The sequence below is a fragment of the Aricia agestis genome, chromosome 9, assembly GCF_905147365.1.
Source record: "Aricia agestis chromosome 9, ilAriAges1.1, whole genome shotgun sequence".
Classification (NCBI taxonomy): domain Eukaryota; kingdom Metazoa; phylum Arthropoda; class Insecta; order Lepidoptera; family Lycaenidae; genus Aricia; species Aricia agestis.
This window is the reverse complement of record NC_056414.1, coordinates 16,064,852-16,194,758: the sequence shown is the minus strand read 5'-3', so window position 1 is coordinate 16,194,758 and position 129,907 is coordinate 16,064,852. Positions and strand designations below refer to the sequence as shown.

Genomic DNA, 129,907 nt, shown 5'->3' with positions numbered 1-129,907 from the left:
ATTTACTTATTTAACGTAGTGACTTAGAGCAAAATGATATCTATTTTCGTGTTAATAAAGTTTCATTTTACTTGAATTTTTGTCGGCGTGGGGCGGCTTGTGATATCACGCGCCGTGAGAAGGGGTGGCTCGTGCTCGCCTGTTTGCTCAAGCCGCGCCTTTGAAGTTACCGACTTTAATCGGATCGGGACGCGCCTGCACGAGCCGCGCTGCGCCACCCCTTCACACGGCGCGTGGCTCGAGCGGGCGCGGCGCGGCTCGTGGTAGCACGCGCCGTGAGAACGCAACCACGCCACCACTTTCTACGGGCGCGTGGCTCGAGCTGGCGCGTGATATTAAACGCGCCTGCTCGAGCCAGCCCGAGCCACCCCTTCACACGGCGCGTGGCTCTAGCGGGCGCGGCGCGGCTTGCGATAATACGCGCCGTGAGAAGGCACCATTACATTGAAATGACATATTTCGGCCAAATGACGTAGGTCCGTCAACTGCATAGGAATCAATTTTCTCGATGGTAGTACTTAGAAGCGGTCCCATATTAAACACTTGCTAAATAGAATTTTTATGACAATATTTAAGTGTTAACTGTCTGGAACCATACTGACCGAAATCCGAATTGTTAAACTTAATTCAAAATTTATCTTCGACCTACTTGAATACATAAAAAATATCAAAATCGAGACAGCCGTTTAGGGAAAGTTAGAAATATAAAATAGTTACTACGTAAACTGACACGTTTTAGAACTTTTTGTATTTGGAATCCCAAAAGTCGTGTTACTGCTGCATCTTATATTCTATATTCTATACATATTATGAAACAAAGTCGCTTTTTTTCCCTCATGTCTCTTTGTTCACTTTAATCTTTAAAACTACGCAACGGATTTTGATGATTCTTTCAGTGTTAGATAGCCCATTTATCGAGGAAGGCTATAGGCTATATTTTATCACGCTAAGACTAATAGGAGAATGTGGAAAAAACGGGGGAAATTATTTGAAAGGGCTTATCTCGCGAACTACTGGAGCAATTTTTATGTTATATGTAGGGTATGTTATTCGAATATTCGAATACTCGTTTTATTCGAATATTCGACGATTTTATTATTCGAATATTCGCCAAATTATTTGTCGAGTAATTCGAATAGTAAAAATATTTATTATTTTTGTTTAAAATGCTATCAAACATAAAATTAACATGGAATAAGAACATAATTAAGTTTATTTCAGTAAAATAATATTATTTATGAATATTCTACATCTTTAATGATAATATTATAATATATAAATCATTCATCGTCGCCGTTGACCATATTTTAGAAATGTCTAATCCCACCAAAACATTAAATGTAGCATAAAACGTAAACATAAAAAGCGATACCGCGATATAAAGGGAGTGCTACACCATCTATCGAGCGGGTAATAGAGTGTACATCGTAATTCGCAGTTCTGATTTCATTTATATTTTAATCGAATTTAATTATCATACTTTCATTGTTAACTTTGTTAACACTATTTTTCCTTTTGTACGTAAAATAATTATTATGAAGTCGAAATTCATTTTTAATGTTCAAAGCCACAAACATGAAAATCTTTTCTTTTATTTAATAATTATAATTATACTTTTCAGTTTTTAGGTTTTCGCGTTTTAATCCTTGCCCGAAGGATGAAAACGGGGGCCTATTCCTAATGAGTCTAGACTTCGCTGTCGTCTGTCGTCCATCCGTGTGTCACGAGGCTAGATCTCGAGAACCGCAATAGCTAAATATTTTAATTTTTTACAAATCATGTACTTTTGTTGTCAACTATAATAAAATAAATGATTAATCGGGGGTCTCATACAACAAACACGTTTTTTTGCCATTTTTTGCACTATATCCATAATGGTAAAAGTAAGGTTTTTGAAAATTTCAGAAAATACTTAATTGTATTTCAACTTTAATAATAAGTAATAAAAAGTACATAAACTTGTGATTTAAGGGGGCTCCCATACAAATTTACGGTACGGAACCCTATGTACGCCAGTCCGACTCGCACTTGGCCAGTTTCATAATTTTTCCTTTCATTGTGTGATTGTTAGATGAATGATTAGGCGTGTTGAATGAAACTCCAGGCTGCTAGACTTCTTTTATTAACTAGGTATTGATAATTGATTAAAGGCGGCATTCCAGTCCTTGCGTGCAGAGAGGAGTGCCAGAGACAAACTAGAGTAAGGCGCATAGACGAGTGTTGCTACATCTGACAAGGATAACGACCTACCTTGTTGCCAAATTTCAAGGTTCTAAGTCTGCTAGAAGTACCTTAGAATTTTGATGATCTGTCAGTCAGTGAGTGACAAAATTTAGTAACTTTGATCATCCGTAACTATTAAACTATTTATCGAAATGTTATGTAATTTGGGGGTTAAGCTAGTTTTAATACTTGCTCCTAGTCACCGAAATTCTAAATCCCTAGCTTTGTTAACATCGAAGATAAAGGGGGTGTGAAAAAGCCGCGAACCGTTTCGAGAAAAGTATGCTACGACCGTACCTTTGCTAAAAAGCTTGGCTGGAGCACTGCCGTGCTCCCAGATAAATTCATTTGCAAAATCGTTATTTTGCCTAAAAGCCAAAATAACGATTTTGCCTAAAGACATGAAAATGAAGATATTATAAACTCCTTTCAGTCATGGATTTCAGTATCGTCAGTAATGGTCGCTCACGATCTGTATCCATTGACTTCTTTCAAGCATAATGACATGAGAAAAGTAAAATGTACTACGATCGAAAACGGTTTACACTTTACAGCCTTTCTTTTATTGCCCAGCTGTAACCTTAATTATACATTATAAATCTATATATTAAAAATTAAACATACATTTTTAAAGTGTTTAACGATAAAAATTAACTATGTCATTTACAAAGATTTATGTTGATAAAAGTAAAAATTAGAATTGCTTACTTCGTAGTATTAACAAAATAGGTTGTACATGGTTGTACGAAGTTTTTTGTTACTTTTGTTCAGAGTTTTCAGCATTTTTCAAAAATTTTGAATTATTCGAATAATATTCGAATTATTCGAAAACTTTTGTAAAATATTCGAATTATTCGAATAGTAAATTTGTCGAATAATAACATTCCCTAGTTATATGGTACAGATTAAAGAGAATTAGACCACGTGAGGGATCATAGGCTATAGGATTTTAATCATTTTTTCAGTGGCTATATATTTTATACCCGTGCAGTGCGCAGTGCCGTAAATAGCCTTTTTTGCGCCCTGTGCAGGCGAGCCGTCTGATATCACGTAGGCCTTTCGCCTGTTATTTATTTATTTAAATCAGGCTAAGTAGGCCCATACAATATACATATACCTTAATGACTAACATACATAAAAATTATATAAACTTAAGAACTACACATTATCACGAATTAACGGCGACGTGACGCGCGCTTCATTCCGGAGTCTCCCCCGGAACCTTCGGTAAACCACATCAGTCGGCCAGAATTCCTCCGCTTCAAAGGTCGGGAGAAGATGCGTCGGTACGTCCACGACGTCTTCGACCTCCATGGACCAGTGCAGGCGGGATATGTACAGGGGCGTCGCGGGGACCTCGCTCCGCAGACGCAGCTCAGGTACATATTGCGCGGTGCCGCGATGGTTGCGGGCGGCGGGCTTCTTCTTCTTTCTCTCCACCAGTATGAAGCCCTCCTCATCGCACCTCCTGCTCTCGTCCTTGCCAGGTCGAGGTAAGACTTAGCCTTGCGGCTCTTCGTAGCCTTGCGGCTCTCCGTAGTCTTGCGACTCTCCGAAGCCTTACGGCTCTCATTTTCCCCATTTTTATGCGCCCGCGGGGGAGGCGCGGGGCGACCAGCAACAGTCGCGTAGTTTTGCTGAGTCGCCTGTGGACTCGGCGTCGGCGCAACCGGGAGGGGAGCGCGGGCGGGGGCGGCAGCGGCGGCGTTCGTTGACCCGTCCGATAATGCTGACGCTTAACGTGATCGCTTGTGCTCCTCGGCGATGAGTGACGAATGCGGCGTCAGCTGGTGACCTACATAATGAATTATTACTTTTCAGTTGTGATAATTCATTACGTAGATCACTAATGATAGCTTCTGACGCCTGCAATCTACCCCGAACTCCGGTCAGCTCCTCCTTCAGGAACCTGATGTCCTTCAGTGGGCTGACGACGTCGACGTGGTCCAACGTGACGGGCGGCAGCTTGTGCAGCTCTTTAGCCACAAAAAAAAAATAATATAATATCTATTATACTATAATAATAATAATATAATATCTATGGACGCTTCACACCACGTCAGTCTGGCCCCGTGCTAAGTACCTTGGACTTGTGTTACAGGTACCAGACAACGGAAATATATTTAATACTTTTATACTATACATATATTTAAGATTTTTATTATATCATACACATATTTAATACACATCCAGACCCGGGAACATTGAAAACTTTTTGTTCCGTCGGCGGGATTCGAACCCGCGACCCCCGGCTTGAGCTACCAACGCGCTCACCACTGAGCCACAGAGGTCGACAAAAGCCGGTACCTCATCTGGATCTGTCTGCTTCAGCAGGGAGATGATGTCCTGCACGCTCCTTTCGGTTCCGTCTCTTCGTCGCAACGCACATTACACATTGATTGTGTGATGTTATGATTATACCACCCACACGATGCAGCCCTAGGGGCGCAGTGGGAAATTATCCTGTATAAAATAATATACCTGCCTGGTCTGGCCATTTTTGCGCCCTCCCAGAGTCTACGCCCTGTGCCTGGGCACCGGTGGCACCGCCTTATTTACGGCACTAGCAGTGCGACGCCGGGGCGGTTCGCTAGTGTATAATAATTAAAAGATATACTTATCAGATGACGCCCACCAACATTCGTTTATCGCGCAAGAACCGTACATTTTTGCGGGATAAAAAATATCCTATGTCCTTTCTCGGGACTCAAAGCTGGTTTGGGCGTGAAGAGCTGTAACAGACAGACACTTTCGCATAATATTAAATTTAAATATGGAAGTATAGATTATTTTCGTGGATTTTCAATAACATCTCCACGAATCCACTTAGTATTATGAGGGAATAAGTCAAGTGAAATCGTCAAGAAACGTCTCATTATACAAATGCGAATGCAACGAGCTCAAATCGTCGACACTTACACAAATTGTGTTCTCGAAATACGCGACAATATAAATATCGGATTTCCTGGTACGTAGCGTAAGCGTAACCTGTTGGTTTTGGTACTAAATCAAGAGTTGAAACTAAAGTGTCTCTTTTTACTTGGCGCAGGAACGTTTTAGAATGTCGGGGGTTAACTAAGACGAACTTTATGGGTATGTTCGTATTTATTTATTTCAAAGGCTATCTTTTTTTTTACATGGGAAAATGCTTTACGCATCCCCGGCAAATTGGGGATATCGGCCGGGGTATGTGGGACTCCTGTAGTCTACCCACTAAAACCCCATGGTGCTCCACTCATCGCTTAAGGCAGAGTTGCGGGTCATAGATCATAGAACCTACCGCAACAAGGCACATCTACATCATAAACACAATCAGTACAATCAGTTACATTACTGAGATTATGTTTTATGCGATTATGTCAATTACAGATATGCCCAACATTATTTTCGTATTCTGTTATGTAGTATCGTATTATGCTCTGTTCGTCCGTCTAAACTCTAAGGGCCTGTTTCACCACTTTCTGATAAAGTGGCGAATAGGCTATTCAAAACTTTTTTGACAGATTCTCCATACTTCATCTGTCAAGTTAGCTTGAGCTTTTTATAAATACAAATGGACAGTTGTCTTGACCCATTTTTAAATGTTAAGTAACAATTTTCGATAAAGAATAAAAAAAGAAAAACTTACATGAAGCATGTTTTCGCGCGCTTTTTATTGTGTGGATATTTTTATTCACGTACCGCTATCTACAGAACCCTTTAGCTCACACGTACTTATAGTATAGTTTATACTTTGTAGTAAGCTTTATAGTAATCTATTTAAATGACGCCCACCACTCCGTTGCAACAAAATTCGTTTATCGCGCATGGACCGTACATTTTTCCGGGCTAAAAAATATCCTATATTCTTTCCCAGTACTCAAAGTATCTCCATACCAAATTTCAGCAAAATAGACTCAGCGGTTTGGGCGTGAAGAGGTGACAGACAGACAGATATAATACAGATACACTTTCTCATTTATAATATTGTTACGTGCTAGGGTTCGAAGGATTTGGAGAGAAAGACCTGCTGACTCTTATGAAGACTTTAACCACTAGCACTAGGTCTAACACAAAGCACTAACTCCAAACACTAAGCACTCATAATGTCCTAGGTCGTAGCCAAGTCGTAGGTTTCACTGGTATCACTCTTGATGACTTGTTTCCACTCCGAAGTCGCCTCGAAGATTGCTCAAACTGAACTGATTAAGTGGCTCGCCTCCGGCTCTCTCTGCGGCTATTTATATGGGCCGAGGCGAGTCCCAGACTGTTCCAGAATGTACCTAACTCGCGTAAACAAGGTCGAAGGTTTATAGAAATTTATATTAGTAAGTATGGATGGATGTAGATGACAGCGCCACTACGCCGCTATTTAAATAAATCATTACATACTATTGCTTGTGATGTAAAAGCCTCTTTTGAATCTTCCATTGATTACCTCCACCCCTAGCGACATAGGGTCACTAAACGCGATTTATTCGCCTGTTCGGTAGTAAGTTGTGTTTCACGTTTTTCGTTTATATGTGATGTAGCGGCCAAACCGCTCGGACGCATGTATACATCGAGCCTAAACTTTACATCGACGGTGAGAATTGTACAAACAAATTGTATCAACAATACGGGCTCTGTAGTCTGTAATAAGTTATCAAACGATGTTATCTCCCTAATTGGCAGGGCCTTCGTTCCGCGTTTGTCTTCCATTGTCGAGGGTAAGAGTCAATCACACCGAGACGTGAAACGCGACGTGGCGATGTATCTTTAAATAAGACAGATTTAAGTATTTCTTCCATATTTTTGAATATATTTTCGTTATGGTACATGTAACACAAGTACACTTCAGGAGACTTGAGACAAGAGGACTTGTGAAGTGTCTATAGATATTATTATATTTTTTTTATCTTCATCTTTCTGCCTATTGCCTGGTAAAATTTGTGCGTAAGCTTGTAGTAGTGGAATTCATTTTTTACTTCCTGTGTAGCTGTTTTTATATACGAAAATATATTTTTCATTCTTCGCCATGACGTCGCACATTTCGTATCACTTGTAAAAAGCGCAATGTTGCATCTCTATGTGACCCGACCTTTACAGACTGATCCAAATCTGAGTACAGGCTTTAATAAACTTGTTACGAGTGACAAACATACAGCTAGTCAATTAAACTGATACGTGACAAAGACCAAAGTTAATAACAGCTGAATGTGATCGCATTATGCAAACTAGATTTTGCTAGTGATACTGTTTTCAAATTAAATATGGTACTGAGTACTGACTACTGCCTAAGCGAGCCCCTAGGGCCTAGACGATCAATTTTATTGTGCAATATTATTGACGGTCTAACGTTGATATTGAACGCGCCTGCCTTCAATCCTATTCTCAAATAAATTGTTCGATAATATTGTTTAATGAAATTGCTCACTTACACAATTAAAGTATATTGTAGAATCTATTTTGCGCGGTTCCAAAGATTTTCTGATAGGAGATATAATCAAAATATCAAAGTATGGTAAGGGAATAGTGAAAGAGAGACGTGGGCCATGCTTCGTCACAAATGGGCCGGCTGGACCGGAAAAATACCACGTTCTCAGAGAAAACCGGCGTGAAACTGCGCTTGCGCTGTGTTTCGCCGAGTGAGTTTACCGGAGGCCCAATCCCCTACCCTTTTTCCATTCCCTACCTTCCCCTATTCCCTTCCCTTCCCGTCCTTACCCTCCCCTATTACCCTATTCCCTCTTAAAGGCCGGCAACGCACCTGAAGCTCTTCTGATGCCGCGAGTGTCCATGGGCGACGGAAGTTGCTTTCCATCAGGTGACCAAAAGGAGCAAAAATGCTCGTTTGCCCCTTATTTCATAAAAAAAAAATACAAATAGAAGATAATATATATATTTGTCTTGTACTTAATGTTAAAATTTCAGAACTAATGTTGATGAATATGTACTTTTGTAATTGTGTGAAAGGACAGTTTTATCGCAGTAAAAGGTACCGTTCTTATACATTATACGATATTTCTATGAAGTTGTAGATAACATAATATAATTTATACACCAGGCAAGTGCCCTACGTCTTAGGAGCATTAAATTTTCTAAACATCACAATTCACATAATATTCTCTATCTATTATATTAATATTCTAAATGCAAGTTTCTAGGTATTTTTCAGGCGTATTCATTCTAACTGCAAGTTCGTTGCAGTAACGTATTGAATCCCAATTCTTCTTCACATATTATATTTCGTATCTTCACACAAAACAGTATTTCAAAGAGCTCGCGGCTGAGGTCACGCGTACGAGCTAGTATAACAACAAACAGGGCCCGTGAATGGATTCAAAATCAATGTTTTACGGAGGGTTTATTCGAGCCCCGAGCTGCGTGGTTTGGGGAATTTCTTGAGTTAAATACGCTGATTTTTGTGACAATAATATTGTTCTTTTTAATCAGACTCGTAAAAGTTATAAATAAACGAAAACATGACAATAGCATTGATTATTTTGGAATGGGAACAGATGAAAAGTCTAAATTACTAGATCATGGAAAAAATAAAGATTTGATGATATTTCCAACCGAATATTATGCGACTAAACATGAAGCAAGTGAATTAAAGGAAGGTATACTATCAGATAAGTTGATTCCTAGGTAGATGGGGGACCTACGTAGTTTGGTCGCATTACGTCAAATCCAGCCGACAGATCACCATTGAATTGACATGATCCGACCAAATGACGTTGGTCTGTCAACTGCCTAGGAATCAATTTCCTCAATGATACCAATACATGAGTCAGGTACGTGAAAAACGTAGTAAAGCTAGTAAGATAATATTATGCTTATATTTAAAGCGCATATACGGCTCAACAAGTAACTGAATCGAAAGAGGTACACAATACCTGTAAAGTGTACCTTTCCTCAGTTACCCTTGTACTCCATAGGGTACGCGTAACGTGAAGTAAAGCTCCTTAACACGAAGCATCAGTTGAGCCATCGGCTCGGGCGCCCGCGCGCATGAATGAGCGTACATCGGAGGTGTCTCGGCCAGGGCTGGCGCGACCTTGGGCTCGTACCCTACTTCACATCACGCCTTCGGTCCACACGCTGGCCTAAGGATCTTTCGAGGGGCAGGGCCCAGGTCGCTGCGCACCTGCGCAGGGCGCGGGGGTGTGCGGGGATGACAGGGGCGCGCGGGGCGGGGGCGGCGCGGGCTCGCCCAGTCCCGCGCCGAGCGCCGCTCGTGCCGGCCGTGTGTGAGCAGACCGCATGAGCGCGCCGGCGTGCTAGCCCAGCGGGCGCGGGTGTGGTATGCCCGCGCGTCGCCGCTATGCCACCCGTGTTGGCGGCCTTGGTGCTGCTCGCCCTGATCCCCGGTGAGTGCAACAGGCGTGTGTGTGTTCGGCCACAGATTACAGGCACTATGGCCCGTGTCTCGTTTTTCTGCTCCAGTAAGTGCGGGTAGATTGGATTTCGTCGCGTCTGAATTGCCGCGTGCCCGGGCCCGAAGCTCGATTGGACGCGGGATTGGTAAAGAACATGAGAAAGACGTGAGATTGGTATTTTTTCAGGCGAATTAGCGTAACAAACGTTGTAGTGACGTCGATTTTGGGATGCGTGTGTTATTGCTACGCAAATGACCGCCCTAATGCATAATATAGGAGTTTAATGTGAATCAATCAACTTATCGCCAAATGTTTTTCCCATTTTTCGAGATAAATCCACAATAACCCGATTCTCCTGCGACTGTAAAAGAAGCCACATAACGAATGGTTGGATTAACATAGCTAGCAGTGTCTGCAACAGTGCAATCTTAGGAGCATGAATATTTAATAATAGCTTAATTAGCAAAGCAGTTATGTCATCCGAAATAATTAGCATCATTAAACAGCAACAATGTTCCGCAGCTGAAATGAAAGCTGATGCGTATAATTGTCGTTTTCAGTAATTTCGTTTCAGTAACTTTAAATAGTTATTTGCATACGCATTTTCATTTTCTTACCCATTCAAATTCCTTTACGGGGGTAAGCCCCCGTGACTCTTTTACATAAATATGAGGATTTAGACAAACTTGATCTAGATATATCTCTTCAAGTTCTTAATATACATACATCAAGATATGGAACAATATTATATTTATTTAGTAGTAAGGGGTTAACATACATATCAACCCCCTTTAGACATATGTTATAATGTTATAGTTGTACAATGTTTTGTCCATGTTTGATTTACAAAAGTAGCATGACAGATGAATCGAGGATACAATTTTGTATAAATCAACATAGTGTTGATTTTAATTGAAGGTAGAGCATCTACTACTTATCTCAATCTCTTTACGTATATATATATATATATATATATATATATATATATATATATATATATAACAACGTTAACTGTACTTAATTATACCGTTTAAAATGTCCTCCACGTCGCTCGTACCTAACAAATTAATGACTTTACCTGAACAGGGCCGACCCGAAAGTTGCAGAGAAGTTTGAGTGTACGTCAAAAACATGGCGCCAGGACGTTCGCTCGTAAAAATTGTTGGGAACTTCGGAAAATATCGAAAAATGAAATTTGAAAATGGCTTTATGTTTACGTTTATTTTGCAATCAGTCATCAATACAAATGTGATAGCCTAGTTAGGCTAAGAAGTGTAGGTCTATACCTACACTTCTTAGCTTAACTAAGGTTTCGGTGACGGTGGCCGGGTTGAAACCAGGCCAGTTACGCAGGAGTAACTTTATAGTGCCCAAGTGTGTGCGCAGCACAGCACATAAGAGCACTCTCTATTCCTTTCACTCTCATAACCCAGATGGGATGGAATACCGACACGACTGGCGAGAGGTCAGGCGCAGGACCGACTTTTTTACATGCCCATCCGACGCATGGATCATCTTAGTTGTCAGACAATCAGGTGATCAGCCTGCATTGTCTGACAACTATTTTATACGTGGGAGACATTTATACGTGGGAGAGCCATGCTTCGGCACGAATGGGCCGGCTCGACCGGAGAAATACCACGTTCTCACAGAAAACCGGCGTGAAACAGCGCTTGCGTTGTGTTTCGCCGAGTGAGTGAGTTTACCGGAGGCCCAATCCCCTAACCCCTACCCTATTCCCTTCCCTCAACTTTTCCCTTCCCTTCCCTTCCCTACCCTCCCCTATTACCCTATTCCCTCTTAAAAGGCCGGCAACGCACTTGCACACTCTTCTGATGCTGCGAGTGTCCATGGGCGACGGAAGTTGCTTTCCATCAGGTGACCCGTTTGCTCGTTTGCCCCGTTATTTCATAAAAAAAAAATTGTACTAACCAAACTTGGAAATAACATATTGTTACCAACGCGGGATTCGAAACGCGGGAAGTCAAGAGCCATGCTCTCAACCACTGGACTACGAAGGCGTTTAACATTATTTTAGACATTTTATATATAACTAGCAGACAGACATAACAGACATGAACACCCTTTTTTTATAGCTACAGGCTTGGAGCCCGCTTTTTTCAAATTATGTGTTTTGTTGTTTGTGCTTAGAACAGTGTTATAACCAAAGAATTCTATTTAAGTTTAAATAGAAGTTTTTGGTTATAACACATCCAAGGGGGATGAATATATTAACAGCGAATAACTATAAATGTCTTTTGTTTTTCATGTGCCAAATTCAAAATCACAATATGGCAGACAAAGAACGCGGACCCTAAATACTTACACGCTGAAATATCTTTACGACTACGTATACGTGTCTTTCTATTAGTAAGGTATTTCCTTTGATTAGTGCAACGCAGGTGATTAGTGATTAGGAAAATTTAAAGGACTTGCACTAATCAGACGCTGTCCACACTTACTTTTTCCTGATTACTAATAACCTGCACATAACAAAGTGAATACAGGCCATAAGTAAGTAAATGTATAATATATTTGCCGTATAAGCACGAGGTATATTCTGTCTCCAGCCCCTATTGATCGTCTTGTCATTGTTCAGTAAACAATTAGGTGCGTGCTATCAGCGCCTTCTACTCTGCTGCTCAGCATTATATCGATACTAATATTATCATACTTATTATAAAGGCGAAAGATTGTGATGTATGTTTGTTACCAGCTCTTCACGCCCAAACCTCTGTACCGATTTTGCTGAAATTTGGCATGGAGTTTCTTTGAGTCCCGTGAAAGGTCATAGGATACTTAATTCCGGAAAAATGTACGGTTCCCGCGTGATAACCTAATTTGAGCGAAACGGAGTTGCCCGCCTCATCTAGTTGTACTATCATAGAACTTTATTTAGTCAATTTATGTCAAATCCAGATAACAGATCACGACTAATATTGAAAACAATAACCCAACCAAATAATAATAATAATAGCTCCCACACCGGTTTCGGTGACGGTGGCCGGTTTCATTGAAACCAGGCCAGCTACGCAGGAGTTATTTTATAGTGCCCAAGTATGTGCGCAGTACACAAGAGCACTCTCTATTCCTTTACTCTCATAACCCAGTGGGACGGACGACCGACACGACTGGCGAGAGATCAGGCGCAGGACCGACTTTTTACATGCCCATCCGACGCATGGATCATCTTACTTGTCAGACAATCAGGTGATCAGCCTGCATTGTCCTAACCAAACTTGGAAATAACATGTTTCCAACGCGGGAATCGAACCCACGACCTCCGAGTCAAGAGCCGCGCTCTATACCACTAGACCACGGAGGCGTTAACCAAACCAAATAACGTAGGTCTGTCAACTGTCTATGAATTAATTTCTTCGATGGTACAAGATGACGCCCGGTAATCCGTTACGCCAAAATTAGTTTTCCGCGCGGGAACCGCGATTGTTCCGCGATAAAAAGTATCCTAAGGGTGTTTGTGCACTACACGGAATTTTACTGTCCGGCGTTCATAACTTTCACGTTTGCCATATTAAAACGTAAGAAATCGGGACGCCGCTCCGCGCCGGATGGTAAAATTCCGTGTAGTGCACAAACGCCCTATGTAATTTCCCAGGATTCATATTAACCATGATTTACCTCATTGTCATTGATTTATAGGCATAAGGACCTACGTATTTTGGTCGCGTTATATCAACTCCATCATACATCTCACAGCTAACATTGAATTGACATAATCCCAACAAAACGTTAAGGTTATCATATGCCTATGATATGGTACCACTTCATAGTAGTCATACTAAGTTTATCTGGATGTACCGAAGGACACAAAACAGTTATATCTGATTTCAAATGTTTGTCGGTTGTAGAATTCGCTCGTAAATTGTAAAGGGTCTAACAATATGGCGCACGAACTTTACCACTTTATTATGAAACTTGTGGATAAGTAGAATCAAATATCTCATTTTTTTTGGTCCTCTACTTCATAGTAAAATTACGTAAAAAATACTCACACAGTACTCTTTTATACTTTAAGCAAAATGATCTTTACCTGTCTATTCATGTATTACATTGGTATAGTGTCCACAACTACGAATAAACATACTTATTTTTAGGTATAAAAATTTATGTTATCCTTGAGGATCTGGGTTTTTTACTGTTTTTTTTTCGAGCTCCGAGCAAAGCTTGGACTTTCAAATATTCAGTTAAGTCAGTCCGTCAAATCTTTTAAGCGGGAAGACACTCTAAGTCATGTTTTCGTAGGAAACAGCGCGGAAAACATGAGCACAAACATGAGAATGTCGGAGCTAAGAAGTTCTTTGTCGAGCACATAAAGTTAATATGTAACCTAGCGGAATAGAGAAACAAAGGCCTGAGCAAGCCAGATGTTATTATCAGTAACACTGCGTGGTAAAAAGAGACGTGTGATACATGACAGCAGAACTCTTTTTTTTTGACGTCCATTCGGCACAGCACGTTGACAATTTAATCTTATAAAATAAATGTTCAATCATGCTTATGTAAGTGTATACGTACACATATTTTTACACACAGATGAAACCAATTTCGGTTTCGTTTGACAGCTCGAGATTGTTGCTCTATTCCGCTAGGTATATTAACTTTATGGTCGAGCATTGACACTTCCCACCTCATTACTCCACAACACACATATAAAAATTATTGATTCTTAACGCGAACAGACTTAAAAATAGTTTCTTTTAAAATTCTTTTTTATTTACTGCCTTCCTATCGTGTGTAGACTCTTTCGTAATGAAACTAGGCATAAAAGTGAATAACATGAAAAACGAATATACTCGAAAAGCATTAATATTATTATTATTATTAAGTATAGAAATAGATATATAATTATAATTTTTATTCACATCTAGCTTCTTTAAATTACTATTCATAAGTGGAAACTAATTGTTATTGGCATTTAAAATTATTGTTTAAGTCATTAATGTAAAAAGCTATATTATTATTATATTGTTTGTATTAAAATAATAGTTCGCTTAAAATTTTCAAGTAACGCATTCGTAGACAGTCGTAGCAGAGTGCTACGCGTGGTGCTACGCGTGGTGCTACGGCGTAGCACGTTATTTTCATAGTACGTAAAATGCAAGTTTTATCTTTGACATGTCTTTGTAAGTTTAAAAAATTATTTAGTTAACAATAAATAAAATTGTTACTTAAATTATTGGTTAAAATAAAAATAAAACTGTTTATTGATTTAAAAGAAAAAACATAAATAAAAGGCAAAACTTGTGCCATGAATCTCATACTTATTTCATATTTTTTTCACATATCTAAATTGAGTTGAAATTGGTAATTGCTAATACTCAATAGTAAAAACATCGACAACGATTTATTATCAAAAAAAGACATGGAACATTTCCTTATTCAAATACCCTGGAAATATTCTCAAGATCTGTCGACTCGCCGCTCGGCCGGTGATATCAATTCCGTCCGGATGAGTGCTCCTCACTCGTCCGCTTACAGCGGCTTACAGCGACTTCCAGCTTACAAATCAGCGCTCGCAGCGTACAATTACAGTATTCGCAGAGACTTACAGCTTGTGTGCAGGATCTTACGCTTGCTTAGAGCTTTTAGCGACTGTATATAATACAGTTCTTAGAGTCTTATAAAAGTTTTAATAATGTCACCTTAAGTAAAATGTAAACGCTTGTTGCTTGTTGTAATTTTAAGTTGACACACCAAAATGGAAGTTTAACTGACCCTAGGGTAAACGATAACTTAGAAAATAAAAGTACTAAAACCTTATGAATACAGGCATACTATTGCAATACAAAATATTTTATGTTTTAGCAACATAATGACGTGATTTGTATAGCTGTAGTCTTAAGACTGTCGTGTCCATAGTGTGCGCTAGCCCTTAGCTAATTTCGAAAGTCGGCGAACAGATTGCAAGTATTGTAACTTGTTTCTGTTTATTCTACGAATCTCGATCTCAGCTTTAAATTATAACTTTGAAACGTTTACGACAGACTCCATTTTGTTTATAGAACTGTTTTAATTAAGAGTTTGAGGTTATGAAGTCTGAACTGTGCGGGTATTCTGTAATTTTCTCATTCAATCAACTTAAATCTTCGAAATTTTGTTAATAAGGCATTCGTTGTATACATTTTACTAATTAATTTATTATGTCTTCAATCGTTAGCTGCTTACACTAATATTAAGTTTTGCTTCATTCAAAAAGATCTTCTAGACTGATTTTTATGAAATTCAAATTTACACGCGGCGGTGTTTGAAAAACAGTCAAATAACATTGGAAACAAAAATTGGAGAAAATATTGCGCATAATACTTATTATATTATGTACTCAGTATGAATTTAGTTCTATATGAAAATACCTGGATCTTGCCAACAACTCCGTTAGCGTAAAACAGGATAATCCTACCGCGTTAATTAATGTCAAAATTATTCAATACCATAGGGCATAGTTTATTTTAAAGAAACTTGAGACCAATAACATGAAAATACAAGTATCTTCATACCTCCTCAATGCAAACCTTTTCTCTTTAATATTATTGAAAACAAACACTAAAGTTACACTATAAAATAGTGGTTATTTCCAAAGAAACCTAACTTTTTATCATAAGACAGGGTTCTTTATGCAATAAGGTAAAATAAGAGGTGTATATTTACTTGTTAAGACAAAGAAGGAGTTTATCTTTGGGTTATTTAACAGTTTTTCTTCGGTCCGTTTTCCAGCCGGCCGGCTCGGAAACTCCTCTGTAAACTATAAGCTTGTATTTTCCAACATTTTTATAACTTTCAAAGGTTGGATAGTGAAACTTAAATTGTGAAGGTATCATGGTTGAGATGTTTTATAATGTCTATGGCCTTTTTTCTTTTCTACGAATTTATCTTTTCTATACTGAAAATATTATAAGGAGAGAATGTTATGATGAAATGGTTAAGTAAAAAGCTTCTAATTCTTCATGCAAGGTGCAATATAATGTGATTAGTGGAAATTTTTAGGACTTACTTAATATCTGTTATGGTGGTGTACATAAAAATGAATTTTAAATTTTGTTAATCTCGCTAAAACTTGTGAACGGCTGAACCGAATTGGCTAATTTTATTCTTGAAAATTGACGACCTCTGTGGCTCAGTGGTTGAGGGCGTTGTCAGTGTCGGGGGTCGCGGGTTCGAATCCCGCCGATGGAACAAAAAGTTTCGCATGTTCCTGGGTCATGGATGTGTATTAAATATGTGTATCATATAATAAAAATTTTAAATATATGTATAGTATAAATATATAAGTATTAAATATATTTCTGTTGTCTGGTACCCGTAACCTTCAGGTCCTTCAGGTATAAGTACCTGAAGGACTTGTGTTACGGGTGGGCGCTTCACACCACGTCAGTCTGGCCCCGTGGTAAGTCACGGGGCCAGAGTGACGTGGTGTGAAGCGTCCATAGATATTATTATTATTATTATATTACTAGTACACATTAATAGTTTTATGACTACGCGTTGTTTAGCTCTTTAGTTAACAATAAATATGAATTTTGGCCTCGTTTTGGATGTCTCAATAGAAGCCCAGCTTTACCCCGGTAAACGTTTTGTATTCATTAACGTTCCGTTAACGTTGCCAAGCTGATTGCTGTTTGCGCCGAAAATTGCTGATTTTCGTACACATTTTTGTGCTGACCATTTTGTCCGGTAATAATGGAAATTTCGGATTTATTTCGCCGAAATGAGCAGTAATTTTTGGTTTAACATAATATTTACATATCCGTCGTTTGCTCACTTTCTTCTGTGCCTTCTAACCCCCTAACTTAAAATACTTACCTACCGAATAATTATCAAAGGTATGCTTGTTTGTGCCTTGCACATTGGAAAAATCTCATTACATACCTTCAATAGGACTGTTGATATGCTACGTAAATTCATAATTATGTTTATAAGTAAGGGGGAAATTTAATATTTTTGATATAAAAGTCGGCGTGTAAAATCTATTAATATAATATAATATATTTTGGTAAATTATTAACTACAATTTCAAATATTACAGCCAAAGATTTTAAAAGGATTTTAACTTATTGTCAAACTGTAAGTGTTCAACCACCTGTTATGATTTCTAGAGATTCAGGATTGTCGTGAAATAATATTACTGAATATTGCAAATAGCTTCTTTTAAGAAATTTCGCGACTATCCTATCTCTTTTTCTAAGACTCAATGTATCCCCGGTTCTTGCATTTATTATTATGAATCATCATCATAATATTAATAAGCGAACGAAAAACTTTGTAACCCTTTTTACGAAAAATGGGAAAACGTAGGTGCATGAAATTTTGCACAGTTATAGTTTATATGATGAAGGAGTGCATCGAACTAATATTATTTTGAAATTATACTTTTATCATACATTTGTTTAACAAATAAAACATTACACACACTACAACACACACACACATGAGAAATGACAGATTTTTGAGTGACAAGCGAATTATACTATTTTATGCATAATATATTATGTCTATGATTTTATGGTTGAAGGCTGTTGACAACAAGTTGACAAATTGAAAATGGATTATAGTTTTTTTATTGAATCTAAGATACTATTAGACAATGCTTACACGGCCAGTCTGAGATCAGCTAATTTCCAGAGACAAGAATTGAAAAAAAATGATAAAGTCAATATTTTTTACAAAATATAGGTAGTAGTCCTAATGTCGTTGAAACTAAGGTCGAATTTCGACCATTGGGCGATCTCTAGTATGATTAAATTCTCCTTACATAATATATAATAGTTGACGTGTGAGAGCCATGCTTTGCCACGAATGGGCCGGCTCGACCAGAGAAATCCCACGTGTTTCGCCGAGTGAGTGAGTGTACCGGAGGCTCAATCCCCTACCCTTTTCCCTACCCTCTCCTATTTCCTTCCCTACCCTCCTTTATTCCCTTCCCTACCCTCCCCTATTACCCTATTCCCTCTTTAAAGGCCGGCAACGCCCCTGCAGCTCCTCTGATGCTGCGAGTGTCCATGGGCGACGGAAGTTGCTTTCCATCAGGTGACCCGTTTGCTCGTTTGCCCCATAAAAAAAAATCTAGACCGTTGTGAAACATTTGACGTAGGATTAAAGCTTGTGGTATCAATATTTAACAGCTAACACGATTAACGCTTCACACTGTATGACGTGCTCAAAGGCGCAAATGACTTGCAGTCTGTTGAATGTTGGAGCAAGTTCAGACCACTTTGCATGCGACATTTCCTTAACACTTCAATGTAACTTTGCTAAGATTAAACAGATGATACGTGTAGTAAAGTCTAAACGGCGAATAGAGAAACTAAACGTCATATAAAATGCCATTGACATTCTTTGCCTCGTTATTTCGGTTAAAGTGTATGTAGCTAACGGCAATTTTGTTATAATTTCGCCCAAAAGAGTGAACTTTTAATATGTATTTGATCCTCAATTTAACCCTTAGCCCGGGCGCGCACTAGCGGCCATCGAGATAGATACCTTAGTATGAAACCGCCATAGACAACACGCACCTGGCCGCAACGCGACCAGCGGCCACACCACAGACTACTTAGGGATACTACGGCCACACCATACTTTCGATGGCTGCCGCGGCCTGGCCGCTAGTGCGCGCCCGGGCTTATGGGAGGTCGAATATTGAAAAATCATTCGACAAGTTTTTGAGGGTTATTGACACGATATTATTTATTCACTATAGTGCTTTTGATTAACTAATTTAACGTTAACAAAAAAAAAAACTTGTCAAAAATCCTCAGAAAGCAATTTGCCTGCCGTTAATCTATTAGTCAGAAGCTTTAATTTCTCTTATAATAGTACTAATAAAATAATAATATTATTATGGTAAATGTTTTAGCACATTTGGATGCGCTAATGCATTCCAGATTATGAAATCTTACAGAGAATATCGGATGTTGTGACTTGTGCTCCATTCTCCAATGCTGTCGTTACGTAGATGCTTCTAGTAGATAGCTTGTAACGAGCATTTAATTCTACTAACACATACTTGAGATGTATGATAAAACTAATAGTATGCTGACTACTAGTAAAATATTAATATGGATATCAGACAAGGCATCAGTCAAGTGACTGATGCCTCCATCCATATTAATATTTTAAGTGCGAAAGTGTATCTGTGTGTCTGTTGCCTCTTCACGCCCAAACCGCTGTAATTTGATATGGAGACACTTTGAGTCCCGGGAAAGGATATAGGACACTTTTTCTCCCGGAAAAATGTACGGTTCCCGCGGGCTAAACGAGCTTTGGCGCAACTGAGTTGTGGGCGTTATCTAATTAGTGATATTTTAAACAGTACTGATCAAATTCAAACGAGACGTTTCTTAGTGATGCACAAAAAAAAAACTGAATTGAAATGTCAAAAAACGTGACGCCGCGCCGTAGACATTTCAATAGGATTTATTACTGCAACGCTTTCACGCTAGAGGGTAGCACCAGCAAAGTTAGTAAACAAAAAGTTTTGTTCTACGTTTGACAACGTTTCTGTCAATATTCTGATATGACGTGTACAACATGTTAGATTTTGGTCGGATTATTTACTGTATGTGCTAGTAGTGCCCTCTACTCCCTTTTCCTATTTTGTATAGCTACAAAGGCGGCCATACATTGGTCTAAGTTATTGTTTTGATCTGTTGCACATGAACTTGTTTCTTATGGGGCTTTTTATTAGCTTTATAAGAAACCAGTTGTCTTGCCGCGTTGCACTTTGTTTAATATTGTTTCAGTTTGACTCATGTTTGCATAGAAAATTTAACATTAAAAATAGGCTCACTAGGCAATAGGTTAGGAAGTTACTCATGTGAAATATGGGTATGTAACAATTTGCCCCGGTTCCCCACACATTCGGGTAATATAGGTCACTTATTAATATAATCGATCGACATCTAAAAATAAAAGGAGGCTGTGTCGAGGACGCGTTATGCCGCTGCGTTTTCACCTGCGGGGAATATAATAAGGGCAAAAAATATTTTCGCCCCTTATTTTATTGATTACTAGCTGTCCCGGCAAACGTCGCTTTCGTCCATATTATTTTATTGAAGTGACAGGCACGAACAATGATCGCCGTCAGTCTCGAGTTGTAATAATTTACTATTATTTATTCAACAAATGCACTAATCAATATAAAAAGTACCCAGTAGCCGATTCTCAGGCCCACTGAATATGCATATATATAAAATTTGGTTAAAATCAGTAAAGCCGTTTCGGAGGAGTACGCGGCCTAACATTTTGACACGAGAATTTTATATATAAGAAGATGATGTATTAACACGATACCAAACACATCATTGGTCTAACCCGCGCGAAAAGCGAACTTTGGCGCAACGGAGTTGGAGCGTCATCTAGTCAATACTAATATATTAAATATTATAAAAAGTGAAAGTGTGTCTGTCTGTCTGTTACTTCTTCACGCCCAAAACGCTGAACCGATTTTGTTGAAATTTGCTTTGAAGATACTTTGAGTCCCAGGTAAAGACATAGGTTACTTTTTATCGATAAACGAATTTGGGCGCAAGAGAGTTAGGGGCATCGTCTAGTTATAAATAAACGGAGTAAAAGTAATGACCTTATTTAAAGCATAGCCAAATTGATCACGTACAAACACTGGACAAAGGACGACTCTATAAGTTATTTGTATTACATTTCTGTGTGTACGGTTTACTAAGTGGAAATTAACCCAGTTTAAGACATATACGCTAATAATTCTCTCAAAAGTAAACACGAACACAGTATTATACCTAGTCATGCTACGTTTCCACTTCGTTAGAGCCTAAACCGTTTGCGTTTCGTGGACAGGTGGACGCTTACCTTCATCCAGCTCTTTTGCTAATGATTCAGCTTTAACATGTAACATAAAGCCCGTCACTGAATGCTACGGCTGTTTGTGAAAATTCAAGTGAGCGAAACAAATTTTTTGTGTACACACAAGCTACGTTTTTCATTTCAATTCCTGAGGCGTTTTTCACCGGTGGAAAATGTTCGAGGAATACGACGCGGATAAGAATGTTTTGTATTATTTTGGGGCTTTCAGATTCGATTGAACGTGAACTATCATCAGTATGTCTTTTTACGTGGTTTCCGAGCTTTGTTACCCCGGACAAAAAGAAAGGTGTTATTAATTTGATATGTCCTTCTGTCTGTCTGTGTCTATCCGTATTGTAGCATCCAAATGGGTGAACCGATTTTGATCTAGTTTTTTTAAAGCTGACATATAAGTAAAGCAAAGCTCTCGTCGGAGTGTTCTTAGCTATCAGCATCAGCTCAGTGCTGAATAGTTTCATCTATTTAGTTTTTTTTTCCTCGGCGGTTGTTTTTAAACTTAGAGGAGTCCACACCGCCGTTTTTCCATACAAACGTTGTCCCCTGTTTTCTCCCTGGATAATGCCGGTAGAGTTAAGATTTTTTTCCTGAATATCTATGGCCACTATTAGCCCAATGTTTTCTTTTTTTTCATAATTTTATTATTAAAAAAGATAAGAACGTCCAAAAACCCAAAAAATGGCCAGATTTTCCTCTGTGTTCAAACACCCAGAAAACAAAACTGGCTAAAATATACAAAAAATAAAACATAGGAACATAGCTCCAGCCTTGCTTTAATTCTTAATGAAAAAAGTACTTAAATCAGTTAAATTTTGGAGAAGGAATCAGCGGACAACGAATCGTAGATTTTCTGTTCTTTTATTAGAACTTTTGTCGTGTTGTCTCTATCGCGCTCTACGGTGGGAGACTTGAGATTGGTGAGATAGCAATACATTTTCAAATACCTATTTTCAATTTCTCTCGCCCCTGGTGTATCCTCATTCGTTTTTGACAGGGTTTTTCAATAACATTGTCCACAGGTAGGACGTAATAGCCAATCATAAGCTCTAGATGATAGATTAACTCCTTTCAAAATTTTTAGCAACCAGACATAATAAATAAAAAGCCTGTATTCCTTACAAATTTACAATTTTTTTAGGTTAACTTTGCACATAATAATGAGACTACGACTATTTATTATTATCTAATGTAGAAGAATAAACTAAACAAAATAACAATTCTGACATACACTACATTGTTTAAAGTATTATTTATTATAAAGTAAATTTTGAGTTTAGCATCTAGTTCTCTCTTGTTTGGTTTGCAAGGACCCCTCCGCAGGTGAAGGCCTCCTCCAAGGAATGCCACTTATCTCTATCTTTAGCTGTTTTCATCCAGTTTGGTCCAGACGTTTTTACCAACTCGTCCGCCCATCTTGTTAGTGGTCTCCCCCTGTGTCGTTTACCACTTGGACCGTTCTACTTTGTCACTCTTACTGTCCAGCGGTCGTCTTTTAATCTTTAGTTTTTGAGCAAGTAATAGAGCATCAGGAGCTTTAGTTATGCTTCTAATTTTCTTATGACGAACTCTTTTAGTTTTTCTTATATTGAGCATACTGCAAGCTAGTCCTCGTTGACAAGTAATAATTTTTCTTTTTACTCTACTTGTGTACTTCCATGTCTGGCAGGCGTAGGTAAGACATGGTAGGAGACAACTTGACATGACTTTACTTTTTAAATTTGTTGGCATATTACTTTTAAAGATTTCTTTTAAGCTCCAGTATATATTCCAAGTATTTTGAATTCTCCTCTCTACTTCACAGTAATTACTGTCTTTATCGAAGCTAATTTCTTTGCCTAAATATATGTGCAACCAGACATTAAACGTGTATAATTATTAGTATAGGCAATAGTGTTTATATAATGACTAAGAAGTCGTCACGAATGAAAAATCGAGACAGATTTTTAACACCTTTGCCAGAACATAACATACATAATATATTTGTTACCCTACCATGCTATATTATAAAAATCTACAGAGCACCAAAATATCTTTCAATAAATTTTAACATTCAAACTTAAATTAAATTCACGTTTTTGGATAATAGGAGCTAAAAGTTTTACCCGGGAATTGAACAATGAAACGTAGATTGTTATTGCTGCAAAATAAATGCCGACCTAAAAGTTACTTTGGGTCGAATCTGATTTAGAAAAGTTAAAGAAAGTGAATTTTATCAAGCACTCTGTTTGGGGCTGAAAGTTCCTCTGGAGAAAGACCCGTAATTATGCCTACAAAGCGATGAGGATTAATTGCAGGGCATCTCGTTTTTCTCATAATTATACCCTATCCGAAAGAAATTCTACACCTGACACTAGTTAGAAACCTTTAAAGGGAGCCACTGGGGATTTTTTAAATTTTACTGAGGAATAAGTAGCTACGACCGATTTCAAACTTCACTAAACAACCACTATCGGTCTTATTACTTGACGAAGAAGACGGAAAGTCATTCAAATTGCTTGTTTTATACGTTGGATATGGATTAAATGAGTCTTGTCTTATTTTCGTCTTTTAATAAAGCCGTAAAGTGTATGGTACATACTCTTCTGCTAGGTTATGCTGGCAACTAAATGGCATATATAACAAAATCTCCAAAATAAAAACCACAGTTATTCCGGAATCCACAGCGTTCACGCTAATTTCATGTGTTCTCAAATTTGTAAAGGGCCGCAGGATAAGGGCCTTCCTTCAGCTCATTACGCGGATCTTTGTTTCATCCTGCCTTGTTTCTATTGTGTTTTATCCGACTGCGAGATCGCCCAAATAGGGCCTTGTTATTTTCTACACGTTTGCATCCTTTTGGATCTTTTATTTTTTCCTTCGAAGTTATGAGCGTCTTGTGTAACTTTTGTTATGAAGAGTATTTTTGAACTGTCTTCTGTTATTTAGTAGTATTTACAGCCTACTTTATTGAAATAAAAAGGGTTCATAACAGCAGTCGATTTTGAATTTTGATATTATAGAAAGTATAATAGCTTAATTTGTCTCTTTATTATGTTTTATACTCTAACTAGCGACCCGCCTTAAAATCGACGTGGTCTACTTCTTATCTGTGTCAAATAACATAAAAATTGCTCCAGTAGTTCGCGAGATAAGCCCTTTCAAATAATTTCCCCCGTTTTTTCCACATTCTCCTATTAGTCTTAGCGTGATAAAATATAGCCTATAGCCTTCCTCGATAAATGGGCTATCTAACACTGAAATATTTTTTTAAATCGGACCAGTAGTTCCTGAGATTAGCGCGTTCAAGTTAGCTCTTTTCAATGAATTTTCCCGTTTATTTCCACATTTTCCTCTATTTCTTCGCTCCTATTAGTCTTAGGGTCCCCACAGACTTACAATTTAAAGTTGGCCGACTATCGTACAAACCACAGAAATAGATCAAGATAGAAGCGCCATTTCACTTTTTTCATACCTACTGTGACGTCACAAGAGCGTATTTAGAAATCGATTCCGAGCGTACGGGCATTCCCATCACTAAAGCGCTCTTATGACGTCACATCTATAGGTATGAAAAAAGTGACACGCTCGTGTTCATACAAATTGGAGCGACATGGCGCTTCTATCTTGATCTATTTTTGTGGTTTGTACGATAGTCGGCCAACTTGAAATTGTATATCTGCGGGGACCCTTAGCGTGATAAAATATAATCTATAGCCTTCCTTGATAAAGCTATCTAACATTGAAATAAACATCAAAATCCGTTGCGTAGTTTTAAAGATTAAAGGGAAAAAAGCGACTTTGTTTTATATAATATGTATAGATTGCTACAAAGTAATCATTATTACGCATAAAATAGTTGTTGAATAGTTTAGGCGTTAAGTAATAAGTTTCTTTTGTTTCTATAATTTTCTTTTTGGTCTCATTACCGTTTCATGATGACGTAGACGTATTTAGAATATATTGATTAAGAAGTTTTTTTCGTAATAGTGTAACATAAAACTTACATTCAAATTTTAAATATTATATACGAATCGATAGATTTATACAATAAGCACAGACAAGAATTTATACAACAAGCACGCCAGGTATTCAATTAAGTACGTACATAAAAGTCATATTATGTCTGTATTGTTGAGCCGGTAATAAATATCCCAACATCCAGCCCGTGTCGAACTGGGTCTAGAACTCGTAACTCTCAATACACCTACAATCCGACAACGGATTTCGGGATATAATTATTTTGGGGTTATAACAGGTGTATATTTATCTTTTTTATTACCTTTGTGTTACTATTTACCTATCAGATAGGCTTGTGTGTAAATGTGTTGAAAGAATCGTGGCTTTTAAAATAGGTACATATACATAATATTATAAAAGTTAATGTCAGTGTGTATGTTATTATAATGACGAAATGTTTGTTTGCGAATAGGATCCCTAACTTTGCCACCCATAGATTAAACCACGAGGAAAAAACATGTGTTTGTTATTTTTCCAAATGAACGTAATAATTTTAACAACGTATACCTACTCGTATAGTAGTTTAGGCTCTACATTACTGCATCTATATATATCAAAATTCATTTTCAATTGCGATGGTAACGCTAAAACTCGAAAACGGCTGAACGGATTGGGCTAATTTTAGTCTTAAAATATTTTTAGAAGTCCAGGCAAGGTTTTAAAGTGACACAAAGTTCACCGCGACAGCTAGTAGTTAATATTTATCTCGAAAAATGAGTGCTCCTAACGGGAACTTATTTTACTATAACTGTACTCGAATTTAAACTGTACTCTAAAAGTAACATGAACTGTAACTTACTTACTATATTGTGATAAATATCTAACTTAGGGAAAATCATAAAATAAATTTTCATTCAACTTAGATAAGGAATTCTTTACCGTTTTTGTATTTAAGTAAAGTCATTTTATGTTTGTGCGTTCATAAAAACGGTGCGTGCTTGGTAAAAAATTCTTGTTTTGACCCGTTTTCTGAGCACTCGTCAATAATACAACAGCACGGGCGAGGAACATCTGCTCTTAAGGTCGTTACCAAATGAAACGATTCCTAAGCGATTCTTAAGAGCGTTTATACTACTACTGTGGAGCCAAAAGGAATTATTGTTGGTAGCTTTGCTAGGAACACTTTAGCACCTAAACAACTTGATTGTTTTTCAAAGATAAGATTTATAATAATAGCCATGCTAGTTTATAATTCAACTGTAATGAATTCCTTTAAATTTGAAGATGAGTAAAAAAAAACCACCAGTTTCAAGTTGGTTCATTGAAACTAGGCGAGCTATGTAGGAGTTATCTTACAGAACCCAAGTGTGTGCGCGTACACAAGAACCCTTTCTATCATTACCCTCATAACCCAGTGAGACGGAACACCAGTGACATGATCAACGCGTTAGCGCTAGCGTTGATCGTGTGAGTTTATTTTTCTTAAAAAAAAATATGTTTAGTCTAAACAGACGAGACATAGAATGGACGCTAACAGCACATTGAGTCAACAGCCTTCATTATCATAACCAAATTGAAACAATTCATATATTTTGGTTGTTCCGACGCAGGAATTAAATCCACAACCTTCGACACGATAGCTAATCTCTCAACCGCTAAAACATGGCGTCATACGCATACGACAGTGACAAAGAATCCACTCAAACTTTGCCTTTCTGGCTTTGCTTAAGCGATTTGACAAACTTGCGCATTTGTTCGGCAGATGTGTCGCTACCCTTAAGGTCAGATCACACTAGGCGTTACACTGCTGTAGAGCGACGTGGCATCACGTTTCATAGGACTGTATTGCCGTTTCGTGCAGTTCCGCTGTCGCTGCAATTATATGCAGCTTTCAAGAAAACAGCGTTTTTCTCAACACACCTGCAACTATTATTGTAACTTAACTGTAACAGTTGCGAGTTTGATGACCCGTCTGCGGGTTTGTGACCTAATTTTATAAAAAAATTTTAAATTTAATTGACCATGTCATGTGACTCCGCAGTGTTCTGTGTACTCTTAATGCGGCCTGACCTTTAGGGTAGCGCCACATCGAAGAAACGCACCAGTTGGTCAAATAGCTCATGTGAAGCTAGCCAGTGCGGTTTCTTTAGGGGGCTTATCACACTGGCGGTTTGAGGGCGCAACGGTTAGGTGGCGGTCACTAGATCAAAGATGGCAGTATCGCAGTGTTTTATATAAGGCAGGTACAGTCCTATTGTATTTAGAATTGGAATAAAGTCATCAAGAGAGCAAAAACTCTGCGAATACTTTCACGCAGCGAATTCACAATGCTGATGTATGACCGCGCTCCGCTTGAAAACCGTTAGTATGATAAGGCCCTAAGGCCGTATGAGGCCGTTATGACAGCATTAGTATGAGAGTCACACGCGCTCGTTACGAATTATTTATACAACCTGCGGACGCTGATCGATAGGAGGGAAGCCGCTGCGAATTTAACATATTATGTAGGGTACCTTTTTTACATCGTATAATTTTGACTCATAAATATTTTATTATCTATCTCTTGTTTCATTTTTGTGTTTGAAATTATATTTTTTTTATTTTTGTATTCAATGCAATTTATTTCAGTGATATTATTTGATAATAGATTCTAATGTCACTTAAAGGTGCCGGTTGGCAGCGAGCGACATGAAGCAACTGCAGACGACGTGTCGCAGTGACACTACTGATTTGTATGTATTTCTATGAAATACCCTCCGCAGCTAGCGACACGAAGTCTAGTGACACATTCATAGAAATACATAGAAACCAGTAGTGTCACGACGACACGTCGTCTGCTGCAACTTCATGAAGTCGGATTCCAACTTGTACCTTAACTTTTGTATACATTTTTGACATTTGCGACTGCGGATTCATATACGGATGCGGATCAAAGATAAAAAAATATTTTGAACCGTCTTGTTTTCAATAGTCGTTAACGATATAAAGACCAATTCCTATATCTGGGTAATCTAGGTTCGATTTTCAGGCTGGGGCCCTTACGTCCCAACTCCCAGCAGTAGGCGGTTTGTAATGCGAGTATATCACTTGAAATTTATATGAATTCGTATTAGTTTCCGCGCGGAACCCGGGCCGGGTGTAATAACTCTCGCAGACGTAATTCCTCCCATTCCGGGAATTATATTAAATTTGTATGTTCCCTTGTACGAGCTCTTGAAATTTTTGACGGTCCCTTTCGGCGTGGGACGCCTTTTAATTCTGTATGAGATAAGTTAAAATTCACTCGTTACATTGTTTAAGTATAACGTAACCTCTGCGAACGTGAGGGGCCCAATTCTCATATCTCAAATCTCAGGAATGTCTTCGAATATCGTTCGCGTCCACGTGACTTTCGAATTTCGCAAAACCCATCGTACGCCTCAAAATATGACGAAACATTAGAAAAACTCTAGTGTACTCTCTCTCTTTTTGTAATGGTTTCTCTATGTTTAATTTAAATCTACAAAAGGTTATAAAATTGATCAACTGGCGTCGCCTGATGCTAACAATATTCTTTCCAAACAGCCAAATTAGGATTGAAACGAAATTGAATTTATAAATACATGGCTACAACTCCACATAATATAATATTGTGATTAAATTCGGCAAGTGAGCTTTGTGCGAATTAATTTCGTCAGAAATAGCTGCGTGCTCTAAATTAAAGTCGTTTTTGCGCCACGTTTAGAATATTAAGCCTCTTGAGTATTACATTGATATGTTTCTTGCAACAAATTATGCTACGAATTTGTGGATTTAAAGGTTATTTGTGAAAAAATCTGCCATTTTGTACACATTTATTTAACAATATTATTATTTAATTTTAAAGTAAAGAAAAAAAGATAAAATTAAATAATAATATTGTTAAATAAATGTGTAAAAAAGGGCAGATTTTTTATCTTTTTTTCTTTACTTATTCGTGAAAAATCTTCATCCATTTATTTCCATCTGGTACGATATAAGTTATATATGAAACATCTTCTTTTTCTGTCGACGAAAATAGTGACAAGAATTAGGGGTCTATTCTAAACTGGAATAGGGTACGTACAAACGTATTCGGAGTCGCTGACAATGAGTGACAGTGAATAGCGCACATTATGTGTGGGTCTTCCGCAGTTGAGTGCTTCCTGAGGATGCTCCGAGCTCGCTACATCTCGCTACGTTTCGACTTTCGCTACTTTTCGCTACATTTCGCTACGTTTCGCCACGTCTTTCATATTCGCGAGGTTAGCTCTTCATCGTTCTTGTTCTATGTTATGTTGAAGTCTACATGAATTGAAGGAATGATACTAATTACTAAGGGTTTTTTTTTTATATGACTAAAATTAGAAGTTGTGCGGAATGCCACCATCTTGTAAACGCTTTCTTGCCAAACCGTCGTACCACCACGAGATCATGGCACTGCACGGCCTAGCGATCACCCACTCGAGGGCGTGCTGGGCCGTTTCCTCTACAGCGCCACATTCATGGCAGGCTAACGTAGATCTTACACTGGTTCGCACCTGTGTCAGGCGAAAGGTCAGGCTTAGGGCTTTCTTCTTGTGACAATGTCATTCAAGCATGTGCGTATATAAGGGGGATGTCCTGGGGGTCCGGACCCCCCCCCCATTACTATCCATCTTACTTGTCCAATTTCGACAATAATACATAAAATAATATGTACCTCGCCGATTAAAATCGGAGCGGTACATGTATTTAAAAATATTTTTGATTTCCTAAGCGCGTTGCCTATTTGCTGCTGCGGAACCCTTTATGGGCGATTCCAACTCGCTCTTGGCCACCTTTTTACGTTAGGGACCCCCCCTTATCAAAGCTATATAAACGCCCGTGCATTCAAGCACCAATCCTTGTAAGTCTGTATGTTTCTTTACGATGGGAGTGTAATATCGACATTTTCTAGTGTGTAAAACAAAGAGACAAGGTGCGATGAAAGAGGTTAATGACCCAATTTTTACCGCAGAACAGTGTTTCCCAAACTTGTCGTGACCGCGACCCATTTCTACAAGAAAGTTTTAAGTTCACGGCCCTTCTTGTGTCATGAAGACAAAAAAGCAGCGGTATGTTGCTGCCGCAGCATTAACCCGTTAATACTTATCGTAGTTCACCGCCATATCATCATCGTCAGCCTTACTTACTTCAGTAAGTACTACGTTTGCCTTCGAATGCCCCACCCCGTCCCGCACGCACGCACGACGACGAACGAATGAGTAAAATGACAATCGAACGAATACGACAATCCCCACCTAAAATTTACACACGACCCACCAGTGTGTCGCGACCCACACTTTGGGAAATACTGCCGTAGAAAATTTATACACGATCCAGTTTAGGCATATAAACAATGAACTTTCTTTAGCTATTTAAAGAATTTTTGTGATTTCATTGATAACACAAAATTGCTTTTACTGATAAAAACAACACGTTAAAAAAGCAAATTTGGAGTAGCAAAGTTTATTTTGGAAGAGTCATTTATTTTTTGTCTGTTGTTTTGGTAGGTAGGTAGGTAGGGCAGGGTAGGGATGGGAAGGGAAGGGAATAGGGAGGGTAGGGAAGGGAATAGGGTAGGGGATTGGGCCTCCGGTAAACTCACTCACTCGGCGAAACACAGCACAAGCGGTTTTCAGTGAGAACGTGGTATTTCCCCGGTCACGCCGGCCCATTCGTGCCGAAGCAAGGCTCTCCCACGTATCTGAGCTCTTTATCTCTTAGCCATAAATATATCTTAACCTTTTCTCAAGTTCTAGGCTGGTATAAATAGTCAGTACTTAAGATGCGATCCGTTCTCAAGACGCGGCTCTGTGATTGGTCCATATTTTGACAGCCAACCAGTCACAGAGCCTGAACCGTGTCTTGAGACCGGATGCATCTTGAGTACTGACTATTTATACCAGCCCTAGCGTTTCCGAGGAAAACATCGTGTCGGTAATGAAAGTGCTGGCTCGTTTAGTGCTAATTTGTTAAACATTTGATTTAATTCCGTCTCGGACGGATCCCCGTCTGTAATTGCTTTTAAACGAGCCCTGCTTTGTTTCAATTCATTTCCATTTTATGCTTTCTACACGATAAACTTTTCGACTGCTTTCTGTAATCGGATTTTAGAGTTTTCATTGTAGTTTCATAAATTTCGAGCCAGGAAATTAAAAGCCAATTTTAATTTTGCTTCCTTTCCCGTTGTTGATCTCGATTCTGGGATTTTATAGTTTCTGACTCGACAAGTTCGTTTTTGGGACTTTCTTGCGTTATTTTCTATGTCATTTATATGCTAAGTACTCACATACGGTTTTGCTCGATAGTTTTACTCCAAATCGAGCAATAACCACCGTGTGGACCTCAAAACTGACAGCTCGAAGGCTCGCTTCGAGCCGGCTCGATGGAATTAGATATATCAAATATGTCATTTCCTTCGATTCGGAGTAAAACTATCGAGCAAAACTGTATGTGAGTACTTAGCAATATAATAATTTAGAATTGCAATATTATAAAATATGTCTTACAATGTAAGATAGAAAAAGTATGACGCGGTGTTGTTTCATGACTTCAGCCTAGAAATGTTAGTTTATAAAAAGAACTCTTCTATTCACTGACCTCCATTATACAAGTACGCTGGACTTACCCTTTGAAATGACTGCTGGTTTTTGTGCCTATTTGAAGCGGAATCACCGCCCCCAATGCGGGGGAAGAGAACAAAATTTGACGTAAAAATGACGTTTGAAAGTCGCCATATTGGCGCTGATTGCAGTAGTGGGAGTACTTGGAACTAATACTAGTTTCTACAACCAATAACGATTAAGCGGCCATTTGCAAGTTTCGTCAGATTTAGTTCCCTTCCCCCGCGTTGGGGGCGCTGATTCCGCTTCAAATAGGCACAAAAAGCAGGTGGGTACCATAAGTTCAGCGTACTTGTATAATAGAGGTCAGTGCTTCTATGGCTTTCTGTGACGCATATTATGTTGTTCAATCTAGGCTACAGTTTTTGACACTTAATGTTAATTTATGATCAGAACTCTTCCCTGGCTTCCTGTGATGCATATCCGTTCTATTTCACAAAACTCGGCTTTAATTTTTGACACTTTAAAATCATGGTCGATGACTTAAATTGTTCGTTCTGAAGCGAGCAAGGTCCTCGCAGGGTTGCGGGGGTGATCGATCGTCGAAGGTGCAAACGAAAATACGTACACGATGGTAGATTTCAATTCATTTAATATATTGATAATCTCTCAAAAGTAAACAAACCAAAAAATCATAAACTAAAGACTACAAAATAATATGAAAAATGTTTTATAAAAGAAGTTTAGCTATTTACACTAGTCACTACAGTTCTAATTACCAAAGTCACAAGTACATATTAGAGTAGATGGCGTAGTGATGTTTACGAGCAAAAGAGCAAACACTTAATCTTGCTCAAGATTAATTTAAAATTCACAAAGTTGCGGGGCCGACGAAATGAATGGTCGCCTGGGGACTGCGAACTTTGATATTGCGTTCATAATGTCCATAACTAAAGAAACTATGTCCATTGAAGGCCTTTGAGCAGATATAGTTCTATATTAAAGCGAACTTGGCGTACAAACTAGCAATTCTTTTAACACTTTCGGAGTTCGATTTTGTTGTTTAATGCCCAATTATTAATAAAACTACATCTACATAACCTTTATATATAAACATTACGTGTCATGTTGTTAGTTCGCGATGGAATCTTAAAATACTGAAACGATTTAAATTTTGATTTGTACGCAGTGTGTAAATAGATTCAACTTGAATAATAGGATAGCTTACATCTCAATTTGTAGTCAAAGTATTATTTTATTGCAAATTATGGGGACAAAGGTGGTAGAAAATCAGTCATGGAGGTCGCCATGTTTTTTTACAAATAACATAGCTATGTAAAAAAGCATGGTGGTCTTCATGACTGATCTCCTCCTATTGTTCCCCTTGAATAGTTTACTACAATGTTAACAAGAACCTTAGCCACAGCAACGGACGGGTCTGCTAGTGTTTAGTAAAAAATCGCAATCAAATATACCATTTATCATTGCAGCGATCTGCTTTCCCTACCCCCACATAAAAATGTCTCAACAAAGCGCCGACGAATAAAAAAGAAACAAAACGTTCCAAAAATCCTTACAGAATTCTAAATGATTCTAAATCTATTCTTAAGCGTTTTCCTTTCCGATTTCACAATCCGCGTCGTTCGAATCAGAAGCGGCGTTTCTTTCCTTTATTGCTTTCATTAATCTGATATGATTTAGCTCAGCCACACGCTCAAACAGCTCTACAAAGAATTTATGGCTGAATAGATTTTTAAAGCTCGCTTCGGATATACGATTATGAACGTCATTCACATCCACTTTTTGTGTTATCTCGCTTATGACACTTTTTGCATTTCCCTTTTAATTCCAACACATGAAAGGAAAACCGAACAGTCATTAGTTTTGTACTAATGCCTTTTTTGCGTTCCCTTTGTTTCTCGCAATCGACCGCGATCAGATATTTATTATCGTCTGTACGATTGATTACATTACTTTTTGTTATGTGTTTCTTATTTATTGTATGTGATTTTTGTATTATAGTATGTTCATGGCTTAAATAAAAGCGTAACATACTTTAGTTGTTAATAAAATAAAGTACTTAAAGTTATCAAAACAATACACTGTGATTATGGAGAAATGTGCCCCTTTTAATGTAAAATTTATTCGCAATATTGACAGTTTTATAACATCTTGCGAGGAATATTTCAAGGACTGTACAGTGTACGCTCATTTTTATTCATCGTCACTTAAAAATGGCGTGTATTTTGGAAGACACTTTTTAACGTGTTCGAAACACTTTCAGTCGAGGACTGTGCTCTCTCTCGTAAAATTTTAGTGCAGCATAAATTTTCTATTCGGGAAAGAAAACAGAAATATTTAAATTTTCTTCAGTATCGTCTGCGCTTCGTCCAAGGGTTCAACAACTCCAGACATAATCAGCCGAAGTGGTATATTTATTTGCCATATTATGCTGCTTTTTTACAGACTTATAAATTATTAATGCATTTCTAGATGAGTCAGTCTGTATAATATTATTTGCATAGTATTAATAATTATCATTGTCAGTTTTCAACCGTAACTTATCAATGTAGACGTAAATGTACGTATAACAACCAAGAAACTATTACCATTTGTAACTTGATATTATGTTGTTGTTCTGCTGTTTTACAGACGTATGAATTTATTAATACATTTCAAGAGAAATCAGATAGTTCAATATTATTCTGTGTAATGCATTATTTTCTTCAGCATTAATATCATCGACAGGTTTCCACATATCTATTACAACCAAGAAACCATCACCATTCGTACCTTAATGGTGACTTTCCATTAGGCAACCTGGAATGTCTAACATTGCAAATCAGATGTAGCCCGTACACTACCTACGAATGTATACCTTGTGTATATAGGATTAGAGCTGTATTCTCTTTACGCGACGTGTAATCCCCAATTCTCGTAAGGCGCTTTAGTTAATAGCAGGAGTGAATTTTGTATAAGCCGGTTCTGGACACCGCAGAGCCTTTTCCTTTGGACCGTGGCTGTTTGCTGTAATAGCATTGCTCATATTACGACTATGTTAAGGGTTCTTTTAAACGTTTAAAGTAAACGTATCTTTTTAGAGGATATTAAATTTTGATATCACAGTACATACTGTAAAATATGCGGAATTATGGCTGCCTTTTTGCTTGAACCGCTAAATAATTAAATTCTTGCATCTACATAATATTAGTTTGAGTACCAGACATAGACTATGTAGGTTAAATTATGTAAACCGAATTTCTGCGTTAACGAAGTTCTGAGTAACATCTTCTTTCTATTCCTTACCAATAAAAATATTATCACTGCGACACCAGCCCTAGTAGACAAGTGGCAAGCGATTATCGTAAACGCCAACAAAATGTATGCGATTTGTCACAAGTCATCGCTTCGCGAATACTAATGTCAAATCCCATACATTTTGTGACGTTGGCATTGGCGTTTACGATAATCGCTTGCCGCTTGTATAGGCCCTTCGACCATTTAGCCGAAAAATTTTCGTTTTCGCTTCGTTATAGAATCGCCGATCAAAATGTATGGTATTAACATAAGACGAGTCGAACGTCAACGTCATATTAACGAACGCTTATGTCAATTCCATACATTTTCATCGGCGATTCTATAACGAAGCGAAAACAAAAAGATTTTGGCTCACCCTCCAGGTATGCTTGTCCTTAACTGGAACTTTTAAAATGACAGAAAATACAACAAACCTTGAAATGAATTGCATAAATATATTTATTTGTAGGATGATATTTAAATTATTGTCATTCAGAAACTTTTTAAAGCTTCTACGTTGATTTTGTAACAAATGAAAGTTTTGTAAGAGGCATTTAGAGCGATATGTCCCTATAAGTTGGCCCTTACGGGTGGCTTTGTGGCCTTAACGACACTATACAGGCGGGGACATTAAGCCACCTGATGTTCGACATTAGTGCTTTATTGCCTTGTTCACTGCTGCGGGTATAGAAATATTGTACCGTTGAGAATTCGAAAATGTCTCATATTTTGTGCTTAAATAGATAATGTTGTTTTAGGTTTACTGTAAACTATTTGCTCTATGACACACACAAGATGTGTACTGTTTTTATTATACAATGTTTTGCCCTTGTCTGATACGTTAAAAACAGTTTGATAGACAAAAACAATGTATAAACAATTTAAACATGATGTAAATATAAAGTATTGTATCTTTTAATTATGAAAAGGGACAGGGTATATATTTTTATATTTCGTTAATCTACAGATAAAATAAAACCATCAAGTAGCTCTAAAAAAATTCTAAGAGGCGATAATCATTGACGGTTTAAGACTACTTGATGCCCTAAGCCTATGGGCCCCCGATCCGTCGTCAACTAGAATCGGTCTTTGAATCTTTAAACACATCCTGCCGCCTGTCAGTTAACCATAAATGATCACAGACTTCAGTTTTCCTCACGATTTTGTATCGATGGCCAATGGCCGGCCAGAGCCTGCAGGCGGACTGTTAATGTGTGGGACCCTTAACTCTTATGGTGCCCTCTCAGACGTGATGCCCTAGACAACTGCTTAATTTGATTAAGGGTTAATCCGTCACTGGCGATATTAATATATCTTTTCATTTCACATCAAAGTTAAGATTTAGTATTGCCAACTATATATTATGTATTCTTCAAAATCAACAATAATACTTTTCAAGCCGTGTACGACGCGCATAAAAATATCGAATACAAGGAGTTTTTCTGGGAAAGCTATAATCGTAAGCGTCCACTCACACGAGTGGTCCACTAACAAGAGCTGTGCCGACTCGAGCGCTCTCCTGGCTCGATAGTGCAGTTGTTCCCCGTTTACGATTTTATTCGAGACGTAAATGTACGGACATAGTTTAAGCTCTACATAGATAAAAAGTGAAGTACACGTGCATTGTAAATTGTTATCAATTATGTTGACAGTAGGGATCGCGCAGGAAGAGGTGGCAGCACATGTCAAGAAAATAATACAGCTCAATTTTTAAAGACGCTAATAAGCACCAATTTCTGTACATTAACTGTAGGTGGCATCGCAATGTCAGTTTGCAACACCTGTAAAGGTGCGTCCTCATTTGTATCATTTGCGCGATCAGATCTCCGTCGCGTATCATCGAAGCGTGTCAAAATGATACGCGTATCGCGATACGCCCCGATCGCTATTAACCGCGTATCTGATACGTGTCGTATCAAATACGCGCATGATCGGCAGAATGATCTAATAGGTGTCCACACTATGATACGCATACTTGATACGGCGCGATGATCGCGACGGAGATCAGGGGGTGAGCCAAAATCTTTTCGTTTTCGCTTAGTTATAGAATCGCCGATGAAAATGTATGGAATTGACATAAGCGTTCGTTAATATGACGTTGACGTTCGACTCGTCTTATGTCAATTCCATACATTTTGATCGGCGATTCTATAACGAAGCGAAAACGAAAAAGTTTCGGCTAAATGGCCTGATCGGAGATCTGATCGCGCAAATGATACAAATGTGGACGCACCTTTATATAATTTATGAAAGATTTACATATTACTAGCTAAAAGCCGTCGAGCTTTGTGAGGGCTCGCGTCGTCACACCTTGACTGACTGAGGATAGCACATTTACAAAATATAAATAAAATTTACGATATTAAAGCACATATCAATTATAGGCGTGATAGTTTTTTCGTAAAGTGTACCACAAAAAGTGCTCAGGTTGTGGGATATATAAGGGCTCGCTTCTTTCGCCCGCATTACATAACGCAAAGCTATTTTACTCAGGATATAATTTATGAATGTTTTAAAACCTAATTTATTATAATTAAATGAGTTTTGGCATGAAGGTCGAAAACATAAACTAGATCATAAGCTTCTAATTCATCACCATAGTTATAAGTATAAAAGTATATTTCGATTGTAAACCAGCAAAACCATATTTCATATCAACGTCTTTGCCGAGTCAGAACGAAATGCAATCTACCTTATTTTCGATCACATTTAGCGGGAGCCAGGAGGATGCCGACGCGATCTTGATACCGCGAGCCAACAGACATCTGTTGAACTAAAAAATACAACTCCGTGTTGAATATTAACGCTTGAAATTAGCTTTGGAATATTTTGTCTAGCAACTGTATTTTTGGAACGAAGTTCCTTATCGCGCGTTGCGAAAGGGGGCTAGACGAAAAAAAAATCATACGAAAAGTCGTAACGACACTTTTTGCCATAGACATAGAAGATGCGGTATCTATCTTGATCTATGCCTGTGCTTTTTGCTATAGTTTTAAGACGTGCGGTAGCGCGTGTTTCTCTCTTTCTCATTCTTTTTTTTGTTTTTTCATGTAGTTTATTTTTATTAAATAATTTGTTTCGAGATTGCTAGTAATACTAGCAATATCAAAACAAATTATTTAAGGCAATTATAATATAAATAAAAACTAACATTTTAAAACATGAAAGCAATTCATTTTCCCTTATAATTTGAACAAACCTTACAAACTTTTTAACTTACGTACCTCATCATCTATTTAGCTTCGAAAAAAAACGTCAATTTTCCTGGAAAATGGGAATTATAAACGTGTTACCTACTCTGCGCAAAACGAAGTGTTGGAAACAAAATATTATCTTTTCAGTCAGGTTTATAAAAGCCAATTCTCATGACTTTTTGTTTCAATATACCAGATCAACCATCTTCTCGAAACCGGTATGCTGCCCCCCCCCCCTAGCTGAAATCCTGGGTACAAGTGTGTACAAGTGTATTCAGAAACAACGTGCTCAAGCTAAATTCCAAGCAGATTGTATACAGAAGGTAAACCTAACGACCGCATAATTCGCCTCCGCGATCACGTTATATGTATTGTGCTAATAACGAGCGTGTCCAGACACAATACCAGATTAAATGTACCTCATAACATCCTTATTTCCCTGGCGTATTCCGTTTTCCTTATCTTCACAATCCTATTTTAGTTGTATTGATTCGTGGTATTTTTGCTTTATCTAATATCACAAATACTCGTGTTATTTTGTTTCATACCAATCTTCTCTGAAAGGATTGAAACGATTTTGATGAAATTTTATGTGATTATCGCCTGATAAACACACAACTTTTCATCAAAATATAGACGTAGGTAGGTCCGAGAAACGGCCTATGTCTATTACATACTGAAAATAACGTATAATATTGCAAAACACTGTGGGTTCATGTAGTGTAAGCGTATAATATCACGATTTTCCGCAAAGGGGAGGAAATCTCATAAAAAGTGGAACAATAAAAATGAAGTGGAAATTGTTACACTTCAGAATAATTGCATAAAGGAACCAAAGAGTACCACGCGCTACACGCTCGTAGCACGGCTACGGGAAACGCGTAGCACTGCTACGACACTGCTACGACACTGCTACGCAGCTGCTACGAAATCTTTGTTTTCTAGCCGTTCTCATTTTACCGTTTAAATAAAGAAATTGTTTACTTTTTAACATTGTAAAACTTGTTAACAGTATTGCATATGATATAAAATATTCTACTCATAGACCCATCGGTGCTAATAAAATAATGGGTTCAAACTTACAAACGTGAAAAAAAATTCTCATAAAAAGCGTTTTCAATTTCAAAGAACACCGGGAAAATATTTAACGTAGTTAATTGTAAATCTGTTTGCGCGTCCGTAATTATATAAAAGCGGTCTGTGACGTAGCGGAGAGAGGAGAGAGGGAGACAGGGAGAGAGGAGAGTATCTCCGTGTTTGAGGACGCCGAGAGCTCTCAGGTCCGGCGTTGTTTACGCCCTCAATAACACTCGTAAATATCATTTAACCGCTTCTATTACTCACTTCAAAGAATTCAAAGAATATTCTAGATGAAAAGTTTGTTTGTATACCGCATTCAGAAAGCGAGGTTTCACGCAAAGTCTACGTGCAAAGACGTTTGAAAATATGGCACTCCAGGAGCTTTGCGTTTCATTTTTTCGTTCGTACGTAGCTCGTACTATATAGCTTATATATATTTTGATTCCTATTTTGATACGTACGCGCCAACTTAGGGTCAATTCAGACCGCAACCCGACGTGTAGATGCATTTCGAAATTTGTACTACTACCGTCAACTACCGTCGCCCATGGACACTCGTAGCATCAGAAGAGCTGCAGGTGCGTTGCCGGCCTTTTAAGAGAATAGGATAATAGGGGAGGGTAGGGATGGGAAGGGAAGTGAAAAGGGGAGGGTAAGGAAGGGAATAGGGTAGGGGATTGGGCCTCCGGTAAAAATATAAGTGTAGTTTTAAAATTTGGATTTAATTTACACAGTTATTTTTATATCATAGTAAGATGAGAAGATGATATCAAGGGAAATTGAATATTTAAAATGAAATAAATACCGCAAATAGTGCGATAGGCGGCGACACGATTGAGGATTTTTATGCTTTAATAACTAGGTTTTCTATTACAATCTAGGATTTTTTTTCGAAAAGTTTTAAAGCTGTTTTCATTGGATTGAGTGGCTAAATATGAAACTTTACTGTCTTTGTAACAGTGTCTATGTAACTTTGCGCTTTCACTGATTATATGGAAATTTTGTGTGGACTAATGAGATACATTTGATCTTCAGATACGTTGGAAAGGACAGAGTACTAATCTATAATTTTCGTTAACCACAGTACGGTTTCTGCACGATAAACTTTCTGTTTTCAAATACTTAAGTCACTCAATGTAAATGTAAGTTTACGTAGTCAATTCCGATTCTATTAAAAACCCGATCGATTGAAGTTTTAATTGCGTTTCGTTGCGTTTCGTTTCGTTAAAGCTTTTGTATTAAAAAAAAAACAAAACACTACAATTATTGAGTTATAATTTTGAAAAAAAAACTGTTGGAATGTAAAATACATAATATAAACATTTTCCAGCGAAGATAACTTCATCGTCCATGGCTCAACTTTGTATTTATGTAAACGGAAAATAGAATATAGTCCATATAAACGGCAACTGAATAATGCTAATTAGCTGAATATACAATTACTTTATAAATAAAACATTTTCCAGGGCGCAAGTTCTGAGCGAAGTAGGTTACATCCTCGTAGTCGGTTAAAGCTGTAACATTGTTACAACTTTGTTATAGCGCATCTATGCGTTAGAGGTGATAAAGATTTAGATGGTGAATAAACTGAAACCTTACTAACTATACCAAAAGATACATTTTCAATGCTGCGTTGTTTTCTCGCAAAATTGTTTATATTATATTACGAAAAGTATATTTTTCTACAAAAATTCTTGTGCTAAGTACTCACATGCGGTTTTGCTCAAATGTTTTACTCCAAATTGAGTAATTACTGTGTGGACTGCAAAACTGACAGCTCGAAGGCTCGCATCGAGCCAGCTTGATGGAATTAAATATATCGATTTAGAATAAAAATATCGAGCAATGCTGAATGTGTGGACGAAATGCCGGGTTTTGTTCCACATTGTTGCTCGATCGAGCAAAACCGTATGTGAGTACTCAGCATTACTCTCACTAGTCAAAATGGTCATTTAACATTTTACTCAACATTTCTGTCTAGAAATACACTTGACAGACAAAAAACCGGCCAAGTGCGAGTCGGACTCGCGCACCGAGGGTTCCGTACAAAGATCTAAGTATTTGATATGAATTTCAACTTGATAGCTCTACGCGTTCATGAGGAAAAAAGTAATAAGTTTATATTTATTAAAAAATATATATTTTGTAATGTAACTAAAAATTTAAGGTTTTCGGAATTTTTCCTTTATGTGTGCTATAAAACGTTGCTTCATGCCAAATTTCAAGATTCTAGGTCGACTGGAAGTACCCTTTAGGTTTTGATTCCCTTGCGAGTACTTGCGAGTTTCAAAATATGCAGCTTAAATTGCTGTTTCTTTTGATTGCGTTGACATAGAAGTTTGATTTTGTTACAGCTTAAAGGTATTATAGACCTGAGTATTTGGTATGAATTTCAATTTAATACCTCTACGCGTTTATGAGGAAATGGGTAGTAAGTTTAAAATTAATAAAAAAAATATATTATGTGATGTAACTAAAAATTTATGGTTTTCGTAATTTTTCCTTTATCTATGCTATAAGACGTTGCTTCGTACCAAATTTCAAGATTCTGAGTTCACGGGAAGCACCCTGTAGGTTTTGATTCCCTTGCAAGTGTCGAAAATTTGCGGCATAAACGGCTGTATCTTTTGATTGCGTTGGCTTAGAAGTTTGATTTTTTCACAGCTTCAAGGGACAGTAGACCTGAGTAATTGATATAAATTTCAGCTTCATACCTCCACGCGTTCCTGAGAAAAAGGGTCTTGACAGACGGACAACAAAGTGATCCTATAAGGGTTCCGTTTTTTCCTTTTGAGGTACGGAACCCTAAAAAAGCCACCATACATACTATTATTAATCTGTGTAAATAGTGTTTTAATATTTGTGTGAACGTGAGAGGGAAAATGCTACCTAAAGATAAAATACGTTAAAAGCAAAGAATACCACCATAATCACATTCATATTTCATAATGTAAACTGCATTTCTTTTGCTTATTGTTGGAGGAATAATGGTGTTTACACGTATAACTCGTAGGTTCTGAGTGAATAAGCAGTAACAACAGTAACAGGTCCTATTGAAGGCTCCACTTTTGTCCCGAAGTTCCCGAGCCCCGGGCATTGCGAGCGCTCATGTTCGAACTAAGTGTCTTTATACGTTCACTATTTCTTCGCTCGATTTTTCTAAATTAGTAAGTTTGCTGTTTTTTGCTTGCTTATTAGTTTACAGACTCCACTAAAACTACATTTTGCGATATAATAAAGTAAATAACCTGTCCACTGTCCAGTTTTGGAAGTTACTGAGTTTGCCCCGTCCGAAACATTGTGTTTTGCTTTCAAATTAAATGTTCCTCATTCCTCAAATTCATTGTTCAAAAGACAAACATTTTTGGTAACTTCTTTTCGGCCCACGCAGTGCGCTAATGGAACTTTTTGCCTTATTATAAGTCAGTCAGAAAACCTAAACGCATTTAAAAAAACAACCTTAAAATTATTTTCCGACTAAATCATTGGACATTAATTACATGGATGGAACATAAGTAGTAGGTAATGAATAGTTTTTCATCGTGTACTTTCGCTGTAATTGTTTTGTGTGTGTGTTAATTAGTTTGAGTTTGTTATGCACATTATGCATCCACTCGTTTTGAGTTATCTTAATATCAATGTATTAGTCGTAACTCGTAAGATGGTTGCCTGGAAGATATCGCTATTTAGCGATAAGGCCGCCAGAATTGTGTTGTCTTTTTCAGCTTTTACTATTTTCTTGTATAATTTTGTGGAATGTAATAAAGTATATATTATTATTGTGTATTTGTTACTTTATATGCGTAAAGGAACTCTCTACTGTAAGTGTTGATTATGCTCCAAAATTATAATAAATTAGCATAGGATCTTTCTAGCGGTCTACTTATTATTTGTACTAAATTCAAACGAATCTACAGCTTTCGAATCCTCTGGAAAAAAACAATTAAATGTTTAATATTATCTCTATATTTTACACTCTATTGTCGCACTAAGAGTCGTTTTCAATTAATGAATATTTTAACATATTCTCCACACGTTTTCTGACATACTCTTAATTTATAAAATATCTTTGTATGCGGTAGTTGAATCGCTAAATTTCTCAGTTTAATTAAAATATGATCACGAATTTGGTAAGCCTCAATTGAATATAATAACGTTAGAGTGAAGCAAGTCATAACCTATTGTTTTAGTGATAAACGTCAGCCGCTAGACACGGGCGCAAAAATGGAGTGGGTACACATGGGCACACAAAGGGTGGAGTGGGTATATTAAATCATTACATGTCGGCCTGATATTGTTCCGAAACAAATGTTCGATACTGACTTGAATATTATATTAAGTTTGAGGCGGCTTTTATTAATATTGAGATGAGAAAAGTAAATCTTTTAGTTCATTGAATATTGTAGTTTGGCGTGAGCTTCTACGTTATTGAATAGTGTTTAGAACCTTTTTACTAGTTCATGTCGGACTGGTTCTAAATATTAAAATAAAAAAGAATGACGTTTTTGCCCAGTTGATTTGTATTGTCACTCACACTTTAGAAATTATTATAATAGGCCATGTGTATGTCACCTTATTAATATACAACCACAGACGTAAAAGTGTATACAACTATATTTACCTATTTTTAATATTAAACATCTTATTAATATGGTCTAGTTATTTGGTTCCTAATATAACAAGAGGACTCCACTATAAATAGTTTACAGATACTTCAAAAAACAATTTAGACACAACCTGTTTGACTATGGAAAATGGAAACTTGTATATTATATTATTTGACTTTTATTTTCGTTCTTTACTGACTACAAATAATAAAAACTTTATTATTCGTAGCTTACAGAACATGCTTTAATGTTTTTTTAATCGTTAAAAATAAATACTGAAGCTGAACATTTCGTCAAAAACAACTGAAGCTGGAAATATGTTCCAAACTAGTTGAAGAATAAACAGTATAAATAAAATATTCGCGAGTTGTCTGTCGCCATATTGTTGTGGATCGTAAAATGGCGCCGGACCCGAACGTGCAGACGATCTCGGAACGTCTCTGAGATTTAAACTTTCACGAATTCACCGTGAAACTTTTATTTATCACTGAGAAATAAAAAACTATGTATGTTAGTTTGGAATAGAATCACTTAAGAGGGCGACTAACCCAAAAAAACAAACATCGTCCTTCTCTCTTCACACTCACGCCTTTCATGTGCCAGGTCAAAAAGGACGGCGCGGATTCATCGCCATATTAGTTTTTTCTCAATCTTATATATAAAAATGGATTTTTAAATGTGTTAGTCGCGCTAAAACTCGAAAACGGCTGAACGGATTGGGCTGATTTTAGTCTTAAAATATTCGTAGAAGTCCAGGGAAGGTTTTAAAGTGACACGAAGTTCACCGGGACAGCTAGTAACTCGATAAATATACAACATTTTAAAAATCCGCTTGGTCGGTTTCTCAATGATAGAATTTTATTATACAACTAGCGACCCGCCCCGGCTTCGCACGGATATAAAATATATAGCCTATGTCACTCACTGAATAAATGATTAAAATCGATTCAGTAGTTTTTAATCTATACTAATAAATAATAATATAAAGAGTAAATATAAAGAGTTTTTTTTCATTTTTACCACACCCACCGCCCACGGCCTGCCAGCACGCAGATTATCAGAGAGTGTTGTTCAGGGAAGTAGCTAACGAAGTTTTAATTAAGCTGAACCTACATTTTTTTTAATTTTTTTCCCCACCGCACTACTCCCACATCCACTGCCCACGGCCTGCAAGCACGCTGATTATTATCAGAAACGGTTGTTCAGGGAAGTAGCTAACGGAGTTTTGATTCATCTGAACCTACTTTTTTTCCCCACAACACTACTCCTACACCCACCGCCCACGGCCGGCCAGCACGCAGATTATCAGCAAGGGTTGTTTAGGGAAGTAGCTAACGGAGTTTTAACACAGCTGAAGCTACATGACTGATTTGGTCGTCAGCTCTCCGTCGATACTACTGATAGATACATTACTACTCAATAGTCAATACTCATAGATCTAAACTCCCGCGACCGCACCGCCTTGGTAGCGCCCACTTCGAAACGGGCGTAAATCGCAATACTTTAATTTCGCCATAACTTCTAAACCAAACGTCCAATTTTAATCATTCAAAGACCAAATATTGTCTGCATAAACTGTACTTAGAGATGAAATAATTTATTTTGATAAGGATTATTAGTATGAGTAAAATTAAATGCGTTTAAATGTAGTCCAAAAAAATCTAGATTTTTAAATAAAAAAATGGTTGTTGTGCCTCACTCGACATAGATAGGTATAGTGTGTCGCGTACATTTTTGTAGATATTTATAAGATCTACATTTACCTAGAACATTGTATGGTTCTAACTTTTATAGATTAGGCAGCGTACGCAAAATAAGTAAATTTTCTGGTTGTTTCCAAAAAACTGAAATATCTTACGGAACCCTATATTTTCCAAAATGAAAAGTAGCCTATGTTACTCGTAAATAATGTAGCTTTCGAATGGTGAAATAATTTTTAAAATCGGTCCAGTAGTTTTTGAGCCTATTCATTACAATTAAACAAACAAACAAAGTTTACCTCTTTATAATATTAGTATAAAAGTATAGATATGTTAAAATATTAACTTAGTACAATGCACGTTTATGGCAATAAATGAAAAATTCGTGAAAATTAGATGCATCTTTGTGATTTTTTTCAATCGAAAAATTATGAGATATCGTGTTTTTGCTCAGATCGGATTCTTGGAAATATAATATAGTATCTAATTTTAGAAAATGAAACGATTCAAGGCTTATTTTCAAGTATAAAAATGAATTATAAAATCGAAAATTTTGGGTTAGTCGCCCCCTTAAACTTGAATAAGGTACATTTTTAAACGTGTTTGTCAAATGAAAATTAGTTGCTTAGTGAACGAAGTAGCTTAGAATAACAGAACTTTCTTAAACAAAAATGGACATTATTTTAGCACAGTGATATAAAACATAAATTTCCGTCAAAGAAACGTACAGTATAAAAACAATTTTCACAATAAAACAATGCATTTAAAATAGCAATTTTTTGATGCGTCCAGGATATTTTATTGCGAGTTAAAATTATGAGTATTTTACTCGCGTCTGCCAATAAAAAGTGCTAGAGGAATAATTAATACATTAAACATCAAAGTTGCAGATCTCTCAGAGTCGCTAAATAATAAAGTGATGCTACCAAAGATCTTTAAAGACAAAGATGTTCCATGACGCTTCAAGAGTGTCGAAATTACAGTTTTGCTAAAGTGAGTTGCGATTATAGTGCCAACAAGGTTCATAGTAAGTTCCTGCACTTATTGTACACAAAAATGGCATTAACTAGTTTTAATAATAATAATATTTTTTTATTTGTTATTTATAACAAATCAGTTTATTCCAGCGACGATTCATTGTTATTCGTGATGGATCGATGGAATTCTAAATTACAATTAAAATGATGATAATACGAGCTTTTGCCCGCGGCTTCGCTCGCGTTAAGAAGTATTATTATATACAAATTTTCATCCCCTATTTGAACCCCTTGAGGTTGGAATTTATCAAAATCCTTTCTTAGCAGATGCCTACGTCATAACATCTACCTGCATGCCAAATTTCATCCCGATCCGTCCAGTGGTTTGGGCTGTGCGTTGATAGATCACTATGTCAATCAGTCAGTCACCTTTGAGTTATATATATTATATAGACTATACCTTTGTCAAGTATCCTTGTATTTAAATCTTTGGCTGAAAGTTGAAACACAAGTCACTTGAATATTCGTACGAGAACTCTAAATATTAGATGTAGAGCGCTACGTGCTACGCGTGCTACGTCGTAGCCACGCTACGGCGTAGCAGTGCTACGCTGTAGCTTTGTTATTTTCTACGTGCAAGCAGAGATTGAATATAAATAGGTTGTATCTTTTTTATAGAATAACGGACCGTCTCTGACATGACATTTTTATTTTAGTAATTTCTCCACTTTCTAGAAAGAAACAAACGATTTTTCTCAACCTTTGTGGCTTTTATCGTCGGAGTACCGAACAAAGCTACAGTAATGGTTCGCTCATTACAGTACAATTAGAGTGGCTAACATTTGCTGGTAATATTGGCTTCATTTATGTAACACCTAAAGGCTCAGTGTAGACGAAATTACCTTAGGAATTAACTGCACTACATTGAATTGAATGTTCTCAAAAGTTATTAACATAAAAACTAAAGGTGCTCACTCACCAGGAGCATTCGCTTGTAATGTAACGTTACAGAGTCGAGCATTACATCAGTGAACGAGGAGAGCCGAGCATTACAATGCGCACATTGTAATGATACAGTGTATTGTATCTTGATTCAACTTGTAACATCAATCTGACACTATGGTATCAACTAGCTATGGAATGCTCAAAGTCGAATGTTACATTACACAACAAATATTTATTGTTGTTACTTATTAGGTATTACAAATATAAGTATTGTATATTATATTCTATTATATTATTAAATTAAAAAAATTGTCCATGGCGTGATGGACTACATTATTACAATTAATAATATTATTATTTTAATTATCCTTGGTGCGAAAAACAATACAAATATAACAAAAAAAGGATATGGGCGCAGAGCCCATAGACGGCCCCAAATTAAATAAAAAAAAATAATGTTACATTACACGTGCTCGTCGGTCAGGGAGATATTTTTGTAATGTAATGCTCAAAAACGAATCTATAATGTTACATTACACGTGAATGCCCAGTGAGGGGGCACCTACATAACATTTCACCTGTAAACAATGCTATGTCTTATAACGCAATAAAAAGGTAACGGCAAAACAGAAAATCAAATCTCACAAGTCAATTAAACGATACTATCAGTTTTATTTGACGACTTAATTGGTCGAGGCGAAAGACGACGGAGGAGGGAGGGGGGACGGAGGAGGGGGAGCCGAGTCCGAGATTAACAAAGCAATTAACCAAATTAAGGCGAGTTGGAGTCGGAGTCGGATTACGGAACACAATCGTCCGCGGCCAGATAGCGGTGTTTGTTGGTTAGTCGCGAGGTTGGACCACCGCCAAACACGGTATTAACATTTTAATCAACAATTTAAATGTCCCCGATAAGTGATATTTGCTGGCTCCTGCATTGAACCAATTTGCAGTGCATTTAAATAAATAAATAATAATTTGGATGTTTTCGTTTAAAGTGAAGGATAGAATAATTATTTATGGAGTCTTAGGGCCCGTTTCACCACTTTCTGATCAAGTGCTGGATAGGCTATTCACAACTTTTTTGACAGATTCTCCATAATTGATCTGTCAAGGTAATTGGTGGATAGCCTATTCGTCACTTATCAGGAAGTGGTGAAACTGGCCCTAAATTGCTAACTTAATTGAATAATATTAATTTAATTAAGTAACGGGAGTGCTCAAGAAAGAATGCTGTTAAAAGTGAAGAACTACTTTGTATACAGGATGTAACAAAACTAAGTGATAATACTTCAGAGGGTGTATGAGTCCCGTGAATAGAGTTCACTGTAAAAGTAGCAGCGCAAAAATAGCATTTTTTAAAACTTTTGTATGGAAATATGAGGCAGGGGCGCTTATCCATACTAATAAAAATGCTCTTTTAGCTCTGCTCATTTCACGGTGATTTCTCTACAAGAAACACATACACAGCCTCAAGTATTATCAATTAGTTTGTTACACTTTGTATAATATACACCTTTAACATGATTTGATGCATCACATATTAATATTATCATTTACCTGGTGAAATACTTTTCAAATTTAATTCCATTTATTGATTAAACCCCCGAGAATGAGGATAAAGTCTCCCTCACTTTTTACAATATATGTCATTAGGTGTTATTAGAATATCCCGGTGCAGGTGAGATACGACCTTATTCCGAAAGCTCAAGATTTAAATTTAAATGAAAATCTGCTGGAAAAATTTCACTAGGGCCTATTTAATCTCGACCAATGATGAGCAGGACGGCGAAATTACGCTGGAGAAAATAAGAGGTTGCTCTGTAGTACCTTTATTCATGATTTTCATTAGAATACATTACGAGTTGAGCACACGAAATGTATAATGGGAAACCTGATGAAACATTAATGTAGAAAACAAGATCAAATTTTTGAATATATATACCGTAATATAAAGATATCATGGCTAAAAGCGATGGCCAAATGAGGATGAATACAAGCCATGTAGATAGGAAGAAATAGATCTCTGGGAGGCCTTGCGTAGCAGTGGAAAATAGGGTCATAAAACAATTACCTTTGTGGCTCAGTGGGTGGGCTGTCGGTAGCTCAAGCCGGGGGTCGCGGGTTCGAATCCCGCCGACGGAACAAAAAGTTTTCAAAGTTCCTGGGTCATGGATGTGTATCATATAATAAAAATCTTAAATATATGTATATTATAAAAAAAAAAGTATTAATTATATTACCGTTGTCTGGTACCCGTAACACATGTCCTTCAGGTACTTAGCACGGGGACAGACTGACGTGGTGTGAAGCGTCCATAGATATAAAAATATATTTTATGAACAGTTTCAGAAATTTTTAAAATTTACTTAAATGTAGAGTTTAAAACACGCTTTCACATAAAACCTCTTTCAAATTGGTCACAAAAAGCTATTTTGCCGATAAAATTTGGTAAAGCATCGCGTTCATAAAGTCACAGTATGGCTCGCACAAATTTGTGAGAGCTTATTAAACGAAAAGTAAAGTGATATTGAAAGTTTCGTATTGACGCTATAACAAACTTTAACGCGGCGGGATAAGGTTGTTTTTGCGATGGCCTTCCGAATGGCCACGTAAGTGCACGCGTAATTGGCGCGAGTTCGGCCGGTCGTAGGGATGCACATCCCAGTTTTTAATTGACACGCCAAATTAATTAAAAAATAATAACGTCACAAGTAACGAATGAGTATTTTAATTGCGTTCAGCATCGACAAACATGTATTTGCGAATAAGAGCAGAAAACAAATTGACCAGTGACAATTGAATCACGTGCTCTTGCACTGTAATCTTTTACTAATAGATTAAGGACCTGTTTTACCACTTTCTGATAAAGTGCCTAATGGGCTATTCACAACTTTTGTTCTCTCAACTTCTCCATACTTGATCTGTCAAGTTAATTGGTAGATAGCCTTATCAGGAAGTGTTGAAACAAGCCCTTAATATAATATCTACTAGATAGCTCCCACAACTCCGTTGTACCAAAGTTTGTATGTCGCGCGGGAACCATACATTTTTCCGGGACTCAAAGTATCGCCATATCATATTTCAGCAAAATCGGTTCAGCGGTTTGAGCGTGAAAAGGTAACAAACAAATGGGCTTTCGCATTTATAATTAGTAGGATTGGTAAATTTGCCATCATAGCCATTCAATGAGTAAGACGCCTTACCTTCCATTTCACAGTGAATATGCAATAAAAACATTTGATTTCAACAGAAAAGAACCTAAAAATCACAAAATTTACTACATTTTCTGCAAATCGAAAGTTTTCTAATGTTTTATTATATCCAGTAGCCCTATGAAGCACGTTAGTATGAGTTATAGGCACTAAACTGCGGCAGCCCTGGGGCGCACGCTTTTAACGCGGTGTTGTCGCGAGCTGGATTTATTTTCACCCGCCCGTATATACGTTATTATCGGATTTTTCGGATGTGTTTTACGATATGAAGATTCGACAGCCTGTATTACCTTGAGCAGACTACAGAGACACCGATAGCTTGTACGACTAATGCTGGCTTTTCATCCGACCACGACGATGATGGATGAACGTTTTGACACAAATGTGGTGTCAATAGATAAGTAATGTAATAGTGATGTAGGTTTGAGGCAAATATCCTAAAGAATATTCACCCCACCTAACTGTCGATCTGTCTGTCTGTACTTAAGTTCGGAACTAAATTTGTCGGTCTGTATGTCTGATAATATTTATCCCCTACGGCTTACATATAACTATAAAATATACTCCGCTATCGGGATTCGAACCCGATATGTAAGCAATAGTAAGGAGGATAGGTATATAATGCGTGAAGCGCTTAACACTAAATGAATATGGAAGATGAAAGGAAACAAGATAAAATACTTACAGAATGAAATTTATTATGAAGATGATTACACAGAAATGATGAAGCACAGTGAAATGACAAGAGTGACAAATAGCACAGAAAATAGTATAGAAAAGCACAAACGAAAATATGAAGTGAAATTATGAGAAACGATATCACGATCGAACTACGTAAGCACAGATAGTCTAAATAGCAGGGACACAGGTGGTGCGTATGAGAGCCTACAGCGGAGTGGCGTGTGCGCTCGTCGTTTCTGGAAGCCGGCGCGCTCGGCGACCGTTTGTAAGGGAGACGGACACGCCGCGCGGAAGCGATAAGCGTAGCGATTTTGTACACATAACAAATATCGCTATAGTGATATAGGCTATATGTTTTTAACGTTTTGTATTTCCTACGTCTAATTATTTCATTCAGTTTTTTGTGCCATCCAATAGGTATTATATTGGATGGCACAAAAAACTGAAAATTAAATTTAAATTAACAAAAATATTCAAGGATTTAAAATCAATAATAATACTTAATAAAATCTTAATTAATCTTAATATGAAAGTGAATTTGAAAATAGTCAATTGGTCGCACAAATTATAATAAACTGATGTTTCTTAGGATACTCTTTTAGTGACACAGAATAAAATACGATGAACTACGTTGCTTTAATCGGAACAATTTTGGACCAGACTAGACTTTGAGCGATATGTTGTAAAGATATATCGAAAAAGAACCACTCCTATTACAAAACCAAAGGGTTTAACTTGATATCTTTTACGGATCGTTGAAATTTGGATAGCTATTTTATCGCTAAGTTTCGCGAGTGAACGCACAAAAACGAAACTATCAGAGAGATCGGAGCCAACGGATCGGAACATTTTCACGTTCGTCTCTATACCCACGTTTTGTACACAGCTCCTATTTGTTGAACTCACGAGTTTTTCGATATGTTGCTTGCAAATCTGTGTTGAAAATCATTTATCGGTAACCGTATTTTGATGAAAAGTATCCTATCTAACGAAACCCAAATTATCGTCAAACGGATTCCGCGGTTTGAGCATGAACGTGTTTAAAGACAAAGATGTTTAATGTTGATGCGGATATAAAGTTTAGGAAATCGTTTTGGTTTTGGATTAATTCATTTTGTGTCTATCCAATTTGGAGTCAGTACGCAATAGTTTTAATAGTGTAAGCCCATGTATAAAATAACATATTTTAGTTACTAAAAAATTTAAACTCATTGAATTTTTTTAAGAGCCTATGCTGTCCCACTGCTTGGCAAAGGTCTCCCCCAAAGTTCTCCAGTTCTCTCGATCCAACGCAGCCGTAGGCCAACCGTTCGTATTTGTCTAGCTCATCGCGCCATGTTACGCGCGTTACAAAACTCATTGAATGAAATGAAAAATTTAGGATATATAAAATAACAATAAAATTGAGTACCAAATAACATTTGATCTATCATAAAATATTTATGTTCGTCAAATGCAAAGCTCCAAAATAAAGGTTCAATTTTTCAAATGGAGTATTTGTCGAGGACTCATCTATGATCGGGACAATTTGGAGCTTTTCAGAATCGATATTCGAAAAGGTTGAATGTGAGGTTTTCAAATATTGGTTTACACTCATCACGTGCAGTACTTTTTACGCTTCATGAACATTTTGCTTTTAAAATTATGAAATTTCATTTACTTTTAGTGAGTTTTACGGTGCAGAACAAATGTTTGGTTTTGACCAATATTATACTATAATATGTGATACTTTCTGCCGCCCACTGACTCTGGAACGAATTGTGACCAGCAGTATTTCCGGACCTATACGACCTGCAAACCTTCAAGAAAAGAGCGTATTCCCTCTTAAAAGGCCGGCAACGCACCTGCAGCTCTTCTGATGTTGCGAGTGTCAATAGGCGACGGTAGTTGCTTTCTATCAGGTGACCCCTTTTTTATATTTCATTTCATAAAAAAATAAAGACATGTCTGTTTGTTTGTCTTGACGCTTAAGCCGCTGATCCGATTTTGATGAAAGTTAGTAAGGAGATACTTTGGGTCCCGAGAAAGGATATGTGATAGTTTTTATCCCTAAAAAGTGTACGGTATGTTTTGAGTAACATCGACTTTATATTTTGTCCAGCGTTTTAATGTAACATTATCGTCATAAGCTAGAATAACTTTTTTCCTGCTTTTTAAGAAAAAAAATATCTTTTTAAAACATGAAGAAATCTCTGGGGTACAGGTATCATATTCGCCTGCCGCCGCCGTAAATTCCCAAAGACATAAATATTGTAACATTAACGGTTTCAAGTTGCCAGTTTACGACCACTCTGATACTTTTTCTACAAAATATATCTTGAAATCTTTAGTTTCATGCATTATCGCTGCTACTTGTTGCGTTTAACTAAATATTATGTGCTGAAGATTTAAAAAAATCAGGATATAGCACCATTAACGCAAATGGCAAAATGGGCCCAAATATTAGGTATACAAGGTGTTACAAAACTAAGTGATGATACTTTAGGGTGTGTATATACTACTTTAACAGTCAACACAACAGCAGGGGTCTCATACACACCCTAAAATACTAACATTTAGTTTTGTTATACAAGGTGTATTCAGAGCATTCTTGCCATCAGGCAACGGCATTATTACCGAATTATGAATATGATCGAACCACATAAATTTTATAATTCTTATGTATAATTTCTTCTTAATTTATTAGCCTAAATACCTTGTCTTTGTCAAAAGAAAAATCGTCATATTAAGCGTCACTTAACATTAAAATAATAAAAAGTTGTCAGTTCCGGCCAATAGAAATGATCAGTAATATAATTAGCTTCATTAAACGAGGGGACATTTTACGTCGCTTCGACACTCTCTTTAATATTTCTTAAATATTGTATTTGAACTACGGTTTCTTGAGATTTCGTATTTGATGATAATAAATTTTTGTGTGTCTGATAACAATTTACAGATACCTTGATGGCTTGTTTTGATGATGTGTAGAGTTGTACATGCATCTTTAATAATTTATGCTTTGTCAACTGCATCATATGCCCTTAACTCTGCTCTTTCCGGGATATTCGTACTGTTAGAACAAAGTTTTAGACCCACTTGCATAATTGATTTGATGGACTGCTATCAGTTCACATTAGTAATCTTTATCATAGTTCCTAAGTCATATAAAATGTGAACGAGTTCACAGTTTCCAAGTAATAGTTTTGTAGTCTTACGGAAAAAATCCTGGCAATATTTAGCCGTCAGCGAACATCTAATCTATCCCACGTCGTAGTTCCAAGGCCTGACACCATCTGACAGGTCCTGTCAGCGCGTGAATATTTTATTTGGGGCCGAAGCTCGAAGGCCGACGGCGTGGAAAATGAACGGAATATTACCCGCGACGCCGAGATTGAAAAACTATAAACACTAAACAAACATATTGGGTCGGTTCCTATTGAACCAACATGAAAAGGTTAATGAAATGTTGCGTCAAATACAAAATTGGAGGTAATAAAGCGATAAGAAGTAACTTACACGTTTTAATTCAACAAGCCCCACACGGTCACCGGTGACCGAGACACAATAGAAATTATATTGCGTCTCTTTTTTACACGATCGACGGATTAATCCATAGTACCTGGATGACCGAGCTTTGCTCGGTATAGCAAACACTCATTGACTTCGTGTTACCTAACAACGCCATCATCTGCTGGAATAGCTTTAGCTGTTGTTGTGTCGTTAAAGCAATTAGTTGCTCACAAAATAATATTGTTATTCGCCAATAGATGCCAGGAAGAAAAATATTTTTCAGTTTATCAATTATCGATAAAACACGAATAAAAAGACATTTTCTAAAAATGATTTCTAGCTAGATCGATTTATCGCCCCCGAAACCCCCTATATACTAAAGGTCATGAAAATCGTTGGAGCCGATTCCAAGATTCCAATTATAAATATATATATATACTAGCTGACCCAGCAAACGTTGTTTTGCCACATAAACCGGGGATGAACAATGATTAAATTACTAAAATGGCTATAAAAAAATAGGGGTTGATAATAAAAAGTAAAAATTTAGGGTTGTATGTATTTTTTAATGCCACATTATAAAAAAATAAAAACAAAAAATTTCGTCCAAAAATAAAAAATATAATTTTAAGGGTGAACAACTCTTATTACTTAGGGGTATGAAAAATAAATGTTGGCCGATTCTCAGACCTACTTAACATGCTCACAAAATTTCATGAGAATCGGTCAAGCCGTTTCGGAGGAGTATGGCAACGAAAACTGTGACACGAGAAATAATAAAAAATATATATATAAAAAAAATATTATATTTTTTATATATATATATATATATATATATATATATATATATATATATATATATATATATATATATATATATATATATATATATATATATATATATATATGCATATATATATCATGCAGATACTTTGAGTGCCAAGAAAGGACATAGGAAAATTTTCGATATGAAAAACCACTTTTGACTGCATCACTTTTAACCAGCTTCATTGGGCAAAAGTTCTTTTAACTGTTATTTTAGTCAAAAGTGTTATTGACTAAAGAATACAGTCAAAAGTAGTTTTGACTGATTTTGCTAGTCAATAGTACTTTTGACTGGTTAGGAGTTTAGACTGCAACATATACAAGGTGTAACAAAACTGAGTGATAATAATTTAGAGTGTGTACGTATTCCTTGTAGGGAATTCACTGTGAAAGTAGCTTAGGCGTAGGTTTTTTTTCGCTTTTATATGGGGAAACTTGTTACGCTCCGGCGTTTGCCCATACAAAAGTGAAAAATTTGTATGTCTTTCAGCGCTGCTTCTTTCACAGTGAACTCTCTACAAGGAATACGTACACACCCTTAATTATTATCATTTAGTTTAGTTATACAGGGTAATATTATAAATGTGAGGCGATAAAAGAATTTTAGAATTTTTGAAAGTTATTTATTACTTTAGTCAGTCATGAGGTACGGCATAATTTTTTTGGGAAATGCCGTAGATAAGGAATTTATATTTAAGATGCAAAAACGTTTAGTTCAGTTGAATTGTATTTTTGCTAGGAAAGTTTTGGGGTAGTTCTGATTTTTTCATTCCATTTGTGTTTTAGGGTGCTTAATCCGATTTTGAGGTTTGCGGACAAAATTTCGATACGCAACATTAAAAAAACCAGAAAAAAAACGGTCTTTTTTGCTTTTTTCCGGTTTTTTGCTTAAAACTCGAAAACTATTAACTTTTGGTAAATGGTCTGTTTACAAAAATTAAAGTACTTGAAATTCTCTACAAATAGGAGTATTAAGTTTGTTTTTCAGACGAATCGTTCGGTTTCTAGTGCGAGTTGAATATTGTAAATTTTTAGCAGTTTATGCAAAACCCACTTTTTACATTTCAATATTTGATTTTTATGGATGCTGTCATTTGATAAATGTCACCTGGTTTTCCACACAAGTAATTAAAATGAAAAAAGGAAAAAATTATGCTAATTCAGTAGGTATCAAAAAAAGGTAGAACTCGTAACAAAATAAAACTTTAATCTCGTTACTTATGATCATATATTATTATGATTATAAATAATAATATGCAAAATTTATATGAGCCGTTGTCTTTGGGAAGGCCATGGCTGAGTTTCTTCGATAACGATGAGTCCTGGATCTGCTTGTTCTGGAAAATAAAAGTTTAAAGTTAAGTCATTTATCAAGAAGAGATGAAGATTGCAAAACAAATTGTGAGATTAAACATACCTTCCGTATCGTACTGAGGTTCTTCGATGGCATCGGGTCCTGGCTCAGGGTCTGATTGCTCCATTGTCAGCGTTGGGAGTCGTCCTCCTGGAAAATAAAAATAGGTGAGACACATATCATATATCAAGGAGAGATGAATGACTACAAAATAACTTGTGAGATCCAAGATACCTCTCTCTCTTTCTTCAGTTTCTTCTTCGTCTATGTCAGAGCCGTCTTCTGGGGGCTCAACATGACACAGTCCTTCGCATGATGTGCATATTGGGGAAAAATGGAGTTTGACTATAGATTTGTGATATTATTAATTTATTGACTTACTTTTAAATTTTTATTGTTTTAATAGTATTTTTTATTTAATGAATTTGACTGATAGAGCTGTGACATTAATTATTTACTTATTTTAAAATGTTATTCTTTTGATAAATTTTGTAACTAATTAGCACTTAAGATACAAAAATTTGCATGCTTTTAGCAGAATATGTGTTCTCTAATATTTAATGTTAAGATCAATTTGTTACCATATTCTAGCAAATAAAATTATGATTATGATTTACTCTGATATTCTTCGTATGGTAAGTACAGATACATAGCTTATGTTAAGAGATTTGTAAGTACATCCCAAGCCATTTATTTAGCTCAAGAGTCTATAACATGCAGAGAACGAGTAAAAATACATGTACGAGAATTTACCGCTAGTTTACTGGCTTAATAAAAATAAAGTGAACATCTTCTACAAAAGATTACACTAGAGTAAGCAACAATAATTACTGATTTGAATTTATATGTTAGATAGTTTTTTTTCTAAGCATTCTTTCATAGTGTAAAAATTTACATTAGGTTATCGTCGAAATTAATTCATTATAAAAATTAAATAAAGCCGACATGACAACATATTTTGTTACACATAGATGATATTATTATCATAATATGGGCTACCGCAGTAGCCCATTAGTGGAACTATTTTTGAAAAACTTACGATTTTTCGATGGGCTTTATTTTCTTTCTGCACAAACTACATAACACCTAAATTTTATGTTAGTAAACAAAATCTTTTTTGCAATTCTCTGTCGCATGTTACCGCTTTGTTTTGATAAAATATTTCACAAGTTTTGTTTCATTTCGAGCTGGGCGTAAAGGAAAATGGTTTGGGTTTTTTCACAAAACCAAATCTCAATCAACGTCATGCGGCGCGGTTGTACCTACAGCCAGGTACAGTCGCCAGCATAGCAATAGAGATGGCTAATTCTATGGTGTATATTGTTTACTTTTACTGAAAAATTTAAAATGTCACTCAAATGCAGTAAAGGACGGAAATAAAAATATTCATGCTAATATTATAAATGCGAAAGTATGTCTATCTGTCCGTCTGTCTGTCTGATTGTCTGTTATCTCTTCACGCCTAAACTTTAGATATAGAGATACTTTGAGTCCCGGGAAAGGACATAGAATACTTTTTATCCCGGAAAAATGTACGTTTCGCGTGCAATAAACGAGTTTTGGCGATACGGAGTTGCGGGCGTCATCTATTTTTATTACACAGTATTGGACCTTTTAAACGCAGTGTACTTTTTTGAGCTATGAATCCAATGAAAATGTATGGAATTGACATAAGCGTTCGTTAACATGACGTTGACGTTCGACTCGTCTTATGTCAATTCCATACATTTTCATCGGTGATTCTATAACGAAGCGAAAACGAAAAGATTTTAGCTCACCCCCCTGGTCTGGAGTCAGTAAATATCTCGCAAGCTAGAAACAGGAGAAGTGCAAGAGAGAACGTGATTTCTGTGAACTTACCACATACTTTGACACTTGGTCTGTGTAGCTAGACTGGTTTCATTGAAGTCTACCACAGTCACCAAAACCAGTGGCGAGGTGATACCTGAACCTGTAGCCAAGACGTTGTATTTATCGCTTCTTTATAGAATCGCCAATAAAAATGTATGGAATCGACACTTGACAAGTCGAACGTCAACGTCTTATTGACGACAGCCTCTGAGAATTCCATATATTTTGATCGGCGATTCTATAACGAAGCGATAAAGGAAACGTCATGGCTAAAGGGTCTGAAGTCTTTATAACATAGTTATAATTGTGGTCTTTATGTGTATTGTGTAATACATCAAAAAATCACACAATTGAAACTAATAAGTCAATATTAAATTATTTTAATAGCTTCGTAATATGAGCTGTTATCTTATCGAATTATATAATTTCCCTCATTGTAGTAGTTTAGTTAAAGTTCAATTTTTAGTATGAAACACATGTCGTGAACTGTACATTGTCGGTCTGTACGGCACGGTGCCAACTGCTATCTAAAAGCACATGTTGCGTGTATGTGGTGTGCTCATACGGACACCACCGCCAGTTTTCTCTGAGTAAAACACGTAGTAGATGGATTTTAGGATCGTATTTGATGATATAAGGTCTACTGGCACGAATGCGCTGTATTTATCAAAAGCAACAACTAGCTGTCCCGGCAAACGTTGTTTGCCATAAAATGTTTTTCCATGTTTTCCTGCTTTTCTCTTGAAGTTTTTTCTGATTTTTTTTCTATAGACCTCACGGAGCCTGAGACCTTTCTAACGAATGCAAAACAAACAAAAAAATCGGTTCGTGCGTTCTGGAGTTATAGCGTCAGGAAGGAAAACCCGACTTATTTTTATATATTAGATAACTAACATTAATTAATTAAACGAACGAGCCTGTCCAGTTTGGCTGAGGTGAATTCTTACATAATTGAATAGGTGAATACTTACGTTCATAAAAAATGTTAAATACGGATTGTTATTCATTTATTTATTTCGATTCACCAACAGAATATCATCTCACTCATTCAATAAAGTACAAACAATAGTAACTTATAGATTAAATGACTTCCAATGACAGGTGAAATACAGCAATATGCTGTATGCTCTTGTCTGTATTATTACTAGATGACGCCTGCAACTTTGTTCAAATTCGTGTATCGTATGAAACCGTACATTTTTGCAGGATAAAAAGTATCCTATTTCCTTTCCCAGAACTCGAAGGACCTTCATTCCAAATTTCAGCAAAATCGGTTCAGCAGTTTAGGCGTGAAGAAGTAACAGGCATACAGACACACTTTCGCATTTATAATTTTATATACTATGGATTACTGATCACGATAGCTTTTTGATAATATTTTGGTATTATTTATTTTGGCTAAACCGTTATAGTTAAACTTACAAAAAATTAGCTTAATAGTAATAAAAAAAATGTTCTAGGGCTCCTAATAGACTGGAACATCAAAAGATTTCCCCAAAACCATAATACCTGATCAGAACATATTTTGTAAAATTGTGGTATATAATATTATTATTTATTATATTGTCCTTAATTCTGATAGTGGACCGAGCAAATTGTCTCTTGTATTGATAAAATATCATCGCAGACCACCGGTTTCATTTGTTTGATCCCTTCCAATCACATTTACTGCGCCGAGAGCTCGAAGGACCGAATCTATTGGTAGTATCTTTTTATTTTAGTGAAGGAACGTGCGCAGTAGCCATATTTTTTTATGTATCGTTTATGTTATCCAGTCTTTAAATATATTTTACTTTTCTTGCAATGTTTATGTACAATACTGTATACAAAATAAACAGAGAGAGACTCTTACGCAATCACAATATTAGTATGAATATTTGACAAATTCAAGAGTAAATCACATTAACTCGTGAATCGTACTTCTCTTAGAAGAAGACTCTTAATGGCCTGACGTCTTGAATGAAGTCGCTCGTATAGTTGCTGCCCTAAATAAACAGCCTTAATCTCTTACTCCATGCTCGCCATGAGGGACATTTATATAATGTCCCCAACCGTACTCGGTTAGTATTCCCTGCGTGTGCTACGGTAAAGCAAAGCCACGTTGCTCCCTGTGTTGCGTTGCGCCACCGCAACGTTTTCCACATAATATATTTTATGATAATATGCTACGTGGTCAGATGCAATCTTTTGACAGAACGACGAACAAGAGATGAACTGGGCGGGGGAAATGCCGCGTTGCACTGTTGTCTACTGTTGGTTGGTTGCTGACTGTTGTCACTGTCTTGTGTTATGTTGCTATGTATCATGTTTTATGCTACTCATGAATTGAACGATGTAATTGGGGTGCTACGGATTTTATTTAAAGTAGAGCTCGCACAAGGTATCGTTTTTACTTTTTTGTAGAACAGGACAATCAAGAACCTCTTCCTCGCAAAATCTGCAAGTCGTTATATCCCTAGCACCTATGTTAAGGTGCCTGGAAAATACACTGCGTTGGTCCAACGACGCAATGCACCGAAGCAGCGTGGCCACAATCTAACCGTGCACTCGGTTTTTGCGTGATGAATCACATTGAATTAAGCACGGCGTGGCCGGCGGTTTGGTTTAATTTAAATGTGGACTCTGATTTACATACTACATTTCGAATTGCAAACATACTGAGGAGTCTATTACAAAATGAGTCTTTGAGCTTCGCGTACATTGAGACTACAGAGGCAATTGCGATTATAATATTGATTGTGGTATTACTATATTGTCATAATATTAACATATTTTGTAAATATTGCAATAGTTCACAGCATCATAATTATATCTCCTATTACTCGACTGCGGCAAATTTTAAAGAAAGGGACTTTGATAGTCTTTGTAGGTTGTATATAATATATAAAGTATATGCCCTCATAGCGGATAAACTATTGGTTCGGTTTTCTATTACTTTTATATATATTAATCTATATCTACGAGTATTCTTCTATACTAGAAGTAATATTATAAAGCGGAAGAGTTTTTTGTTCGTTTGTTTGAACGCGCTAATCTCAGGAACTACTAGTCCGATTTAAAAAATTCTTTCAGTGTTAGATAGCCCATTTATCGAGGAAGGCTATAGGCTATATTTGATCACGCTAAGACAAATAGGAGCGAAGAAATAGAGGAAATGCGGAAAATTATTTGAAATTGCTAATTATCTAAGAACTACTGGAGCAATTTTTATGTTATTTGGCACACATGAAGAATAGACCACGTAAAGAGAAAAAGGCTATTTTTGCGGTAAAATGTACGGTTTCCGTGAAATTTATTAAATTAAAAAGAAAATTAAAAATAAAATTTTTGGTCACTTTTATATTAAATGAAATTATCCTTTGTTAATGAACTGCAAAATTTTTTATTTTTTTATTAATTTTATCTCTAAACGTAATTATACATTGTCACAATTTTAATTTTTTGCATGTTCTAAATTATATCAATTCAATTAAATAATGAATTATTTAATATTATGTTATTTTAGATTTTATTAATTTTTATTTTTATCATTAATATTTTTTTACAATTTATGTGATTCATTTTATCCTTCTGACTTCTGTTTATTGTGTTTTTCTTTTATTGACTTATTATTATTATTTTTATTCGTTTGTAATTAAGTTTAATATGAATTTTACTGTTAGTTTATAATTAATTTAATTATTGTAGCGTTATAATATTGTGTTTGAACTTGCTATTGTAAATGCTGTGTCACCTACTAAGGTACATGCATCAGCTCCTGTTGACTATTTATGATCATTTCCATAATTTTTTAATGTATGTACTGTTTGGTGTCCTTATAAATAAATAAATAAATTCCTAAATTACGCAGGCGAAGCCGCGCTGAACATCTAGTAATATTATAAAGCTAAAAAATTTGTTTGTTTGAACGCAATAATCTCAGGAACTACAGAACTGATTTAAAAAATTCTTTCACCAATATATAGCTAAGATATCCCTGAGTGCTAAAGGCTATGTGTGTACCACGGGCGGAGCCGGGGCAGAACACTGGTAATAAATAAGGTGACATATTTGTAATGATGCAGCATGTTAGAAGGACATTTTATTAAACATCTTGATTATTTATATTACAGTTTTTTAAACTCATCATTTGTTCACAATAGTCTGCATAAAACTATTCTTGAAATTGTGTAGTAAAAGGGGGTGCCAATTGTAGGCGGGTAGCGTTGTTCTTCAGTAAATGTTAATAATTTTAAGTACGGTCAAAAGTTAATGGATTAAATTATTGTGGGCGGGTCCGACGAAAGGTTTTGACCTTTTAAGTGTAATTGAAAAGTGTAAAATATGTGAACAGCGACGTACCGACCTATGATTTATGCTTGTTGAAAAAAGTGTAACACTCATAATATTAATATGTCTTTTCGACAATAAGATTGATATTATTTTTAGCAATATTCCGCGAAATGCGCGTTAAATTTTAAGCTATGAATTTCCGCAAAGTAACGCCTGATTCTATTAACTATTTTCGACAATACACGTAAAATACAGTTATGGTTTTATAGTAATTTTTACCAACTTATGTGAAGTCAAAAGAAAAAGAATTGACAGACCGACAGACTTACAAACTAACACACTTTTGCATTTACAATATTAGTATGGATGTGTATTTGCACCGGTTATTGAATGAGGTGGAAAAAATGTGGCTCGTAGCCTGCAGTGTCACTACACTACAGGCTATGGGCCACATTTTTGCCATTTTTTGTGAGTTCCCATATGTGCGTACGAGTCTTATCAGGTCGGCCTCCTTGTATGTATGGGGGCCTTAAAAGGTCCTACACACAATCAAAGTTGGGAGCGACGACTAGCATCGCCGCGCTGAGCGATGTCATGGCAAAGTCATGTCAATGAAGCAATTCCATTGGTTCTCAAAAACACATTCCTCGCAACACAGCTCCGCTCAGCTCTGGTGGAAAGGCAGCCTAATTGTAGAGCAACGAAAGATACGCCAAGGATGTAATCTGACAAGCTGTCGACTTAACTCCCGTGCTTTTGTCACTTAACTTTAGCTTACTCTCATACTTAGATGTTGTGCTGATTAATGCCTAAGTTACGTTTACTAATATTATGCTTGATTTTTTTAGAAATTTATCTTTTAATGCTGGGTTTGCGATAGATAATGGTTCCTTATTTACTAAAATGTTCCACCCAGCGTATATGAACACTTTTCTTGGCGTATTTGAACACAAAATCTAGTAGTAGGGCTTAAAGTAGTATGATTAATATAAAAAGGAGTCTAGTTAAAAACGTTATTTTATGTAATTATTAATTAAGTAAGAATTGTATCTAAATAACTCCAAGCTTACATAGCTGAAACGCTTAGCAAATTTCGTCGAGGTTTAAAACCTTTCGAACCATTTACAGTAAAAGTTTTAGAGATAGAAAAGACTTCTTGTCGCAAATTGATTTTCTTTGAAATCGAGCGTTAAGCAGTGGCTATTTTCTCTCTCACTACTTAATATATTTCTCTCTTTCCCTCCCTTATCATGGCTGCCGAACTAGTTACGGCGGATGAAAGTTTCGATTACTTATGGGAGTTTGTCGTTTAATGTCGCTCTGTTATGAGTTATGACTTATGTACGGCGATAAAAAGTTTGTTTATAATTTGGTTAGTGTTTCAAACATGTACAAACTTTTATAAAATACTAACTTAAATAGAAAAACGTTGTTTTTTTCATATAATGTTATTCGGGCATTAAAAGAAATGTCTTAAATAATAAATAAAGACTACTTTAAAAGTAATATAGCATTGTGTAGATGTAACACCATAATGTTCATCTGCAATAAAGACTATTTATTCTAACATTAATATAGCATCTTACGTACATTTGCAATAAAGACTACTTTAAGGGCCAGGCCACAACACTGCGTTGCGACGTTGCATCGCAAAAAATTACATTGCTTTTTTATAAGTTGTTTTTGTGATACGACGCCGCAACGCAGTGTTGTGGTCTGGTCCTTATTGTAGTCTTTATTGCAGTAATATAGCATAGTATGTATCTGTTATACCTTATGTACTATCAGAGAAGTTGATTCCTAGGTAGATGGTGGACCTAAGTAATTTGGTCGCGTTAACTTTTTTTATTTTTTATTTATGAAATAAGGGGGCAAACGAGCAAACGGGTCACCTGATGGAAAGCAACTTCCGTCGCCCATGGACACTCGCAGCATCAGAAAAGCTGCAAGTGCGTTGCCGGCCTTTTAAGAGGGAATAGGGTAATATGGGAGGGTAGGGAAGGGAAGGGAATAGTTGAGGGTAGGGAAGGGAATAGGGTAGGGGTTAGGGGTTGGGCCTCCGGTAAACTCACTCACTCGGCGAAACACAGCGCAAGCGCTGCTTCACGCCGGTTTTCTGTGAGAACGTGGTATTCATCCGGTCGAGCCGGCCCATTCGTGCCGAAGCATGGCTCTCCCACGTATACTCAAACTCAAACCCATCCGACCGATCACAGCTAACATTGAATTGATATAAGCCGACCACATGTTGTTGGTCCGTCAACTGCCTAGGAATCAATTTCCTAGATGGTACATTTGCAAGAAAGACTATTATAATATTGATATAATATAGCTCAGTGTAGCTGTAACACCTTATGTACATTTGCAATAAAGACTATTCTACTCTAGCCGACGGGTAGTCGGAAAATTTAAAGTGCTGAGTAACAACGCGACACGGGTTTTCAATTACCGCCGTACAAAATGCCAGTAAATATTATTTAATAACGCGGACCTGCGGGGGATATCAAATACTCGAACATGCTCAAAGTGGATATTTCATTATAGTGTACTATAGAGATGGAAGGGATTTTTAGGTCTATGAGTAGGAGCAATAATCTAAACCGGTGAACCGATTTTGTTGAAATTTGGTATGGAGATACTTTGAGTCCATAGAGAGACATAGGATACTTTTTGTTCTGGATCTGATTTGGAATTGCATGGATCTGGATCCATGCAATAACAAGTCGGTTAATTTATTCAGTCCCTACCTAGGAGACCTTCTGTCTCAAGTTATTACGTAAGTTATTATCATATCAATATCAATTTTCTTTTACATTTTAAATAAAAAGATCAACTTGGACTTTCCTGTCAAATGTCGTGTCAAACAGACATATCGTGACATGCTACACTATAGCTACAGCTATATCGTGACATGTAGAAGCTATTTCGTGACATATGATAGCTATTTGACACGATAATGGACACGATTTGGACACGATAGACCCTACGGCTACATAGCGCCATTTGCTACGTCGCACGCGCGCCACAAATAATTTCCGTTGAAAAGTAACAGCGTGATATTTCACGATTCACAGCAAAATATTAAATGCACACGTCTTGATAGTTGATAGATACCGACAATTTATCTTATTCGACCCTCCTCGTATACACCCGAATCAAGCACAACTGTCGTTCTCGACAGCTGCGATGAGGCGGAAGAATTCCGAACGTGAGTCGAATGAAAAGGGCTGTCGTGAACTACTTTTAACGACGTAAACTTTATGTATAGATGACGTACTCTATTTTTAGGGTTCCGTACCCAAAGGGTAAAAACGGGACCGTATTATTGAGACTTCGATGTTTGTCCGTCTGTATGTCTGTCTCCAGGTGGTTTTTGAACAAAAATCACAATATTTTGCCAACTTTAGCTCGATAACGGTACGGAACCCTTCGTGCGCGAGTCCGACTCGCACTTGGCCGATTTTTATTTTTACGTGTCGAAGGGAGTGGATAATTTTGGTTGTTTATTGTTTTGAGTTCGTAGCGTCTAAATTATTGCCTATTGTCTAAGTTATAATGTTTAAAGTTGTTAGTTACCAGTTATCAGTAATACATGTATGACGTTAATATACAATAAAAATTAACAGTTACTATAATTATTATTCTTGCCCATGTAATGTTATATCTTATTATCAATCTTAATTCTTCAAGCCCCATAAGAGCACCGGTGATCGCGACAACAATAGAATAAAAAAGCATTTCCTGGAATCTGCGATCAAAGTATTAATTAATTTTGTACTTTAAACCGACCAAAACTAAAAATATCAGAGAGACAAAAGACTGAAAGGAAGTAATTATTGTTGTGTATAATTATTCCTGAAAGTAGTGTGAAACAGTGGGCGCACAAAAGGCACTATTTGGCTTTTGTGCGCCCACTATTCCACACTACAGCTGATGTCACATTAACCACTGAATCAATTTATTTCACTATCAGTATCCGTGCGAGGTCATTTTCCGACTCCGACTGTCAACATTTGAAGCGTTTTAATTACTCCTTTGTCACTGGTCCAGCGCTGTCACATGACCTCTATCTGTTTACACTGGCACCAGTCGGAGTCACTGAAGTTGTTTACTGGCAAAGATTTGCCTCGGAAAGTTGGTTAGTGAAATTTGTCGTGCTCAAAGGGTTTGAGTTTTTGATGTGAAATGTAATGCGATTTTCTGTTGCGATATGAGTTTATGTCTTTGTGTTGAAATTGAGATTTCATTCGTGATAAAGTAAAAGTAAAAGCATCAAATTCATCTCAGAATGTCAATCAATTTTGCAAAAAAGTGAACAGTTCCACATCTTCCCATTTTTTCAAATTCCATTTCTGCAAAAGTACGTAGAGCATGTTTCGTTGTCGAGAAAACATCGCGTGCAGAGCAGCATTATTTTATTGGTGTAATATGAAACTGAAATGTGGTTTATCAGTTTAGCCCACTGCCAACCGCGGCCGAGTAACCGCTCGGCTTAGCACTCGAAGCGCTGCAGCGCTGGATAAGTAAGCGCCATTGCCCTGAGCAATAAAGCGGCTGAGCTCTCTCGGACAATGCGGGAGAATTCTTATTGTTTGTTTGATAAACAGCTTTCCACTGATATCGTACATTGTACCAGACGCGAACCGGGAAATACCGCAGACATTTTATAGTGGGAGTGAAATATTAATGTGTGTGAGAAACTGTTTATAATATATAACAATTCTCTGACGTTTGAGAAGTTCAAATACACTCTGAAAGCATTCACCAATGAAAATTTAAAAGTAATTCGGCCAATTCTTTTCTATAAGGTAACAAAACGGATATAAAACTCGGGTGCCCGAAGGTATTTCTGAAAAATAAATCACCTGCGAGTAATTTGACATCCTTCTTCCACTTTAATTGAAATATATAGGGCGGTCGTCCGTCCCTCTCGCACGGTCATACGTCACGTCCGCAACAGCTTATCTGCCCACTAAAATGAGTGTTTATTGGTGGAGTCGAGTGAGCGGGAGTGGGGGAATTACTCTCTTTGTCTTCGACAGTAAATCCCCGGCTGGGTCCAGGTGCCCCGTGTAGCCGTAACTCAGCTTCGAGCGTGGATTTGAGACTCCCAAAACTCATTTATAATTCTTAACCTTTGTCTTGAAACGCTCACGTATTTTGGTAAGGATTAAACTATGTATATATTTATATATATACGTAGCTTAGAGATTACATGTAGTATATTAGAAATTGATGTACAGGCGGATGGCGGACCTACGTCACTTGATCTGGGTACGTCACGCCCAGCTAACATAACGATTTACTTACTGACACTTAAATTTAAAGTACAATTAATATTCTTAAATATAATTAATATTGCTCTAAGCTGAGATGATGAACTGCAAAATACTCATATCTATGTAAGATGTGACCATCTCAGAAATAGAGATAATAAAAGACATGCACGTTTATTCTGAGTGCAAGTCGTACATAAGGTCCATTTTCATAGTTTTCATGTTGTAAAGCCCTGTCCAAATGAAATTGAAGTAAGGATTTATCATTTAGACATGCGACGTCTGTGAAATGTTTCTAGAACGTACGATCTAGGAATTTAAATATTTCAAATAGTTACAGCCATTCTTCAACTTGACCAAACCACAAAACTATTTAAATTCAATTTTATTACCTTGGTGATTTTATAAGTTCGTTGTTCTTGTGATAATATTAACATGATATTAAATCCATATAACCTTAACTTAGAGAGCTTTTAAAGTCGGCCTAAGTTATTAAGAAATAGCAAATTCATACTTGCTCATTGCAATCATAAATGAATAACTAATTTTTAATATAATTCAGTATTAAGTGTTTTTACAACAAATTAATAAATTAACTTGTTAATTTTGCTATGATTTTAAAACATTTTAATTATAATATAAACTTCTATTGTATAAATGAAACAAAGCGAAATTCTGAATATTCGCTTCTCATAAAATATTTAAATCTACAGTACCAGGTGCAAAGAAGTACGGGTCTAAACGAGAAAAAGTTGTAATGATTTTTTAAATTAAAATACAGATGTCTTAAATGACATAATTTCTAAAATGTTCATAAAAACTTATTGCGATTGCTTTGTAAGTTATAACCGATGTTTTTTTTGTAACTTTAAGTAAGAATAAGCCGTTTTCATTTCACGAATAATAATAATAGGCACAATACCTAGTTGAAATTAAAGATTACATTTTTTCCTTCCGATTTCATTTGTCATTTCAGCCCTGACATCACTGCGACCCTTGAGGATCTATGACGACTTACCTAGATAGACATTACATTTTCGTTATTTTACCACACAGGCACCAGTTACCACAGGCAGGGTATGTCAATGAACCATTATACAAGGCCAAACGTGGGAGAGCCATGCTTTGGCACAAATGGGCCAGCTCGACCGGAGAAATACCACGTTCTCACAGAAAACCGGCGTGAAACAGCGCTTGCGCTGTGTTTCGCCGAGTGAGTGAGTTTACCGGAGGTTCATTCCCTACCCTATTCTCTCTTAAAAAGGCCGGCAACGCACCTGCTTTCAGCATCTTGCTTAAAAGCAGATGCGTTGCCGGCCTTTTTAAGAGAGAATAGGGTAATAGGGGAGGGTAGGTATGGGAAGGGAAGGGAATAGGGGAGGATAGGGAAGGGAAACGCACCTGCAGCTCTCCTGATGCTGCGAGTGTCCATGAGCGACGGAAGTTGCTTTCCATCAGGTGACCCGTTTGCTCGTTTGCCTCCTTATTTCATAAAAAAACATATTTCATCAAAAAAAAACGTTTCCCTGCTGGTAGCTGGATGTAGGTAACAAAAGGTACCTAACATCATACTCAGTTCGACTTCGAGTTAATACTCGTAAACTTTATAATGTTAGGATGAACTCATGTTATTAAGTTTAAGTAGCACAATTTATGTTCCTTACTTTTGGACATCCGAACAATTTCATTAAAGAAAATGTACAATGGCCGTCCCCATCAGACGAGATTTTCCGTTTTCTGAATAAATAATTGTTACGATTTAACCGAAATTCCTGAGAAAAGAAACTTTATTTTGTAAGTCGCTCTATAAAGAAACTCCGAGAGTATAATTAACAAAGTTTTTTATGTTTCGTGTTGTTTGGTTTATTAAACGTATAAATATGAATTTGCGGAGTTTTTAAAATATTCATTCGAAATTTACAAGATGTATGTACCGTCAGATTTATATTTTACTAGCTGTTACCCGCGACTTCGTCCGCGTCAACAAAATGTGAAATACATAGGTAAAAAGTAAAAAAATATCCTCCTCCTTTTTGGAAGTCGGTTAAAAAGTAGCCTAAGTTACTCCTTATTACATCAGCTATCTGCCAATAAAAGTCCCGTCAAAATCGGTCCATTTCGGAGATTAGCCGGAACAAACAGACAGACATACAGACAGACAAAAATTCTAAAAATTGTTATTTTGGTGTAAGTACCGTCTAAATATTTATATGCATGTAGTAAAAAACGGTTATTTTAATATCACAAACAGACACTCCAATTTTATTTATATGTATAGATAGGACTTTCCACATTAAGAAACTTTGGCCCTTGGCCATGAGCTTTTTAAATTAAGAGTAATGGTCAACTCAGACCGCAACACGACACGTAGATGCATTTCTGAACGTCTATGGATTTGACAGATTTGCAAGAAGTCTCATGCAATTGAAATCTGTCAATTCAGTACAGAAATGCATCTACGCGTCGCGTTGCGGTCTGAATTGACCCTTAGACCTCCATGAGAATAAGACAAGCTATATCTAAACGAACTCTAGAGGCAACAATGAATGGAAATTCTGACAATAACATACACCTGCGGTATTATTAATGGATTTGAAACTTCACACTCAGGCACAGGAGCGAAATTGACTTGTCTATGTTAGCTGAGATATATGAGAACATTTCAGGTTAGTTTGTTCGTTGCCTCGTCTTCAATACTGATTAAGGTTTAATGCTAAAATTTTAAAAGTTTTTAAATATTGATTACCAAATTATCAAATAAGAAAGAAGACACATGCGTCTTAAGGCGTCATCCATAAAGTATGTAAGAATAAGAATAATTATTATTATATCTTATTCTTATTCATCCATAAAGTATGTCATTCCTAAGGGGGAGGAAGGGGGTCAACGAAGTATGACACGGTGTGACAAGGAGGGGTAGGGGTCTAAAATTCATCAAAATCGTGTGACGTACTTTATGGATGGTCCCTAAGGGCTTACAAGTCGTAATTCGCGTTAGTCATCCACCCCACTGAGTGATGAGTGTAAATAAAGAGCGCTCTTATGAACTGCGCTTAAACTAGGGACTATAAAACTAAATATTACTCTCGCGTAGTTGGCCTGGTTTCAATGAAACCGCCAAGTCACCGAAACCAAAAATGGTACCATCGAGGAAATGGATTCCTAGGCAGTTGACAGACCCACGTCATTTGGGTCGGCTTATTAAATTTTTTTATTTCAGACTTTCGTCCATATTTTACATAGCGTTAACTAAACATTAAACAAAGGGTCCTTATTCTAGTGTTAGTGAAATTATTATGATTAAAAAATTAAATTAAATGTATGTAGTGTAGGGAACCTAGCTTCCGGAGCATGGAGTTGTATCCAATGCACCAACAATTACTGCCTACTGGGAGTCCCATCTTATTCTCCACACACTCAGGAGTCTGTTTGGACTGTCCCGTACACGCTACCAAAGCGAGGCACATCGCTTACGAATAATTGAATAATTTAATTATGTCAATTCGATGTTAGCTGTTAATTGTGATCGGTCGGATGGGTTTCATGTAACGCGACCGAACTACTCAGGTTCGCATATGCCTAGGAATCAACTTCTCTGATAGTACATAGCAGCAATGTACATGTTGTGTATGGAGCTAAAGAGAGTTCTTCTGTAGTGTGATACACAGATATTCTCCGTGATATAATATCCGAGCTGAGATATTTACATATTTTCTATTTTTACACGGCGCGAGTTCTCATGTTTATTTAGGCCGTCGGCTTTATGTTCCCCGCTAAGTAACACTTTACAACATGCACGAGTACTTTCGACAAATTGCTCAGATGTTTATCGCCGAAGTTTCTTCAGCTGTATCATTATGCGAACAACACGTCACGTTCTTGCACAGAAAAAGTTTATAAACGCTTCACACGAGTTGTTTCGACGATACAGCCTTTGACCATGACATGTTGAAGTAAAGCTTCTTCAGCGTTGTGCTCATTCTTAGAATAGATAAAATGTCAATCTCGCAACAGAATAATTGACTTATTTTATGGGCAAATAGCCCACCACACATTCCCACCACTGCAACTCCTGTGTCGCTAGGATCACGTTGGTAACCAACCACGAAAATCCTTTGATACCCCTCAGGGGTGCCCGAGGGACAAGCTAAATCTGTCTTGGGACCCGCAACGAAATTAATCAGAAGAAAGGTAGGAAGAGTAGGAGATATCGAAATTCTGAAAGGACAATTGCCTGGAAAATTTGTTATTCGGAGCTTGTGCTTAGGAGGGGAAGACTCCCCTCTCTTTCTACCACGCTGTGAAATGTTTGCATGCTTATCTGTTTTCACTTACGTCTGCATTCTTTGAGTAAAACCCGTTTTTTGTCACGGAAATTAGGCGCCAATCCTATACATTGTTATTTAAGACGAAGTTAGTAATTATCTTCACAAATTAATTCAGATTTAGTATTCATAAAACGATTTCAACGAATTAAACTACGGAAAACTTTTTGAACGGTTAGAGAATTTAAACTTGGATATTATTTCTGCAGGTGTTACTTAAGCTTGTGCTATTTAAATGTAGAATATTGGAATATAATTTTTAAATTAAAGTTGGTTTTAACAAAAATAAGTTAATACAAGTAGAATATTTCAATTCCATATTATTTTAATAGGAAAATGTTTTTAGTTGGTATAGCATCGATCCTTAACACGTATGGTAAGGTTTTAAGTAGTGTTGTTCCTATTATTGCTTACTTATGTTTTTGTAAAACCCTAGGACGTATCATTTGCAATAGAAAAGTGGTGTCATTTTATGGAACATTCCTGGAAACCATATTATATCATAGATCTTATTCATCCTCTACCATATTATGTGACTTAATATGTTAATTATAAAATTTCTTTAAAAGACCAAAAGAAGTTTATTCATTCATTTTTTAAACAATATGACGTAACTTATAAACTTATTTAGTCATCGAATGACCTCACGTGACCTTTATATTAATAATAATATCTATGGACACTTCACACCTCAAATGACTTTAAATTACCACAAAGGATCTGAAAAGATATCAAATGACTTAAAATTACCTCAAAATACCTTAAATGACCTCAAATAACCTAAAAAGACCTGAAATGACTTCAAATGACCTCAAAACACCTTGAAGACCTTGAATTACCTTTATCTTTTGTTTTTCAGTCACGGAGCAAGGTCCGCACGAGAAGCGGCTGCTGAACGCGCTGCTGGCGTCCTACAACACGCTGGAGCGGCCCGTCGCCAACGAGAGCGAGCCGCTGGAGGTCAAGTTCGGCCTCACGCTCCAGCAGATCATTGACGTGGTAAGGTCATCTCTATTGTCGAGTAATAAGGTTGATTTCTGAGTGACGGTTTTGGAGTTTTGAAATAAATGATAAAGAGATTTAGGCTGCAAAAAATATAACGCGAAAAAAATTTTGAAAGATTTAATTGCTTTACTCATGAGGTCTGTGACCTTATAAATTTCAAAATAATTTCAATAAATTGAAATCAGCTGCGTGACAGTGTACGTTTTCAGTAGATTTTTGTGCCTAAACTTCTTTACATAAACAGTTAATAATTTCGCGAAAGTTACGTGATTGTTTTTGTTATATTTTAACCTGGGTGCATAATGCACATTCACGTTACGTTAGAAAGCACTTCAGCACGTCAGCGTGTAAGTCAGATATATTCTGTGTCATGGTATTCTGATTGACACGATTAAGTAGACAGTGTCTGATGACATTGTGTAACTGATAGTACTGGTCATATATTTTAGAAAACTATACTCAACTTATATTCAGCGATATAGTTTAAGATCGTTTTAGTGATAAGTTTATTAGTTTTATTAGTGATAATAAATAAATGCATTGCCCGTAAAAGGATCTATGTGCAAAAATGTATTACTGAGATATAGCTGTTTTTTTGTTTATAAAGACTTTGGTCACTTAATTTGTTTTTATTGTTATGTAACTAAGTAAATGAAACCACCTTAATAGCAAAGAATATGATATATTTTTTTTATATCTTTGAGTAATTAGTCCACAAAAAATGCATTTTGAGCATAATGTAATAAAATAGACCTTTTTACGGGCAACGCATTCGATTATTGCTTCTACTACCTAAAGATACACTATGTACTAAAATTCTGTGTCTTAAGTACCGTCAAGTATTTAATGCGTTTAGTTATAATTAATTTTATTAGAAGAAAAGTTTCTGAATTATATATTTAAGCTGTATTGTTAGGAAATACAATTTAACATAAAAGTTATAAAATTTTGGCAGTGCAAAAGTACGAACAACAATATCCTTGCATCCAATTTAACGCGATACAAATATTGACATTACCAAATTTCCTTTCATAGCAACACATAAAAAGAAATACGTGTTATAAGTTACATTCATAGGCGCAATTTTCTCATTCTATTTCGCTTTTTCTGAAGATATGAACAGAGACGCACAACATTCGCGTCCTTAGGACTGGCAATAATCTTTGTTTCCTGACTCTTGTCAGATATATTATGAAAAGATACAAAGTTTTATTTTGTTTTGAGGTTCTGTAAGAAGCGCGTATGTCTGTTGTCGAAGCGTTCGTTCGAAACAAAGACGCCGCATTTTTTTAAAATTAAATTTAAAAAAAAATATTAAAATCAAAATTAAACTTTATTTCGAATTGTATAAGATTATTCTGTATAACATTATTGCGAACCGGTTGACGAGTTGTTTATTGTGTATGTACTGTGTAGTCAGTACTCAGTAGTGATAGTAGAGGAGGGGAGGGTGCTATTTTTGTAGTCACTCGAGCGTTATGGAGACCTAGTAGGTTTTGTACATTAGGTAAAGCTGATAAAAAATAATAAGAGCGTTTTTTCATTTTTGCGGTGGGTTCAGAAACTGCAGCCATTTTAAAGTTTTGAAAAAGAAAATATATTCAGGCACTTGCTTATTTAGGTAAATTATAAATATATTTTAGTCAACTAGGACTAAATCATTTAGTTTAGAGGAAAATAAAATATCTGCGAAGCTTAGTTAAGAAAATATGAAGCTTTATTTTTTTATATTTTAAAATGTCCCTACAGGCTTACCTAACCTTTGAATCGTCAGTGCTTATATGGAAGCTTCTTTGGGGTATACTAAACATTCCCTATCTTAATCTGACAGATCCGACGACATTTCAATATTCAAAAATAAAATTGTAGAGAAAGAAGAGAGAAATCTGATTTCTATACCATGATAACTAGACACATGTCGGAAGCCTATGCAAGCTTAATCTGACACACTCGAGCTACTCCTGGAATCCCCTCTTCCCCTCCCCAACTATGAGCGATGCACCGCGGCCGTGCGCGGCGGTGTGTCGCCTTGCACTTCACCCGTTCTATGTACTTCGCTTATTATTGGACTTTGAGCTGTCCTGGGCTATGTAGCATGGTGCCTCACAGCGAAAAGTGTATGTTACTGTCCAGTGAATAAAGTTTAATTTTGAATTAATGGCCGTAGTAAGAATACTGCTCCTCGTCGCGTTTCTATAATATGTCCTAAACCTTAATTTAACTAATACACTCAATGCATTAAATCGATTGTGTAATAGCTTCCGCGCAATTAAACTGATTAGTGATAACTAATAATTTAATGACGGCTATTAATTTAATCAATTTACCATTTAATTGTTGCACTCAAATGTTATAAATTATTTTTATTCCATAATTAAATAATGTTACAATCATAATTTGTACGCAGTTCAAAATTAACTTTTTTTTTCTTTTTTCAAATTTTGACTTTTAATGGAATTTTACTTCCATGTACTTTTTTAAGTCACAGTTATAATGAGTGTTCCTAACCAGACCCATCACCATTATGTTCATTACACCAGAGCAACCCCCATTCTCCTTAATATCGAACACGCCAAACCTCTTAAAATATCAAAGAAATATAAAACCGTCTAAAAAGCTAAAACACTTTGAAACTTGTTTATTCAAAGTAAAAAGTCGTTTAAGTCGGTATCGAAGTTAATATTTATTAATGAAGCTGCAGGTTCGGCGGTGACTTGCGTATAAGTTAGACTTGAAAATAACAGCCATTAAATTAATTTTTCTTTGAGTATAAGACTTGGAGTTTAAATTATAAAAATGCTTAAGAAAATTGTAAAAAAACTCAACACGGGTTATATAAATTTTAATTTCATAACACATTTTGTTAGTAATGGAGTACGAATAATATTATGCAGGTTACTATTGCGTTGGCGTAGAGCAAGCTACGCATTTCGTAGCACATGCTAAGTCATGCTACGCTTTGGCGTAGAGCAAGCTACGCATTTCGTAGCACATGCTACGTCATGCTACGCGTGGGCGTAGAGCATGCTACGCATTTCGTAGCCCATGCTACGTCATGCTACGCGTGGGCGTAGGGCAAGCTACGCATTTCGTTGCATATGCTACATCGCGCTACGCGTTTCGTAGCAATCGCTACGTACTCGTAGTGCTTTTTTTTTTTATGAAATAAGGGGGCAAACGAGCAAACGGGTCACCTGATCGTAAGCAACTTCCGGCGCCCATGGACACTCGCAGCATCAGAAGAGCTGCAAGTGCGTTGCCGGCCTTTTAAGAGGGAATAGGGTAATAGGGGTGGGTAGGGAAGGGAAGGGAATAGGGGAGGGTAGGGAAAGGAATAAGGTAGGGGATTGGGCCTCCGGTAAACTCACTCACTCGGCGAAACACAGCGCAAGCGCTGTTTCACGCCGGTTTTCTGTGAGCCCGTGGTATTTCACCGGTCGAGCCGGCCCATTCGTGCCGAAGCATGGCTCTACCACGTAACCACCACGTACCACTTCATATTGGCGTAGAGAATTCTTATTTAAATGGTAGATAATAGTCAATAGATATATACGTTTCGACTGTGTAGGTGCCAGGCATTTTGATTTCAATCATGATTCACAATCAAACACGTTTTCAGTATTAATTATTATAATCCAAGCATCATAATATGTAAGTAGCAGTTATTGTAAATATTTATACAAGTTCTTTTTATAAACACGGTAAACATAACTATGACAGCTTAAACCTTTAAACCAAAACGGTAGCCCGCGATCACTGAGATGAACCTGTCTCTGTGAAATACGACTTTCCATTTTGGGACAGATTTCTGTCAAAACTATGAAGAGGTTTAACCGGAGTAAGGCGCAGACGCGCTAGTATGGGTTATTATAGATGTATGTAATAGTTTTATAAAATCACAATATACTATTTACACTTAGCCTTAAGAAATAACATGATATTTCATTATTTTAATTTAAAATAAGGCTAATGAATGTGAACCAATTTGGTTTAACTATAAAAGAATTATGAAAGTATCTATTACATTGATCCTACTGCATGGCTGCATTGGTTTATGTGTAATGAACCACCGTCATCGGAATAATTTTGGGAGGTTACTACCAATAATCAATATATCAAGAAGCGAATTCTCCGTACGTGACGTTGTACTCGTACTGTCAGCAAGGAAAATAAAGCTGATCGCACATTTTAAACTTCAGTTCACTGTCATACGCGTCGAACGCACCGCATAGTACACGAAATGCGGCGCGTACGGTGCGGACGAATGCGCGAGGTTTCACATCATTTCATACAACGAATTCTAAAATGCGGCGCGTACGGCGGTGCATGCTACTATGCGGCGCGTACGAAATGCATGCGGACGAATGTGCGAGGTTCCACATCATTTCATACAACGAATTCTAAAATGCGGCGCGTACTGCGGTGCATGCTACTATGCGGCGCGTACGAAATGCATGCGGACGAATGTGCGAGGTTCCACATCATTTCATACAACGAATTCTAAAATGCGGCGCGTACGGCGGTGCATGCTACTATGCGGCGCGTACGGCGCCATAAGAATACGTTAGGCGCATTATGAGTTAAAGTTCTAGAACCATTCGCGAAAGAGCATAAGCGCCATTTTATATTATAAGTGTAAATATGCTGGCGTTTATACAAAACGAGACCGCAATTCTGTAGTACACACATTCTTTTATTGAGTGTGAATCGTATATTATTACTGGATAATGATTATACTAATCAAATTATTAAATTTGGTAAACCGACATTTGGACAGACATATTGATATTTATTTACCTTTGAAATAGTTAATATTTCCTTAATATTGTTGCTGCCTGTACCAAACCTAGGTAACATAGTCAGGTCTGTTAAAGCGAGATTAATAGTTCAAAACCGTTTCCCACGAAGCCTCTACCTGACATTTACGACGTGAAAAACCTTAACATTAACGTAATAATTATTTAATTAAATGATATACAAGGCCTCGCAAAATCTCAGCGTGGTTAAATCTTGATTTATCGCTTTGGTCGTTAACTGGAATACTCGTTATTTTCTGTGAAATAATTTATTGGTATTATAACCTATTTTATTCTTACGATCAATAAAACGTCTTTTAAATTAAGAACATATTTTACCGGGACATTATGGCGACGACGCAACCAGTGACTGCTACCAATGAATTGTTTAGAGATATAGAGGTTAACCAAACGAACATTTGGCCTTTCTTCGGACTATGCCAACACAACCAGTTGCCACGTCCAGTATTGTGCCGTACATGCTGTAGTGTCCCTGTGTTATAAAAGCCATTAGAATAAATATATTCTCAAGCACACTGAATTTTTCAGACATTCGGAATGTAGAATCCTAGGCACACTGGCTCACTAACCCACCCAGTACCATTGTGGAGTGCACGTTTATCCTCCGTCACTATCACTATACAACTGAGAGATATTGACTACTTTACAGATGATTTATATAGACTGCATCCCTACTACTGGTTTTTATGAGACAATGTTAAGTATCTACTATGTACACTGCAAATACATTACACGGAACTTCCCCTATATGTCCGATAATTAATTTGACAGTTTTACCAATAACAAATTTAAATTGAGAACAACTATAAACCATAAACAATTCCATAAAGTGATCGAGCATTGACGTTTGTCGGGAGAAAATTGAGGCCAGTCGCCTTTTGTTATAAAGTACAATAAGCATTATTTTCGCTAGAACTGTCGTTGGTTTACTACCGAACTTGATCATATATTTCTGTGACGTCGCTCATGGAAAGTTTTTATTTGTTTGCGTGAACGGCGCATGACTTCGTTCATAAAATTTAATAACATATTTCGTCGTATAGTCCATATCTCGGTGTGTTTAATATGCGGCGGAAGAAATAAACATCTTAGTTAGCTTTTAGTTTCATTAGGTTTATGAGATTAAATGAACAATAACTTGAAATTTAAAACTTTCTTCCAAATTGAAATTAAATAGAAAGCACAATTACACAAATGAATCGCTTGTATTGTAACTAAACGCAATTCTAATCGAAGAAAAATCAATAAAATTGCAGCAATGTAATTATGGCAAAATCTGGATATCAGTTTCGGTTCTTACCATCGTTTCCGCTATACTGAATAGAAATAATATCCAGCTTACCAATTACCTTCAATTGTTTACATTGAAACAATGCTGATGAAGCTGGTGATATAGTTTTAACGCAAATCAGCACATAGGATTTAGTATATTTCAGTGTCAATGAATGTGTCTGTCATTAGGGTGGCCATATTTAATTCAAAATGGCCGACGCTCGGTCCCTTGTGACCGCAGCCCGCATCGCGCCGCCACATATAACTTTGTCACACATGGGTTTAGTTTGTTTACATCCGAATATAGTGTGTAAAGACCATTTTGTTTTAAAAATTAAAATGGTGTAAAACTGAATTGGTTTATTTTTAGGTTATAGAATTGAGAAAAAATATTAAAAAAACATTTTTAGGCCAACCGCTTAAAATCACACGAAAATGTAAGCGAGAATGAATGAAACCTTAAAAAATGTATTTGCCTATGCCCTATAATGAGGTTAAGAGACGTGTTGTGTATATTATTTATCAAGTGGCTTTCTTGAATAATTAATGTATGTTTCATATCTACCATACATTTGAATCAATATATCTAATAAAATTAAAATTTCGTTTAGATATAGTTTGTTAAGTACTTTGAAAGATCCAAGGAAACAAACAGTAATAACTCTACTACACTCTATGTACACTGTAGATTTACTGAACAAATTGTTGTACATAAATCGTCCATATTTACCTAAACGACGTCGCAGATGCTACAAAGGTATTCAGAGGTGTATTAATCATTCCCCACATACTCCGCACGTATAAGGAATATTAATTAGGCTAATATCAATAGCAATTATGTCCCGAGCGAAGTTGGCCGCGGGCGAGCTCGTAATCCAGATTTATGAGCTGCAACTTCACTCGTTTGTTGCGGTTTGGTTATTTGAATTTCGAATTGGTCTTTAAGGTAAGTGTGAGTCGAATTCCTACTTTTCCTAACAGGAACAACGAAACAGAACAAGCGCTAGAAATAGAAAAAAATTAAAGAAACAGGACAGGCGCTAGAAATAGAAAAAAAAAATTAAATTCCCTCCGCGTCGCAACGATTAAAGGAGAAAAGTAAAAGTGTTTTTTCCTGCCCCCCGCCCGCGGCCCGCAGTCGCCCTGCCCGCGGCGCAACTTTGTATGTGACCTTTTGTTCCAACTACTAGGTAAATTGGAGTAAGTGCCCGCGTCCTTATTGTTTTTCTGCGAAAAATATGTTTTGTTTAAATTTTCTTGAGAAATCTCTAGTTTAATTAGATTTCCACTATATAACGTTATAATACCAACAGGTAATTTGTCAACAGATATTGCTATGACGTAATATAAATTGATAGATGAGGAGTCCGTAATAATTTGTTGATATGACTCATGTCAAACTTAAAACAGATTAACTACATACCTACAAGTACTTTCATAAAATAAAATCCTGAGCGTAGATTTACTAACTTATAAAGTGCCGCTAAAACAGCTGACAGGCACCTCTCATGTAAATGTAATTCAAGAATGATTTAGCACGTGGCTGATTATGCATCGCTGACTGCCATTTGAATAGGCTTTGTACCACGCCATGACTATATCATCCAAGTACATAATATAGATCTATATAGCAAGTAGCTCAATCGTGCTATTTTAATAAAAAATGATATTCAAACTATCATAACGTAATACAATAACAATTTCGAATACAATAGACGGTATTCCATTATTAATATTATTTCGTTTCGCTTTATTGCGTACATTTTCACGCATTTCATAAACAAACATGAGTACTAAAAAGTGCGCTGAAATTACAAATGTAACGGTGGCATAACAACAGAATATAATCAACATAAAAGCAGCTACATAAACGGAGTGAAATACATCAATTGACCAACTATATTATGAGGTGTGGGGACGCCATAAAGTTTACTACCTATATTTCTTACGGTATGGACATTATTCAGGTAAGCGCCATGGAAATTGCCAAGTTTATTACTTATGGACTCTTGCTTAACTACGTAGCCTCCAACTATCGGTTTTACGACGAAATGTTTTAAGACTCAAACTCAAATTGGGATTCAGTTCTTGTAACTTCAGAATTAATATCAAAATACATTAAGATTGAAAACAGATTTGGAGTAAAATTTAATTTCGGTGTTGTGTCTTTTTAAAGACTTACCTAGTCCTCACTAAAAGTCTTGAAATTTCTATATCAAATTTCAAAATTTGCTAGGGCAACGCTTTTAACGATTAAGAAGCGCTTATTTTCTTCTCCTATGTAATACCAACATCAAAATCGGTTCAGATGCATAGCTTATTTTTTAACTCTTTCGCATTTTAGTGTATTTTTTATTATGAAATAAGGGGGCAAACGAGCAAACGGGTCACCTGATGGAAAGCAACTTCCGTCGCCCATGGACGCAGCATCAGAAGAGCTGCAGGTGCGTTGCCGGCCTTCCAAGAGGGAATAGGGTAATAGGGGAGGGTAGGGAAGGGAAGGGAATAGGGGAGGGTAGGGAAGGGAATAGGGTAGGGGATTAGGCCTCCAGTAAACTCATTCACTCGGCGAATTGAAAAAACAGCGCAACGCCACCGCCGCCGGTTTTCTGTGAGAACGTGGTATTTCTCCGGTCGAGTCGGCCAATTCGTGCCGAAGCATGGCTCTCCCACGTAAATTGTTGCAGTAAATATTTCCGAGCTTTCAGTCGTTTGAAAGCCAATTCATAGGTACTTATAATATCAAGATGTCATGAATTATTTTAAAATTTCAGCATGAAAATTCGTTACATTATTAACAATAATTAATTAGTGTGCAAATGTGAAGTGTCTGATTTAAAATACTTTTGAACAGAGGTTTAAAATATTTTAAAATTTCAACACAAAAATTCGCGTTACATAATTAACAACTAATTTTTGTGTGCAAATGTGTGGAGTGTGTGATTACCGAGCGGCGAACACAGTAACAAGCTCCTTGCGTCATAATGAGATCCGTCAAGTGTCACGTCACAATGACGTTTTGACAGCGCTCCCTTAACTGGGTCACGTCATGATGAATATTATTAAAGCGCAACGCAAACAATTTTACGCCCGAAATTTGTTTTTAGAGTTCCCTAAAGTAAAACGGTACAATTGCTAAGCCTTCTCTGTATCTCGTAATCGTAATATGTCACCAGGATGTATCGCTTGCTTTATTGCAACGAGATTGTTAAAATTCTTTCAGGTAATATATTCATTGTCACGGCTACTTTAACGAAGATTTAAAAATAGAATAATTATTATTAAGGTGGGCTATTTTTGTAGGCCGAATTCAAGAGGCAACTCAAATATTGTAACATATCTAATAAATATAATTACAGATATTATGTAATCGATCACAATAAACTTGGTCTTTTCGCTCACACTCACTGGTTGTTTTAATATTTATTATTACAGCCAGGGTAACCCTACAGAGCGGATTGGACCAATCAGACGTATGACGTCTACAAATATTGTTGACAGAAATAGACGTTTATGTAGACGTTATGACGTTTGTTAATATGACGATTATGTAGACCGTGTAGACGGTTATGACGTATATTTGGCTGCTTTTAGTTAATTAATTCTATTTCTCACTAATAATTCAGAGAGGTCTGTCAACGTACAACTACGTTACCAATCTGCGTCGAATTTACGTTGCTATTACGTTACGTGAAACAGCAATTTGGTGTAGCTACGTAAGCTACGCAACGTAGCTGTAATTGCTTCGCCATTTTGTTATTACGTGCTACGGACTACGGTATAACGTAGCAGTATTAATACTGATTAAAAAATCTTTACTATAACTAGAAAGAATATGGAGTCTATCGTCCAAAGTCCATTCTGAATGATGTTTGTTTACGCAAAGAACATAATATTTAGCCCTGTAAATCTTTAATTTTTTTTTTTAAATTTTATAATAAACATTTTTCAGTATCAGATTTCTAATATTCATCAAATAAAAATTGTGTATACTTTAACGCCAATATAGCGGGATTTACAAAAAAATATTCATTTCAAATCCTAAAAATTTCCTCTGAAAGTAAAAGAAAAAGGAACAAAATATCATTTTCCGTTCCCTTTGTAGGTTGGCATTAAGAAAATATTTCCAGAACAATAAAAAGTATCAATAGCGAAGTCTTACCTCGTAAGCCTTTGATGTAAAAGTAATACACAATATCAATATCATACAGTAGTTTTATACTATACTTGAGTCGGACAAACGCATACATATTCTTCGTAACTTTTTTCTAAACATATCTTTCAGTACACAATTATGTTACTATATACCTGTATTATGGTATCGAGTTATCGCATTTCCCTTTATTGTTACCGGCTTCTATCGAGTAGGAAGCAGCAAATGTTATTTAGAAATCAGGTCTCTTTCAGATGGCCCGGCCCTGACACTAGGTATTGAAGCGTGCCTCGGTTACTCGATAGGTTTTAAAATAACATTTCTATCTTGCGTTTATATTAAAGTTGATATTGAGAGACGGATATCTAATAAGCTGCGGAATATATACGTCTTTAGTATACATTTTTTCAACTAAAAAGAAGAATAGTCAAGACAGTATAATGTTTGTTTGTGAATAATATCTTTGTAGAACTGACACGTAGAGTCAAAATTAGAAGTTAAATAATAAGTGTAACTTTAATAGTGCGATGCAGGTTTGTGGCTCAAGTTATAGGTACCGCCACACTATAAATGTAACAAATATTTTCAATCTAGTATGTTCATAGTTGTTAAATATATTCCAACTTATTTACTCAATCTCATATAATAATTATGAATTCACATGTTGTAACTGCTCCGTTCCCGAGAGGGCGGGAAGTGGGTTACTGATTTGCTCTAAAACTAGCTACGAGCACTGGGCATACGTGAGTGCTCACATAAAACTTATTTTTCACGTTGCACAGTTATAAATATACACTTTTAATGCACTTCGTTGATTTATTAGTTGATTTTATTACAATTTTAATGTTTTACATGACCGGTTTCAACAAAATCACCTAATGATGATATGAGTAAAGAGAAATAAGTGCATGAAAAGTGTGTATCACCTTGATGAGTGGCAGTGGTGCCGCGCACTGTAAAACTCTGGAACGAACTGTCACCAGCAGTATTTCCGGACCTAGACGACCTGCAAACCTTCAAGAAAAGAGCGTATTCCCTCTTAAAAGGCCGGCAACGCACCTGCAGCTCTTCTGATGGTGCGAGTGTCCATAGGCGACGGCAGTTGCTTACCATCAGGTGATCCGTTTGCTCGTTTGCCCCCTTATTTAATAAAAAGAAATATATTTATTAATTATTAGTGTGAAACATGAATTTCTACCAAGATGTTACAGTACATTCAATATCACATATAATTTTTATGTTCATTTGGACATTAGCGGTCTTATCACAAAATATTTAAACATCTATTGAACAGTTGTTTTGATACCATTATGACGTACTGATTTTTTTAATCAACTATTCAACAGATGTTTAAATCTTTTGTAGTAAGACCGTTAATTTTTGCCGATTGGATATATTTTTGTAAGGAGATCGTCGTCGGTATCGGTGTATAACTTTTTAAAGTTGTATAATATGTATGAACTATGGCATGAGGTATTTCAAAGTAGATATGGATGATGTATGGGGATACTTTGGGTCCCGGGAAATGACATAGGGTATGGGATAGTTTTTTTGCGTTAAAATATGTTTACCGTATGATAAACGAAGCTCTGTGTAAACGAAATTGGTAGATGATGAATATCCTTGACTTCTACACTTGACGACCTCTGTGGCTCAGTGGTGAGCGCGTCGGTAGCTCAAGCCGGGGGTCGCGGGTTCGCATCCCGCCGACGGAACAAAAAGTTTTTAATGTTCCCGGGTCTGGATGTGTATTAAATATGTGTATGATATAATAAAAATCTTAAATATATGTATAGTATAAAAGTATTAAATATATTTCCGTTGTCTGGTACCTGTAACACAAGTCCTTTAGGTACTTAGCACGGGGCCAGACTGACGTGGTGTGAAGCGTCCATAGATATTATTATTATTACCCTGACAGCGTTCCTACGGTGTCCTGATTTGACGTAAATCCATACTAATATTATAAATCAAATTATTCATGTAGGTCACACAGCAACACTTATGAACGTCAAATAAATAGTTTATACATTAACAGCATTATTAAGATTTAACTTCCTATAGTTATTACAAAATGTCATTTTTTCAATTTCCATTTCATTTAGATAATAATATAAATGCGAAAGTACTGTCTGTCTTTCCGATTGTCTGTCTGTCTGTTAGCTCTTCACGCCCAAACCGCTGAACCGATTGGATTGGAATTTCAGTAAAATCGGTTTGGGCGTGACAGACAGAAAACAGACATATAACTTTCGCATTTATAATATTAGTAAGGATGGTCGACCGTAGAGAGGCTATATCGTGTCGAATAAATACCGACATAACATAATTAGCCGTGCAACTCGTAGGTCGTTAGCTGAGGCAATATTTCATGTTCTAATAGTGGTTGATAATTATTACAAACTGTATTTTGCGTGTAAACATACGCTGGTGAACAATTTACTATATTAGAATGATTAATAGCAATTCCTAGTCGAGTATCGAAATGATTGAACTGTGTAAATAAAGAGCGTTAATTGTAATTTAGATAAAGAAACAACTGGTTGTACTCCAGAAATGTCGGTAAACAGCAGCTATCGGTGAAAACGATAATACAGTATTAAGCTTAATTTTATTACCGCGCGGTAGAAAGAAAGGGGTATATTACCTCTCCAACTTCATTCCTGCGATTAACTCATTTTCCATCTTCACGTATCCTGACGTGAGCTTAACATTTTTACTTCTCTATTTACGCAAATTTTACGCAGTTACCTGGTTTTCAATATATTATTATGTAATCTCTCTGATTCCTGACACTTATTAATGAAAAGCCAATTGTATATTATAACATTTAGTGGCTTTATGCCCAAATCTGCTCAAATAGGTTTACGAGGCTTGAAATGATAAGAAACTTACACTAAAATTTTAAATATCTTTTTGATTTTAGCATTTTATTGTTTGTTTGTATCTATTGCACTGCCAAACATTATTTTCAATAAGTTATTGAAAAAATAAAATTCAACAGCGAAAGAAAATCTGAAATTCTCTCATGAATTTCATGAAATAAAGGTTGTAAATATCAGTTATTATATAAATATTTCTCCTGTTTCTGATTCGGAATTTAAAATAACAAAAAGTTCGAAAAGAGCAACACTCGAATGCTCGTTCTTCGAATTTGCATTTCAAAAGAGTAATAGATTCAAGAATTACTTCAAGTGTCCTTTGATGAATGTAAAGAAAAAACGGGGAATATCTCGCTGCTGCTCGAGATATCGATTCTGATGGGACTTGTGCTATGCAGATCCAGACCATCTGGGCACTATTTTACTTTAAAATTTTGTTTACAGTACAGCTATCCATTCTAAAAACTTTGACAATACACTGCAGTATTAGAGGGCATGAACTTGTTACTATAAGAAAATTATTAAAAATCAACGACAGTAATATCCCTAATCGTAATCAATTATAAGTACAGCCACACTATGTGTAGTACGTGTTGTATGTAATTGCATTTATTTATTAAAGTTAATTACAACGGGTTACCCCAATTACAATAATTAACTACAATCTAAACTTAAAATTAATATCTTAACTTGGAATTAATTATAACATAGTCACAATACATAGACAAACGGTTAAATACACAAAATAAATTAAATAGTGATAGAAGATATATTAAGCCCTGCTACAGCGATCAGTCACGGGCCTAAATAGCGCCTATAGCGGTGACGTAGCAGGCCCCTTAGACAAAGTTCCTTTCGTTCAAAACGATGACGAAATTCGTTATCAAAATGAATGGGATTTGACATTAGTCTTCGCAAGCGAAATGTCATTTAGCGATGACTTATGTCAACCCATACTTGATATACAACGATGTAGCATGGCTACGTAGAGTGATGCTATGGAGACGTAAATCTCTGCTACGACTACGTCATGGTTACGTTGAGTCCGGCTACGGTAACGTTGCGCTGCTACGTAGAGCCATGCGACGAAGGAGTAGAGCTCTGCTACGACGACGTAGCAGAGCTCTACGTAGAACATACACAATATATTAAAGGCTACGAATAATAAAAATAAGGAATTTTAAAATATGTGGGAGAGCCGTGCTTCGGCACGAATGGGCCGGCTCGACCGGAGAAATACCACGTTCTCACAGAAAACCGGCGTGAAACAGCGCCTGCGCTGTGTTTCGCCGAGTGAGTGAGTTTACCGGAGGCCCAATCCACTACCCCTTAAGGGAATACCCTTCCCTACCCTCTCCTATTCCCTTCCCTCTCCTTCCATCCCTACCCTCCTTTATTGCCCTATTCCCTCTAAAAGGCCGGCAATGCACCTGCAGCTCTTCTGATGCTGCGAGTGTCCATGAGCGACGGAAGTTGCTTTTCATCAGGTGACCCGTTTGCTCGTTTGCCCCCTTATTTCATAAAAAAAGAAAAAAAAAAGGAAAAGTAACTCCGTCAAAAAACATGCTCCACAATACTTGTCAAAAAAGTGCACCTTAGGTACACATTTCAATACATTTGCAATATTTAGGTGACCTTGAGCGGTGCTAGGCTGACGTTACATGTCAGATCAAAAGGAACCAAAAAACGGTAATAGTATGGGAGTTACGATTTCTTTGTTTTTATTATTCGTAGATTAAAGGGCTTAACTACGACATAACAATAATGAAAAAGGAAAGAAGTTCAACTTTTTGTTAGCGAAAACAAATATATCTTGTTATTTTACGCATTTAGTGTTTCTAAAACAATATACAGTGCACTGGAACACAGTGTATCCTCACTACATTGTTATGGACAGATGTATGTAAATGTTCTTTGTGTTATATTGTCGTCTCCGTCTCAATTTGATTACTCGCAAGGTACTTACACTCTACATACAAATGAATACGTGCTCTATTGCACGATCTCAAATGAGGGTAGTATGACAGAGCATTCTGAAATATTATTAAATGCCTGTTATGCTTTATAATGACTAAGCGGCTTATTTTATATGTTTTGTGTCAATCGAGGTTATTTAAAAAGTTATACAATTAAAGTAAGCAATAACAACACAATAAGCTTCGTGAAGCTGGCCCTTGAGACATTTCTAGAGACATCATGTCTCTGATCTCATCAGATAAATGTCTCAATAGCTTTGTCCACACTGTGCCTTTTTCTGTTCATCAAGGACATGCGTTATAGCGCAGTCAACAGCGAACGTGAGGCATGCCCGTGACGCATGCACTCTGACCGTATCCGAAACTTTCGCTTTGTTACTAAAAATGACAGTTGGCGTTGCGTTCGTCAAAACCAAAGTTGAATGTAAGAAGATGATGAAAATTGAAGACGAAAGCGCATAGTGTGGACATAGCTATTGTTATTTGACCACACATGCGTATATTTTAATTGACATTGTGACACACTTAAATATAGGTCAGTTAACTAAAGCTGGCACGTTCACAGTACTTACACTTATGCAATTTCACTGTACAGACATTCACAGTTACGCAGATATATATATATATATATATATATATATATATATATATATATATATATATATATATATATATATATATATATATATATATATATATATCTGCGTAACATAATAATATGCTATCGTACATCGTACGTAGGCACTTATGCTTACGACGTAATTATCATACGGTTCCGAACGCTGGCCGCGCGCCGATCACACGTGACTGACTTGTAACGTCACGCTGTATTTATAAACAGTAGCAAAAGAATAACAATAACTGTCCCCTTCACGCTCATAAGATAGAGACGGGCAGATGTTTTATGATGCGTATGCAGTACGAGTTACGACGTCACGCCGCGCGCCTCTTTACAGTCACTACACAAGCGCAATGTGTCAATTGTTGACCGTGCCAGTATTAGTTAACTGACCTGGCACCAGCCTTACTCCCGAAACTGATATCGATTTCGATTTCAACGGTTTTTTGACATTTTTTAGACATATTTTAGATGTCTAAAGTGTCAAAAAACCGTTGAAATCGATATCAGTTTCGAGAGTAAGGCACCTGTATCTAGATTTGTTATTAAGTCTATCTATTGTGGATCAAAATCATGCATGTCACATTACTACTGATAGCAATCTTGTTTTAAATCTACAACTATGCTTGTTGTTTATACTAGAAAAAAAACCCACTGAAAATCACATGCATGTAACAGGTCCTTAACAAGAATTTAGCGGTAAGCCTCGCTAATATCGCAATAATGAAGGAGGGGCCTCGCACGGCGGTTACATATCAAACTATTAACATAATATTAATTAACTACTGAACATCTATTTGAGGCTTATATCTATAAATCATAACACAGTAGGCTTAATTATACCTACAGTTTACATAAATAAATGAAGGCTCATAATTTAATAACATCTTGTCACCCTTACCCTAATTAAGTTTTAATATGCTATAGATAAGTCATTTTTATGTTATAAGCGTTGTTGTTTTTGGTTTCATAGTTTTAGTACTTAAGTCATAGGCAGGTTAACTAGTTGTAAGAGTAGGAGTCAAAGAGTATACGATATGACCAGATGCGACATGTTGTTCATTGTGTTTTTTCGTTCCTTTCTTGCGTCGCCGTGTGTACCTTTACAAATAAGGATGAGAAAAATCAAATCCTGACCACGAACGTCTGGCTTAACTTGGTAAGTGGTAGGCCGGGCCAGGCGCCTTCGTCCTCCGCCCTTGCAATCTTAACATTTCTCCCGCCGATTCTTCTCACTCTAACACTATGCAGCACTTTTCGTAATTGAGGCTTCGCGCACCGGGACGGTTACAGGCGGCGGGTGCGGACGGCGCCCCATCGCGGCGGATGTCGCATGGACGATTGGTGTTAAATTGTTGTAAACGTCATTACGCCTAATATTAGTTGTGTGTGGGGCGAGACGCGAGAGGCTGCGGCAACCGCGGCCGCGACCTTCGCTCCCGAAGGTTGGCACCATCTTGATTATAGTCGTTATAGTAAAGGGAGTATGTGTGAAATAGAAACGCTGCAGTAATGCCGGCAAGTTTCGGCCGGAAGGAGCGGCGGCGCGGCCGGCGGACCGTCGCATCGGCCGCTCGCGCCTCGCCCGGAACCTCTGTTATGTGGACCCACCAGTTGCGTCACTGCTCTAGAACATTGTACTGATTGCGCCCTTTCTCTCTGTTTATGTTCACGTCGTCTAACCAAATAGGACGAGAAGAATCAACTACTTATAACCAATATATGGCTGTCATTGGTAAGTGTGATAAAAAACGAACCTAAATTAACACTCGATAAAATTTCTCTTGAGTTACGATTATTTTGTGTTTGGTTTTCCATTTTCGATCTACTTTTACTTTCGACTATCGTTCTTCCTCTTTGGTATATGTATTGAAAATTGCATTGCATTGTGGAGTATGCGGCAGTTTTTGTTTGGATATTGTTTAGTCATTCTCTGAGAACCTGGCTGACGCTCGACCTCCAGCTCGTGCAGTAGACTAGTGCAAGCCCTGTCATGCATCCCATTGACACTTTCATCCATTACGTAGCGTCTATACTCTTCCGATACCTCTTCTCGTGTACAGACTCTGTGCGACTACATCAAAGTAGGTAAAAACGTTGTATGACAGAAAAAAAACTAATCAGCGGAAGAAACAGCACATCACAAAAAATTGGCGTATTTATACAAACAAAAAATATATGTAATACAGATAACGTGAAACAAAATGGCAGCGTAATTTGAAACTGCCGTGTAAACCGCAATGCACTAACGATATTATAAGCAAAATAATAAAAAGTATTCTTAAATTTTTCACTCCGGCTTTTTCTCTGTAATAAAAAAATAAATTTTAATGGGATGTAGTATGTATATAGAACATTGTGTGTTTTATGAGCTCTTGTGACTTGTATGAGTATGTATGTGAACGTATATCGTCTTCACATGCACTAAAACACGACCTTATATATAAAAGAGACTGTAATTTGCAATTTGCATGGCATTGGCACACCTTACAAGCATAAAATAGTCAATCTCAAAAAATCCCTCTTAATTCTAACGATGAAATTATTTGCTCAACGATACATACACACTTTTATTTCGTTTATTTTCCTTTATTTTAAGCTAAACAATAGATAAAAACCTGTTTAATTTCTTAAAAAATGATTTAATAAACTTTACTTAATAACCTTATTAAATTGAGCTTAAAAACATACTTTTTGTTTTCCTTTCAATGACTGAATTCTTTCTTTCTGTAGCTGTCAATACTCCTGCACTAAAAGTATGTTGAATAAGCGTTAAATAAATGAGTCCTAGCATTTACCAATATGGCAGCTTGTTGACCTTGATAAGTAGTACCCGAGTCCTCGGTCCTATGAAAAACGCGGTTACCCGGGAATGAAATAGGCGCTTGTGTTCCGACGTGCGAGCATGTGCATGTGTTTGTGTAGTGTCTCTGTGTGTGTCGTTCTTTGTATCCTTTATCTTTACATCTATACGCGAGCGGCTTTCTTTGGTCCAGTTCTTTTATTGTTTTTAGTTTTGATCTTTTGATACAGTTTCCCTTGAAGCGTCGTCGTGGCTATTATTTTTGATACATTTAGATTGTATTTTGAGTGTAACTAAATTTTGGAGCGTTTGAAAGTCGATTTTTTCTTCAAGAGAAATTGTGAAAGCGAGACAATGCTTTTGTTTCGTTTGCTCGTTTTGGCCAGTTAAAATATTGTTTATAGCTTTCTTGTATTAACACACTATTGGATTATTTGGGATATTCTTTTTCAGTCTCGTGTTGGGACTTAACTCATTATATCAATCATGTCCCACATAGTCCGGTAGTGTGCAAATCTCGGAAGTTTGTCGGCTAACTTCCCAAGTTACGAGGGTGTAAAGTTTGTTAGTGGGTACGTTGACGACCCATAACAATATTTCATAATTAATCATAACATGAATAGGGCCCGGCTTATAAATTACATTATAAATAAAGTTTGAATAATTTGAAGCACTCTCATTCTAAAATAATGTAATAACAACCCCGTAACAATGGTTTAAAATGTTTCAACATTTTAGGTACAATTCCTTTTGAATGTGTTTTAAATTATTTAAACTGTATTTAGTTTGGCTTAACGGGTAGGTGCAAATCGTTAAAATATTAAATTTGTATTTTTCAATTCTTTCACATTTAATTATTACTTATGCAGCTAGCATTTTAGGACGCAAAATGCTTGAAGCCAAAAAGTCTAAGCTATCCAATCTGAAATATACTGTCCGATCTACACTTTATCTAACTCTGAAACTAACATTTTTGTATATGTGCGACAGGAATGGAACGACTACAATCTAAGGTGGAATGACAGTGATTATGGAGGTGTTAAGGACTTGCGAATCACGCCCAACAAGCTATGGAAGCCAGACGTGCTCATGTACAACAGGTAAGAGTAGTTGCATGCGGCATGAAGTTAGTCAATATACTAACGAGTCTCTTCCAGGTCCAGCTGCAACTTCACTCAACATTAGTGTAACATGTCAGGTCGTAGTATTTTGCTTGCGTTTTTATTTTGTAAATATGTTTGCACGTATGATAAAAATGTTCCAAACATTTACGTGTTAAAAATAAAGTAAGCATATTTTTGCCTGCGTATGCATGCAAATTATACCTCTACCATGTATTAACTAGCTTCGAATAAATGTTGAATTTATCTCGTGCTAACTACAAATATGCTACGTTTGTACGCTTTACGTAAATTATTATATATTTAAAACGGTAACTTAGTTTATAATATTAAAACGAAATTATATATTAAAACAAATAAAGTAAAAAATACGCAAATTCAATAAACAATTGCAACAAAATTGCTAGCATTTTAATTTAAAAAATTACATTAACAAGTAACTCGGCCGACCTTTTTTTAAGATATATGGCCTTATAAAAAAAAAATTACCGAGAGATTCTTAACTAAAGGAGAAGCAATAAGCGATCAATAATTTTGCAGCAACAAGTGAGTTCTTCTTAATCGCAAGACGTATGGCCTTTAAATAAAGAAAAAAAAAACAATATATTCTTTACTAAAAGAAAAGCATTATATTAAGCGATCAATAATTTTACAGCAACAAGTAAGAACTTCGTATGGCCTTTAAATTAAAAAAAAAAACAGAGATTGTTTAATAAAGGAGATTATAAGTTGAAAGCACTCCGATACAGGTGGGGAGATTACAGTGTTTATCGCAGTTGGCACCGCGCCAGCTGATGTTCCATCCTTCAATGGGACTTGTTGACTACACGTGCGCATACCAACAAGTCTCCCGATATTTTTAAACCACAATTTTTTCCTCTCGCTTCAGGCAGCCTATTGTTATACAAAACACTACAGCATATACACAAACAAATATTTAGTACTAGATAACACCTGCAACCCCGTTGTGCCAAAATTCGTTTATCGCAAGGAACCGTACATTTTTCCGGGATAAAAATAATCATATATCTTTTCCGGGGAGTCAAAGTAATAATTAACAGAAAAATTGGTTAGCAGTTTGGGCGTGAAGAGGTAACAGACAAACAGACAGACGAACAGATACACCTTCGCATTTATAATATTAGTATGAATCGTCCGTCTAACGACTGTCCCGCGAAGAGAATCGCGATTTTTCTTTTAAGGGTTCAAAATTTGCTTCACTGTCTTGAAATCGCTCCATGAAGGTCGTTTTTCCGCGTATCATTTTCAAATTATTATATTTATTTATTTCTATCATGCTACATAGGCATATACAATATATACCTTAATTATAATTACTAACATACATATAAATTATATACACTTAATAACTACACTTTACCACGAGTTGTCGGTGACGTAACGCGCGCTTCATTCCGGAGTCTCCCCCAGAACCTTCGGTAGACCAAATTATATGGACTAAATGGGGAAATAGATACCTAAATATTAAAGTTACTTCCAGACCCGGTGGTAGGCCTCATGTAGACATTTTTTTTTTATGAAATAAGGGGACAAACGAGCAAACGGGTCACCTGATGGAAAGCAACTTCCGTCGCCCATGGACACTCGCAGCATCAGAAGAGCTGCAAGTGCGTTGCCGGCCTATTAATAGGGAATAGGGTAATAGGGGAGGGTAGGGAAGGGAAGGGAATAGGGGAGGGTAGGGAAAGGAATAGGGTAGGGGATTGGGCCTCCGGTAAACTCACTCACTCGGCGAAACACAGCGCAAGAGCTGTTTCACGCCGGCTTTCTGTGAGAACGTGGTATTTTTCCGCTCGAGCCGGCCCATTCGCGCCGAAGCATGGCTCTCCCACGTATAATAAATAAAGACGTTCTAAAAGTGTTAATTTTTAATCTATTTGGAAATAAAAGGTGTTTCATTTTCATCAAAAATATACGTGGGAGAGCCATGCTTCGGCACGAATGGATAGGCTCGACCAGAGAAATACCACGTTCTCACAGAAAACCGGCGTGAAACACCGCTTGCGCTGTGTTTCGCCGCGTGAGTGAGTTTACCGGAGGCTCAATCCCCTACCCTATTCCCTTTCCTACCCTCCCCTATTCCCTTTCCTACCCTCCCCTATTCCCTTCCCTTCCCTTTCCATCCCTACCATCCCCTATTACCCTATTACCTCTTAAAAGGCCGGCAACGCACATGCAGCTCTTCTGATGCTGCGAGTGTCCATGGGCGACGGAAGTTGCTTTCCATCAGGTGACTGATTCGTTTGCTCGTTTGCCCCCTTATTTCATAAAAAAACAGACCGAAATAAGCTGTTGAATATGACTTACTAACAGTAACACTAGACACGAAATAATATACACGTTGAATAATATCTATCGAAGGTTCGCGAAAATGTACCACGTCTTACTCCTTAGGAATAAAGTATTAAATATTTATTCGTATACGTGATAGATATTAGTTATCTTCAGAGGGGATTCAGAAGAAATCCTCGATCCCACGGGTGTACTATATACTTGGAATCAGTAATAAACACTGGAAGTGAATGTAAAATGTTCATATTTGGTATATTTTCCTAACTTTATGTGCGAGTTTCTTACGCCGGTTCTTCTCGCCGGGTTAGTTCCCGAACCGGTGATAGGCCTCATGTAGACGCGCTAAATTTTTTACCTATTTAGAAAATAATCGATTTTATTAAATTTCATTACGAATTAGTATATTATTAAGCTGATTGAGTCAAAGATACTTTTTCGAATGTATCAAGCTACGAATAATAAAAACTATTTATTATTCGTACCTACGAACTTTTCCTTAGTTTTTATTATTCGTAGCTATCAAGCTACGAATAATAAAAACTAAGGAAAAGTAACTCCGTCAAAAAACATGCTCCACAATACTTGTCAAAAAAGTGTACCTTAGGTACACATTTCAATACATTTGCAATATTTAGGTGACCTTGAGCGGTGCTAGGCTGACGTTATATGACAGATCAAAAGGAACCAAATTTAAAACGGTAATAGTATTGGAGTTACGATTCCTTAGTTTTTATTATTCGTAGGTATCAAGTATATTAATTTGACACTGTAGAGGTTAAACGTCGTCTTAACACGAATCAAAATATTTATGATACCTCTCAGGCCCACTTGCGCCAAAACTTTAAGTTAAATAAATTACCCAGGGCTTAATAACTCAATGTTAACGTTTTTAATTTTTAATTCATACTACATATTGCACCAGAAGAATTTATCCCAGAGTCAACTAACCCGGGCTTATGTCATGTTCATTCATTATTTTTACATCCAGCCAAATATGATAGAGCGAATATGCTGAATAATTTAAGTGTACTGCTCTCTCTCGCTCCACAGTACTTTAAATAAGGCTATCTCCCATAAACATATATATATTATAAGTCTATGCTATCTCCTTATGTCAGATTTGAAATGACACGTGGTTCTATGTCGCATTGTGTTGTGAATTGTGATATTTTGTGCAAATAAATTAAGCGGAAAATGATAAAAATTGGGAAGAAACACTTGTGTCCAATGTTTATCTAGTCTACCTATTTATAAAGGAGTTCACTAAAGACGCACTAATCCAATGATATTATTATGAAACTTTGGTAGGGAATTACTTTTTATGCTCATTTGTATATTGCAATTATTTTCAATTTTATTTAATAAAAAGAGAACAGTTTCTTTTTCAAGGCGAAATCTTCGATGGAAATCTTTGTCTCTTTGTGAGTAAATACGGGACCCTAAACAGATCGGTCCGTTCTACAATCCTTCTGTAATACGAGTCCGAACTAATGTATTCGATAATTTCTTCATCATCATCAGACAACAACCACTGATCATGGTTAAACACAAAATAAAATCGGAACCTATTACTGAACACAACGTAAAAAAAGTTTTGATATTACTAACCCAGAGTTAGTTGATTTAACCCTCCGACATCGGTGGGTTAAAAATTTAAAAAATTAACTCGAGGTTAACTCCTAACTCTTGGTGGTGCAAGACATGATATGAATTTAAATTCGAAGTATAATTTAACTCAGAGTTAAGCGTGTTAACACAGTCTGGCGCAAGTGGGCCTCAAGGTATTAAACGATTCTTCCTGTCGTGAGAGCTAGTGTCACTCTTATCAGTATGTTTTATAACCAAGTTCAAGTATAACAGAGCTGGCAAGCAGCATAACTATTTCGTGTCTTTGGGTGGAAACGAAAACTATTGAAGTTGAAGCTGGAACTAAAACACAAAACTTTGATTTTTTTCTACACTTCTAGCCGACTACGCCAAATGAAGGACAGCAATTTTTGCTTTGTTTATTAAAAGCGTTTATTTGTAACTTTAATCACTTAAACTTTAATCAAATACAAACCTTTAAAAAATAAAATATAAAAATTGTTTTATTTCCGAATAGATTTGTAGCAAATACTTTCAGAACGTTGATGGTAATGGTGCCTACCACCGGTTCGGGAACTATCCCGGCGAGAAGAACCGGCGTAAGAAACTTTTTACCAAAAAAGTGAGAAAAAAAATAATCTTTTTAAAATAAAATTTACAATTGTAACTTAAAATTATACAATGTCAACATCCATACATAATTGTAAGTCATAATATAATAATGTAGAAGTAGCCTTGCAAGGAGCCATCCTACTCCCAAGATGTGCCATCGTTTATGAAATCATTTAAATAATCAAATAGGCTTTGGCACACAAACGTTCTTTGACTACTTTTTTAAATTTATTAATCGAAAGATTTTGAACGTTTTCTGGGATTTTATTGTACAGGCGTATACATTGACCTTTAAACGATTTATTAACTTTGCTAAGTTTGATCATCGGCAAATCCAGCTTGTGCTTATTTCTGGTGTTCCTACAATGAATGTCACTTTTAGCTTTAAATTTACTTATATTTTTTCTAATAAAGTCGGCATATAAATACACTTGGCAGGGTTATTCCATTATGGAAATAATCTCGGGAGCGCTAACCAATACCAGGTCTGGGGCGGGCCCTGGCCTCCAGCCAGACTCTTCTGGATCATGTGAAATTGATAACGTACATTAAACTTTTAAACTTGCAAAGATTTAAGGCTAACGCTTTTTATCGGAGCCCATTTCATCCATACTAATATTATAAGCAAACTGATATTATAAACGTGAAGATTGTCTGTCCGCCTGTCTGTTACCTTTTCACGCCCAAACTGCTGAAACGATTTTTTTTTATGAAATAAGGGGGCAAACGAGCAAACGGGTCACCTGATGGAAAGCAACTTCCGTCGCCCATGGACACTCGCAGCATCAGAAGAGCTGCAGGTGCGTTGCCGGCCTTTTAAGAGGGAATAGGGTAATAGGGGAGGGTAGGGATGGGAAGTGAATAAGGGAGGGTAGGGAAGGGAATAGGGTAGGGGATTGGGCCTCCGGTAAACTCACTCACGCCGGTTTTCTGTGAGAACGTGGTATTTCTCCGGTCGAGCCGGCCCATTCGTGCCGAAGCATGGCTCTCCCACGTATAATTTTTGAAACGATTTTCCTGAAATTTGGTACAGAGATACTTTGAGTCCTGGGAAAGGATAAAGGATACAAATATAGATAAAGGATAAAAATAAAGATATTGAATTGAATACATTTTATCCTGGAAAAATGTACGGTTCCTGATTAATGAATTTTGGTGCAACGGATTTGCGAGTGTCATCTAGGTGTTTGCTCGCCACCGTATAAGATAAATAAAATCATTTAGGAATCCTACTCCTGCGATGAAAAGCAGCGTAAGTTCTTTTCCATGGTCTAACTCAGAGGTTCCCAAACTCCTTTGTTTCGTGGCCCACTTTTAAGGTGTTGGGTCATACTACGGACCCCCTAAGCACCCCCCACCCCGCCCCCCGCCCCCTTACAATACCAATCCATGAAACTTTTATTTTAAGTAACACTCACTGGTGCTTTTCATCAAATTATCCGCATGGCACACAACATTAAATTTTGAGCACGCTAGTCGCTACTGATAAAAAAATGATTGTAGTGATTAATCTACAAATAAGCATCAAGTTAGGCTAGGGGCATTAATCATTATATTTTTAAATATGCGCGTCAGGATTACAAAGAAAAATATTATTTGATGGCACGTCTATGACATAATATTAGTAATTATTCAGAAAAGTGGCAAAAAAAACCTGGGCCCATTTTTGTCAGGGCCAACGTAGACCCCCGTCTAGTCTCGCGTGGACCACTTTGGGAATCACTGGTCTAACTCCGTGATAGTGCTAAAAATTTCATCAAAGTCTTTTTATTGGTTGATTCAGAATGCCGTATTCAGTCTTTGTCATTTCTTGCCGGGTTGCCTTGCCTTGCCTTGCTGAACAACAGGTAGAATTCAGAATTACTCTCACACTGAGACACTGAGTATAATAATTTAGCCACCAACGGTATTGTAACAAATCTTTCTTTATTCAGTAATAACAATATTTGATATGAGCTTCTGCCAAGAATTGATTTTGAACTTAAAAGGCTTAGTAAGCTAAGAACAGAATCACTAATTTTATCAATTCACAAACTATTCAACTGTTCGCAATAATTGAAAAGCCGACAATAGAATCTGAAATGAAACCGCGTCATATATAAATAACTATTGTATCGCGCCGTATTCTCACAATCGAGGCCCGAACTAAAACCCTTATAATTCCTCAAACTTGGAATATTAAACCGGCATTAGTGGCGTAGTTAAGGGCTATTCTCCGCAGGGTTCCAGCCGATTAAGAGGATTATAAACTTCAATTGGAATCTTAACTAAATATTGCTTTTCCTATGGTATTTGTACGTCTGTAGTTATTTTTTAGAGCGCTTACAAACGGCACTTGTCGACGGGATCATGTCTTATCAATATCAAAATCACAAATTACAACCAAGTTTCAATTTAGTTTTTATTGTTTATCCATTTTAACGTGGGAGAGCCATGCTTCGGCACGAATGAGCCGGCTCGACCGGAGAAATACCACGTTCTCTCAGAAAACCGGCGTGAAACAGCGCTTGTGTCTTTCGTCGAGTGAGTGAGTTTACCGGGGGCCCAATTCCCTTCCCTACCCTCCTCTATTACCCTATTTCCTCTTAAAAGGCCGGCAACGCACCTGCAGCTCTTCTGATGCTGCGAGTGTCCATGGGCGACGGAAGTTGCTTTCCATCAGGTGACCCGTCTGCTCGTTTGCCCTCTTATTTCATAAAAAAATGTACTTATAATATTATAAATGCGAAATTATATCTGTCTGTTACATCTTTACGCTTAAACCGCCTTTGATGTTTGGTATGGAGATACTTTGAGTCTCGGAAAGGACATAAATACTTTTATTCCGGAAAAATGTACGGTTGCTCCGCGATAAACGAATATCAACGCAACGGTCTAATAGCTTCTATTTCACACGACTAAGGCGAAGTAAAAAGGAAGGGTAATTATTTCGGCCATTTGTATGTATGTATGTGCCATCGTAGCGCCTAAAATACTGGTCCGATTTTTGACAAAGGAATTACGTAGTGTCAATAAGTGTATGAGGCCGTGGGTGTTATAGGCTCTATTTAGGCTATTCTTTTAGCAATATTTCATATCTTTTACGTAGTCAGGTTTTTAAAACTTATTACTTGTAATCTTGCTCAAAATACCGCAGTAAATGTTAACAGTGTTTCAGAGTTATCTTACATCAGATTCTTTGACACCTAAGTTTATTTTAAACAAAGAATATTCACAGTATTTTACATTAAAAGCTTTTTAAATCACTTAAATATTGTCTTTGTTCGCAGCCTGTCGTGCCTGTCTTCGAAGTTTCAATAGATACCTATTACACAGAACTGTAACGTCATAACGTTCTATTATTTATAATGATCATTTGCGCTTGTAGTATCATCAATCTTTTGATGTGTTAACTATTTGATGAAAATTTGCAAACAATAATATTGTTTATAGTATAATTCTTGATTATTATCTTTAAAATACTGATGTTGCTCATTTTAGTCGCAATTTACGTTGCGACGTAACAAAAATTACTTTGTTCAGTGCCTATCATCTATCCGAAAAAGTGTTTCAATAAGTGTATAGATAAAAGTAGATAGCAATATATTTTACACTCATAAAGTCATTAGAAAGCATTGTAATAAAAAGGACAAATAGAAACGTGAGTAGAATTTCAAGCCCATTTGTATAACCGACTGAATTTACTGGTAACATAATAAATTCATTTGGTCGTATAAGTCAACTGGGGCGATTGTTTTAGTGTCCTGCAGTGGTTCATTGCACCGTGACCCCATAGAGGTGTGTTCACACTACGGGTCACGTAAAACGATCCGATTCCAACCACATTATCACGTGGCTTAGTGCAGCGGAATACAGTCGGTATACTCGTATGTAACATTAAGCCTGCAAATTCATAGCTTTTTCTCAAATGATAGTTGCCAAATAAAAAAAACTTGAATGTTTAAAAATATTTTATATCAAGAACTTAAAATATCTTCTATCGGTCTGTCTGTGCGGTAGAGCGTCGCAGAGTGTGCACGCACTCTGCTCAGTTCGGTGTGATACGCGGTCTACCTTAATACGAATAGCTGGCGTCCTGCCAACTCCATGTGCATTATTCATGAATTCTTTATCCGCTACTGGGGATGTTGTCCTGGATTTGCACCGATTTCGGCTTTCCCTGGCTAATACGAGTCCCGAAATTAATGTTTCCGACTTTTTAAATCAAATAAAGGCTTACAATTTTACCAGAAATTCTAAGTGTCATAATTTTTTCTTCATTTCCAAAAAAATATTTAAGACGATCGCGATGGATAAGGCGTGAAGTTGTAAAATACATTTCAATCTTCTCGAAACATTTTCGTATTCGGTCATCCGGGGCCCGGCCGGGGTTCGTATTACAAAAAGGGAACAAGTCGAAACGGCATTTTTGTACACTTATTTAAAATTCGCAATTTTGCCACCGGTAGCTTTCATTTCCTAAAAATAATTATTCCGTTCGCCTGAGGCGGCATGAGAAAGGATTTTAGGAACATGCCTCGTTGTAAATTCATATGATGAATGGCTTCCTACGTTTTCGTAAACGTCGGAGTTCTGAGAATATATTTCACGTAAGGTTTTTCGACTATCAAAACACCTAAACCATATAACAACTTCTTAGAAAAATAATGCACATAGTTTTCAAAAGTAAAATGTAGCAACTGCTAATATAATTAAATATCATATTCACGATCTATTCTTCTCTTGTATACCATATCAAAAATGTCTGGGATTTGACATCATGCATCGCAAAGCGTCATCGATGTGATGTCAAATCATCAATTTGAATATCTATTGATCTATTGATATCTAACTTCACTATCAACACTAGCGAATACAATTCATCTAATGCCCGGTTTCTGAAGTTTATCTATTCACTAGGGCTCACGTCAAAATATTAACCAATCAACTACACTGCTGAATGACAAAAAATCTCACAAACTATAAGTCTGAAATGAAGATTTTATACATTTAAGTGAGGATAGCGTTTCACCAGTATTTGAGGTTAGGCGGTAATCAGCTGTCGGCCGCGGTTTCTGCCGGGGACTCGTTTAATGAGACTCTCCCGGGCGAACTACTCCTATTGGCGACGTGCTCGACTTTTTAATTTCAAACTATTGACAATATTTTGTTCATTTTCTCCAACGAGTACCCGCTGATTGCTTTGTGGGTCTGTTATTGATAAAGTAATTTACCTGTACCAAAAATTCGCTAGCAATTTTGTTTGCAAATAATCTAAAAAACATACAATTTCGTATGCAGGTATTATTGTAAGTATTTTCCACACCTGTTTTCGATACTTGTGATCGTGCATTACTTTTCCTTTTTATAATACAAAAATCGTGTGTTAAAAACCTTATAATTAAACATTTAAAATAACGCTTCTGATTCGCTTAATTTAAAACAATTATTAATAACAATAATTTCAGAGAAGTGACAATTTAGTAGGAGGACATAATCCGAATGTGACGCTCGGTACTTTGTCGAGACCCTCCGCCCACCTCCGACTACTAATCGGTGACAGACTTGGGATGTCAAAGCATAGTTTTGTAGATGTCGGTCCGACTATCGGTCCGACAAGATGTCTGACGTCGACGGATGGTCCAAGTAACGAGCGTTCGCGAGGCCTTGCGCTCCTACTAGTGTTGCCGCGCTAAACATACATGGCATGCTCGTCGCTGATTTGAAACACCACGCTCATCGTTTCGCTTATCAGACTGTCCGTCTGAATAAGCGAGGGGATGCCGCGCAGCAATAACAGAGCCCGTGTTCTCGCTGTGCCTCTAAAAGTCCCCGATAAAACCAGCACTAACAACATAAATAAAGCTTGAGCCACACCATATAAACTGTACATAGAGACAAACAAGTAGTATCGAGAGTATTTTATATTTTCATGACTTATTTTTCATATACACTTGCAGCTTTGGTTTTTGAAATGATTAAATAAAAACTTTTTTTCTTTTGCACTGTAGACGATAACTGCAATTAAAATAAAAGTTAATTAAATGATGATAATGCAGAATAAATAAATGGCTACATTTAAGTTTCTAATAAAATATTTTTATGGTATAGACTATAGTAACCATCTCCAAGGTATGAAGCCACGTTGAATGCTTTGGATTTAGAAACATCCATATTTTTGTAATTTTACGATCTAGAGTAATTTTATACCGTCTAGTTTTATCTAAGAACCTAGTTCTAGCGTATTTGAAGTCTGGTACTATTTTTGTACTCGTCAATACAACTTATTTTATCATGGCAGAAAGTAACGACTTCGGCACCATTACAGGTGCTGATTATTATATAAAGGATAACTTTATATTATTAACAGCGTCAACTGAACGTAGCAACGAATTTAAGTATCGACTGTAATTTAGTTCTATTAAAGTTAAAGTCCAGTCGTGTAGAGTAAACGGTTTTGTTCTCGGTATAGTGCTGACGAAGGTTTTGACGGGACGTACCAGACCAACGTGGTGGTCAGAAACAACGGCAGTTGCCTGTATGTGCCTCCTGGCATTTTCAAGAGTACCTGCAAGATAGACATCACCTGGTTCCCCTTCGATGACCAACATTGCGACATGAAGTTCGGTAGCTGGACGTACGACGGCAACCAGGTACTCACTCAGGCCGGAGCGCTAAGATTCTCGACAAACAAGAGCATAGACCGGTTCGACGGCATTAAAGTTACAATTGTAAATCTTCAGGGTAATCGTAATAATAAATTTTATGATGGCCGTAAAAATACCGACCTAAACGTTTTACGCCGAGATAAAACATTATTTTGGGTTTTTACTTGCAGCTGTAATTTTCTTTTGGTCCGGCAATTTCGTCTCACCAGTAATATTACATGAGGGCCTTTGCGTGTGAGCTCGAAATTGCGTTCAACATTTTTCACTAATTCGACGATTACACCCGAGCGACGTTTGTAGTGTTACAGCCCTGCAGATTCAACTATTTAAACGTTTTATGTCCCATTTAGTTACAAAAGGCTATGTAAATCTAAATAAGTAATAACTTGACTGGGAACTTCACCTAGGAACTGTGTTTTATCTCCTGTTTGGTCTGGCGAGATCTTACCACGCTCGTATTACTTAGATTAAAATTCATATCCCATAGGATATGAATAGTTTAGGGTGTGGTTAACCGTTAGGGAACCATGTGAGAAACCAAAAGGATTATTATCCTCTACGTTTTGTATGTACTATTTTGCATGGTGCAAAGTATTTCATCGCCAGGAATAAATTAACTCTATATCTCGTAATTCTCCTCGCCATACGGATACGCTTTGAGCATGCTCCATAATTTCAAGAAACGTAGCCATTTCTTTAAAAGATATTAAATGAAATTCATAAATTATTTAAATTAGTTTTCCTTGCGTACTTTTATAATTTACGGCCTTTGTTTGGACGTAGTAATCCGAAGATAAAATCGACTTAATTTGTTAAATTTTTAAAGAAGTGTCGCTACTCGTAATGAATTTACGATTTACTGTTTCGGAGACGTTTTTGAAACGAGCACAATATTTTTAATAATTTTCACTCGGGCCTATTTAGTTTGGATCGTGATAAACGACTCGGTTTAATTATTTCGATCACCTAAATTTGAGCCCTGGATTTGCTGCGAAACTATTCAGCTCGACCTAATATTTTATAAAGTTTATTATGCTCATTTATCTCTCATCATAAAGTCTAAATTGCGTTATGGGTCTAGCCGGGGCTATAAAACAATATGAGATAAAATTTTATGCTAATCTTTATTTATTTTCGTAAATTTACGACGGCTTTCGGCACTTTTACGAAGTGTTCGTTCATTAACCGTATGTTAATGTCTATGAGTGTTTGTGTCGGGTGATGTGGAAAACGAAACATTTTGTTGGTCGGTGTAGTTTAGCGAACCTTTCAGTGATATCCGTATGGCGGTACCGTAATAAACTTAAAAAATTGCATGTATTACTACACAGTTCTCTGGTATCCTTGCACCGAATAGTTTAGTGATTTCTATCTCCCAAGTTTGAAAGTCGACTGCCGTATGGCACTAAGCTAAAAATTGTATCGGGAATGTCTTGCAAAATTTATATACGTAGTCGATTTTTCTTTGTTCTGAATGCGTAGTTGGAATGCTAGATCTCGTAAGGCACAAAGTTACACAAAGTAAAAAAGTATTTGCTTCGACAGTTGGATTTGGTGCTAAAGGACGAAGCCGGCGGCGATCTCTCCGATTTTATAACGAACGGGGAGTGGTACTTAATAGGTGAGTGTTGTCTCCCCAGAATTTTACGTTCGCAACACAAATGTATAATTCATGTTTTGAAACATCATACGTAGGCACATATGAAATATTCACATCACAAATACATTTGAAGGTTGCCATTGTTTCCACCCCTATCTGCGAGTCGTCCGTAAATATTTGTTTTCTGATATTGTCTAAGATATTTGTGTACATATTGTTTCATAAATTATAGGTATGCCTGGTAAAAAGAACACGATAACGTACGCGTGTTGCCCGGAGCCGTACGTGGATGTGACCTTCACTATCATGATCAGGAGGCGGACCCTCTACTATTTCTTCAATCTCATAGTCCCGTGTGTTCTCATCTCGTCTATGGCTCTGCTGGGGTTCACGCTGCCACCCGACTCTGGAGAAAAATTAACACTCGGTTCGTATCATTTGTGACATCAAATATTGTTAACATCGTAATTTAATTAATTTTGTTTCTGAATATTACCGATGTGATTTATAATTAAATTCACATGAATTGTAATCAAAAGCAAAACATAGAGTTATAATAGTAGTCAATAATAATAGTAATATGTAGTTTATTTCAAATGTTACCTATACCAACTTTAGTAAGACATGAAAATTGTGTAAGTATATTAACGAAAGTGGGAGAAATTTGTTTGTCAGTGAATCTTTGCCTAATTTATTGACTTAGGATTGACTCTGTTTTATCTTATTATTATCTGTATTTAGGAATAAAGTCTTACTTTACTTAGGTTTCTTACTTTGTTTAAAACTGTGTTTTTATGTACTTAGCAGTTATGTTAGATGCATCATACATCCGATTCATCGTGTAGTACTACGGCGACCGTAGTGCTAACTGCTGCTATGATTTCAGGAGTGACAATTCTTCTCTCGCTGACGGTGTTCCTCAACCTGGTTGCGGAGACCCTGCCGCAGGTCTCCGATGCTATCCCCCTGTTAGGTACACTCTCCATACCCTCCATAACCCCATCCCCTTTATCTTCTATGTTTTCCGGTACGCCCTTTTCGTTTGTATGATTTATTATATCTATCTTTTCTTTTATATTAAATACGAGTATAAATATTCATGTTTTTTAAACAAGGAGTAAATTATGTACAGTAAACGCTTAGCTTATCATTTTGAGTTATTGTTTGCTCACGAGTAACTTCATGTTCATTAAATGTGGATTTATTTGTGGACTCTTTTCAAGTTCATCATTTAATTGTTTATGTTAAATGTCGTTTTGTTATAACAATATAAGTCCTGGAATCGATTTCGTACTAAACAGTCATTGAGCTAGACCTCACTTGTAACTTATTTGAGAAAGTGACTAGTATACTTACCGTTTCATATAAATGTTCATAAAACCCCGGCTTAAACATACACCCCCTTACTAATAAACGCTGTAGAAGCTTTGAATAGTTATACAGTGTTTTGTCTTCTTCAATCCAATTAAAAACTTGTGTGACAGGAACAAAGCACTGTATAACTATTCAAAGCTTATACAACGTTTATTAGTAAGGGGGACATTATCCACACTATCACATTAGTCACCTTTGTGAAAATTTGGCAACTATTCTCATGAAGTATAAAAATTGCTGGCAAATGGTGGCGCAAAATTTGTTTCGTTCGCGTGGGTTGTATGTGTTTATATCACTTTTCTGTAGATTAAACTGGCATGGCATGTTTGTACCATTTTCTATCGTCTAGTGTTGGAGCCACAAGGTAAGTTACTACTAATTTTAAATAAATTGTATCTTAAGCGAACCGAGGACGTAATCGATTCCATGGTGTTTGTGTCATTTGTGTTCTGTTGATGGCCGAGTTTAAGATACTTGGAGGGTGGTTTGATTCGGTTTTCCCTGAAAATAAATTGTTGATATGTTAGTTATTTAAAATAGGTTCAATTAAATAAAATAAAAAATAAAACACTCTCTAAATCAGTATCTGCATGCCTTTCTTCGTTATATTTTTTGTTTTCACTTATGCCCTTTACACAGCACACATACAGGAGATCATAGAATGCGGACTGTTTAGGATATTGCGGAATGGTATCAGAACAAGGTTTTACAGAAATAGTTGTGGAAAGATTTTCATTGTATACATTCATCTTTGCAGGTGTTACAATCCTTCTGTCACAAACCGTATTCTCTCTATTGGTTGGGCACGTCATCACTAAAACCTCTGAGGCGATCCCACTAATAGGTGAGACATGGGTGCCTTAGTCTATAAAACCTGAGCTTAAATAAAATTGTATAAAATACTTTTAAAATTACTAGTGATTTTCTAAATTGATCGTGACATGGGTATCGAGGAATTTCAATATAACATACCTTGTAAATGTCATTGCGAATTTCTTTTGTTCGTTGAGAATTCGAAACGAGTAATTCTAGCCGAAAGGATACGATTTTTCGACCTATACCCTTCTTTTGTTCGTCAATTTCAGTTAATTTGACATGAGCTACTTTGAAATTTCTTCAACCCATTCTCGAAGTGTCAAAAATTAATCAACACCTAAATAGAATGCTGGAATGGTCTTATCTAAATAAAAATCAATAGCGCTTTTAATATTTTGTTCTATTTTATACTTGCATTTTAGAATCTCAAGGTTCTGGACGAACCGTTGGCGCTTGAGTCATTGCCCGCAATGATATCACAGCTACCACGCCCTCTTAAACTTCAACTATACCTCTTAATAAACACTCTCAAGGTACTTCTAAACTCGCTCCTAATCAGCTGTTTAATTACTATCAAACTTACTTAGTGTAGCGGATGGGTAGTTCTGAAAGATGCTGATCCCTCAACACTCTGTATGCTAATCACGTAAATGCATGCTTTGTACAACAATCTGGTTGAGTTGAAGCAAAAAATGTTATGTTGAGAAAATGTTATGTTCGTATGATGTTAAGTTTTGGCCATATTTTATTGAGATAATAATATAATATGTTTACTGAGATAATATTATGCTATTACTGGTATTATCTACCTTCTATTACATTCCAAAGAGAACATAATCACTTGTAATTACATTCTGACTTTTTGTATACTACGTTCTGTAATTTCCACGACTACCTCCATAAATATTTGGGCAAAATTTGGCATATTTGGTGACCCCTGTATATTTTGTGTAAACTATAAATTAAAGTGCACAACTTTCAACCATAAACATTAGGTTCTTGTGATAAAACGTAAAATTTTTATAAAAGTGCTTTAAAAATAGTCGAATAAAATATAGTTGTTATGACGAGTTCAGCCTCCAAGTATCTCGTTTAGTCTGTATTAACAGGTCTGTGATATTCTGTATGAGTGGTTTAATGGAAATTGCAATTATAAATAGTTCGGAGAATAACATTTAAAATATTAAATAAACATATTTCATAAAGTATTTGATTGTATTTTTTGTTTTGTGTAGTATTTCAATATGGATAATGAGTACCTAATGTTTTAATATTTCACCTTCACGCTTGCTTTTCACAATTTCATTTTTTCAAGCCACGGAACCATCGAGCTCCCAATTGATTGATCGCTTGCATCATTGTTAATTTTGAAGTTACTTTCTAAATATGTGATGTCCTTAATTTACTCCTTATATTTTTCTATGATTTTGACCCCTGTGAAAATAGATTTCTGGTGAATTGTTCGAAGTGGGTGTTAATATGATGGTTCTCGACAGGGACGTATTTCAACTGCATCATGTTCATGGTAGCGTCGTCGGTGGTACTCACCGTCGTTGTACTCAACTACCATCACAGAACAGCGGATATACATGAAATGCCACAATGGGTAATTAATACACACATATACAACGTCATGACTGGTGAAACATGTTCAATACTTAAAGAGAGTACTCTGTACTCAATTTTCCTTATAATTATGGAATAAAAATATTAGGTAATTAATTTTTGTATGAATTTCCCGTTAAATAAATGAATTATGGACACTAAGGTTGGGTGCACCAGAGGCGTGGTTAAAGTTAAAGTTATGGTTATAGTTAAGGCTAAATTTAACTTTAACTTTAACCGGAGAAATTGACATATGACAGCTGGTCCAACAAGGTTATAAATGAACGTGGGCGGGGGCGCTGCTGGTAAAGGAGAACTGTCAAAAATGGCGTTTTTGTATGATGACAGCGTTAGTTCCTTTTTTCGCCACCTGCATTTAAAACCTTGTCGAGCTCTATGGTTATGGTTAAGTATGGCGTCTTGATGGCGTCCATTTTTAGAATCGAAGCCATCGAAGAAACACCGCCCTGGTACCCTTCCCGCGCGCGGTGGCTATGCGTTGGGTTATTATCTTATATCTTTAAACGAGCAATTCTTGTATATATATATATATATATATATATATATATATATATATATATATATATATATATATATATATATATATATATATATATATATATATATATATATATATATATATATATATATATATATATATATATATAATATATATATAATTGGAATCTCGGAGTCCGCTCCAACGATTGTCATGAAATTTAGTATACAGGGGGTTTCGGGGGCGATAAATCGATCTAGCTAGGAATCATTTTCAGAAAATGTCTTTTTATTCGTGTTTTATCGATAGTCGATAAACTGAAAAATATGACTCTTCCTGATATCTATTGGCGAATAATAATACTATTTTGTTAGCAAGTAATTGTTTTAACGACCAGCAGATGGCGTTATTAAGTAACACGAAGTCAATGAGTGTTTGCTATACCGAGCAAAGCTCGGTCATCCAGGTACTTTAACTTTAAGCTACATATTTTACTCAGTGATCAATTGATATTATTATTTTATATTTTTTTTTCATCTAATTTAATATCACGTCCTCGAGTATTGAACATGTCTCACCAGTCATGCTTTCATTTATTATATTATATTTGTACACACATTGTGCTTGTGTTATATTTTATTGATAACATTATGAATCAAATAGAGTAAAGTTTGTAAAAATGTACTATAAGAAAAGTTGATTCTGAGGCACAAGGCGGGCCTTTATAATTTGTTATGGTTATGACAACCCCATCATAACATTAGCTTGGCATATAACCCGACAAATTACCGCAGGTCTGTTATTTGCCTATAAATCCATTTCTCTGATGGTTCAAATGTTATTTAATTATTACCTACAACGAACTTCATAACACTAAAGCTCGCTTTAAAATTAACAGATAAAAACAGTATTCCTGCAATGGCTTCCATGGATCCTGCGAATGTCGAGGCCGGGGAAGAAGATAACGAGAAAGACGATAATGATGTCAAATAGAATGAGAGAATTAGAGTTAAAAGAGAGGTCTTCGAAGTCTCTACTAGCGAATGTGTTAGATATAGATGATGATTTTAGACACGCACCTCCGCCACCTAATAGTACCGCGTCAACGGGGAACTTAGGTCCTGGGTAAGTGTTTTCTGCCAATTCTCTTTTTTCTTTTTTAATCTAAATTTTAATCTAAATATTATTTCAACACGAGACCATCCTCTTGTTAAAATAATATTATTAAAATTAAAATTATATTCAAATTGCACTAATAGTAGTGTATGTAGAATATTATGACACGCCGACTATAAATGAAATATTAGTTTTATAAGAAACGAGCTTTTCCCCGCGGCTTCGCTCGCGTTAAGAAGTATTATTATATACAAACTTTCATCCCCTATTTGAACCCCTTGGGGTTGGAATTTATCAAAATCCTTTCTTAGCGGATGCCTACGTTATAACATCTACCTGCATGCCAAATTTCAGCCCGATCTAGATCTAGCCCGATATAGAATAATATCGCAAAGAGTCTATAGATTGAACCTACTAGGTTGGTACATTTTTTAAGTCGACCTAGATACATAAAATGCAACATACTCTGCGTGTGGCTAAGCCATTACTATATGTCAGGATTATACAGTTTATTAGCATAACTGTCTTATAGCAAACATTTTCCCCACGTAACAATAAATATAAGAAGTAACTAACTTAAACGGTAGGACACTCTGCAATATTTACAACACGAATTTTTTCCCAAAAATATTATTTATAAGCATAATTGAAGCTTTCACCAAAAAAGTCACAATTCTTATGTAAGATCACCGATTATAAAATTAATGATTCGATTTTGTTCCAGCTGCTCAATATTCCGGTCAGATTTCCGGAGATCGTTCGTCCGGCCTTCCACGATGGAGGACGTGGGCGGGGGTCTCGGGAGCCATCACCGGGAACTGCATCTGATACTGAGGGAATTGCAGTTCATCACAGCGAGGATGAAGAAGGCGGACGAGGAGGCTGAGCTCATCAGCGACTGGAAGTTCGCAGCAATGGTGGTGGATCGGTAAGTCACCAAAAGTATTGACTATTAGTGGTTATAAACTTTCGTTGGGGTTTCGATGCGTGGATGATATTGTTATGGAGGTGTCGATGTGAACAGCTGTCACTCATATGACAAATGTAATATTTGACAAGAGTGTGTGGGTGTAAATCAGTTGTTTCTAGTCTCCAGTGATATATATATTTTTTATTAATTCTTCCCCCTAACATGATCAGGGCTGTTTTTTATCTTTTATTTATATCTCTCCGTTTTTGTCTTTTTCTTTTCTTTTTTATGTAATTTTTCTGTTAATACTTTCTTACATGGTTATAATACATCGCATTGTCTTTTATTTCTTACCATATCCTTATTCTCTATGTCTTTAAAATATTCTTTTGTTTTCTTATTTTACATTTTTACATAGATAAAGGCGGCATTAATACTAATTTTGGCCATGTGCCAAAGCGTCCTTGTAACGTACCTAGTCGATAATGATTGTCAGAAAAGTCATTTTAGGTGTGAATAAGTACAAATAATGAAATATCTAAAATCTGCTAAAAATATATAAGATTAAATTGGATCCAAAGTAAAGTATTTTTGACGAAACTGCTCACGTATTGAAGACACTCGTGATCAAATGAACGAAATTACAGAGAATAAAATTTTATTTTACAGAAAGGAACGTCTATATTTAAGTTATATTGTATCATTTTTGATTAAGACATAAAATTTGATTAAGAGCCCGTTGAGTCTCCGAATGATTAAAGTAGAAGTCGTAACGAGTCGTAAAATGTTTAAATCAAAATTAAATGTATTGCTGATGACCAATAAAATTTTATGTAATAAAATAGTAGATGTCTCTTGGGCTCCAAGAAGTTTTTGGTATCTTCTAATGCTGAATCCTATAACAAAGGGTCGCCTTAATTTTAGATTGATAACTTTAATCTGCGGTTTAATTCACAATTCCCGTTCGAGTTCGATTCGGAAATTTTCCGCGCCGTTATCAGTCAGCGCCAGTGAATGTTTATTGGCTGCGGCTTGGTAAAGTTGTGAATCAAGCTTCAGATTTTAGTTTAAAGAATTGTAACTTGAAGGAACAATTTTGTCTGCAGGTTTTGCCTGTTCGTGTTTACCCTGTTCACCATCATCGCGACGGTGGCGGTGCTGCTGTCGGCGCCTCATATCATCGTGCAGTGATCCAGCGCCTACGACATCGCTGATCACCTTAGGGATGTAATCATAAACTATGTACAATACTAAAATTCGCGGTTCAAACGCACATCATAACTTCGTCGCAAGACGGTAAATGATCTAGTATAGTTAAGTCCAGCATAATATAAAAAATGTGATGTTGATTAGAATAATACAGATTAAATGTTGATGAGGTATCATTTGTTGAAATATATAAAATAATTACTAATGGTTAAATGTGTATTAAAATTATTACGTTAAATGAGGAACCTGAAATGAATATACTTTGGTTCGTGTACAAAATCACTTATGATTTGATATTAGCAATATATTATAGTGATGTTTTGATATACTTAAGTTCAGTAGGTTCTGTTGATGCATTGATCATATTTGATCTTTAAATCGATGTTAAAATCCTTTGTATGTAAAATGAGGGATCACTAACGAGGCATTACGTTAGAGTTAGGAAATGTAAATAACATAATGAAAATAAAATGAATTATATAATAGAATCCTGATAGCTTTTGACTTAGAACTGGAATGGTTGAATTGAATATAGATTTGAAAATGACTTACTGGGAATTGTTGTGAGAGGAATTGACGCTGAAAGAACAATTAAAAGGAACCAAAGTATAGTATAGAGAAGCTTAGACGATGAAATAATAAATATAAAAAAATCGTGAAAATTATAAATTGAATTTAAATAACGCAGATAAACTTTTCGAAAATAAAATTGGAGACATAAATGATTCGAAACTAGATATAGAAAATTGTGAATAACCTTCTAATGCAATTATTACTTTTGTCTTAATATACGATTTTTAACTTAGAGCGAGTCGTACGAAGCATGAGATATCTAGTAGCGGAGATATCGGCATTTAATCAATGACCAGTAAGATGAAGATGTAATTTATTGAAGATATAATTTTAATGTATAATACTCTTAGTGTCAACGCACTCTGATTTGAACTAACTGTTCATATTAGTCATAGTTACTACAGGCGGGTCGGCTGCCTATAGGTATATATAGAGATATAATGGGAATTGCGTAAACTTTCTAAAATTTATATTATTTAATGGAAGTATCGAATATAACGATACGTATATTTAATTGCGTGAAATGTTTGTTTTGCTCATTATACCAATTGTTTCGTTGTTTAATTGAAAGGACCGTACTCCTAGCGTGAGTGCGAGCGCTCCTTTAGTGTTAACGTAGCGTTAGCTATTACATTAGATAACTTAAGTTCTAGGTTAACGTTTATTCACATCTTAATCTATGTCCGTTCCTCGATTTCGCTCTTATAGGTGTCGTGATAGACTAGTGGGTGTCGTGTCTTTGATCTAAGCTATTTACTACGTTAAGGAAGCTCACTAACTATAGTGTTTTAATTAGAATACAATAAATCCTATCAGTGTGTTCTCTATAATCAATTTTGGATATCAAATCTATTCTTCATCGAAAATTGTTTGTAAAATTACGTGGTCGTTAGTGTTTGCGTTATGTATTGTAATAGTTAGATTTACGAGTGGCGACATTGGCCTTAGACGATGCTTAGAGCGACCGGGAAGAGGTGACGAAGAATGTTCTTCTTGTTTTGAATATTCCTCGAGTGAAATATTAAAGTCGTCCTGCTGAGATACTGTGCTTCTCACCGGCCTTAATATTTTGCTCGGAAGTTTTCTCGTTCTGTAACATTGACCGTATGGTGCTCAAATGATATCAAGCTATTGATTTCTTTGTACATAATATGGTTCATTCGACTCAATAGTTCTTTTCTGAACATTTTCGATTGATGTTTTTGATCCTTGTATTCGATAATTATATTTAGATGGTCCTCGTTAAATTCTATTTGAATCGACAAAATTGGTACGATTAGATTTGTTAGTGCCAAAAACTTAGATTATAAACGTCGAGTTAAGTTGATTATAGGGGTATAATGAATCACGTGAAATTTATTGTAAAAATTATAATTAAACGAAATAGTGTCTTTGTTAAACGATCTAATGATAACGTCGGAACATGGGACCGCAACTCCGAGTGCATTCAGCCAATTTTAAAAGCTTAGTTTAATAAAAAATAAGAAAGAGGTTGTGAACTGTTTTAAGGCCTCGAGTTGCGACCTCGTGTTTGATAATATACATTTTAAAGCGAGTAGATTTAAATATACAGTTAAAATAACTTTAAACGCCTGCTCGGGACCGGGTCTCTAAACGTACAGAACGCAATTCATCTGCAATGCTCTTTCTTTTTATTTTGAAGCTTCTCTGGATAACACGAGATCTTGTGTCATATAATATAGAGGAAGAGGTATCTGGGTATAAAGTTTTATTTACAAATATAGCTGAGAAACTAGCATGTCGCTTTGCACTGACCTAACGAACTATCGTAGACGAAGTGCGTCTTCGTATCATTACTTCTTGCATCGAGCGTTCTCACTGCTCAGGTATTTCCAATAGGGCTTTCCAGAAGGGTGAACTAGCAGACGATGAAATAAATGCTGCCATTTTACATTTTGATACTTTGTAAAGTTACCGTATAGGTTTAAATCCTTATTAGCGTTGTCTTAGGGACGCTCACAATGTTCAAATATTTAAGTTTATCCAGCAGTAGGTATATTATTTGTGGGTAAAGTTATATTAATAGTATCGTTGAGGGAGTATTGAGAGTTCCCTGATATATTATATTATGTGCGATGGATACTTTCGCTTTGTGACTTGTTTACGCTTTACTATTTACCAATATAGCCGTTGCAATTTAATCACTTCTCTATTTCTACATGTCCGACTTTACAATTTTACTCTTATACTTTAAATTTTCCTATTGAGTGTGTGGCATCCTCTCCTATACTTAAGTTTTAAAATATTAAATTTATAGAAGTAAAATAGTTATTATCTATTTACAATCAAAAACTTGAACTATTTTTAATTTATGTTTTTTATTGTAAACTTCAAATTATTCGAAAACAATTCCTTAATTTCATGTAACAACACGAAAACAAGAATATGAGCTATAGGAATTTGAATCTAAAGATGCCATACACACAAGAAACAATTTCGGATGTCTGCACAACTGTAACTGAATGCTTTAATACCAAAACAGGTATTTTGGAGTGACTTGTACTATTTCCCTTTTGTCGGTGGCCTAGTGTAAGTTTTCATTCACGTTCTCACTCCTTCTATACATTCTTATTTCGAAAGTACCATCATAATCATAATATTTATCGTAAACACTTTTATAATATGAAATAGGTATTTTATAAGTTACTTTTCTTTTACAAAACTTTCTAACTGTGAAAAACATAGTAAACTGCGCTCGTATATATATACAACAATGCTTTCTACATATTGTCAGTAAATGTTTAATTCATAATTATACTCTTGTTAAGCTTTCCGTGATTTGATGACTAACTAACACAACTATTTTTCATATTTAAGTTATAAATATACTTATAAATTCACAAGTATCCAATTTACTTCCAATATTATATTTTTCACAGTTACAGTCCACGTCCAAATATTTTCTAATTCCTATTTTCATCGCTTATAAATAAGTAATAACTAATTAAAAGAATCATTTAATATTTTGAAATAGTTTTTTACATCGCTTTTATACGCATATAACTGTTTACGGAGTAATATTGTGTAAGGATATAGTTAATAACACCAGCTTTGAGTTTTTACTCTTTGATATCTTCCAGATCTTAACTATCCGAGTTTACCAGAATTGAATTTTTTACAGTTATCGAACCTTAACATTCCTTTAAATTGTATTCACTTTTGAAAAAATATTGTTAAGTAATATTTATTGACCTTTTCGTTCGCTTTTAGTTAAATTATTGCATAACGGATAGTTATAACACATGAAGGGTAAAAACCCAGAGATGGCACCAAGACCTGCAGGGCTATTCACAATTCCCGTTCGACTTGGATTCGGAAAGTTGTGATTGGTCAATGCTAGATGCCGCTGGCGGTCATTGGCTATCGCGCAAGGAAGTCGAACTGGGCATTGTGAATTGGTACTTAGTCAAGTTACGTGAGACACTTTCGACGCATAGTCGTTTAATCTCATACCTTTCTGGTCGTTTAGCCAAGACGTTTTCTTTATCGCTTCTTTATAGAATCGCCGATCAAAATGTAGCATTGATTTAACATGAGTCGAATGTCGACTTCATTCATTGAACGCTTATGTCAATTCCATTCGTTTTGATCGGCAATTCTATACAGAAGCGTTTAAGAAAAGTCTTGGCTATACCTGATCTTAATTCGCCGTCGAAACTATCGGACGTAAGCTGTCTAAATACCCAGTCCCCTGTAGGGCACCAGTCAACACCGCCACCTCACTCATCGAACGTTATTTTTGTATGTTTTCAAACATTCCACATTGTGTTCCTGTGGCTAATCCATAGTTAAATAATAAATTAAATAAAGGACGACTGCAGTTAAAATAAATACAGCGTAATGTAAGTTTAATACGAACCCCTATGGAGGTTTTTATAATATACATCATAAACAATAAACTACAAAGGTAAATTTGTAATGAATGTTAAATACGACGGGTAATACGGTTATTCGTTAAATTTACTATCGTAAGTAGTATTCGATTTGTATAAAAATAAAAATAAAGCAATCTGATTTATAATACTCCTGTGGTTTTATTTATAACTTGAATTCAACATCGAGATACGATGTTATGTCGCCGATAAACTGGTTTGGCGATATAATATTGTTACTAGTTTTTAAGTTTCCTTGAAAAAAAATATTAAAAAATATATATGTACTTTATTTTCACATGGAATAGTGGAATAGACTGCCATTGATGTCTACACTACCTTTTAATAGGATATCGTGTTTAGTAATGCAAGCTTACACAGTATTTACAAGCAAGTAAAATATCAAATCAGCAGTAAAGCAATAATCTTATATATTCTCGTGTCACAATGTTAGTAACCGTCATGTTACCGTACTCCTCCGAAACGGCTTTACTGATTTTTACCAAATTTTATATGCATTATTCTGTAGGTCTGATAATCGGCTACTGGCTACTTTTTATATCCATAAGTGCATTTGTTCAATAAATAATAGTCAACTATTATAACTCGAGACTGACGGCGACCATTGTTTGTGCGACGGGATAGCGATGGACGTTGCCATGGTGCCATATTTATTTAGTCACTTCAATAAAATAATATGGGCGAAATACTTTATATAGTAAAGAACACGTAAAGAAACGTTTGCCGGGACAGCTAGTATATATTAAAAATTGTGTATAGTCTGATCATTTAACAGCTAAGCCCTATTAACATCGTCTGGACGCCCGTGACATAAATTCAACCGTTGGCCTATTTCTACTACATTCCTATCACTATTGTACGACAAGCAGTCTATTTAAACACATGTAAAAGACACCCTAGGTCAATGACCGAATTTCTCTGTCATCCGCGTCCCGACCATAGTACACAATCTTACATACTTCCTTTATTCTAACTGCTAATGTAGTAACAATGTAGCAATAATGCTATGGCACTCGGCAGTTGCAGAATGTGTGATATCATTCTGTGTATATTACATTCTGTAACAGTAAGTAATGTGTAATGTGTAATATTATAGACAAGAGATGCAAGTTATATTACATATGATATGAATTCCTCAAGTTATACAGCTAATAGAGAGAGATTACCCTCTACGCATAATATTATAATCCGTTTAGAGTAATTGAATCATGGAGAGCCTTTGAGGGTTTTGTATATATTATATTCATCGAAAACCACAATGTTCTTAAATGAAAAAAAAAGTTTGACGGTGAGTTCTCACAATAATTGATCATTGCGGTTTGATCATAAAAAATGGTCTGTCAAAGGTTAACTTCATATTATATATCTATAGCTCTGAATACACTTATGGCCTGTTTCACCGCTTCCTGATAAGGTGCCCGATAGGGTTATTTGGCAGATTTTCCATACTCCATCTGTCAAATTAAGTGGTGGATAGCCTTATCAGGAAGCGGTGAAACAGGCCCTTAATGTAGCTTTTATAGCAGTAACTCTTAATAATAAACTTGCAACGTTTAAAAAAATGTTTAGAAGAAAGCAAATTACGTGTGTGAAAAAGCTACGCGTGTAACATCTGAACTATCTATTCTATACGTGGGAGAGCCATGCTTCGGCACGAATGGGCCGGCTCGACCGGAGAAATACCACGTTCCCACAGAAAACCGGCGTGAAACAGCACTTGCGCTGTGTTTCGCTGAGTGAGTGAGTTTACCGGAGGCCCAATCCCCTACCCTATTCCCTTCCCTTCCCTACCTTCCCCTATTCTCTGCCCTTCCCCTATTCCCTGCCCTTCCCTACCCTCCCCTATTACCCTATTCCCTCTTAAAAGGCCGGAAACGCACTTGCAGCTCTTCTGATGCTGCGAGTGTCCATGGGCGACGGATGTTGCTTTCCATCAGGTGACCCGTTTGCTCGTTTGCCCCCTTATTTCATTAAAAAAAAACTAATACGTAACTAATCTAACCTGTGTTGTTAGATTAGTTACGTATTAGTGTGTGTAAAATGTGGTTTGATGGAACTGCCGTTTAGAAGACTTCCCAACCTAACGTAGTGCTGACTTGTCACTCGGTTGAATGGACGTACACAACCAATAAAAAAGTTCAATGCACACCAGGCCTTAGGGCCGCTCCGAAGGCGCTCCTGTGAGGATTAATTTCTTCATCGACTAGGGCCGATCAATTATTTACCGATCAATTACCTCACTAAATCCAAAGTTTTGTCAAGTAATTAATACGGTTTACGTCTTCCAGACGTAATAATTATAATAATAATAATAAATAATAGCTCCCACACCGATTTCGGTGACGGTGGCCGGTTTCATTGATACTAGGCCAGCTACGCAGGAGTAATTATATAGTGCCCAAGTGTGTGCGCAGTACACAAGAGCACTCTCTATTCCTTTACTCTCATAACCCAGTGGGACGGAAGACCGACACGACCGGCGAGAGATCAGGCGCAGGACCGACTTTTTACATGCCCATCCAACGCATGGATCATCTTACTTGTCAGACAATCAGGTGATCAGCCTGCATTGTCCTAACCAAACTTGGAAATAACATGTTTCCAACGCGGGATTCGAACCCACGACCTCCGAGTCAAGAGCCGCGCTCTGTACCACTAGACCACGGAGGCGTAATAATTACTAATAATGTAGCTAATAATATTAAAATATGTAAGTACTTTAAGAATAATATAGGAACTGCATTAACTTAAAAGGTGTGATTGTGTTTGAATACATCTTACTATTTTTAGGCATATATTCGAGTGAGTCCTGTATTTGTTAGATCCGGGACATCCGGGAGATCCTTTATACGGCTGAAGGCGAACCGCAGGTGGTTTTAGTGAGTAAGATTCTCACATACCCCCGGGGTGCTTCAGCTAACTGAGGCACATCCCCAACCCGGGGCACCCATGATGGGTTTCCCCTGCGCATCCAAATAAAAAAAAGACCTATATTCGAGTAGTTTATTAAAGGTTTCAATTTTTATTAATTACTTACACCAATGTCGAGATAGTGAAATACTATTTACATTCGTAAATTAAGAAAAGTGTTTGTACATTAAGTATTTCAGTCTTTTCTAAGTCACGTAAGAAAGTAAATACAAAAATGCGAAATTATTGTATTAATAGTCGATTGCGGTTTTGTAGACATAAGAAAATAATAATTATCTATTTACAAGATATAACATCAGAAAAAAGCTGTGATAAAATAACCCCTAAGAACCTAGCATATCCTAACAAAGTAATAAGTTTTGTTTAATATTAGTAGCAGATAAATAACAACAGAAATTGGGGAGTCTGCCAGCTTCGGAACTAACACAATAACACGAGTTCGTCGCGAGTTGGAACGAGCAATACAGAGTCGAGCCATAACATATTACAAATATATTATTTGTTTGTATTCGAAATTGTTTTTCGAAACGTTACGCAGATTTGTGTCGAGTTTGTGTAATAAGATCAATTTCCAACAGATTTGTACCGCATTTCCACTTACGCGACGCTATTGACGACTTTAATTCTCTAAAAATTTGAACACACGATGTGCTGTCGAAGAAATTGATTTATAGGCAGATGGCGGACCTTCGAAGATCGGTCGTGTTGTGTCAAACCCAGGCTATAGATCAATACTAACATTAACGCCTCCGTGGTCTAGTGGTATAGAGCGCGGCTCTTGACTCGGAGGTCGTGGGTTCGATTCCCGCGTTGGAAACATGTTATTTCCAAGTTTGGTTAGGACAATGCAGGCTGATCACCTGATTGTCTGACAAGTAAGATGATCCATGCGTCGGATGGGCATGTAAAAAGTCGGTTCTGCGCCTGATCTCTCGCCAGTCGTGTCGGTCGTCCGTCCCACTGGGTTATGAGAGTAAAGGAATAGAGAGTGCTCTTGTGTACTGCGCACATACTTGGGCACTATAAAATTACTCCTGCTTAGCTGGCCTGGTTTCAATGAAACCGGCCACAGTCACCGAAACCGGTGTGGGAGCTATTATTACTAACATTAAATGGGAGAGCCATGCTTTGGCACGAATGGGCCGGCTCGACCGGAGAAATACCACGTTCTCACAGAAAAGTGGCGTGGAACAGCGCTTGTGCTGTGTTTCGCCGAGTGAGTGAGTTTACCGGAGATCCAATCCCCTACCTTATTCCTTTCCCTACCCTCCCCTATTCCCTTCCCTTCCCATCCCTACCCTTGCCTATTACCCTATTTTCTCTTAAACTCGGCAACGCACCTGCAGCTCTTCTGATGTCCATGGACGACGGAAGTCGCTTTCCATAAGGTGACCCGTTAGCTCGTTTGCCCCCTTATTTCATAAAAAAAAAAATGCCTGACCAAATGACATAGGTCCGTCAACTACATTGTGTCTTACTGCAATATATTTCCACAACATGATTATAATGTTGTGGCATAAAATGTATTGCTTCTTTAGAGCACCCAACATAAATCTTTAAGCACTGAACACACACAGAAAAACACATCGATTTATAAGACCCCTCTTTTTTGCCAGGACTTAAATAGTTAGTATCTAAGCTAGGGCACACGGGTTTTTTATATCTCGTAAAGCTCTATACAAATCGATAGGTAATTAATTAGCCTACGGCTGGTCGCGGCCGGCTAATGACGGTTTGGGGAAATCATTTACATGTTTTTAATCAAAATATGTTTTTGGACTAAAATATCTATGTCACCAATGAATTACTTTTGCCATCCCGTGGGATGTACGTGGATGGAGTAGCTGGGAAAGCTTTTATAAAATGTTGATCACAAAACTAATTAATAAACATTATAAACTCTTGTAAAACAACACTTGTGTCATATTATAATAAAGAATAAATAAATAAGTAAATAAATAAACGTTTATTCGACGGAAATTTAAAACAACCAACCTTATTGGCATACCTGTCGTATTTTGAAGTACACCTATGAAACATACGCCAATCGAAAGGGAAGATGTTTACAAACAACAAATACTGTCTCGCTCTGTTAAGAACACCAAGCTTCTTCGAGGCTAATTTGGCCTTACCCTCAAGATGATATCGGAACTGGACTTCGCTCGATATGTTGACGCCAAGTATCTCAATGCTAGGGGAGATGGTTAAAGATGTGCCCTCGAAACGAGGATAAACGACCATTGGTGACTTTTTAGTGGTGAACGCGCAGACTTGTGTCTTGGTGGGGTTGAATTGGACTAAGTTACGTCTACCCCATTCAGAGACCTTCTCCAATGAATTCTCCACCTTAGACACAAGTTCGTTTCGACTCTCAGTGACATTTTGCCGAGAAATATTAGGGGAGTCGGTATATACAGCATCACCTGTACTATCATCCGCATAGCAATGAATGCCGTTGGTTTGTAACATGTCATTGATATGCAGTATGAATAGAGTAGGCGATAGCACACAGCCCTGAGGGACACCAGCATTAACTCAGTCTGAGTTTCCGAGCATTCGCCGTCAACTACGACCTTTATGCTTCTGTCTGCCAAGAAACTAGTGACCCACTTACATAATTTCTCGGGCAGCCCGTATGATGGAAGCTTTGATAGCAGCGCTTGAAACTAACAGCCAATCTCCCTTCGACTCAATTGCCTGAGCCCAACGATGAATCAGGTATGCTAAGAGATCACCAGCCGAGCGAGCCTTACGGAACCCGTATTGTTTGTCGCTTAGCAATCCCTGGCCGTCCAAGTATCGAAAAAGCTGGCTATTGATAATGGATTCCATTATCTTCGAGAAGAGAGAGGTTATAGCGATTGGTCTGTAGTTGGAAAGATTTGATCGGTCACCTTTTTTGGGGATCGGGTGCACCAGGGCTGTCTTCCAGGAAACCGGGACGATGCCATTTAAAATGCTTCGCATCGCCTCGTAACATTGTATGCGAATTAGCCTTTGAAAAGGCGATGGATGTGCTTTTTATTCATGTATAAAAAGAGTTACATCCAGCGCATTTCCCATAGAAACAGGCAAAACTTTTTAATAAGTTGAAATAACTGTAATAAAAGACGCTTCATAAACTAACTAGCTATTGACTTTAACTTAATATTCAACTTCAAAGAAGATACAAAAACTTCAAAGTATAAGAAAGTATCAAATGTTCTAAGAAATTATCGGTAATTAATGCAGGTTCTACCTTGAATCTGGAGCGGGTTCCGCAGACACGGTAAACATCTAATTATGCGAAAATTCATTTTCCGATAACGCCCCTTTATAAAATTTCCGAGCACGTCTATTACTTTGTTATTAAATGACGCAAAACTTTATACTCTCTATCTCCAGTTACAGCTTCTCATGGCGTCAATTATATGACGCCCGCAACTCCATTGCGCCAAAATTCGTTTATCGCACGAGAACCGTACATTTTTCCGGGATAAAAAGTATCCTATGTCTTTTCCCGGGACTCAAAGTATCTCCATTACAAATTTCAGTAAAATCGGTTCAGCGGTTTGGGCGTGAAGAGGAAACAGAAGAAACGCTTTCGCATTTATAATATTATATCAGTAAAGTATGCATTATGAGTTTAAGGTTTGTCCACATTGTAGCAACGTAGCAGTACATAGAGTTGAGTTTTGAGTGACTCATTAAGAATATATTGCATCGCCTTGTCCCGTTGGAAAGTGACCCGAAATGAAACTAACCCGAAATAAAAAGAAAAAGTATTTTAATAGAAGCAGTAAGAAAAACTAGGCCTTTACATCCTTTGTGGATGATTTATAAAGTATTTTTCAGAGCGAAGTAACCACTCCTCAAATACTGTAGTGCCTAGGACAAGATTTATAAATGTCCATATGGTTGCCCAAGCGCATACGATTCTCGCATCATAGTCGGCCTAGTCCAGAGGAAAGAACTAGTCAATACGTCTGGGACCAACTATGTGCAGGTTTCCTCTAGGAGTGCGAACCGAAGGTCTACCCATTAAAGCAGTAAGAAGCAACTAATAATAATACCCTACTTGCTCGTCGCATGTTTTATAACTGACTAACAATGATTGTATTCATTGTAAAATCTATAACTTTTACATTTTTTCTGATAAGATCTCTCAGAAAAGTCTCTTGAATAAACACGTCTCATGAAACTCAACACAGCTAATTCAGAAAACAATGGAAGCTAAACTTTAATAAGATAATAATAGTTGGACAAGAATAAAGGCTATTTAAATCTTGCGCTCCGTTCACTCTTGTTACGCGAGAGAAAAAAAAATCAATTTAATTGCAGTCCCTTCACTCGCTGAATGATATTACGGCTTTCACACGACGCTGCGTTGTGACGCGACGTAGTAATGACGTTGAGCATTCCTCGTAGAAATAAATACAACATAGCAATAAAAAACAACGGCATTTAAGGACAACAGAGGTGAAAACGAATCTGCAGAAGGCACTCCAGAGTGCTGGATACTATTTTTACTGTCTCATAAATTTTCGATAAAGTCGCGTGTTCTGACGCAAGTTTAACATATTTACCGAACCAGAAAAAGTGTACCAAAAGTATTTTGATGTGAAAACGTGGGAATTAGAGGTAGAATAAAAACTCTACTGGAAGATATTATCGGTATGCTAACGGTATGATTGAGAATCACAACGAAATCTGGATTCGTTTTCAATCTCTCCGATGCATGAAACGTGGTAGAGCCATGCTTCGGCGCGAATGGGCCGGCTCGATCGGAGAAATACCACAGGCTCACAGAAAACCGGCGTGAAACAGCGCTTGCGCTGTGTTTCGCCAAGTGAGTGAGTTTACTGGAGACCCAATCCCCTACCCTATTCCTTTCCCTACCCTTCCGTATTCCCTTCCTTACCCTCACCTTACACCTATTCCCTCTTAAAAGGCCGGCAACGCACCTGCAGCTCTTCTGATGTTACGAGTGTCCATGGGTGACGGAAGTTGCTTTCCATGTGACCCGTTTGCTCATTTACCCTCTTATTTCATAAAAACAAATGCATCGCGCGGAAACGCAGCTCAGTGTGTTCTTCCTCAGTGCAGACTCGTTAGCTCTACGACACAACAATGCCGACGACAACTGTCACCGCTCCAGTCCGTTTGTTCATTATTTACTTTTAATTTAGAAAATACTTAACACCACTTGAACTGTGCTCATAAAGAAAACATAGTTTATTTTCGCTGAAACATATTTTCGGCGTTCTCTTTTTGAATACTTAAATTGGGTAAACATTTTTATGTTTGTGGATAGGGTTATGTTTTACAGGGGATAATTTAATGCACTTTATGTTGTACAAAACTGACATAAAATACAATGTAAAATTTAGAACCAATTAATCATAAAGTAAGCAAAAATATTATTGAATTTAGTCATTGTTTTCTTTACCTATGAGAAGATTGCAGGGAACGATAGAACCATATGAATGCCCACTTACACATGTGTGGGTAAAAAGTAACTTAAAGCAAGGGATATTTCGAAAAAAGAATTCTAAAAGATACTAGACATGTCTATAAGCCTGATAGCTCATCTTTTTTCTCGATCTTAAAGTAAAATAACTACAGCTTGAGAAAGAGTGCGTTTCAAATGAGGGCATTTTTTTTTACTTTAGAGTATAGGCAACCCTACGCTATGCTTGAACGTTCTTTTGACACAAAATGTAGTAGTGTTGAAAGGTGATGTAATACAAATCACAATAATATGTAGTAATTTTGACAAGTACTGTTATGTTGCCATAAGTACAGTTAGTTCCACCTCTCACCACGCCAGACTCTTTTTTGCCAAGCTGTAATAAACTTTTCGTCACTTATAATGAGATTGTGAATCAAGTCTATAATGAAAGTATACGGCTCCAATGTCGTTAATGTCATGTAAACCTTTGGAGTTTTATAAGCCATTCAGGAGTCCTTCAACTAGCTTTACGATCGAATTACGATAATAGAGTCATAACATGTCCAACAGGCTGGAGCCTTGGTGTAGATCGATGAGTCACTCGTAAAGATTTTATACACGGAAAGATTAAGCAAACTAATATAATAATTACAAGCCAGATGATGTCCGCAACCCCATTGAGCCAAAATTTGTTTAATCGCGCGGGTAACGTAAATTTTTCCGGAATATAAAGTATATCCTATGTCCTTTCCCGAGCCTCCAAGCATCTCCAAACAAAATTTCAGCACAATTGCTTCAGCGGTTTGGCCGTGAAAAGGTAACAGACAGACACACTTTCGCATTAATATGTAATACTAGATGACGCCCGCAACTCCGTTGCGCCAAAATTAGTTTATCGCGTGGGAACCGTACATTTTTCCGGGATAAAAACTATCCTACGTCCTTTCCCGGGACTCAAACTATCTCCATGCCAAATTTCAGCAAAATCGGTTCAGCGGTTAGAGCGTGAAGAGGTAACAGACAGACATACAGACAGACAGACAGACAGACACACTTTAGCATTTATAATATTAGTATGGATTAGTATATAGTATATTCAACACGTAGATTGCATCGGCTTGACCTTAAGATAATATTATGTAAACTTATAAAAACTTTGATTCGGTCGGAGGTCGGTTACAACTTTCAGTACGTTTTATACCCGACACTTGTTTAAAAAATAAAGAAAAAAAAAACTAAAATTCACGTTGTAAGCGTGCAGTGTTTGTACGTCATATTTACGTTGGGGCTGGAGGTCGGTTTTCAGTGCAAATTGCTAGTCGGACGGATTGCTTTACGTAACGCTACCGAATTCGTTTTTGAGAATCATTTAAAATGCTTTTTTCCAGCAAAATACCTTTACTATTTGTGCATAGCATGTGTGTACAGGGTGTAACATAAAGAAGTTATTATACTAAGGTGTGTATTGTTTCCCTCATATAGAGTTCACTGAAAAGTAGCAGCTTTGAAAGAGTTCAAAAAAAAAAAATCTAAATTGTTTTATTTCGGAATAAATTTAAAATAAATGTTTTCAGAATGTCCTACATGATGCCTACCACCGGTTCGGGAACTAACCCAGCGAGAAGAACCGGCGTAAGAAACTCGCACGGGGCCCACTTTTTACCAAAAAAAGTGAGAAAAAAATTAATCTTTTAAAATAAAGTTAACAATTTTGTAAACTTTTTTTTAAAATATCTTATAATAGTTAGTTTTTTAAGCTATTGTATCGACATATTCATGACGTTGAGATATTTCTCATAGAAATAAATAAGTTAAAAGTGATTGTATAGCTATAATATTTTAGTTACACCTTATAAAAATGGATATTGGAATTGCTCTCGCACAAGTTTCATTTCAACTGATGTCTACTTAGTAGACCTACCATGATTATGTATTATTTATTTAATTTCCTCTCATCCTAAACTTTAAAAATACGCAATATTTGTCTAAAGGGTTTTGTGTAGAGAAAAGAAAAAACACGGTACCTATATCCTACATCCACAACAGATAATAAATACTGCATTTAAACAATTTAATTGAATGAGTATTTGAATTTGGAACACGGTACTTTTGTTAGTTTGTTCTAAGTTGCAGGTTCTGGAACTAGAAACTCGGAACTTGTACGAACTTCAAGTGGCTACATCGCAGGTGTAAGACTATTTACTTACTTCACTCGTTAATGTGTAACTATTAACAGTAGACTTAACTGAAAATCACTAGATTTTCGTTTGTATTGTGTTATTATAATTTTAAATTCCGGTTGTCTAAAAAATTATACAGGTGTCTATGAAAACTGTAGAGATGTCAACGAAAAGCGTAGTTGTATCTATGAAAAGCGTAGAGGTAGCTACGAAAAGCGTAGTTGTGTCAACGAAAAGCGTAGATGTGTCTACGAAAAGCGTAGAGGTGTCTACGAAAAGCCTAGATGTGTCTATGAAAAGCGTAGAGGTGTCTACGAAAAGCTTAGCTGTATCTATGAAAAGCGTAGAGGTGTCTACGAAAAGCCTAGCTGTATCTATGAAAAGCGTAGAGGTGTCTACGAAAAGCCTAGCTGTATCTATGAAAAGCGTAGAGGTGTCTACGAAAAGCCTAGATGTATCTATGAAAAGCGAAGAGGTGTCTACGAAAAACGTAGAGCTGTCTACGAAAAGCGCAGATGTGTCTACAAAATATCGAGGTGCCTAAGAAATCTGCGGTGTTTATGAAACCCCTGTATACGAAAAATGTGCATTGTGCAAGTATCTGTGAAAATTGTACGCGCTAGCTTAATGCTTATGCAAGAGTCAGGATGTTGCTTTCAGAAGCTAAGCGCGTATTTTTGCCGTATGCTAAAAATCAAACTAGACTGCCATTTTGAACTTTTTCTTCATGCGTACACTTTTCGCAAATCAAAAGTTTATGAACATAATAAAAGTCCGTTATATTGTCTATGATTGAATTAAAAATGGGGTTTCATGATAAAATAAGACAGTGTCGAAACTATTGGATTCTAAATAAGCAAACACTTGGTGGTAAAAGTGAATCTAAACATTTTATTTTTAAAGTTTTAGGAGTGAGTGATT

The 129,907-nt window shown here is 36.6% G+C and overlaps 1 protein-coding gene across 4 annotated transcripts; it reads left to right on the top strand.

Annotated features, from left to right (window-relative positions):
* The first annotated feature begins 9,417 nt into the window (after positions 1-9,417).
* On the top strand, positions 9,418-116,804 carry LOC121730274 (neuronal acetylcholine receptor subunit alpha-7). Of its 4 annotated transcripts, XM_042119248.1 has the most exons (13): positions 9,418-9,554; positions 73,881-74,020; positions 90,860-90,904; positions 91,436-91,480; positions 93,539-93,648; positions 104,633-104,813; positions 106,374-106,449; positions 106,661-106,855; positions 107,315-107,401; positions 110,115-110,224; positions 111,621-111,847; positions 112,563-112,766; positions 113,855-116,804. In XM_042119248.1, exons 1-13 carry the CDS (start codon positions 9,509-9,511, stop codon positions 113,937-113,939), a joined length of 1,551 nt encoding a protein of 516 aa, XP_041975182.1. In that variant the 5' UTR covers positions 9,418-9,508; the 3' UTR covers positions 113,940-116,804. The 4 variants fall into 4 exon arrangements, with proteins under 4 accessions (XP_041975182.1, XP_041975183.1, XP_041975184.1 ...); XM_042119249.1 differs by lacking the exon at positions 90,860-90,904; XM_042119250.1 differs by lacking the exon at positions 91,436-91,480.
* The last annotated feature ends 13,103 nt before the right edge of the window (positions 116,805-129,907 follow it).

What these genes read in the sequence shown, in the direction of transcription:
- LOC121730274 (XM_042119248.1), top strand. Translation starts at nt 9,509, where the DNA reads ATGCCACCCGTGTTGGCGGCCTTGGTGCTGCTCGCCCTGATCCCCG. An exon ending in GCTGCTCGCCCTGATCCCCG is followed by an intron (nt 9,555 to 73,880) that starts GTGAGTGCAACA and finishes TTTGTTTTTCAG; the next exon opens with TCACGGAGCAAGGTCCGCAC. An exon ending in TCCAGCAGATCATTGACGTG is followed by an intron (nt 74,021 to 90,859) that starts GTAAGGTCATCT and finishes TTTACAAATAAG; the next exon opens with GATGAGAAAAATCAAATCCT.